The sequence below is a fragment of the Pelophylax lessonae genome, assembly GCF_965119305.1.
Source record: "Pelophylax lessonae genome assembly, chromosome: 8".
Taxonomy (NCBI): Eukaryota; Metazoa; Chordata; class Amphibia; order Anura; family Ranidae; genus Pelophylax; species Pelophylax lessonae.
Window position 1 is genome coordinate 240,240,759 of NC_138775.1, and position 144,179 is coordinate 240,384,937.

At 44.2% G+C, this 144,179-nt stretch overlaps 2 protein-coding genes across 3 annotated transcripts in view; one reads left to right on the plus strand and one right to left on the minus strand.

Moving 5' to 3' along the window:
* Nucleotides 1–5,794: 5,794 nt before the first annotated feature.
* CC2D1B (coiled-coil and C2 domain containing 1B) lies at nt 5,795–79,941 on the plus strand. Of its 2 annotated transcripts, none has more exons than XM_082265313.1 (25): nt 5,795–5,912; nt 27,104–27,232; nt 28,053–28,191; nt 30,485–30,594; nt 30,676–30,825; nt 35,608–35,730; nt 38,591–38,834; nt 40,543–40,652; nt 40,838–40,913; nt 40,999–41,067; nt 41,973–42,097; nt 45,166–45,238; nt 47,603–47,727; nt 51,442–51,592; nt 51,695–51,867; nt 54,544–54,669; nt 58,116–58,174; nt 60,913–61,029; nt 63,271–63,344; nt 66,599–66,657; nt 68,344–68,395; nt 73,008–73,107; nt 74,407–74,500; nt 74,632–74,760; nt 78,802–79,941. In XM_082265313.1, exons 2-25 carry the CDS (start codon nt 27,164–27,166, stop codon nt 78,802–78,804), a joined length of 2,550 nt encoding a protein of 849 aa, XP_082121439.1. In that variant the 5' UTR covers nt 5,795–5,912; nt 27,104–27,163; the 3' UTR covers nt 78,805–79,941. The 2 variants fall into 2 exon arrangements, with proteins under 2 accessions (XP_082121439.1, XP_082121440.1); XM_082265314.1 differs by having other exon boundaries at nt 5,814–5,904.
* Nucleotides 79,942–123,997: 44,056 nt separating this feature from the next.
* The window catches only part of ZFYVE9 (zinc finger FYVE-type containing 9), a 176,434-nt gene continuing 156,252 nt past the window's right edge, over nt 123,998–144,179 (minus strand). Inside the window, exons 15-18 of the mRNA XM_082264974.1 lie at nt 142,265–142,427; nt 141,071–141,176; nt 128,506–128,682; nt 123,998–124,810 (exon numbers count right to left, since the gene is read on the minus strand). Coding sequence (XP_082121100.1) covers nt 124,649–124,810; nt 128,506–128,682; nt 141,071–141,176; nt 142,265–142,427 — 608 coding nt within the window. The 3' untranslated portion in view covers nt 123,998–124,648. The remainder of the gene's footprint in view (nt 124,811–128,505; nt 128,683–141,070; nt 141,177–142,264; nt 142,428–144,179) is intronic.

Consider the following 144,179-nt stretch of genomic DNA (forward strand, 5'->3'; position numbering starts at 1 on the left):
GCGTGCCCCCTTTCAATGCAGAGTGACCACAGCGTGCCCCCTTTCAATGCGGAGTGACCACAGCGTGCCCCCTTTCAATGCGGAGTGACCCCTTTCAATGCGGAGTGCCCAGAGCGTGCCCCCTTTCAATGCGGAGTGCCCAGAACGTGCCCCCTTTCAATGCGGAGTGCCCAGAGCGTGCCCCCTTTCAATGTGGAGTGCCCAGAGTGTGCCCCCTTTACATGGGGAGTGCCCAGAGCGTGCCCCCTTTAAATGCGGAGTGCCCAGAGCGTGCCCCCTTTCAATGCAGAGTGATTGACCACAATGCAGAGTGAACAGCGTGCCAAGCCCCAGTGCACTTGACTTACCTGTTGTAGCGGCAGGCGGCTTCCTCTCTTCGAGTCCTCCCGCGTCCCGTCTCCTCCTCGGCCAATGACTTTGGCCGAGGAGGAGGCGGGTCCGTGAGACAGTAGCGAATTTTAATTCACTATTGTCACACAAATGGGCGGGCTCGAGGTGCACTGCTCTGCTGCGCCTCGGGTCCACCCTTTTCGGAGATTCACAGTGTCAGAACAGAGCCATCGGCTCCTTCTGACACAGCGGCACAGGGGGGCGGATCGCAACGATTGTGCGGGCCGGACAGAAGGCTTGTGCGGGCCGAATGCGGCCCGTGGGCCGGAGGTTCCCCACCCCTGATCCAGAGGAAGGTGAAAAACCCCCAGCAAAGCATAATACAATTTGCTTCAGCAGGGGGAAAAAATTCCTTCCTGATCCCCCGAGAGGCAATTGGATATTCCATGGATTAACTTTACCTATAAATATTAGTACCCATTTATATTATGTACAGCCAGGAAAGAATCCAGGCCTTTTTTAAAGCAATCTAGTGAGCTGGCCAGAACCACCTCTGGAGGGAGTCTATTCCACATTTTCACAGCTCTTACGGTGAAGAAACCTTTCTGTATTTGGAGACGAAATCTGTTTTCCTCTAGATGTAAAGAGTGCCCCCCTTGTCCTCTGTGATGACCTTAAAGTGAAAAACTCAACACCGACTTCACTATATGGAGACCCTTATGTATTTATACATGTTGATCATATCCCCCCCCCCTTAATTTCCTCTTTTCAAGAGAGCATAAATTCACTTCCTCTAATTTTTCCTTATAGCTGAGCTCCTCCATGCCTCTTATCAGTTTGGTTGCCCTTCTCTGCACTTTCTCCAGTTCCCTGATATCCTTTTTGAGAACTGATGCCCAAAACTGAACTGCATATTCCAGATGAGGTCTTACTAATGATTTGTACAGGGGCAAAATGATATCTCTCTCTCCGGAGTCCATGCCCTAATATTAAGAAGGGGTACCAGAAGCACAGTGTTTAGTGTTTTAGAATCATTACAGGATATTTTAACAATAGGGATCCTAGGCAGCTACAGCTTTGTGGAATAGATAAAACAGAGAAATATTGGAGAGGGACTGATATGAGAAAAGCTTTGTCCATAAAGGAAACATTTAGAAGTTGTGTACTTTAAACCTGAATGGTTTAAATATAAGATCAATCTTAACTGTTTTATGTCAAATTTTTTATTTGTTGTTCTACCATTTTTGATGTTGAAAAGGTTATATTATCCTTCATTTTATGTAAATCATTAGTTTGCGTTTTTAATTTAACAATGGAGCATTGGGTCACAAAAATCTTTTTAGTGAGCATAGTTTTTAGTAAATTATTACTGTCATAATTTTATTATGCCACAAGATGGTGCTATAGAGTCCCAATGGTCAAACAGCAATGTACAAGTATTTTAATATAATTTGTTTTATTTACTCGTCATCACTCAGTAGCACCTTATTGTCATTAAATTACTATTTGATTGGTTAAATATGTTTGATAATGACCCATATTAAGTTTTAACCATTGCTCCATTGTTAAGAATATGGCTAATATCTATTTAGGTGTAGTGGGTCTTTCCGCTTCTTGTTAATTGGTATATAATGTGGAGGTAATAGCTGTGACTTCCTGCTCCTGAGGACGTCGCACATGAAGGACGAAATGCATAGGGAAGAACTTCCGGTCACGTCACTTACGTAGTAGTGGAATGCATTCTACAAAACCAGTGGCACTTCCAGTTTTACTATTGAGAATAGCTGGCTGTATTTAGCACATTGTAAGTGCAATTTTATTCTGGTTTGCTATTTAATAAAATGAGTGACTACATTATGGGAGGCTTCTCCTCTCCTTTTTAATGTTCCTGTTGCATATGTTCAGAGGCACTGGGAGGATTTAAGAGACATAGCAAGATTGGTGGCAAATTACATCTCTGACAACTTCTCTGATTATCTACATAGTGTCCCTAGTTTTCATGTCTGGTCCAGAGGTGTATATTCTACCAAGCAAGGTTTGACTAACAAGAGATCAATTTCTTCTGGTGAGTGCAGTATATGTTAATTCCTTCAGGAATGCATGAGAGAACTTTTTAAAATTGACCTAAAGAATGATCACTGGAGCTATAACATATTCCCATTTGTGGCAAGACACTTGGGCTTTCAGAAATAATAAATAGATGGGGACAGACACCCCTAGACATTTAGAGGTGGTTTCAACTCAATACCAACAGACAGTAGTTTTAAAGACTTAGCTTGGTGGTACAGAGATCCAATGTGCTTAGATAGATGGGACACACAGGTCTCCCCAATATACTGGAGATGTAGACTGACACCCGGCACCCTCTTGCATATTTAGTGGTAGTTCCCATTTATGTCACCCCGCTGACACTCAGCACCATGTCCTAGCATTGGTCACCCCGCTGACACTCAGCACCATGTCCTAGCATTGGTCACCCCGCTGACACTCTGCACCATGTCCTAGCATTGGTCACCCCGCTGACACTCAGCACCATGTCCTAGCATTGGTCACCCCGCTGACACTCGGCACCATGTCCTAGCATCTGTCAGCCCCCTGACACTCGGCACCATGTCCTAGCATCTGTCAGCCCCCTGACACTCAGCACCATGTCCTAGCATTGGTCACCCTGCTGACATTCAGCACCATGTCCTAGCATTGGTCACCCCGCTGACACTCGGCACCATGTCCTAGCATTGGTCACCCCGCTGACACTCAGCACCATGTCCTAGCATTGGTCACTCTGCGGACACTCAGAACCATGTCCTAGCATTGGTCACCTCCCTGACACTCAGCACCATGTCCTAGCATTGGTCATCCCGCTGACACTCAGCACCATGTCCTAGCATTGGTCACACCGCTGACACTCGAGCTATAACATATTCCCATTTGTGGCAAGACACTTGGGCTTTCAGAAATAATAAATAGATGGGGACAGACACCCCTAGACATTTAGAGGTGGTTTCAACTCAATACCAACAGACAGTAGTTTTAAAGACTTAGCTTGGTGGTACAGAGATCCAATGTGCTTAGATAGATGGGACACACAGGTCTCCCCAATATACTGGTGACCCCGCTGACACTCAGCACCATGTCCTAGCATTGGTCACCCTGCTGACATTCAGCACCATGTCCTAGCATTGGTCACCCCGCTGACACTCAGCACCATGTCCTAGCATTGGTCACCCCGCTGACACTCAGCACCATGTCCTAGCATTGGTCACCCTGCTGACACTCAGCACCATGTCCTAGCATTGGTCACTCCGCTGACACTCAGCACTATGTCCTAGCATTGGTCACTCCGCTGACACTCGGCACCATGTCCTAGCATTGGTCACCCCGCTGACACTCCGCACCATGTCCTAGCATTGGTCACTCCGCTGACACTCAGCACTATGTCCTAGCATTGGTCACCCGCTGACACTCAGCACCATGTCCTAGCATTGGTCACCCGCTGACACTCAGCACCATCTCCTAGCATTGGTCACTCCGCTGACACTCAGCACTATGTCCTAGCATTGGTCACCCGCTGACACTCAGCACCATCTCCTAGCATTGGTCACTCCGCTGACACTCAGCACTATGTCCTAGCATCGGTCACCCGCTGACACTCAGCACCATGTCCTAGCATTGGTCACTCAGCACCATGTCCTAGCATTGGTCACCCCGCTGACACTCAGCACTATGTCCTAGCATCGGTCATCCGCTGACACTCAGCACCATGTCCTAGCATTGGTCACTCAGCACCATGTCCTAGCATTGGTCACCCCGCTGACACTCAGCACTATGTCCTAGCATCGGTCATCCGCTGACACTCAGCACCATGTCCTAGCATTGGTCACCCCGCTGACACTCAGCACCATGTCCTAGCATTGGTCACTCAGCACCATGTCCTAGCATTGGTCACCCCGCTGACACTCAGCACCATGTCCTAGCATTGGTCACCCCGCTGACACTCAGTACCATGTCCTAGCATTGGTCACCCCGCTGACACTCAGCACCATGTCCTAGCATTGGTCACCCCGCTGACACTCAGTACCATGTCCTAGCATTGGTCACCCCGCTGACACTCAGCACTATGTCCTAGCATTGGTCACCCCACTGACACTCAGCACCATGTCCTAGCATTGGTCACCCCGCTGACACTCAGCACCATGTCCTAGCATTGGTCACCCCGCTGACACTCAGTACCATGTCCTAGCATTGGTCACCCCGCTGACACTCAGCACCATGTCCTAGCATTGATCACTCAGCACCATGTCCTAGCATTGGTCACCCCGCTGACACTCAGCACCATGTCCTAGCATTGGTCACCCCGCTGACACTCAGTACCATGTCCTAGCATTGGTCACCCCGCTGACACTCAGCACCATGTCCTAGCATTGGTCACCCCGCTGACACTCAGCACCATGTCCTAGCATTGGTCACCCCGCTTACACTAAGCACCATGTCCTAGCATTGGTCACCCCGCTGACACTCAGCACCATGTCCTAGCATTGGTCACCCCGCTGACACTCGGCACCATGTCCTAGCATTGGTCACCCCGCTGACACTCAGCACCATGTCCTAGCATTGGTCACCCCGCTGACACTCAGCACCATGTCCTAGCATTGGTCACCCCGCTGACACTCAGCACCATGTCCTAGCATTGGTCACCCCGCTTACACTAAGCACCATGTCCTAGCATTGGTCACCCCGCTGACACTCAGCACCATGTCCTAGCATTGGTCACCCCGCTGACACTCAGCACCATGTCCTAGCATTGGTCACCCCGCTGACACTCAGCACCATGTCCTAGCATCGGTCACCCCGCTGACACTCAGTACCATGTCCTAGCATTGGTCACCCCGCTGACACTCAGCACCATGTCCTAGCATTGGTCACCCCACTGACACTCAGCACCATGTCCTAGCATTGGTCACCCCGCTGACACTCAGCACTATGTCCTAGCATTGGTCACCCCGCTGACACTCAGCACCATGTCCTAGATCCTGCAGGAAAGCCCTCTGGACGCGGACACTACAGGAAAAATCTCCTAAATCCCCGGACTGTCCCACGGACTTTAAGAACTTGGCAACTATGTGGATTCAAAAAAGGCTGGAGATGTTTCCAAATGCTGGGATACAAAATTGAAGCAAATACGGATGAAATTTGAATTATATTTAAAAAGATGCGGCTATAATGGTACATAGTGCCAATGCCATTCATCTTTGGTGGTTTGCACATGTCAGTGCAGGACACGACCTGCAGCATGGATTATTAGCCTTCAATAAAACAGACAGTTATCACAGTACATAGAGAGGTAAGAGCTGTGCGAATTGTACATGGTGACCCCGCCCCCTCCTGTCCCCGCACACAGGTGTCACAGAGAATGACACATTCCTGCAGGTGAGCACGTGACACGGTCCCGGGCGGAGCATGCGCACTGACTGCAATCACGTGCCGTATGACAGCCGCTCTCTGCTTCCGGGATCGCTCCTCCCAGCAGCCCATGCTCCTCCCGACACCCGCCGGTGCTGTGCTCTCCGCTGACAGGTACTGAGGTACGTTCTACTGACCGGAGAACCCCCTCCCCGGTACCGGCACCCCCCTATTCCCGGGAATGTGTATTCCCCCTGTACTGTCACCCCGTAATACCCAGAACCCCCCATAAATATAACATATACCCATAACAGACCCCCCCATAATTATAACATATACCCATAACAGACCCCCCCATAATTATAACATATACCCATAACAGACCCCCCCATAATTATAACATATACCCATAACAGAACCCCCCATAATTATAACATATACCCATAACAGAACCCCCCATAAATATAACATATACCCATAACAGACCCCCCCATAATTATAACATATACCCATAACAGACCCCCCCCCCATAATTATAACATATACCCATAACAGACCCCCCCATAATTATAACATATACCCATAACAGACCCCCCCCCCCATAATTATAACGTATGCCCATAACAGACCCCCCATAATTATAACATATACCCATAACAGACCCCCCCATAATTATAACATATACCCATAACAGACCCCCCCATAATTATAACGTATGCCCATAACAGACCCCCCCATAATTATAACATATACCCATAACAGACCCCCCCATAATTATAACATATACCCATAACAGACCCCCCATAATTATAACATATACCCATAACAGACCCCCCCCCCCATAATTATAACGTATGCCCGTAACAGACCCCCCCATAATTATAACATATACACAGAACGGACCCCCCCCCATAATTATAACATATACCCATAACAGACCCCCCCATAATTATAACATATACCCATAACAGACCCCCCCATAATTATAACATATACACAGAACGGACCCCCCCCCATAATTATAACATATACCCATAACAGAACCCCCCCATAGTTATAACATATACACAGAACGGACCCCCCCCCATAATTATAACATATACCCATAACAGACCCCCCCATAATTATAACATATACCCATAACAGACCCCCCCCATAATTATAACGTATGCCCATAACAGACCCCCCCATAATTATAACATATACACAGAACGGACCCCCCCCCCATAATTATAACATATACCCATAACAGACCCCCCATAATTATAACATATACCCATAACAGACCCCCCCATAATTATAACATATACACAGAACGGACCCCCCCCCCATAATTATAACATATACCCATAACAGACCCCCCATAATTATAACATATACCCATAACAGACCCCCCCATAATTATAACATATACACAGAACGGACCCCCCCCCCCATAATTATAACATATACCCATAACAGACCCCCCATAATTATAACATATACCCATAACAGACCCCCCCATAATTATAACATATACCCATAACAGACCCCCCCATAATTATAACATATACCCATAACAGACCCCCCCATAAATATAACATATACCCAGACCTCCCTCCCTCAAATTATGACATGTGCCCAGAGCAGACCCCTCCCCCCCATAAATATAACCTATACCCAGAACAGACCTCCCCCCTCATATATATGACCTATGCCCAGAACAGCCCCCCCCCCCCCCCCAATAAATATAACGTATAGCCAGAATGGACCCCCCCTGCTCATATATAGAACATATACCCAGAACAGACCCCTTCCCCCCAGAATTTATAGTATATATACAGAACAGGATCCCCCCACCTCATAAATGTAACATATACCCAGAACAGACCCTCCCTCATATAATATATAGAGCAGCGCCCCCCCCAATTATAACGTATATCTAAAACAGATCCCCCAATAAATATAACCTATATCCAGAAGAGACCCCCCCCTCCCATAAATATAACATTTAACCAAAACAGCCCGCCCCCTATAAATATAACATATACCCAGAACAGACCCGCCCTTATAAATACAGTGTCACACAAAAGTGAGTACGCCCCTCACATTTATGTAAATAGTTTATTCTATATTTTCATGTGACAACACTGAAGAAATGACACTTTGCTACAATGTAAAGTAGTGAGTGTACAGCTTGTATAAAGCCTCTTGCACCCTGCAGCTTAACCACTTCAGCCCTGGAAGGTTTTACCTATTTAATGACCAGGTCATTTTTTGTTATTCAGCACTGCGTTACTTTAACGAAAAATTGCGCAGTCGTGCGACGCTGTACCCAAATAAAATTGATGTCCTTTTTTCCCCACAAACAGAGCTTTCTTTTGGTGGTACTTGATCACCTCTGCGGTTTTTAGATTTTGCGCTATAAACAAAAATAGAGCAGCATTTTTGAAAAGAAAATAAAACACAATATTTTTTACTTTCTGCTATAAAACATTCCCAATAAAAAAAAATGTAAAAAAATAAATTTTTGGTCAGGAATCTATGCCTTATGGGTGCAAATACGCACGTTTGCGCACAAATGCCAATTTACATATAGTGAAGAACAAAAACGTGAAAAAAGGTTAAGGGGGTGCGTGCGAACACATTTGCGCGAAAATACGCACAAATAAATAAAAAGAAAAAGTAGATGCTCAAACAGGAGTGTCGTGTGCAAGAGGCCTAACAGTGTAACTGCTGTCCCCTCAAAATAACTCAACACACAGCCATTATTGTCTAAACTGCTGGCAACAAAAGTGAGTACACCCCTAAGTGAAAATGTCCAAATTGGGCCTAATTAGCCATCCCCACCCCCGGTTTCATGTGACTCATTAGTGTTACAAGGTCTCAGGTGTGAATGGGGAACAGGTGTGTTAAATTTGGTGTTATCGCTCTCACTCTCTCATACTTGTCACTGGAAGTTCAACATGGCACCTCATGGCAAAGAACTCTCTGAGGATCTGAAAAAAGAATTGTTGTTCTACATGATGGCCTAGGCTATAAGAAGATTGCCAAGGCCCTGAAACTGAGCTGCAGTGCGGTGGCCAAGACCATACAGTGATTTAACAAGACAGGTTCCACTCAGAACATGGTCAACCAAAGGAGTTGATTGCACGTGCTCGGCGTCATATCCAGAGGTTGTCTTTGGGAAATAGACGTATGAGCGCTGCCAGAATTTCTGCAGAGGTTGAAGGGGGGGGTCAGCCTGTGAGTGCTCAGACCATACGCCGCACACTGCATCAAATATGTCTGCATGGCTGTCATCCCAGAAGGAAGCCTCTTATAAATATGATGCAAAAGAAAACCCGCAAACAGTTTGCTGAAGACAAGCAGACTAAGGACATGGATTACTGGAACCATGTCCTGTGAGCTGATGAGACAAAAATAAACTTACTTGGTTCAGATGGTGTCAAGTGTGTGTGGTGGCAACCAGGTGAGGAGTACAAAGACAAGTGTGTCTTGCCTACAGTCAAGCATGGTGGTGGGAGTGTCATGGTCTGGGGCTGCATGAGTGCTACAGTTCATTGAGGGAACCATGAATGCCAACATGTACTGTGACATACTGAAGCAGAGCATGATCCCCTCCCTTCGGAGACTGGGCTGCAGGGCAATATTTCAACATAACGACCCCAAACACACCTCCAAGATGACCACTGCCTTGCTAAAGAAGCTGAGGGTAAAGGTGATGGACTGGCCAAGCATGTCCCCAGACCTAAACTCTATTGAGCATCTGTGGGGCATCCTCAAATGGAAGGTGGAGGAGTGCAAGGTCTCTGACATCCACCAGCTCCGTGATGTTGTCATGGAGGAGTGGAAGACGACTCCAGTGGCAACCTGTGAAGCACTGATGAACTCCATGCCCAAGAGGGTTAAGGCAGTGCTGGAAAATAATGGTGGCCACACAAAATATTGACATTTTGGGCTCAATTTGGGCATTTTCACTTAGGGGTGTACTCATTTTTGTTGCCAGCAGTTTAGACATTAATGGCTGTGTGTTGAGTTATTTTGAGGGGACAGAACATTTACACTGTTATACAAGCTGTACACTCACTACTTTACATTGTAGCAAAGTGTCAATTCTTCAGTGTTGTCACATGAAAAGATATAATAAAATATTTACAAAAATGTGAGGGGTGTACGAACTTTTGTGAAATACTGTATATACCCAGAACAGACCCCCCCCCCCATAAATAGAACATATACCCGGAACAGACACCCCCCCCATAAATAGAACATATACCCAGAACAGACACCCCCTCCTCCATAAATATAGCCTAATAGAACATCCCCCCTACATAAAAATAACCTAATATAACAGAACAGACATCCCCCCCCTCAAAAAATGTGACCTCCCTCCCTCCCTCCCATAAATATAAAATTTCCCCAAAACAGCCCCCCCCCCCCTTATAAATATAACATATACCCAGAACAGACCCCCCCCCCTCCTATAAATATAACCTATACCTAGAGAAGACCCCCAGCTTATAAATATAACAACATATACCCAGAACAGACACCCCCCTTAAAAATAGAACATATACCCAAAACTGACACCCCCCCCCTCATAAATATAACAGAACAGACCCTTGGTAATTATACCATATATCCCAAATGACTGCCCTAGGCATATTATTCCAAAATCCGAGCCCTCCTTTTTATTACCCGCACCCAAATCAACTTATCCACATATCATAAAAACTGATCCCCTCATATTTTAGAAACAGAGCCCCCCTTAGGTGACGTCCCCTCTCTCTTCCCCACATTCCATATACAAAGAAGAATATCACTGATATCAGATGCTCTTCTCTCCTACCCTTTCCCGCTTACTACTCCATCCTTGCACAGCAACCAGGACCACTGCCCCCTCCCCCATATTCAGCATACTTTCACAAATTGAACCTCTCACTTTTGCATCAAACAAGACTTCTCCTCGCTCATCCCTAGTAAATCTCACTCCTTTACTTCTCACCCTCTGCAATCAGCACTTTATCTCTGACCTGCAGCAGAGAACTTCCCTCTCCTGGTTTGCAGTGAGTGTATACAGAGTACAGACCACACTGGGCAGTGATTTCATGGGATGTACAGTTTGTAAAGCAGTCATGACTTTACATTTGTCCATACTTACTCCATACTTCATTCTGTTTGAACTTACTGTATTCTTCTTATATTGTTTTGATGTTTTTGGATCTGTTTTTGCATATGGTGAATATCTGATATTCTTGTGTTTGTTGGTAAATTTTCAAAATGTATCCTGGTGATCTCTAGATGATGTGTGGCTCATATCAATCAATCAATCAATCAATCAATCAGATACTTGCAGCTTTTCAATTTGATAAAAGAGTTCTGAAACAGAAATATTTCTATGGGCAACAGGAAGCCCAGTGTGTTTTCTTTATTCTTTTTTATAAGAAAATACTTATTAAATTTTTTTTTTTTCTAGTTGAATAAAAAAAAAAAAAGGGCATGTTTAGGGTGCCCATTTGAAGCCAATATTTACAGGCAGTGATTTTAAAGTGGAGTTCCACCCATTTTTAATAACTTGGATTGCATAGATGTATGTAATCCCCTTTAAAACGACTTTTACCAATGGAAAGTTTTTTTTTTTGTTGTTGCTAGTAAATACCTTATTTTCTGCTTTATTTATCCTCTTCTCACTTCCTGGTCCGGTCGGCGATTACGTCATTCGGCGATTCGCAGTGTGTGCTGGGATGTATCTCAGGGCATGAAATCTCGCATTATTACACAGGAGATGAGCTGTACTGCGTGCTCTGCCCCGCCTCCTCTCCTCTCAGTGAGCTGTACTGTATGTATTGTATTGAGGCCGTGCTCCGCCCCGCCTCCTCTCAGTGAGCTCAGTGAGGATATAATGCTTTCAGTCCTGGCTCACTGAGGAGGCGGGGCGGAGCACGGCCTCATTACAATACATTCAGTACAGCTCACTGAGAGGAGGCGGGGCAGAGCACACAGTGCAGCTCATCTCCTGTGTAATAATGCGAGATTTCATGCCCTGAGATACATCCCAGCACACACTGCGAATCGCCGAATGACGTAATCGCCGACCGGACCAGGAAGTGAGAAGAGGATAAATAAAGCAGAAAATAAGGTATTTACTAGCAACAAAAAAAAACCAAAAAGAACTTTCCATTGGTAAGGCTGCATTCACATGTCAGCTTATAATCGCGGGCAGAACCGCCGCGGTTCCGCCCGCGATTCGGAGATTTATTGCAAATCGCGGGACGCCTAGCGTTGCCCGTTGATTTGCAATAGCCCCCCAAACGCCGAGCGATGTTGCCGCGATTTACGCCCGCCAAATCGCGGCAACATCGCGCAAACAAAATCGCGGGACGCAATACGCTCCAAAGAAGCTCTTGTACTTTTTTGGAGCGTATTGCGTCCCGCGATTTTGTTTGCGCGATGTTGCCGCGATTCGGCGGGCGTAAATCGCGGCAACATCGCTCGGCGTTTGGGGGGCTATTGCAAATCAACGGGCAACGCTAGGCGTCCCGCGATTTGCAATAAATCTCCGAATCGCGGGCGGAACCGCGGCGGTTCTGCCCGCGATTATAAGCTGACATGTGAATGCAGCCTAAAAGTCGTTTTAAAGGGGATTACATACATCTAAAGTCACTAAAATGGGTGGAACTCCACTTTAAGTTGAGCCTTTTTTGCACAAGTTGTCATTTCCGATTTCCCTAGGGGGCGATAATGAGTGCTTCTGGCTGGCAGCAGTTGTCATTTCTCAATAGGATTCTATTTTTTGGGAAATGACATTGTTTAGCTTATCTTTCTAACTAAAGACAAACATTTTTTTTTTTAGATTTGGATAGTAGGGAGAGGGATTAGAATGGTTGTCGGTTATCATTGCTGTCCGTACCCCCATTAGGAAGGTTCAGCCTCTCTATTTGTCCTGTTTACCATTATCATTGAAAGTTAAAAAACAAAAAAACAAAAAAAAAATCCCAAATTTTGAGTTGTCCCCAGAAAAGTAACAGAGGGAAAATCTTCCTATGGGGATACTAGTTCTGGTGACTTGGGGTCCCCAAAGAATTCCCTACATTTTCAGGAATTTCCTCTTTGGCTATAGGACAGGAAGTGAAAGGAAATCTCTGCAATGGGACACAGATGGCAAAAAAAAAAAAAAATCTGACCGGGGTTATAACCCTCCCTTACTCTTATCTAAAATGGAAAAAAAAAGTTTTGCCTATAGTTCTACTTTAAAGCGGAGTTCCACCCATTTTTAATAGGTTGGAATACATAGATCTATGTAATCCCCTTTAAAACGACTTTTACCAATGGAAACTTTTTTTTTTTTTTGCTAGTAAATACCTTAATTTCTGCTTTATTCCTCCTCTCCTCACTTCCGGGTCCGATCGGCGATGACGTCATTCGGCGATTCGCAGTGTTTGCTGGGATGTATTCTATTCCAGAAATCTCGCAGGAGCTGAGCTGTAACACCGTCCCTGCCCCGCCTCCGCCCCGCCTCCTCTCATTGAGTTGTATTGTATGCAATGTATTAAGGCCGTTCTCTGCCCCGCCTCCGCCCCGCCTCCTCTCATTGAGTTGTATTGTATGCAATGTATTAAGGCCGTTCTCTGCCCCGCCTCCGCCCTGCCTCCGCCCGCCTCCTCTGTGAGTTGTATTGTATGCCATGTATTCAGGCCGTTCTCTGCCCCGCCTCCGCCCCGCCTACTCTCAGTGAGCGAGGACTAAAATCATTATATCCTTACTGACTGAGAGGGGGCGGGCGGAGGCGGGGCAGAGAACGGCTTGAATACATGGCATACAATACAACTCACAGAGGAGGCGGGGCAGAAAACGGCCTGAATACATGGCATACAATACAACTCAATGAGAGGAGGCGGGGCAGGCACGGCTCAGTACAGCTCAGCTCCTGCGAGATTTCTGGAATGGAATACATCCCAGCAAACACTGCGATTGGCCGAATGACGTCATCGCCGATCGGACCCGGAAGTGAGGAGAGGAGGAACAAAGGAGAAATTAAGGTATTTACTAGCAAAAAAAAAAAAGTTTCCATTGGTAAAAGCCATTTTAAAGGGGATTACATAGATCTAAAGTTCCAAAAATGGGTGGAACTCCGCTTTAAGTAACGCCAACCCATCCACAGGCAGCCTAAGCATACGTTGATAGTGAAAAATATTTGTATAAATCTAAAGTTGTGACTTTATACAGGAAAATACCACTACATGTGCAGATGTGGGAATTGTTAATGTAACCAAACAGAAATATTTATCCAAGATAACCGTGCCTTGTTTCCTTTGTGTAAGGATTACCAACGCACAATGAAGTTTACAAACAAATGAGGTAGAGGGATAAGGGGTGTGGCGGCCGTACATGGTTCGAAATTCAGCTGGTTCAGCAGGGACAGACACAAGTCGATCTATCGATGACTGTACAACCAGTCTGTCAGGTTTTTCCAGAATGATTAGTGCCGCCGGCTATAGCCACTAGCAGTGATCATTGTGTTCTTCTGGCAGGGAAGGCTCCCTGCTGGCAGAACACAATAGCACTGCGGGAGGGATTCCCCCATTAACATTGACTGTGTTAATGGGGGAATCAATCAATTTTCTTTCTTTTCACTAGTTATGACGGACTTCCACTGACCAGTACACACGAATGCTGATCCATAAAACCAATTTCCCATGGGTAAAACTGTCAGACGGTCCCTGCATGTGCAGATGGAAGTGGCTACACCTACACTATTTTGGTTTAGTCTAGTGGTCATACCTATGTACTGCATGGAAATACACTTCCGCTATATGTACTTTTTCATGATGACTGTATAACTTTGGCACCCCTCCTCTCCCCTGAAGAAGGAAAAAACATTTAGCTCCGAAACGCATTGGGTTGCCTTGTGAACACCAAGATTCTGGCCTGACACTTTACCTTGGCCAATCTGGTGCTCCTGCATCTCTGTATTAGAGGGTGCTCTGTTTACATTTTTGTATGTCATCAGATGTCTGCATTTACCTTAGCAATTACCACTGACCATGTGGTCATTATTATGATTGTTCTACAATAAAGTTTGTTTGTACTTTTTATTATATTTTGTTGTTCTACTTTACTACTCCCTAAGAGCCCATTCAGACAGGCGCGACACGACTTTGGGGGGGCGACCTGTGAAGTCGCGTGCACCGCTGTGCACAAGGACTTCAGTGCGACTTGCAGAGACTTCACATAATGGAAGTCTATGCAAGTCGCTCCAAGGCCGCCCCAAAGTAGTACAGGACCCTTTTTCTAAGTCGGAGCGACTTGTGTCGCTCCTATTAGAACGGGTCCTGTACTACTCAATGGACCACGACCTACCGCGACTTGTCAGGCTGACAAGTCGCCTGACAAGTCGCGCTAGTCTGAATGGGCTCTAAATCTGCCAGAAAAGTCCCCCTGGGGTACCAATTTTCTTTCTGGTATTTATTGGGATGTTGGCAGAACCCCTTTTATAAGACCAGTGCTCTTTTGGTCTTTCTTTTCATTCTTTTGACCTGTGGTAGAAGGAAAGAAGATTGCATAACCCATGACCTGCCTAACGCCGAAAAAAAAGAAAAAACGCATAAATTCAGCCTGTGTGTTTGTTGGTCTGTCCGGCTTCTGTTGGACGTGCATGCTGCAAAACCAGCAGCCGACCAACTCCCCCTGTCAGAACACAACAGCTCAGTGGGGGAGGTTGCTGTACTAACTTCGTATAGTTAGTATAGCGGCTCCAACCGGAGCTGTCTTTTTTTTTTTTTTTTTTTCATTTAACCCGCTGGATTGATTAGAAAAAAAGCTAAGTGTGTACAAGGTTTAAGCCCCTGTTCATACTGAATGCGGCTTTGAAACTGCGCCACTTCAGCGCAATTTCAGTGCCACCAGTCAGTGCGATTTCAGAAGCGGCTTGCTGATATCTGTGCAATGTTATGCACAGATGTTAATGCAAGACACACATGAAATTGCCAAAAATAGTGCAGGAAACGTTTTCAAATCAGTGCAGGTCTGATCGCACCGATTTGAACGGTTACAAATGCACAAATGGGGTGCGACTTGTCGTGATTTTAACCGCTTGCCGACCGCCGCACGACTATTTACTGCGGCGGTCAGCCCCTCATAGGCAAAGCGACGTAGGGCTACGTCGCTAGCCTGTGAGGCTCTGGGGAGCGAGCGCGCGCCGCCGGATGCGCGCTCCTGCTCGGTCACGGACCCCCCCCCCCTGCGCGTGTGCCCGGGCGGACCTGATGTCCGGCCCGGGCTCTATCAGTCCAGCAGGAGGGCTTTATAGTTATTTCTGCCTAAATAAATAAAAAGTGTTTTCTAAACCATACCCTTTTCAACTTGCTTATCAGATGGTATTTTCCTGGGCCCCATTGGGTTAACATAGGGGCCCAGGAGATGTCAGCAGAGGATGGACTTTTTTTTCCTTTTTCGGGGCACAGGGAGACAAGCACATGCGCTGCCCATATCATAGTTTCGGTCATGGCCACCCACTGCCTATGCTTTCACTGGCTGAGTGATTTATTTCTACACTGCTCCCTCAGTAAGTTCCATGGACAGAAGGAGAGACTGATGTGAGGTGGGCTGGAGGCTGAGAGGGCACTGCAGGATGGCGGGTGGCACTGCACAGCCTCACACAATGACCCTGACTACTAATGGCCGTACACACGATCCGAAAATCGGACGAAAAATAACGCTTGTGAAAAGATCGGACGATAATCTGATCGTTAGTACACAGCTTACGAGAGGCGATCACGACAGTTCGCCCGATATTTCCCGGTCGTGCAAGCATAAAAATTTTGATCGTATTATAACACATCGTACGATAATCGTATTATCAGTGTGTTGTTCGTCCGAAAAAAAGTGGTGAGCAGTAGACAGCGCATGAGCAGTAGACAACATTTCCCCTCACACTCTACAGCGTGGTTACGCATACCGGAAGCTTTTGAATCATCGTCCGAGATAATTCGTATCATAAGTAACCTCTCCCATTTGCGAATATAATTGAGAGTTCCTAGCAACCAAACAAAAACGGACGGAACGTCGTCCGATTTTCGGATCGTGTGTACTGGACATAAGGAAGGAAGGTAGACTCCCCGACTCCCCACTGTGTGCCTACCATCATTATGACGATCTGAGCACAGCAGCTGCTCTGTTGCTCTGTCACAGTGTCACATTGCTGTTGGGTGCTGATTATGTTATCTTTATGGCTGTACTGTATGTTACAGATTGTAACACAGTACAGCCATAACAAAATCAGCAACCGACAGTGACACTAACAGAGCAGCTGCTGTGCTCTGATCATTATAATGATGGTAATCATAAGCATGAGATGCTTGGTTACATTTTTGTTAGGGGGGCAGTAAATGGAATGGCTGAGCTGTGTTTTTAGGGCCCCCAACAACCCCCCATAAGAAATATTTCCCCAAGCTTTCCACTTAGATCTGCCGGTCAATTTTTTGTGCAGACCTCTATGTAGATCTACAGAAGTCTGGATGTAAATGAACTGCTGTCTGTTTACATCCACCTACCTCTGGATCTGTTCAGTTCCTAAAAAAATGGAAAAGAACTGCATCCTTTTCTATTTATACAGACCTAAACATGACAGATCAAACATAGCCTGATGTAAATGGACACATTTCCATTTACATCTGGCCACCCTTAGAGCCATCACAAGTGCACCCCTATCCACTGTGTGGTGTATGTGGTCACAAACTGAGCTGGCACAAATGTTTTAACACTGACATCTATGCCGATAAGCTTCATTTCAGCATAGAATCCACTCACGGATCCCTTGCTAAATAGAGAAGCTCTGTTTGAAAGAGTCCTTATGCTGGAAAGGTAGCGGGATAGAAAGTACATATGTCACAACCATAAAACTTTTTGCACATCAAAAATGATCCCCACTGGACCCTCCACCATGTTGCCTGCTGGCCACAATCCTATTCAACTGTTATCAGGATTTTTAAGTGGTTAAAACCGGTGCTGAAGAGATGATGCAATGCCTCCTTCCCACCAGCCAAATGCTCTCTGAAGACCATAGAAAAAATTCCCCTGAAGGGTGGGACTTTAAAGGCAATGACCAGTCCTGGTCATTGCCTTTTAAGTCCCACCCTTCAGGGGAGTTTTCTATGGTCTACCTTACAGGGATGTTGGCAAACACTGAACCCGAATAACTGTTTCTATAAATGCTCTCTGAAGAGAGATCTGGATGCAGATCACTCTTCAAAGAGCAATGCTAGTGTGAAAAACCTCATAAAGATTTTTAAATAATTATTGGAGTGCGTGCTTCAGCTGATTTAAAGGCATCATAGATGTACCTTAAGGCTTCAAGGATAAGTTCACCTATGACAAAAAATAATAAATGCACATTTTTTTTGCAGGTAAAAAAATGTGCATTTATTATATTTTTCTTTTGTAGCCTGTAAAGCATTGCACCAGCGATCAGCATATCCCTGGTGCCATGCAGGTCTTCTTCAGATCTGTCAGTATATCTGTGTACCTGTACATCCTGTACAGGTTTGCAGATACACTGACAAGAAATCAATGAACTACCACGGCACTCCACAGCACCATTGTAGGTCTTTGAGAACTATAAGCCGACAGCCACAAAGGATGTCGGACCTTGTAGTTCATTCACACACTGAAATCCAGGATTTGGACCATGTTACATGTTCCATCCTAAAATTGGGTCAACTTATGCTTTAAAGAAAATGTATGCGTTAGGGCTCTTTCACACACTATGTCCGTCAAACGGACTCCGCTTTTCTCTGCTGAGCAGAAGGATGACAGCTGTGTCCCTGTGCTGTGTGTGGAAACACAGCTGTCAGTTTCCCATGCATCTCTATGGGGGAAATCGGATGGGAACGGACCATCGGTCCGTTCTCATCCGATCCCATCCGATCCGATCCGCTGGACAGATGGAAAATAGGGTTTCCATCCGTCCAGTTTTGACGGATCGGATGTCAGTGGACATGTCTCCGCTGACATCCGATGCCCCATAGGAATGCATGGGGGGACCGTTCAGATCCGCCAAAAAAACGAACAGGCGGATCTGAACGGTCCGCCTGTGTGAAAGGGGCCTTAAAGTCAGCGGCAACATTCTCATTAAAAAGGGATGATCTCAGGTGTGTTTGAAGCCTAGTCTAATCAAATTTATAACAGGCAGCAGAAAAACAAATATCACTTGAGGACAAGGCTGCGTTTTGTTGAGGTGGGCGGGGTCGGGGGGGTTCCCTTAGGTAGGCTGTACGGGGCCCCATGATTTCTAACAGCGGCCCTGGGCCAGTATGTTCACCTGGTTCTAGTGTTTGTAAAAGGAATAGTTCACCATGGCAGCAATACATGATTCCCTAATGACAGGTTTCCTGTAAACAGCACCACCCATCTCCTCCTCTGTTTGCCTTAGTTACAAAGATTCTTAGCTGAGCTGTCATGTTTGTGGAGCTCTGGTGCATTGAGATTGTTCATGCACGCTCTGTACCTTTCAGTTCCATGCTTTCTACCCATTGAACTGATTTATCAGTACTGCAGTAAGACTGGAACAATTGTACAACGGAACCAAGAGACCGATATAAAAAGTCATTAACCCCTCAATTTACTGAATGCAGCTAAATCCTTAACCCCTTGGAGCCTAAGCCTTTTTCTGACATATGTTGCTTACTAGTTAAAATCAGTATTTTTGTGCTAGAAAATTACGTAGAACCCCCAAACATTATATATATATATATTTTATTTTTTTAACAGAGACCCTAGAGAATAAAATGGCGATCGTTGCAATATTTTATGTCGCACAGTATTTGCACAGCGGTCTTTCAGATGCATATTTGTTTTGTAAGAAATACAATTTCATGATTTAAAAAGCTGTAAAGTTAGCCTAATTATTTTGTATCATGTGAAAGATAGTGTTAAGCAGAGTGAATAGATACCGAACATATCATGCTTTAAAATTGTGCACGCTTGTGGAATGGCGACAAACTATGGTACCTAAAAGTCTCCAATCGGCCCTGTAGAGACAGAGGGTCAGTCGTCCTTCAGTTTCATAGGACAGTCATAGAAGAATGAAAACACCTCCTACAAGCTTAACCAAACATTGATAGAAGTCACAAGACTGCTTTACATTACTGATAAAAAAATGTATTTAGCAGTTTATATTTACTAAAAAAAAATTGCACTTCTGTGTAGTGTGGAAGAGCAGATATAATGAAAGCAGGCTCCTGGGTTGAGTAACACGTTAATTCCTACTTTCTGGGGACAGAGACTTGTTCCTTCACTATCCCAAGGGCTTTGCAAGGTTGATGATTTATGCTATTGAGAGGAGCATACACACATAGCCAGGGGATCAATTACTCGGCACTCTAACATTTGGGACTATTGGCTCGAGTTTAAAGTGGTATTAAACCTTTGTTTTTTGTCCAAAAATACCAAACATGTTACACTTAAATGTTCTGTGCAATGCATTTGCACAGAGCATCCCCAAACCTCTTCTTCTGGAGTCCCCTGCTGGTGCACCAAGCCCCTCCTCTTCAGCAGGTGCCCCCACAGAAAGCCACTTTCCATGGAGGCACCCGTGCGTTCTCGCTCCAGGGCCCCTCTGCTGTGTCTATTGACACAGACAATGGACTTGGCCCCGCCCCCCGCTCATGTGTCACAGCTCCCGCTGCTTAAGATCAGCCCAATGAGGAGCGAGACAGGGGTGGGAGCGCTAATGCACATCGCTGGATCGGATGTGGCACAGGTAAGAAAAAGGAGGTGAGAAGCTGCGGCACAGAAGGTTTTTCACCTTCATGCATAGAATGCGTTAGACCTCATTCACACTTCAGCAATTGTGGGCAGATTTGCCATAATTCTTCCTGCAATTTCAAAGGGCCGATGTGTGAATAACGAATTGCGGGATTTCAGGAACTACTTTTGAGCGACATGCACCACAATTTTAGGTGTCATTCAAATGAACGGCATCTCAAATGTACATCCTACAATTTGTCATTCGCTTTGAAATCGCAGAATCAGAATTGTGGCAAATCTGCCCGCAATTCAGAACGCTGATGTGTGAATGCAGTCTTAAGGCTTTAGAACCACTTTAGGTCTTAGACTCTGTATATTATTACTATTTCAGGTTCCTAACCTGTTTTGCAATGCTGATTAGCCTTTACCTTTGGACATATGATTGTCTTTTTGAAATGTGTTGGCCGCATGACCTCTGACCTCTTCTCTCCCTCTTCTTTTTCTTTTCTTCCTCCTTCTCTTTCTTGCTCGTTCTTTTTTCAACTGCTCTTCTTTTTCATTGTGTTTACTTCTGGTTCTACTTTTTCTTTTAAAATGCTCTCTCAATCATTTTTACATTACACATAGCTGTTTTTGGATGCTCATAGGTTTTTCTTGTAGTATAATTTTATGATATTTGTGTACTATACCCATCTTGTCTATATTTATTATGGTACCCGCTGTATCTGTGTCTACTCATTTGCTGTGAGAACTGTTTTGTTCTATATTTCATTTGGAAATTTGCAAAAAAAAAAAAAAGACTGAAAGAATTGCTACCAACAACCAACCAGATTATTTCTTTCTTTTAGTAGCTGAAAGAAAGTATTTTTTTCTGCTCCAGTTTCACGTACTCCCTTTTTTTTATGATTCAGCCCCTGCCTCATTTTTTTGTTTTTGTGTCCTCTTCCTGAATAAATCCACTGGATTAAATGTCCATGTGACCTACTTTCATGTTTCCTGCTTCTTCTCTGTCACATGTTAAGTAAACTGAGGTCTGTGACGGTTTTATGAAAATAGAAATAAAACTTTAGATCAGCGGTCCCCAACCTTTTTTGCACCAGGGACCAGTTTTGTCACAGCCAACCTCTCCAGGGAACGAGGGGGGTGGTGGGTGGGGCGTGGGGTTGGTGATGGGATATTCACTGGGCCGTTCCTCAGCCCCCCTTTTACAGCACAGTCCCCCCTTTATATCAGAGTCTACAGTCCCGCTTTATATCACCGTTCCCTCTGGACAAAAAATAAATACAAATACTGTTGCTGCGGACTTTTAATATAAGGACACTTACCTGTGCAGGGATTCAGTGATATCGACACCCCGAGTCGATTCTTCAATTGGCTTCGGCTGCATGTGCCAGCATCTTCACTAAGGGAAACCAGCAGTGAAGCCTGTAGGCTTCACTGCCAGTTACTTACGGCACTTACACGAAGGTGGGGAGTAGGAGATGGGTCGGACATACTCGGAGATCGCCGTGGTGATCTTACCCAGAAGTGGGAGCAGGTACCTGGAAACCAAAAAGTGCCAAATGTGGCAGTGGAGGGTGCAAACAAGCAGGGCTTCCATTTTTGAGTAGAGCTCTGCTTTAAAGCAGTCCCAGAGTGTCCTCAGTTCCCCTACACATGACAGCCCCCCCCCCCCTTTACAGTACAGTTCTGCTTTACAGTACAGTGCCCCTTTACATTAATGTAACAGACTTCACTGTAAAGGGGGACTGTGATGGGAAGGGGAGTGCACTGTAGGGGGCACTGTGATGTAAGGGGGGGGGGGGGCTGCACTGTAAAGGGGCTTTGTAATGATTGGGAGTAAAAAATGCCCTATCTTTGGTATTAGGTGGATGAATAATGCGCCATTGTCAGTGGAAGGAATAGTGCCTCATCGTTGGTGTCAGTGGAGGGGATAGTGCCCCATTGTTGGTGTCAGTGGAGGGGATAGTGCCCCATCATTGGTGTCAGTGGAGGGGATAGTGCCCCATTGTTGGTGTCAGTGGAGGGGATAGTGCCCCATCGTTGGTGTCAGTGGAGGGAATAGTGCCCCATTGTTGGTGTCAGTGGAGGGAATAGTGCCCCATCGTTGGTGTCAGAGGAGGGGATAGTGCCCCATCGTTGGTGTCAGAGGAGGGGATAGTGCCCCATCGTTGGTGTCAGTGGAGGGAATAGTGCCCCATCGTTGGTGTCAGAGGAGGGGATAGTGCCCCATCGTTGGTGTCAGTGGAGGGGATAGTGCCCCATTGTTGGTGTCAGTGGAGGGGATAGTGCCCCATTGTTGGTGTCAGTGGAGGGGAGAGTGCCCCATCGTTGGTGTCCGAGGAGGGGATAGTGCCTATTCGTTGGTGTCAGTGGAGGGAATAGTGCCCCATCGTTGGTGTCAGTGGAGGGGCTACTGCCCCATTGTTGGTGTCAGTGGAGGGGCTACTGCCCCATTGTTGGTGTCAGTGGAGGGGATAGTGCCCCATTGTTGGTGTCAGTGGAGGGGATAGTGCCCCATCGTTGGTGTCAGTGGAGGGAATAGTGCCCCATCGTTGGTGTCAGAGGAGGGGATAGTGCCCATTCGTTAGTGTCAGTGGAGGGGATAGTGCCCATTAGTTGGTGTCAGTGGAGGTAATAGTGCCCCATTGTTGGTGTCAGTGGGATGAATAGTGCTTCATCGTTGATGTCAGTGGCAGAAAATATACACCAAGGGCCAGTTAAAAGCAAGCAAAGGGTCTCATCTGGCTCTCGGGCCTCAGTTTGGAGACCACTGTCCTAGGCAATGCTCTCCCACCTGAGCAGAGCCTCCTAGCTGTACCGATCAGCTTCTCAGGCTTTTTTCCTTCTTACTCTTGCAGCTCTCCACATGGACATCTGTCAGAGTGCCTCTCAGCTTTCTCTGTGAATAAGTTCAAAGAGGCATGCTAAAAGGTGGAGGTATCGGGGGTTGGATAGGGTCAGTGAAAGGGCCAGATGTGGCCCTGGGGCCACAATTTGTTCAGATCTGCCTTACAGCCTTCACTCGGGGATTCCTGAGTATAGGTTTGCATGCAGGAGCTATTAAAGTATACTCCTCTGCTCGCTCTCTAAAGCTGGATACACACTATCCAACTTTTGTGGTTAGATTTCCTTCAGATTTACCTTTTCTATGTAGTGCAAGGACCTGCCAGATTGCATACAAATTGAAAGTGTTTAGGTTTGACCTCATATTATATGGTTTTGGTAAGTCTAAAGGAAAAAGTCTTCAGAAAATCTTATAGTGTGTATGGCCCATAAGTCTAGGCACAAATGAGGAAGCCTTGTGGCACCTAGTCCCTTTGTAGAGAAGATGGGGCCTGAATCTCACCAGGCCAAATGCTGATGGATAATATGGATAAAGCTGGATAGGAGAATGTGATGTCACGAAATCTGCACATCTGTCTATGTCCAAAATTCGGAACTTGAAATACTTTTTCAGTATTAAAGAGAGTGGAGAGATTCACTTTCTCTAATTGTACTGGAGGCCCATTATCGCTGAAAGTGAAATAAAATCGATCATTTCAGTGGTCACTATATTAGGAATAGAGGGGAAATCTTCCAATGGTGATACGAATTCCGGCTACTACCAGAAATGTCCCTAACTTTGGAGGGATTTCCTTTCACATCCTGTTAAGGGTATGGGGCAGAAACTGAAGGAAAAGATCCTAATGGGACACAGATGGCAAAAACAAGCCTACAGGGGTTATAACCCAAAATGAAAAAATAGGTTTTGCCTTCAGTTCGTTAAAGTGATTGTAAAGTTAAAAGTATTTTTTAAAAAAAAAACAAACATCTCTATACTTACCTGCTCTGTGCAATGGAGTTGCACAGAGTGGCCCCGATCCTCCTCTTCTTGGGGCCGCCACCGGTGCTCCCGCCCCCTCCTCTCTGTCCAGTGCCTCCATTTGAAGGCGCTTTTCATGAGGGCACTCGTGCATGCTCGCTCCTGGGCCCTGCTGCTGCTTCTATTGACACAGACAGCTGGACTCGGCCCCCCCCCCCCACTCCCTTTTTACTGGCTTTAATTGACAGCATTGGGAGCCAATGGCTTCTGGTGCGCCAGCAAAGCTAGTGAAACCTGGAAGTGATGAGAGGAAAAGCTGCAGATGTGTACAACGCTGCATCGAATGAAGTAAAAGGTGGGGGGTTGGGGAGGAAGGGGGTGCTGATGCAAAAAAATGTTTTACCTTTATGCAAGGAATGCATTAAGCTAAAAATATGTTTATGCTTTAGAACCACTTTAAGCACAAGGGTCTGGAGCAGGGATCCTCAAACTACGGCCCTCCAGCTGTTGCGGAACTACACATCCCATGAGGCATTGTAAAACTCTGACATTCACAGACATGACTAAGCATGATGGGAATTGTAGTTCCTGAACAACTGGAGGGCCATAGTTTGAAGACCCCTGGAGGTTCATACTCTGCAGGAGTTTTGTGAAAGAGCCATTCTGCTCCAGGCCTGAACTAGCATGGATGATGCAGAGCCAGAGAAGCCAGCAATTGCCGATACACAGGTCAGTGTTGGGAAGCAGTTACAGCCAAGTTCACTTTTTATTTTTATTCTGTATTTTGTGCATTGTACAATACAATTTAATGACCCACAACAGCGTTTCAATTCTACATATCAGTAATTGTATCACAGTAATTATGTGGCACTGGAGTTCCTAAAAGGAAAGCGGCAATTAGTATTGACCTTCTGGGGATTACCTAAGATAGTTAGACCTTGTTACTTATTCAAGGACAATTAAAAAAAAAAAAACCTAAAGCAGAAAAACAGAATAGCCTTGGATATTGGGACCAATTGTCACCATAGTACTATATTGTAATACCTCACAAGAGATCTATAAAATTAAACCTCATCACACATGTAAACAGAACATAAAGCTTCCTCTATCCACAGTTGCCCCCCCCCCCCCCCTCCACCCCAGAAAGACAGTGAGGGGTCACAGCATATCATCTTATGTCAGGGTCTATGAAACTCATCGAGGGAGCTAACAGTATATTGGGACGTGCGCGTAAGGCTACGTTGACATGTAGGCGTTTTGGGGCATTTTCTGCTCTAGGATCAGCTCTCAAAACGCCCAACAAGACAAATCCTATTCATTTCAATGGCCCCTGTTCACATCTTAGCGTTTTGACGCTGTGAGCAAAACGCCTAACGTTTAAAAAAGTACATGAGCTTCTTTTTGGGCAGATTACAGGCGTTTTCCATTGGTCTCTAGTCAATCTAAAAACGCCTGCACAAAAAAGCCTGTAAAAACGCCTGCAAAAACGCCTGCAAAAACGCCCATAAAAACGCCTGTAATAGCAACGCCAAGATGTGAACGTAGCCTAAAGGCCGTCCATGGCAAACAAGTATCCCTAAAGTTCGCTTTCTATGCATAAAGGTTGCTATTGGATAGAGCACCGCTCTGCTGTCCATAACCAAGTAAAATATTAAAATGATCTTTCCCTATGACTATGGAAGGATTTCTTTAGAATGAATGGCTTCTCATATTTGCTTTCCACCTCTCCTGAAAGTCAGACCAAAACTTGAGGTTAATCTATAGAAAGCTGTTCTATGAAATATGTCATTTCCACAAATCCTTTTTGGTTTATTGAACTGGCAGTTTACCCTTGAGATACTAGCGTATTAAATTTAAATTGATATGCCGTGTTTCATGTTATTACAGGTCATGTAGTAAGGGCAGTGTATGCCACTTAACATTCAATTTAAAACTCTGCTATGGTGGCCTATCTGAGTGTTTACAGCACATATAACAATAAAGTTTGTTAAATTACTGCAATGTGTTTATTGACTTCAAAAGTAGTGCTTTCACTTTAGTGTCATTTTTGGCACAGTGAGTAAATCTTCGCTCACACAGTGGTGCCCATGTGTACACCGGTATGAAGGCTGTGTTTTACCTGTACAGAATGCAGAGGTGTTCCATGCATCCCCATGCAGGCAGTCTTATTCCTTTCCATTGGGACGCAGTAGCTGCACAGATATAGCTACAGCTCCCAATTTGAAATCCATGTGGGTGCAGGTGCATGTCCCTGAATGCAGGAAGTGTGCATGTCACTGTGGCCATGCAACCACTGGGTCCCATTTGACAGGAATGGGACTGCATGGACGCGGATGCATGGAACACCCCTGCATCTCGGGCAAGCAAAACAAGGCCCTCATAGGGGTGTATGCTTAAGTACACCCATATGATCAAGGCCTAACTGTTTGAACCCTTGTTAATTAATAGAGTGGTTGTCCAGCCAGCATGTGTTTGAAGGACATAAGATTGTCACCTGGTGGGACTGAACCATCTACACCGAGCAACCGTAATTTCATGTTCTCAGTTGGACTTGTGCTAAACAGTATGTGAGATTCTCCAACTTGTTTGTGGCCATGTACATTTTTTGTGTACACGACAATATCACAGAGCTCTTCCTTCAGGAAGTCAGTTTTTTTTAGAACTGATGTACAGATAATCAGGAAACAGCAAGGCTTTAACCCTGTCATTTTAACAATATTCCTTTGTGAATCCATAATCCTCTGCAGTGGGAACCTGTTTAGTAAAGTTCATTTGCAGCTTTCTCACCATTTTACTTCCATTTAGTTAAACTCTTCATAATGACTTGTTCTCTTTTCACAGGACCCCTGGTGTCAGACGTCACCGACACCCTGCACGGGGGCAGAGCTTCCATGAGCCGAAATGCTGGGCAGAAGGCCTGGCAAGAAAAATGCCCCACTCAAGGGCAAAGGAGTAGCTGCAGCCAAAGAGGTAAGGTCACCTATATGATGCTTGAAGTGTCAGACATTCCAGCATCTGAAGGAAGAATGCTAACTAGAACAGTCAAATTCTGACAAACGTTATCTCATACTGTGACGGAAATCTAAGGGGGTATAAAATTGGCTGTTGTGGGAAACGGGAACAGTTCTTCCATCTAATGATTTTATGGATGTTCTTTTCTGCACTCAAAGCTGAACTCTAGCCTTACCTTTAGTATTGCAGAGGTGTACAGTCTCCTCTCCTGTACTACAATTGCTTATTCTGATTTCACTGCACACTGTGAGCTCCTCAGTGTGCATTAGAAGCTGCAGCAAGTCAGATAAGGCCTGCATAATTTTTAGGCTGGAGGACATCCAGCATCAGCTAGCACTTTCCTCAGGATCTCTGTCCCTGGCCCGTCCCTTTCAGTCATTGGATTTCAGTTACTAGAATCATAGAGGCTTAGCAACACATGTAGTCGTTGCCTTTGGCAGTCTGCTGGAAATGCATCCTAAAACTCTGTCTAAAGGATGGCAGCATGTCTAAAGGATGGCAGCTTCTTTCATTGCACACAAAATGATCTATAGAGCTAAAACAGCATGTGTGTATGTACTGTATGTATGTTTGGAGATAGATATATATTCTGTGTTTTCTGACATTGGGTAGTTTCTTCCCTATGTTTGTTCTAAAAGCCGATGTAGAGTTGGTAGTGGTTAGAACACTCTGTCATTGCAGTTCATAGGTCTGATGGTATACCACTGCTTTCAGGTGCTTTTAGTTGTTTAAATTCTTATTTGAGTTTTTTTCTTCTCTTCATTGTTCCGGTGTGTAGCTTGGCTTGTTTGTAGACATCAATCCGGAGAATATGATTATGGGAATCCCAGATGATGCAGATGATGGAGACCTAGAGGCAGAGCTAGCCGCCCTTACTGGTGGGAAAGTGACACCCAAGGCAAAACCTAAAGGAAAAGGTGAGTGGAACTTCACTGGCTTTAAAGTATAACTGTGAGTCAATGGCATCCCTCCTCAACCACGGCTGCTGATTAAGGGGGATGGGCAAGTACTCTGCCAACTGTATGTGGTTTATTACATTTACATGTCCAACATTGGAATATAAAACAGTAGGGTTACACCAATACCGAGTACTTGCACAAGTACTTGTGCAAATGCTCCTGATACAGAAACCGATACCTTTGTGGTGCGATTTGAGCCCATACAAAATTGGCTCAAATGGCACTGCAAAGAATTGCATGCGATTTGAACAGGAATGTGGTGTGATTTCCTGCACTGCTCCTGTGTGAACCCAGCTTGTCATAGTGACTTTGAGCCTGAGTTCATACAGGGACGGTACAGGAAACCTCCCTTCATGACGGGTTCCACCATCTCCGGCTCCCGATCCTACTGTGGACATTAGCGGCTTGGGTTCCTCCTGCCTCTCCCATGGCTCTCTCCCCCTAGCCTCCAGTGGTTCCAGCCATCCATTGCCTGAATCCTCCTTCTTGGGTCCCTCAATGCTACTTCTAGCCCCTCGCTCCTGTCGAGTGCCCCAACAGCAAGCAGCTTGCTATGGGGGCACCCAAGCCTAGCTACTGCTCCGTGTGTCCATTCAGACACGGAGCTGTGGTTCGGCCCGCCCCCTCTCTCTTCTGGTTGGCTAACTTGACTTTTACAGCTGCGGGAGTCAATGGCGTGTCTCAGCCAATCAGGAGGGAGAGTCCTGGATAGCTGAGGGACTCGTGGACATTGCTGGACAGAGATGGAGCTCAGATAAGTATTAGGGGGTGCTGGGAAGGCTGCTAAACCCAGAAGGTTTTTTATCTTAATGCATAAAATGCATTAAGATGAAAAACTTTCTGACTTTACAACTCCTTTAAGCTGTGTGCCTTTTGCACGTTGTTGTTTTCTTTGAACTTTGTAGGGTATTATGCTTTTCAATTGCATTGAGATACTTGTTTCATTGTTTGTATTTAAAGAGGTTGTAAACCTCCGAATTTTTTTCTTGAAAAAAAAAAAACACCTGAAAGACAAACACATAATGAGCTAGTATGCATCGCATACTAGCTCATTATGAAATACTTACCTTAAAACGAAGCCCCGAAGTGCCGACCGCTCACCTCTCTCATGGGTGACATGTTCTGTCGCCCTTCTTCTGGGTTTGCGGCATCCGCCCATCTGATTGGCTGGAGCCGCGATTACGTCACTCCAGTGCATGCACGCGGGAGCCGACGGTCACGGCATGGGGCTCTGAAGGAACGACACCAGCGTCCGTTCCTTCAGAGCGCATGCGCCAGTGATGTCACTGGCTGCATTTAAGGTAAATATCTCCTAAACGGTGCATGTTTAGGAGATATTTACAGTACCTATAGGTAAGCCTTATCATAGGCTTACCTATAGGTACAACTTGCAGAGGAGGGTTTACTTCCTCTTTAACTGTAAAATACTTTCAATAAAAAAATGACCTGATAAAAAAATAAAAAGTGTAACTATGGGCAAAATCAACAATTACATCTATGATGCAGTGTGCTTCTAGCATTTAGCACAGCAGTTTTTGTTATTCTAAATCCCCCATGTAACAAAGTTTTATTGCCTGATAAATAACCTTGTTCAGACCGTGGGGCAAATACTTTTTGCTATCTTTACCAAAGTGACAACACTGTTTGTTTTGCTTTGTAATTACACAGCAGCGTTGTCACCCTGAGGACAATGGAGTCTTTGGACTTTATTTGAGCAGCAAACAAATTTGATTTCAATGCCAGCTAACACTTTTTATGCAGTTACCGGAACATTTTTTTTGTCTCCTCTGGAAAAGATTTACATGATAGGAAAAAAAAGGTGACCATTCTAAGCACCCCCTCAATATTTTTTGGTTTGTCCCCTACCCCTGTAACTGTCAAAGTGAATCTAAAGGCAAATAAGTTGTGACTAGACAAGCTCTTTTTTGCAGAAGAGATATGCAATGCAGAATGTACTCTGATCTACGCAGGCGCAGCTCAGTTTACATTTCTGGAATGGTGCCAGTGTGCAAAGATGAATGACTTCCACACATGCGTGGAAGTGATGTCATCTTACACCAGCCAATCAAGCCGCTAACACCTGGCAAAAAGCTGGGGAGAAGATTTCGGTGAGAAACCATGCAGGTATTGGACTGTTGGAGCTGAGGTATGTATCTCTGCCTTTAGTTACACTGTAACTGAATATAATGTTTTGCTGTAGTGGTTCTGCTTCTTTGAAAGTCTGTTCTTTGTCACTGAAATATCTCTACAGCCCCAGTTCCTATGGATCACATAGAGAAGATGGCACAGGAGTGCATGAGAGACCTGGATGCAGAGGAAGAGGGAGGTGATGATGATCTAGAGGATGATGACGATTTGCTGGTGAGCTTGACTTTTTATTTTGATTAGCATTAAGCAGGTTACATGTATGCATATATATCTTGGTGTCTCTTGTGGTTTTAGGCTGAGCTGCAGGAAGTGATGGGGGCGGTAGAGGATGAGTCTTATACCGACATACAAGATGTTGAAGAGGCTGAACTTCAGCAAGTGGAAGAAGCAGAGCCTGCCAAACAAGTTACTTCTTCAGCTGAGGACCACAAAAGCCCCTCTAAGGTAACATACCTGCACATGCAGATACAGTCAGGCTGAGACTAATGGGTTGTTAGGGCAGATGTCTCCATAGATTGTTGTTCTGTTATCAATAATAGCACCTTTGGAGCCAGGTTCAATGTTCACACTGTAAGTCAATGTATAGGTCTGCCCTCATTAGCACATTTGATGCATTTAAAGCTGAATTTCAGGTAAAATAAGTACACAGAAGAAATACATACACTATATTACCATAAGTATTGGGATGCTTTTACACGAGCATGAACTTAATGGAATCCCAGTCTTAGCCTGAAGGGTTCAATATTGTGCTGGCCTACCTTTTGCAGCTATGATAGCTCAACTCCTCTGGGAAGGCTGTCCACAAGGCTTAGGAGTGTGTCTATGGGAATGTTTGTCCATTCTTCCAAAAGTGCATTTGTGGGGTCAGACACTGCTGTAGGAAGAGAAGGCCTGGCTTGCCGTCTCCACACTAGTTCATCCCAAAGGTGTTCTATCGGGATGAGGTCAGGACTCTGTGCAGGCCAGTCAAGTCCCTCCACCCTAAACTCGCTCATCCATGTCTTTATGGACCTTGCTATATGCACTGGTCAAAATTATTTGGTGGAGGGGGGATTATGGTGTTATTCAGGGGTTGGGCTTTGGCCCCTTGGTCCCAGTGAAGGGAACGCCTAAGGCGTCAATTGGACAATTTCATACTCCCAACTTTGTGGGAAATGTTTGGGGATGGCCCCTTCCTGTCCAACAAGACTGCACACCAGTGCACAAAGCAAGGCCCATAAAGACATGGATGAGCAAGTTTGAGGTGGAGGAACTTGACTGGCCTGTACAGAGTCCTGACCTCAACCCGATAGACTGCGAGCCAGGCCTTCTCGCCCATCATCAGTGCCTGACCTCACAAATGCACTTCTGGAAGAATGGTCAAACGTTCCCATAGACACACTCCTAAACCTTGTGGACAGCCTTCCCAGAAGAGTTGAAGCTGTTCTAGCTGCAAAGGGTGTGCCAACTCAATATTTGACCCTACAGAATAAGACTAGGATGCCATTAAAGTCTATGTGCATGTAAAGGCAGGTGTCCCAATACTTTTGATAACATATTGTATATAGAAGCCATTTACCTGTCTAAGGATTTTTTTCCGGTTCTGGCATTTACACAGCCCAGCCACACAACAAAGCCAGCCTGGAAGCATGGGTTACCAGCTTGATTACCACCCTACCCCCAACAAGCTATTAAAGCCAGACTCTAGGAAACATAACAATTATCCCTTGCAGTAGGGCTGCGCCCACACTGCAAGGCCTAATTGCTTATTTAGTCTAGGGGTACAAAGAAGTGCTTTTACTAATCACATAAAAACAAAATGGAAAAAAATAGTGCTCTCTGCTAAAATCATTTATTAAAAACTAGATACAGCCATTAAAAACACTCACATAACACAAGTGAATATCAAGCATATCATCAGCTCACCATGCTGATACAAGAGTACACAACGTCCTGGAAAACGGCTCCTCCCAGCCCCGTCTAGGGCTTCTTCAGCAAGTGCTGTTGAGAGCACTATGGTTTTCCATTTGAGTTTTTAGAAGTGGAAAAACGAGATCCAAAGTTGTTCTCTACAGGAGTGTTCCCACATCTTCTATTAAGACATCATACCAGGCGATTGTGACTCTGTCATTGGGTCATTACTGGGAGGTGAGCAGGCATTCAGTCTATAGATGGTGGTCACTGAACACACTGGAGTGTTAAGTTGAACTTTCACAGGAGTGGAGTTGATATCTACAATTTGGACTATCTTTCTGTCACTGATACACATTGGACTTTAATTTTTTTATGTACTGGTTAGAATTTGCACATATGGTTGCACTTCACTTTACATTTATGTGATTTTAAGTTCATAGAGTCACTAGTGAATATGCTTTTATTAATTTTGGCAGCAGTCAAAACAGGACTTCAACATAGGCCATTAGTTGTTATTATATGGTATTCATTATTTGTTGCACTGAGTTGAGGACATATTTGTGCTGATTTAGATTTGATTTCACTAATAATTAAGTGAACAATATGGTCAAATGTTTGTGGGCACCTGACCATCACACCCATCTATATGGCCAGAAGTAAGTGGACACCCCTCCAAACTGAGTACAGGTGTTTCCGGTGAAGGGTTCTTCTAATTTTGCAGCATATACAGACTTTTTAGACAATTGTGGTTCAACAAAAACATGTTTATTACATCTGCTGCATGAGACCAGAAGACAATCAAGTCCAAACTCCCAGAGGAAATTGGCATGTCAGTCCTTGATGGTAGGTTAAGACGTAACACAGGGGACTTCCAGAAGCACCCGTGTGGGTGTTCTCAGTCAACACTTTGAATGTGTGTGTCTTTGCCTTCTGTACTATTTGAAGGGTATGCAAACCTTAACAATGAACTTCTCTTATTTGCTGCTTTTGGTCTGTTGAGTATACCTGTTTGATAAGAGCCAGAAAAATCTTGTCAATTGATAACATCCTGTTTTTTTTGCCTGTGTGTCATATACAGCAGGGGTTCTCAACCCCCCTGCTAGACACAGGGCCGTGGCGCCGCACTGCAGGAGGTGAGCTGAGCGGCTTGATTTTTAATGTACAGGTGTACCTAATAAATTGGCTGGTGAGTGTAGATATGTTATATAGTTTTTATTTTTCGGCTTGAGTTCACATCTACTTGGCTGACCCCTAAAACATATATAGTGCAAATACAGATTCTTTTTAAAAACACATAGGTGTTTATGTGTGACTAGGGTTTACTAAAATAAGGGCTAAAAGACAAAAAATAAAGCTTTCCCTTTAACATGGTAACGTGTTTGTATGACTGTTCATCTGTTGACCAATTTGATCAAAGTATACGTTTTTATTCTATTTTCTGATTCACAGGTTATTTTTAACATTTCCATTTTTAGTTTGAATCCGTTTACTTAGAAATCCAGGCTCAGCCGTGGTAACGGTTTTTCCCACTGACTGCAGCTGGTCCAACCACTCCCTGCATCATGAGACAGAGCGCTTACTGTTCTCTACTACCTCCACTCCTCTCTCCCGCGTCCCTTTGTTTTTATTTCCACCAGTCATGCTCGGTCAAGACTTTTCTCACTCGCACTGTAGAACACTCACTTCCACGGGCTGGGATTGCAGGGACAGAAGTTCTCTCTGGCTTTTTAGGTTTTCTATTTTTTTTTTTTTTTTTAATATTTATGTATTAGAGGATCCTAAAGTATCACTGAAAGGGCATAGAGCACTTGACAGCTGATGGCAGTAATCTTTCCATCTCATCATGCTACCAGATATCAAGGTACTTTATCTCCCCTGTGACTGATATTTTCTGACACACATTAGTGTTCAGTATATATTTTTTTTTTTGTTAGCTATTGCTAATCTCTTCTGTAATTAAGACTTCTTCCTGTCCTCCTCACAAACACTTTACAGAGTATTATCATGTGTAGCTCATTGTACAATCCCAGCATATACTGATTATTTGGATGAAGAAACTCCTGTGCCCATACATAGAAGTTTCTTCATCTTGGCCTGGCCAAAAAAGATGGCCTAATCATGCAAGAAGATGTTGGTGAAGGTGATGGATCCTGTGGAAATTGCACCACTGGAGCAGAGATGAGTGTAGGTCTGCTTGGATGTCCTTAGTCTGGGCACAGGTTCACTTTTAAGCTGGGTTGCTAATCACATTCTGTGATAAGCAGATGATCACAAAGGGAGTATTTTGATGTCTTTATAGAAATTGCATTCATCAAAATATGGAACAGCAGCCAATAAAATGTGTGAATACAGATCAAAATCATTCATTGCGTAATTTAACGAGATTCAATTGATGGAGGTACTCGCTGCGACCTTGAAGCGAAAAGAGGAACAGTAGCGAGGCGAGAGACTTGGTTTTATTGAACCACTTTTTCTTATTCCTAAGACTACCACACTTATCTTTTTGTCGATAGCTCAACTGGAACAGCTGTGGTAGGTCTGTGTTCTCCGTTTGCGAGTATTGCACTTGGTTGTTTCTTTGAAGTTGGTTTTTCCCTACTCCTCCCCTCTGTCCCAACCCCCCCCCCCCTTTTTTGTTCTCTCCTGTATATGGTTTTCTCTCTTACAGCTAATGTAGATGATTTTTAGTTTTGCTTAGTTGTATTCAATAATTATGGGTCCTCCCCTGCAGCCGGATTTGTGCCTGCTTAGGTGGGCGGAAATATTTTCTGGCTAGCTGATTGGTATGGGGTGTCTAAGATTGCTGATGATGTCACTACTCTGTATTCATCTTTGTGGTTGGATTCAATAAAAACCTTTATTAAAAAAAACTGCTTTAATTTAATCTTACAGTAATAATTCAGGTTGTATACTTACTGCAATTACACTAGTTTCACATTTTATAAAACCCATTATTTTCATATACCTTTTTTATAAATTTTAACAAAAAGTCATGAAATTTTCAGCTTCAACTGTTGGCGCTATATATCCTGTATAATAATAACCCTGAGCACTAGAGATGGGCTCAGGTATGTTTGGGATCCTAGTCCCAACCCACCTGCCCGATCCCGCCAGGAAGCCGACACTGCACAACACTAATCACAGGCAGTGAGACATTTCCCGGTCCACAGCTGCACAGACTAGGAAATGTCTCAATGCCGGTGATTAGCGGTGAGCATTGTCAGCTTCCTGGTGGGATCGGGCAGGTAGGTTGGGATTAGGATCCCAAACACACATGAGCCCATTACCCTTAAGTGTGCCCTTAACTGCTGCTTTGTTCCTTTTCTTTTTTAGGCAAGTACGGGGGGATTGCTGGCAACTCTCCAAGATCGGATCACGAACTACCAGACCGCAATTGCCAATGCAAAGCAAGCCAATGAAACCTCCAAAGCCAGGCGATATGAGCGAGGATTAAAGGTCGGTTTCAATATTGATATAGCCCTTTGAGTTAAGACTTCTGGAATTTTTACAATACAGCAACTCCCTTAAAGTACACTTCCTATTATCCTAAACGGATACATTTCCTATGTATTCTTAGGACATCCATACACACCACTGAAAAAATTGAGCCCGCCAAATCTTGATTCTTGTTCAAAAAAAATGTCCATTGATTCTGACAGCCTTCTGGTTTTCCTCCAGGAGAGTGTCCACTTTGCAGGGCCTGCAGTTTATATACTGCAACATTGTCCCCCTCAACAGCTGAACAGTGCTGCATTGCTTTGGACTCTGAAGACGGCCCCCCTCCCTTTACCAGCCAGCGTGATCCAACAGGGCAACCTGCATCTGGAAGGGTGGCATCTTGGGTCCATGCTCTGGCAGTGAGAATACCTTGGTAGTACCCGTCTGTGATCATAATATGGGACAAAGGGAGCCTCACAGTCTAGAAGGAAGAAAAAAAAAAACTTGCCTTTCCAGGTGAAGGAGAATGGATTATGTTAAACATCTGTTTTAATTTTTTAAATGTCATGTTTGACTTTTTCCCCCCCTCCTCTTTCAAGACTGCTACCTCTGAGCGACCTTGCCAGGAAACACTGCTTTAACCATGTAGATTCAAACCCCCTTTCAGTTCTGGTGTTTCCTCCGGTGGGGAGACATCACTAGGAACCAGGGCTATAACTGCCAGGGGAGGCTAAGGCAGCTAAAGGTCTGGGTAGGGAGCCCGGATTACCTATTGGGCTGCCTGGCATCACCCCGGCCCTCACCAGACCTCGGGGGGGGGGGGGGTCTGAGGCTGCAGGGGTCCACTCTCCTTCGCTCGGGGGAGCACTGCAGAAGCGGACATTTCTGCAGAAAGTCCCACTGGTTCCGGCCGCGGGGGATTTGAAGAGCGGGCTGGATGATAGCCTGGTGCGAGCGAATGCTGGGGAACAACTAGAGGCACAGCTGGCTTGTGACCACTCCTGGAGATGTCAGAGGCACAGACCACAGGGACTGCTCCAAGAGAAGCCAGCACCAACTATTATCTGTTTGCCTCCCGGCAGAATACGAAAATGCGGCTCTTCTCCCTGAACAGGTGAGTCAGGGTGTTTGGAGTGGATGTGCTCGCTCAGAGCTGGCATTTCTCCAGCTGCTATGCCTTCCCCCCTGCCTGTACTAATACCAGCGGTCCTGAGGAAGTTTAGGATTTTACCATTTCGGGAGGATCTTCTTTTTCAGGGTCCAGTTTCCTGTCCCCAGGTGGAGTGCTGGAATCTCGCAGCCTGGCTTTCTGAGGAAGATTTGCTGAAAAGCAAGGGGTTTTCGGATCTCTTGGCGGGGACTCTGCTTAGTAGCAGGAAAAAAGAAACCTGGGCCATTTACCTTTTGGAATTGTTTTTATAGCTGGTGTTCAGAGAACTCCTGTGATGTAAGCAGCTCAGTGGCAGTGCTGAAATTTCTACAGAGTGGGGCAGATAAAGGTTTAGCTGTCAGCACACTAAAGACTCAAGTCTTGGCAAGAAGTGTCTTTTTAGCTGAAAACCCTTGGGTGATTTGATTCTTTAGGGCCTTAAACAGGCAGAGACCAGTGAGCAATCCCCCTTTTACCATGTGGGATCTATCCATGGTTCTACAGGCTCTCTTAGGAGAGCCGTTTTAACCTACTAAGTCTTGTGTCGTGTAGTTTTTAACCCTCAAGTCAGTTTATTTTAGTGGTAATCATTACCGCCAGAAGGGTTAGTGAACTGGAAGCTCTTTCTGTTAGAGCTCAGACAGATCCGGCTTTTTTACCAAAAGTGGCCTTGAAGTTTCACAGAGACCAAGAAATCGTTTTACCAACTTTCTGTTCAAATCCTGTGAGTGAACATAAGAGTTACTATCATAAGTTAAATGTTAGGTGTGTCCTTCAGTACATGAATCATACAAAGGAATTGAGGAAGTCTGATTCCTTCTTTGTTCTATTTTCTGGCTCTAGTAAGGGTTCTAAAGCCTCCAAGAGTTCTTTAGCCGGATGGCTTAGGTTAGCCATTAGCCAGGCCTGTGTTTCAAGCGGGAAGGAGGTCCCGGTGGGTATCAGGGCACATTCCACTAAGGCTGTGGCGACTTCCCAGGTGGAGAGAGCTGGTGCTACCCTAGAGCAGATCTGTCGGGCAGCTACCTGGTCACGTTTTGTGACCTTCACCAAGCACTACAGGCTGGACCTGTTGTCCACTAAAGATCAAGCTTTTGGGCGCAAATACCTTCAATCAGTGGTCCCACCCTAGTGATAAGTATTCGCTTATCCTCTCAGAAGTGGCTGTCCTGAAGGAAGAGGAGGGAAAAACAGAGTTACTCTTACCGATAACATCTTTTCCTGGAGTCTTTCAGGACAGCACCATTACCCACCTGAAGAAGTTCTGGACATAAGACGGTCAGAAGAATGGAGGTTGGTATGATATGTCTTTGTGTCTCCCCAGCTGGCCGTAGGTACTCTTGGAGAACTGAAGGGCATCGGCTGACAGGGTGTTTAAACCTACATGGTTGAGGCAGTGTTTCCTGAGAAGGGGGGAGCCAAGGTCTCTCAGAGGTGATTGTCCTGAAAGGCTCCTGGAAAAGACATTTCCGATATGAGGAATGCTTTACGTGACTAATTGCTGTAGTCAATATGAGGAATGCTTTACGTGACTAATTGCTGTAGTCAATGTATAAAAAAAAATGCTTTACCATTTTAATTCACAGAAACTGTTGTGCAGTCACATAACTGAACATCAAAAGGACATAAAACAGAGACTGAGCTATGAATATGATTAATTGGTTTGCGCTGTTCCTATATTAGATACTATATTATCAATTTAGATATTTCTGTCTCCTAATCTTACAGACACTGGAATCTATGTTAAAAGCTGCTAAACAAGGCAAACCTGTGAATGAGGAGGAGATGCCACCAGCAGTGGCCAGTGGGAAACCTGCAGCAGATCCACTCCTCACTATCACTGTACAGGAACTAGATGAGGCTCCAGCTTTAACTAAACCTTCAGAAACCAATAGCAGCCAAAGCCAACCTGTGGCTGTAGAGGTACCAGTTACTGCCAGTGAGGAGCCAGCTGTCACACAAGAAGAAGCAGGTGAGGGATTTGAAACCCATGTCAACAAAATCCAGCTGTCCTTATTTATGAAAGTTGTAATCTTGAGGTTTCCGTGTATCGTTTTCACGCTGTAAAGGTAGAATGAAGCAGGTGTGACGTCACCTGGAATATTGTGTGTCGCATTTAGGGAAGCCCATTCATTTGGGCGGGTTGCCCTACACGTGAAAAACCGCACAAAAAGTGCAATAAACTTTTTTTATTTTGTTTTTTTGTTTTTAAATTGGGCCACACAAAAACTAGCTGTAGTCATGAGGCACAAATGGATTTGGCTCATTCAGGGAATGTAAGGGCTCTTTTACACCAGCAGAGTTGTGTGATGTACCCAACACGTGCTGCAGTGCATAACCTTGCCAATGAAAGAAAAAAAAGAAAGCAATGTGATGCATAGTAACAGCACATCGCAGCACAACGTGTGTTAAAACGCATGCCAGCATGCATTTGTGTGAATGGGCCCCAAAGAATGTTTTTTCTTGCTTTGAGACACGTGCATCACACAGTGACTGGAGTTGGGACTTGTTTATACTCTCATGTAAGATCCTTTAGTTGTTCATCTCCGGGGCACAGTGTAGAAGTCTTTTGTAAATTTTGCTTTCCAGAGATGCAATTTTAGATTCTACACCCTTTCTTTCTGCTGCTGTATTTGTAATACGTTCTGCACCATGCAGAACTTAGCAGACATTCTTTACCTCAACAGGTTTGAAATGAATTCAGGAACATAATTAGACCACAGTGTTCCAGATTACAATGTGGCTCAATCAGAAAGCACAGTGTGGGAATCTTTTCAGCACTTTTATCTGTTCAGCAATGTTTTCTGCAAAATGTCCGAATGGAAATATGTTGCTTATTTCTGTTAGTTTTACTATTAGAGGCTAAGTTCACCTTTTACAGAAACTGGCTCCTGCAGTCAAGGGGCCCCAGTAGTTGTACAGTGCGCTTTGTTGAGATATATTTAGGTGACAGAAGCAGCCTACAGGTAAATATTTATATTTACCTGTAGGCTGCTTCTGTCGCTTCGCCAAAATACTATATGGTTTACATCCGTATGTCCTGACCTAATTGCCAGACACAGCAGCAATGCTAGGGGCAAGTGTCAATGGCTGCTATGACCTGCAAATAACCCAGGACATAAGGATATAAACTACTGGGGCCTCTTGTCTGCATGGGCCAGTTTCTGTGAAAGGTAGACTTAGCTTTTAAAGGATAAGTTCACTTCGGAACAAGTTACATGTTCCACCCATTTTTGGGTGGAACGTGCAACATGTTCCAGCATTGGCACCCTCTTCCCCCCAATTCCCCCCTTCCTGTGACAGCGGACAGGAGATCTTCTCCCTGCACCTGCTGTCACAATTGAAAACAGTGGGGCTGTGTGGGATTTCCTGTGAATGAAAAGACTACAAGTACTGTTCTCTATCACAGCTGACAGCTTGTAGTTCTCAATGATTTGCAAAGGAACTGGTGAGTGCTCTCATGGTTCATTGATCTTCCAGCTCTCAAGTAAGTGCCTGTCGGTACAAGGTACTGGCAGACAGCTTACCTGGGAGTCTGCAAGAGCTGGACATTTCTCTGCAGGCGCCATAGTAAAATAATAAATTTACCTGCAAAAAATATGCATTTATTATTTTTTTTAAAACGTAAACTTCGCCTTTAGGAATCATTGACAATCTAACGCTATCTATTGAAACTGCAGAGAGGAAGACCCTACTCATGACAAGGCACAATGAGTACAAGATGGCGGCTCTTCGGGCCAAACAGAGAGGAGACATTGAGAAGGCCAAAGAGTACATGAAGATTTGCAAGGTGTGAAAGTTTTTTAAATGGCCTTTTTGTCTTTTTAATTAAGGCCTGTGGATATGATTTACATTTGAATTTGAAGTCCTCAAAGTGAAATTAATTGTCATAACATTTACTATATGAAAAGTGTATCACTATTTCTATTCATAGAATGTGTATTCTTTTTACCAAATTTTTTTCTCTACTTTCAGAAATTCAGCTCTGTTCTAGAAGCAATTGAGTGCGGACAGCCTGTTGATCTTAGTCAGATGCCTCCTCCCCCTAATGGTAGGTAGAAGCAATTACAGTACACATGCTAAGAATGAACTTCTATATGGGTTTCAAGAAGATTTTTATTTTTATTTTTCTCTAGACCAAGAAGTGCAAACCTCAGAACAGGGCACACCGGAACCCCAAGAGCCCAGCCCTGCCACCAGACAAGGTGAGTGATGTCAGAATTCAGCGTGTGCATTGTTGTATTCAATTTAACTTAAAACTGTGTGCTAAAAATCATATTTGCATGCCAGCAACTGTTCTCCTATCTTCACAGTGAGGGAAATAATCCTTTTACTTCACACTGCAACACGATGGAACATAAGCCAAGTCAGGTTTTAAATTCTCTGAAGATTCTGATTATGGCGATCTGATGATCCCTCTCTGCCTGATCCCCCTCAGTGAGAATTTTTACAGCCAACATACACTTAAGTTAGCCTTATATGGGCAATTTGTAATCAAATTTGATGACTTTTGATTCAGTGGGAATCAGAATCTGATCAATAGTGATTACCAAAAAGTAAGCGATCTACCACCTATGAGTTCAGTTGACAATTCAAATTCAGTTGATTGTGAAATCAAAAATGGGCTTGTTGTGTTGATCAAATGCATCTGTCAATCTAAAAAATTATAATTGTGATCAAATTTAGATGGAGTCAAAAACAGGGGAAAAAAACTGCGTCCATCTAATCCAAAGTGATCAGATTTTGCTGCCGCATTTCATCAGTTATTTATATTCGGTCTCTTTGCAGTCAATCAAAACTGTATTATGCCTGATTACTTCATGATTTGGGCAAAATACAGTATATGATCGAAGGTTCTATCATTCAATCACATTGCTTTGTGTATGGTCAGCTTTACAGCGTACCATTATTGGACATTTTTGATCAGTGAATCCTTGAGAAGAATTTGGTCAGACAATTGGTATTGTCTGTGGTAACCAATCAGATTCTGCTGTTCATTCTTCTGTATAATAAAAGAAAGATTTTATTACAAACCTAGTGTGACAATTTATCTATTGGGCCCAGTGCTAAACTATTGAATTCCTTAAGCTGTTCCTTGTCTGCTCTCCAGAAGCTCCTGCTGTTACGGTGTTGCAAGCCCTGGAGCAAAGGATGGATCGCTACAAATCTGCAGCACAGCAAGCCAAAGCCAATGGAGACGATAGGAAGGCCAGAATGCATGAGAGAATTGTCAAGGTATGAGGATAGAACAACTCGTTTTAAGGGCCAGTTCACACCAGAATGCATTTCCTGCACTGTATTCAGAATGCACTGCACTTGCGAACTGCGGGTGTCAGTGTTACCACAGCTTAAACACTGGTCGCAATCACAGAACATTTGCCTGCACAGGACTGAATGGGTACAGAAGCCACTTGCCGACCACAATACGTAAATATACGTTGCAGTTTTCAAGTGGTTTACCGGGATTATGGCTGAAGCCATAACCCCGGTATTTTATTTTTAATTTTTTTCCAGCCTTCGACCGGCTTTCTTATGGAAGCGGTCTAAGCGCCTCATTAGCCGCTCAATCGCTTTCAGAAGCAGGGGTAGGGGACCCCTCTCATGCCACTCGACAGTGTTTCTCAGGCTTACTGTTTTTACCAGCGTGACCGAGAAATGATCTGATGGTGCGACTGGCTTGGCATAGAGCCAAACAGAAACCAGATTGTCTCTGATCGCTTCTATGGCCTTGGAAGACTGGAGCTATGTCATGACATCACTTCCGGTCTAAGGCAGAAGTAAACACATAATTTTTTTTTTTTTTTAAGCAATAGTAAAAATTACTGAGGTAATCCAACACCCTGTTATTACTGAGGTAATCCAACATCTTCTCATTACTGAGGTAATCCAACATCTTCTCATTACTGAGGTAATCCAACACCCTGTCATTACTGAGGTAATCCAACACCCTGTCATTACTGAGGTAATCCAACACCCTGTCATTACTGAGGTAATCCAACCTCTCTCATTACTGAGGTAATCCAACCTCGCTCATTACTGAGGTAATCCAACCTCGCTCATTACTGAGGTAATCCAACCTCTCTCATTACTGAGGTAATCCAACCTCGCTCATTACTGAGGTAATCCAACAGCCTATTATTACTGAGGTAATCCAACACCCTGTCATTACTGAGGTAATCCAACACCCTGTCATTACTGAGGTAATCCGACACCCTGTCATTACTGAGGTAATCCAACACCCTGTCATTACTGAGGTAATCCAACCTCTCTCATTACTGAGGTAATCCAACACCCTGTCATTACTGAGGTAATCCAACCTCTCTCATTACTGAGGTAATCCAACAGCCTATTATTACTGAGGTAATCCAACACCCTCTCATTACTGAGGTAATCCAACAGTTTATTATTACTAAGGTAATCCAACACCCTCTCCTTACTGGGGTAATCCAACACCCTCTCCTTACTGGGGTAATCCAACACCCTCTCCTTACTGGGGTAATCCAACACCCTCTCCTTACTGGGGTTATCCAACACCCTCTCCTTACTGGGGTAATCCAACACCCTCTCCTTACTGGGGTAATCCAACACCCTCTCCTTACTGGGGTAATCCAACACCCTCTCCTTACTGGGGTAATCCAACACCCTCTCCTTACTGGGGTAATCCAACACCCTCTCCTTACTGGGGTAATCCAACACCCTCTCCTTACTGGGGTAATCCAACACCCTCTACTTACTGAGGTAATCCAACAGCCTATTATTACTGAGGTAATCCAACAGCCTCTCCTTACTGAGGTAATTCGAAACTCTCATTAGTCTGAGGTAATCCAACTCGGCTTTTTTTCATCCAGGGTGCCTTTGCAAAATTGTCTACAAATTGCTCCATATTGCCTAAAAATTGTGTATAGGCAGCTTGCTATGGTGGCACAAGAGTAATGATGGGGGGGACCCCAGAGGTGGAGGTTCAGGGCCACTCTGTGCAATACCATTGCACAGAGCAGATAAGTATAACATGTTTGTTATTCAATTTAAAAAAAAAATGATACTTTACATCCACTTTAAGGACTTGTTTATACGGGCGTACTACTGTGTTCACTTGTGCACACTGTCTGTCACCTGCGCGGATGTCAAATTGGAGCAGCATCAGTATCTGTGTAGCCACTGTGTCCCAATTAATAGGAATGGGCCTGCACAGGGATGTACAGCCTGAAACTAAATTTCAGAGAAAATATTTTTATTATGCATGCAAAGCCCTGGGAATGGTAAATATTGATTACCTTGATGCTGTTGGAGGGATTTCTATGCCTAGGAGAGCATTTCAAGAAAAGGGCGGAGCTGTTGTCACTGAGACAGGAAGACAGACAATAAATTTAATCTTAAAGATATTGTTGAAAAAAGTGTCTTCCCCCCCACTGGGGACTTATCTTATCACCTCATGTCTCTACAGGAAATTAGGGAATTCTCCCTCATAAGTACACTGACAGTACAAACCATACAAAAGTTTAATTCCTTACACATTATGTCCTAAAAAAAAGTCTGGAGTTGTGCTTTTAAAGTGGTTCCAAAGTTTACATGCATTAGGGTAAAAAACCTTCTGTGCTTGAGAATTCCCCCCCCCCCCCCCTGCCTTATAGTTCCCTAAGCCGCCTCTTGAACCAGCGCTGTGCATTAGAGCATTAGCTCTCTCCCTCCCCACTGGGCAGATTCATAGCAGCGGGAGCCAATGGCTCCCGCTGCTGTCAATCAAACTCTGTGACAAGGGGGACAGGGCTGAGATAACACTGCCTGTGTCAATAGACGCAGATTGTGCAGGCTCTGGAGCGAGTCTGCACAAGTGCCCCCATAGAAAGCCGCTTTCTATGGGGGCACTCAGCAGGGGGAGGAGCCAGGAGTGCCAGCAGGGGACCCCAGAAGAGGAGGATCTGGGCTGCTTAGTGCAAAACCATTGCGCAGAGCATGCAAGTATGGCATTTTTTTGTTTTAATAAAACAAAATAAAAATATTTAAAGCTTTACAATCACTTTAATACAGAACCAAAAGCTTAATTTATTGTGTATGAAAACTGCTGTACAGGATAATTTGTCCCATGAACGAAGCCAAACTGATAAAAAAATAGCAACCTTTTGACAAATAATAGTTATTATTATCATTCCTTTATCTCTTATGCAGTGCTCAAACAATAGTGGTTGTGTTTTTATTAAAACTTTATCTTTCATAAAGGGAAAACTAAACAAAGTATCAGAAGCTAGGCAGAGCACACATGAATCTGTTCCTTGTTAAATGTAACCAAACTAATCTCTTTGCAGCAATATCAGGATGCCATACGGGCTTCCAAAGCTGGCAGATCAGTGAATCTGGCTGAGCTCCCAATTCCTCCAGGTAACAGATTACTTGTTTTGTTCTACATGTAAATTATATTAACTAGTTTCTCTTCACAGATTAACACTTCTGATTCCAGTTCTAGTTTTTATTTTTAATCCTTTAAAGCAGTCCTAGTTTCTAAAGCAAGACTGGCCATAGATGGTTGTTTTTTTATTAAAAAATAATGAACGGATTCTCCCATCCACACAGTCTAGGTGGTTGGAGGAATCTTCCCTGTTGTGCCATTGTATTCTGACAGCGGGACTCCTCCACTGCCAGAATACACTTATAAAGCCGCTAATTAACAAACTTTTTCCAACAGCCCTGTTCAGCAGAAGTCAACCAGGAGTGGTCATAGATAAATAAAAGTTTGGACGGTCCACACCGAACTGGCCTAATTTCAATTTATGTATGGGTAGCTTAAAACTTATCTTCCCAGGAGTGTCGATTTCCTGTTTTCCCACTGTGCCCTGTGGTTTCTTCTGCCAGCTGATGTGTAACTTCAGTATGCAGTAGTGACAAAGGGGCTTGGCTGGTAGAATCACAATTGACGTGTGAGACTTTACATGCTCTTTAGGCACCATTTTTTCTCCACTACTGCAGCGATCAGCAGCACAGGCAGCAGGAGAGGAGAGTATTTGCAAGGGTACTGAAAGTGGAACTTTAGTCAGAAATGAAGTCCTGCTAGATCACTTCATGCTGGCCTATTTTGCAGATATAGCTATGTAAAAAATTTAAAATAAGTACATATACTGTTTAAAATCCAGTAATACACTCTTTCACCCTGTTCTGCTCATGCTCAGTTGCTCTCCATTTTAGGCATTTTTAGGCACTGCTGAGTTTGTAGAGGCCAATCTGCTGACAGCCTTAAAGCAGAACAAAACCCTCCTGTCCACTAAAACCAAGGACGCTGCTTCGGTTTAAACTGCAACTGCCATGATGCTGCACATGTGATCAGTTTTGACACCAGCCATTTGATGGTTTTACAGTTTGGTTGAGGACACAAGCAAATGTGAAAATTAGAACTTTCAGTAATGTAACTGTTTTTTGAAACCACTAAATCGATGGGTTTAGTTCCACTTTATGATTTACTGCTGTCTTGGGGCTCTGGGCTTCAGCAAAATGTCAGCCTCCAGCAAAAAGCAAGTTGTTATGGGTCAAGTTCCGCTTTAAAGTTTTATTTTAGCCACATATCTTTACTCTTTTACCTGTAATATTGTCAGAGTAATTCTAATGACTAGTAGAGGTGTGGGTATAAAAATAAAAAGCTAGACAAAAATGACAGAGTTTTGGCAGGTAAAACAATAAAATATATGTATTTAGATTTTGTTGACAGCAGAAGTTAATTACAGTTGACTGCCTTCCTCTTATGTTGTTGCCATCTCAGCTATAAGACAGATGGCCCAGTGAATTACAGAGCAATAAGGCGATAGGTTCTTCTGTAGCATGGCATGGGTTCTCAAGGGACAATTTTGGACCAGTTCTCAAACTTTGAAGTAACATGGTAAATATATGTGTGCTTTCATATGTTATTCATATTTAGCATATGGTAGTACATGAAAAACAGCGTGGTCCATTTTTGCATTTTTATTTTCAGTGGCACTCGAACTCAAACACCTAGGAAGTGTACTTCATCACTTACATGTGAATTACTAGTGCGCTGTGGTGTGCTGTGTTGAGAAAAAAATAGTGCTTGTCAAGGTTTTGTGTGTTGTGGTGGTTTGGCAGCTCCTTCAAAATGAGAGGGCTGCTTAACCCAACGCCTTTCAATTCTTATTTGCTGCTTGTTAAAGACACATGTCACAAAAAAAAACAAAAGAAAAAAACATTATGCTGTTTTATGTGTTGTGGTGGTTTGGCTGCCCCTTCAAAATTATAGGGCTTGCTTACTGCAGTACATGTCAATGCATTAATACTGCACATTGAAGGCACATTTATTACCACACCATGTCATGAGAATGGGTCCGTATTGACACTTCAGCATTCCTTTTGTGAGGTTTTTACATGCATTGTAGTAAAGCAACCCATTCATAATAAATTGGCTGCTAATGAACTGTATCAGACAAAAAATAAACTCCCACTGCCCTTTTTTTGCATACGGTACATTGTGTTGTCTGTCATTTTTGCAATGGATAGCACCACCCTGAAAATGTACCCACTCTTTAAGTGGACCCGATAAGTGTGAATGGACCCTAAGAACTTAGAACCCTAAGATAGCACAAGTCACCAGCCTTCAGCTGATCTTTATTCTATCACATTCTCTCCTTTTTTGGAGTGAGAGAAACCATTTTATGATCTCAACCAACTTTTAGGGTCATTCTGCTTCAGCCTCTTTACCATGTAGAAAAACTTCCTGGGTTAAAGAATGTAAATTCCTTGTAGGGTTTCCTCCATTACCTGGCATGGAGAGCGCGGGAGATGTGGGCAGTGTGGAGAAAGCTTTGGAAGCTGCTCAGAAATTGGCACATGCTGGTGAGGATGATGGAGCTGAAGATGAAGAGGAGGAGGTAGGCAATTCTTCATTACTGAATCTCTAAATTATTCACACTAGTTACCCCTTAAATACTCTCCACTGATTTGACCCACACAGGGCTTTTATTGTTTGTTCTTTTGAGCTGTCTCATCCAGTAATAAAAACTGTACTATAACACACTGTTCAAATACCCATATGTTTACTGCTTTACCATCCAAAGTTAAAGGCAAGTCTTATGGCATGCACACCTGTGCTGGTGAGCTCCTTGCTCACTGGACAAGGTGGCGATGCAAATTTGTTGTCAGGTGAGCAGTAGGCGGTGACATAAGAAGTTGCATTGTTAAACTAGGAAGTAAGTTTGTTACCTGGCTGGTTCTGTGGCTTCTGTCTATGTAGACTGTGCTGTCAAAAATGCGAATTAAGATTACTAAACAGTTTACCACTTATAAAAGTGCAAAAAAATCAGTAAATGAACAGCACCAAAAAAATACAACTAATGTCCAATGTATCAGTAAGTCCCATTAAAAAGAATAGTTGCTTGAAAAACAAAAGGTAAGTGAACAGGTGCTGGTGCCATTAGTATCAGATAAAACACGTGAACACTTCCAGGTGACCCCACATGGATTTACACTCATCACAAATGATGGATGTTCTATTGCTAGATAGGACTCCACTTTTTTTTTTTTTTTGGGTTGTACCCACTGTGTATCTTTTCACCATCATGACCACTTACATGTACCAGGATGTTATTCCTTTCAATGCCATACACCGCCACTCAAAAAAACAGTGTCCAGAAAAAGCACAAAACAGCAAAATTTTAAACCATATAAAACCTTACAATTACATTGCACTCGCATGTATATGTGCCTAAGGACCGGCACCAGGTACATACAGCACTTATGGTTAAGATGGCTAGAGAGTAGTGTGGGGAGTCCTGCGCTGTCTAGGGAGAACGATTTAAAAGGGTTGGTGTAGATCCCAGATGCTGCTAGTACCAGAACTGGTAACCATACAGTGTCAAAATCATAAACAGGTGGGGGGTACTGCGCTTCTGGGTTGGTAGTGCATGAACTGTGCTCAGTATAAATGCCTGTCACAATGGATGAAGGGAACTATAACATGTGTGGGTGGTTTATATAAATAAGGTGCTATGTGTGAAAAATGCAAAATTAATCCGTACTCAAATAAATAATCTCACAGTGCTAAAATACAGACACGGCACTCTAAAAAGTATATAAATAATTAAGAGAATAGAAAACCACTTATAGTGCTGATAATGCAATAGTGACAGATAAAGTGCTCAGGTGCATATAAAATGTGAACAAATATATTAGGCAAAATTAAAGTGTCCTCTGTGCTCCACAAAAATACAGCAGTCTGGGTGAAATATAGTCCAAAATGGTTAAAGTAAGTGTTCAAGTGGGGGGAATTCCACAGGTGCTGCTCCTTCACCTAACACCGTGCTTAGGGTGGTGGGGTGCTTCTCCTCAACCCCTCTAAGTGTCCTAGCAGCTCACCTCAAGGTCTAAGGGTAAAGGCCTTATAGTTTATCCAGGGGGCTCCTCTCCAATCCTGTACCGTGCTCAAGACCTCCTGCTGGCCTTGCGCTCCAGGAAATGAATGTAACGTATTGGCTGGGGAACACTGCCTCAACTAGTTTCATCTGTAATTGAACATCTTCCTGAATGGTTTGTATGGTCTTTCCTAAATAATTTTATGGGGTCTTTTTTTCTTTTTTTAAGTAAATAACACGTTAGATTCTACCCATATCACACATCCAGCCATGCATCATGTGAAGGAGCTGTGGGACATATTTCATGGATTTCCTCATACACACATTGTTAGTCACAACAAGAACTGTGCCATATGACAGAAACATGAGTTTGAGTCTGTGAATATTGTGGATGTTGGCAAAAGAAAAACAAAAAAAGCGATTGCTTCATTAGTTCAGGAAGTGCGTTACACTGCAAGTCTCTGCTTTTCTCAGTTCTTTTTTTTCTACTTTTTTTCCAACATAACATTTTTACATTCTTTCTTCCACTTTTTGCTGCTTGCTACCATTTACTTTGCTTATAAGATCCTTATCTATAGCATTCCATTCACACAAATGCCATGCCAAACAAAAAATCCAACAGGATTTTGGAAAGGAGGGGGATGAAGAGATTTGCAGTGCTGGGGTTTTTGTCCGCTGTTTTTGTTTGTTTTTCACTATGGAAATGTGAAACTTGTATTTAGCAAGTCAAATGCGGGTCAGAAGGAGATCAACTGCACCTGTCAAAGAATTTTGAAAGATCCCAGAAACTTCTCAAATTGATACTTTAGACACAAGCCCAAAGCTCATAAACACAGGCCCTAAATCTGGCGCACATTTTTGGCCCTGGTGGAGTGGTGCATCATTTTTAAACCATTTCCTCTGAAAGCCACAGTCTTCAGTCTAACCTGTTTATCAGAAGATTTCCCTTAGATTTCTGTCGGAAAATCTTCAGCTTGATTGCACGGCACAGTGGCTCGAAGGGAGCTTTTCTGAGAACTTGTCAGCTTTGAGATCTTGCAAACTCCGTACAGGTAGTGCCGTGGTTGGGATTTGAATCGAAAACCAAGCTTGCTCTGGGGGCACTTGGCAGGATGGAGGGGACTGGAGCACCGGTGGGGGACAAGAGAAGAGGTGGATCGGGGCTGCTCTGTGCAAAACTATTGCACAGAGCAGGCAAGTATAACATGTTTATTTTTTTAATTGCCTATAATATTACAGGTGGTCCCCGGGTTACAAACATCCGACTTACAAAACAACTCCTACTTACAAACAGAGGGATACAACAGGAAGTGAGGAGAAATCTATCCCCTAGGAAGGGAAATTCGCTCCTGTAAGAGTTCTCATAGGAAAAAGGTGTCTCCACTGAAGCTTTATCACCAATCCTCGTTTCCACAAGAACCCAAAATTTTCAAAATTCAGTTGTCATAGGGACAGAAAGTGAGGTGAAATCTTCTGAACAGGGGTACAGACAGCAAAACAAATGGTACAGGGGTGTTAACCCTTCCCTATGCTATCCAAAAAACTTAAAAATGTATTCTTTTGGCTGGAGCTACACTTAAAAAATGTACCTGTTCCGACTTACAAGCAAATTCGACTTAAGAACAAACCTACAGTCCCTATCTTGTTTGTAACTAGGGGACCGCCTGCACTTTAATTTATTGATTCCTGTCATGAAGTTCATTATTCAGGCACTTTCTGTTCTAGGATGGTAATGATTTGTCTCCTAATTGTACACCTAATCTTATTGTACAGCTAATTTGTCTCCTAATTGTACACATTTGACACGGGCTTCTGAAAAAGACTACAAGTGGCTGTTTCATCACACACTGCGCAGGCATAGTCCATTGTTATTATCAGTGCCAGGAAATGTCTGAGAATTGTCATGTGGCCATCACTGGGATGCATTTACACAGGAAGTGACTACAAAGTGGCTACAGAAGAAAAGGACCATCAATAAGAAGTGAAAACAAATATTTCAATCAGAAAAATGGTAGCTGTTAATGACACACAGTGCTCATACAAAGTAAATGTCATTAAGGTTTAGATCTAATTTGCAGGTACTATATATATATATATATATATATATATATATATATATATATATATATATATATATATATATATATATATATATATATATATATATATATATGTGTTTACAGTTTAAAATGAACATGCAGCATTAAAACTTAGTTATGAATTCTCTTTTATTAGGGTGAACAGCCAGCAAAGAAACCTGTCCCACAAAAGCCCATCCAGATTGTCAAACCACAGGTGTCACCTAACCTTCCACAGCAAGATGAGGCACCCCTTAAAACCAAAGTAATTGAAACCACAGACCCCATTGGGGACTTTCCCCCTGCAGGTATGAAAATAAATCATATACTATACATGAGCTCTGGGATTCTATTGTGTTCTTGTCCCCACACAGCTGACTTTTGCCTGGTCATGTGATTTTTTTTTTCAGTACAAGAACAGCTGGAATTTCTGGAGAACCGCAGGAGACAGTACAGGAAAGCAGCACTCCAAGCTAAGCAAAAAAACGACCTGGCCCTTGCCAAAGAGCACATGGTAGTGGTCCGTACTATCCAAGCTTCTATCGATAAAGTCAAGAGCGGGACCCTTGTTGACATTGCCAAGGTTGGTGCATCAACAGACTTTAATTTCATCTGTTAACATAGCTTTTTTGTAGTGATTGAAATTAAACATGTGCTCTGAGAAATACAGTGCATCTGGAAAGTATTCACAGCGCTTCACTTTCTCCACATTTTGTTATGTTACAGCCTTATTCCTAAATGAATGAAATTCATTATTTTTCTCAAAATTCTACAAACAATACCCAAAAAGGGACAACGTGAAAGAAGTTAGTTTGAAATCTTTGCAAATTGATTAAAAATACAAAAAATCACATGTATGTAAGTATTCACAGCCTTTGCTTAATACTTTATTGAAGCACATTTGGCAGCAATTACAGCCTCAGGTCTTTTTGAGTATGATGCTACAAGTTTTGCACACTTATTTTTGGGCAGTTTCTCTCATTCTTCTTTGCAGGACCTCTCAAGCTCTATCAGGTTGGATGTGAAGTGTCGGTGCACAGCAATTTTCAGATCTCTCCAGGAATGTGCAATTGGGTTCAAGTCTGGGCTCTGGCTGGGCCACTCAAGGACATTCATAGTGTTGTCCTGTAGCCACTCCTTTGTTATCTTGGCTGTGTGCTTAGGGTTGTTTGCCTGTTAGCAGATGAACCTTCGCCCCAGTCTAAGGGCCCAGAGTTCCCTGGAGCAGGTTTTTAGTAAGGATGTCTCTGCACATTGCTGCATTTATCTTTTCCTCAATCCTGACTAGTCTCACAGTTCCTGTTGCTGAAAAACATCCCCACAGCATGATGCTGCCACCACCATGCTTCACTGTAGGAGTGGTATTGGCCAGGTGATGACGAGATGTGCCTTGTTTCCTTCAGGCATGACGCTTCTCATTCAGGCCAAAGAGTTCAATCTTTGTTTTATCAGACCAGAGAATTTTGTTTCTCATGGTCTGAGTGTCCTTCAGGTGCCTTTTGCCAAACTCCAGGCGGGCTGTCGTGTGCCTTTTACTGAGGAGTGGCTTCTGTCTGGCCACGCTACCATACAGGCCTGATTGATGGAGTGCTGAAAAGATGGTTGTTCCTCTGGAAGGTTCTCCTCTCTCCACAGAGAAATGCTGAAGCTCTGTCAGAGTGACCATCGGGTTCTTGGTCACCTCCCTGACTAAGGCCCTTCTCCCCCAATCGCTCAGTTTGGCCATGCAGCCCACTCTAGGAAGAGTCCTGGTGGTTCCAAACTTTATGAATAATGGAGGCCACTGTGCTGCAGAAATGTTTCTGCACCCTTCCCCAGATTTGTGCCTCGATACAATCCTGTCTCGGAGGTCTACAGACAATTCCTTGTACTTTATGGCTTGGTTTGTGCTCTGACATGCACAGTTAACTGTAAGACCTTATATAAACAGGTGTATGCCTTTCCAAATCATATCCAATCAACTGAATTTACCACAGATGGACTCCGATCAAGTTGTAAAAACATGTCAAGAATGATCAGTGGAAACAGGATGCACCTGAGCTCAATTTTGAGTGTCATGGCAAAAGCTGTGAATATTTATGTATGTTTGACTTTTTTATTTTTAATTTGCAAAGATTTCAAACAAATTTCTTTCACGTTGTCATTATGGGGTATTGTTTAGAGAATTGTGAGGAAAATAATGAATTTAATCCATTTTGAAATAAATCTGTAACATAACAAAATGTGGAAAAAGTTAAGCGCAGTGAATACTTTCCGGATGCACTGTATATGAACTGGCTATCTTTGGATTCAACGCGTTCTGATGTGCAGATGTGTGCTGCAAGTGTATTCAGAACCCCCAGTCTGCATATGTGTTTTAGGTCATTGACTAAGATAGCATTCAAACCAGATGTTTAGCACAGAGGTTTTGTTGGTTTATCCCAGTGTTCAAGATGAACAAAATCAGTATTAAAGTGTTACTAAACCCAGGAGCCTGCATTCACTCTATCTGGTCTCCCACGGTACACAGAACATGGAAATGCAATTATTTTAGTAAATATAAACTGCTAAATACCTTTTCTCATTAACAGTGTATAGTAGCCATGTGACTTCTATCAGTGCCTGATTAAAGCTTGTAGAAGGAGTTTTCATACTGCACTGGCTCTCCTATGAGGCTGCAGGACCCCTAACCTTCTGTCTGGACAGTGCTGATTGGCCCTGTGATGATCACATCCACTCTCCTAAGAAAAAGAAAGAACTTTCTAGCAATACACACTAAACTGAGCATGAGCAAAGTGATTCCAATAACTCTGTCTTATTCGGACTTGTTATAGGGACAATGGAAGAAGAGGAGGATCTGTACATACAGGATTAAACAGCCTTTTTACACAATGCAGAGTAGGGATGAGGGAATTGTTTGGCCCGAGCATGACTTCGGGCCAAACAATTGCCTGTTTGGCCATTTGCGGAACACCCAAATTTGTAGGTTGTGTGTTCGCTCTGATGAGCACCCTGCAATGCACAGGGGATTCTGCACCCCGATTGGGCAAAACTTTGAGACCCGCCTCCTGATTGGCCGAAAGGCAAAACCATGCCATTGGCCGAGGAGGAGGCGGGAGAACTCGTAGACACGCCAAGGGACTGAGGAGAAGCTGCAGGTAAGTACACGTAGAAGAGAATGGTATCCATTATTGCAGTTCATGAGCTGTCGTTCATTGCAGGTGTATTGCAACAGAATGACATAACCTCAATTCGCTAATCAGTCTTTGCTTTTTCCCAGATCCCACCACCTCCAGCAGATGAGGACAATGACTTTGTTGTAATAGAACATGAAGATACCAGGTCACCACAGAACTCAGATGAAGTCTACTCTCACTTGTTGAAGCTTCTTCATGAACAGCATGAGGTACCTTGCACTTAACCCTTTAATATGCCATCTTATGCGCTATTTTATATGTAAAGGTCAACTCCAGCCACACTTTTTTTTTTATTTATTTTTTTTATTTGATGGAATTGAATTTTTTTATTGATGTCTGTGTCCCCTGCTCGGAAGATCTTTCAACTTTCTTTCCTGGTCCCATGGTTGTGCCTTACTGCTCCTTCTTACAGTGCAAATCTATGACAAAGGGAACCTGTTTAAAAAAAATTATAAAAAAATGACTTTGTGATACAGTTTATCTCTAGCGCTTCAATAAGTAGCTAATCTACAAATATTGCTATGTTTATTACAATATAAAAATCATTGGGGAGCAAATTGCTACAAATGTGAAAAACTCAAAAGAATCACTTCAAAAAAAATTCTGCAATTCTGCTATATTATCTCACAATGCGTACTCACTATATATTTTTACTTTTCCTTTAAAGTTAAACTGTGAATTGGTTGCTGGACATTGTGGGATCATGAGGTTATTTACATTGGAGCATCATACTTTTTAAGGGTTCTGTGAACTAACTTGATTGAGAAGGATGTCAATAGTGATAATGTTTGACCTATGAACTGATATTGTTCTGGAAACCTTTTGGAAAAGGATGGTGTAGGCTTTGTATTAAATTTTGTTTATTGAATACATATTAGGCCCCTTTTACACTAGCTTGCCAATCGGGTCCGCCAGTCAGTTTTTTCATACGTACCCGATCAGACCCTTCAGTCTCTTTTATCCAATCTGATTCTGTCTGCTAAAAAGAGATTGTGACAGAACCCTCCAGCGCCCAGCTTGGGTGCTTCGGTTAGTATACAGCTTCTTCCAGTCTGTAACCAGGAACCACGTCTTATAGGAACTGGAACTGTTTATTGTAAATTCACACAGAATATGTACCATGCAAGATCAGACAGGTCCAGCTCTTCCTTTCAGAGTTGCAGGTAGACAGTCATACCATCCCAGCAAGACCTGCATTGGCACTGGTCCTCTGTGCAGCATCCGCATCTCTCCGAGCCTCCTTACGAAATCCTCTTCCATGGCAGCTTGTAGCTGTACCTCTCCTCTTCTGCTAATCAGACCTCAGATCTCGTGGTTGTTTGGATGTCCCAGACTGCAGGAAGCATCCCACCGCTTGCCACCAAATGTGACGGAACCATCCAACACCCAGCTTAGATCCTTACATCAGTATACAGCATCCTCCAGTCCGGGAACCAAGTATTATAGCTGAACATTGCACCCAAGATATTAGACAACACTAGCTTTGGTGCATACTGGAACTCTTTATTGTAAATTCACACATAATTTATACCATGCAAGATCAGATAAGAGTTTGATCACATTACCCTAACAATACATACTGTAAACAGGAAAATAATTAACATAGCTAAGGAACCACCAACAGTATGCAAATTGATATCTTGCAACTAATAGCTGACTGTGATCTAATTACATGCAGTAATTACCAAAAATGGCCACCCAGACAGCCCGGCACCTACAACCCTGAATGCAAAGTACATTGCACATTATTATAAACATAAACACATAACATCCCACAATGCTTCGATAACAAGGTAAAATGGACACAATATGAATCACATCTCCAAGAGATGAGCAGACAGACTGAAACAAGAGGTGTCTCAATTAACAATGGAAATGCACAGCTAGGAGGCACACAATGGGAGATATATTTACCAATAAACACATAACACCTTAATAAATAGACTATAGCTGGAGAGCCCAATATTAGGTTGGTTGAGCTTATTAGATTAACATTTACTCTGAGTCCCACAGTCTAATGCAATCATTGCTGGTTTGGGCACAAAGATCCCAAATCTGTGTCCCGGGCCTAGATTCCCAGAGTCTGTGTGTTTCGCTGAGACAATCCTGAATCCAAAGCAAGACCACTCCAAGGGTGCCCCAGGCACTCGCCTCCCAAGAATAGAGCCCCTCTCAAAAGCCAGGGCCCGTAGTCAGTAGGCAAGAGGCTACCCTGCAGTTCCCTCCAAAAGCCCCTGCCCTGGTTGAGTTTGTCACACAATCGGATCAGATGGCAGTCAGGTGTAAGCAGATAGGCGGTTTTGGTTACATCTGACCGCCCAAAGAGGAGAGCAGGCTGTGTCTATCCACTCTGCGTGAGCAGACACTGACCAGCCATCCACCTGCCCAGCATGGATCAGCAGACAGATTCCCCACTGAGCAGGTGGACTCCAACTGTGGAAGGGGCCTTAAATTATTTTTGTATATAGGAGTCTATCAAATGAGCATGGCAAAACTGGAACATCTTGGGTTGGGTCTAATGATCCATATTAACATCTAAATAGGTGAAGATACACATGGACAGGTTATATATGGTTTTATTTTCAATATAGGCCCAATTGACAAAGCTAAAACAGCAGGATTCGGATCCTTATTTTTAAAAGTGAAGTTGTTTTAGGCGTAGTCCAGTGAGATTTAAAATTTACTGTAACACGGTTAAAATAAAAATCCTTATTCTTGCATAAATCTTTGTGAATTTAACCTTTATTGGATTTCATTTGGCCTCAAGGGCTGCCAAAGGTTTTTATCTGGCCCAAGTTTGTGGACACCTGACCACAACACCTATATTAGCTTGTTTGAAAACCCATTTCAAAACCATGGGCATTAATATCAAGATGCCCCCACCCCCTTATTGGTGGCTTTTACAGCCACCACTGTTCTGAAAAACTCTGGAGTGTCTGTGAAATTTTTTTTTCCATAAAGCCAAAGTTGGACAAAAAGACCTGGCTTGCAGTCGGCATTCAAGTTCACCCAAATTTTTTTCAGTAGGGTTTGGATCAGGGCTCTCTGCAGGCTACTCAGGTTCCTTCACACCAAACTCATCAAAGCATTTTTATATTAATCTGGTTTTGTGCATAGGAGTACAGAAATATGCTGGAACAAAAAAGGGCCTTCCCCAAGTTGTAATTACAGGCTGGAAGTCCACAATTGTCTAAAATTTATTTGTGGTTATAGCTTTAACAGTACTTCCAAACTCAGTCACTTGGAGTGGTGGCCACATACGTTTGACCACATAGGTAGGTGTGATGATCAGGTGTTCACAACTTGTGGTGTACATTATAAGGTGTTAGGGTGATAAAATGTTTTCTACATTGATAAACAATTACAGGTAGTTGAGAGGTCTCTTTTTCAACCTTGTTTAAATATGCACAAGATATAACTCACAGACCCAGAAGGTCCACCCAGAGGGTTTACATCTATACCGTCCCTTTTAATCTCTTTTCTGTATAAATTGGTACAAATGATAGCACAGCGTGGCTTCTTGTATTATTTAATAAAAAATAAACTCTTCTTAAGCTGTTAAATATGTAGAAAGTATATATTTGCAGCTTTTGAATTAGATTAATCTTCAGGGGCTTTGTGGACTGTCCTCATCCAGTCTTTTGTTTCCTCGTAGAAATGTTTGCGGTACTCCAAGCAGTTTACACAGATGGGAAATGTTGCAGAAACCACAAGGTGAGTAAAGAGCCTTTACATCAGTAACCTGACCAATTATAGAATGTAAAGGTGACCATAGACATTAGGGAATGGAGGCACATGTGTCCTCAAGTCATAATATTCTAAAAGAACTATAAACAGACACATTTTCTTTCTTCTCAATTGAGAAACGCTGAAAGTCTTAAACCTTTTTTTTATGCTACTGCCTACACTAGCACTGGCAAAGCACTGGCAAACAAAAAACTGTAGGCCAGCACAGAGTATAATTCTACTAGCAGCAAGCCTCCGTTTTTTGCTAGTTTCCTACAAGAATGGACATTTTTTCTTCAGTTCTGATGTCCTAAAATGAACTTTTGATATTTGAAGCTACTTCTTTTATTCCCCAATCAAGATTGATCATAATCAATTGCTGCTGATGTTTTCTATTCACTGATTTGCAGTAATCTAAAGCAGGTTTCCTTATCCTAGCTTTTGGTTCTGTTGCATTGGATAATTGTGCAGTGAGCCTGGAAGTGACCCTTGGGTGCTGCTGCTTTTTTTATTTATTTTTTTTTTTTAACTATCAATAATCTTTTTGGCATTTAGTCCCGGTTCACGTTGATGCGGCTGCGCCGATTGCATGTAATATCGGAGCGCACTGCTCCTTCATTACATTCGATCGGCTGTGCGGTGCGAGTTTAGCCATAGACTTTGTATGGCTAAATTCGCACCGCACCCACAGCAAACACGCACAGGACCCTTTTTTGCAGCCGCATCAGGATCGGATCGCACAGCGGTTCACACTTGTGCGATCCGATCCTGTGCGAACTGCAAGATCGCACTGCGATATGCGATCAAACTGGGGGTGTCATTAAGATTACATTGACACCCCCAGCGTATCGCATATGGCAGTGTGAACTGCCGGGGGTGCGTTTGCGATGCGGGAACAGGCTGCGAATTCGCAGCCTTCCCGCATCGCATAAGTGTGAACCGGGGCTAAGCCTCTGTTTGAAACATTTACCATGCTGCCACCTGGTCTTCTGTTCTAAGGCAGTACCCCTTACTGTTGTTTTACAATTTTCTATGTTGCCTGCCCCTCAGTTGGCTGCTTTGGACGTTCCACAAGTTTATGACTGCCTTTGTTGTCCCTCAAAGGAAAAAAAGGATTTTTGTACATAATATAAAACTCTTCTCGTGTATGTATATTGTAAGCTAGGAAACAGGTAGCAGGTACAAAACTCTCTGGGATAAGCAGTCTCTCAGGCACAGATAAGAAATAAATAGTGAGGCGCTACTACTAATTAGCACACCATCAAATAAAATTAAAAACTTATTAAATATAGTGCTAAATGATGCTAAATGTAGAACATACAATAATGATGGTTACATATTTGAATGTGCTATGCAATTAGTGCTCAATAAGCAGTGCAATTGAAAAATACATAATCTTCTATACACAAACTGTTTGTGCAAATACGCAAAAAATAAAATTATATAAAGTGCAGATGACTATATTCAAAAATGAATATAAAGTTCAAATGACTGTATACAAAGTGCTAAAAATAGCTTCATGAACCACCTAATTCCACTTGTTAAAGGTGAGGTAAGTGCCTAATGTCTCTTTAGAAAATTGTTTTAAAAAATAGTGCTCAATAACATAAAGTCCATTCAAAAACAGTTGTTCAAGTGATTGGTGTTCCTATTTTTCAGATTTATTTATGCTGGTGTTTCTTGTCTACTACCTAGTGCAGGATTGGCCACTCATCAGAAACACTCAGGCCACTGAGGACCTATAGTGCCTGTAGTGTCCCTCTAGCTGGAAGACAGATCCTCCTATGGTAGCCTGGGTCCCTGCAGGAAATATCACAATCCAGTGGTGTGTTCTCTCAAAAAAAAGGGTTAAAAAAACGCCTTCATTGAGCATTATTCTTTATTAGAACTCAAAAGGCAAGTAAAATCAGATCACTCCCATTTTAGAGTGCCTCCACTCCCATTTTAGAGTGCCTCCACTGGCACTCTCTGAATACAAAAATCGATCAAGAAGAGGAAACGCCGCTCTGCAGATAGCGTGCATTCCACCTGCGTTCCACCCCATGAGGTGGGGTGGAACGCACACTATCTGCGGAGCAGACATGCTGGCTAGTCGCTCGGGTCTCCCGGTGGGACGGGAGACCTGGGCGAGCCGCGGGAGGGGGGTTGGGGGGGAACATCCCTTCCAATTCCTTGTAATGACAAGTAAGCGGCTGCTCAAACACGTCGGTTGTCATTACAAAAAAGCAGACCATCGGCTCTAAACAACAGTACCAGGGACAATGCCTCTAGCTGCCGGCATCACTACGGTACAACCCCCTGAAGCCGAGGCCGCATATTTGCGTTCCGTTGGCGTGAAGGGGTTAAAGGTATAGGAAAACACTGGACACTCACTGGCACAATGGCAGCAAAGGTATCCAGTGCATCCCCCACCAATTAATTAACAAATTCTTTTTTGAGGCATGCTAGTAGTAGGAAGGGTTATACCTTGGGCTGCCCTACAATTTTTTGTGTTTGCCAGTGTCCAATTCTCCCTATAGACAGCAGTATAATTCTGTATCCTTCAATGAACTCTAAAAAAAAAAAAAAAAAAAAGAATTAATGGTAAATACACAAATCCAATCCAATTTTTGTTGTATTATATTGTTGTTCACCACTTTGACAAACTGAGAATATGTAGAAAAAGTATTGAAAGAGCTCCTTGGGCTAAATCTCCAGCAATGTCTGATGATGTATTCTTGTGGCAGGTTCGAAAAGATGGCAGACGAATGCAAGAAGAATTGTGACATCCTTCACCTATCACAAGCTCAGGGCGGGGATCCACCTCCCTATCATTTTGAAGACAAGACATTAAAAATAGTCCGGTAACCATTTTGATCAATACTGATTGTGAGGAATGTTGAGACTCAGTTCAGGGCAGGCATAGGTCAGATCAAGCACCAGTAAGCCCAGGTTCACACTGCCCCCGACATGAAAGTCATGTGGCTTCCCATCCGACTTTGTCCTGCAACTTCAGTCCAACTTTGATCTGACCTAATGTGACTTTTTACACCGTATTGAAGTCGGACCAAAGTAGTGCAGGAATCTTTTCTAAAGTCAGAGCGACTTATGTCGAACCAGTTAAGACAGCTCTTATAGGGAAATATTTAATATGACATGTCATGCGACTTGTGCTCTCACAAGTTAGATCCCATATCGCACCAAGCGTGAACCGGGTCTCACTGTTAAGGTCAGGCATAGATCAGACCTAATAACGCTGAATGTTCAGATCAGGCACAGGTCAGAAGTAACACCAGTAACTGTTATCGCTTCTCGGCCTTTTGGCTAAGATCAAGTGAAGTATCTGTTCTTATCATTTTGTATGAACCTTGAAGGATATTATTGGCAGGGACTGAAATGAACTGGAGCGCCCTGGGCGTACCTGGGTGGCCGGGAAGTAGGTACTGTCAGAGAAAGCCGGAAGGGTCCATTGCCTCCTGATTTGAATGGAATCCGCCCCTATCAGTTTGAAGGGAGCGAGAAAGCCGATGTAGGCACGCACGTCGGTTAGTACTGCTCCTGGATGTAATTGGTAAGGAATGGTGATGGCGGTGGGCGAGCCTTTCCTCCTGGGTTGAATCTGGCCTTGCAAAAGGCTTGTCCCCAGTTGAAGGCAGGCTCTCCCTAAGCTGTCTAAGTTCCGATGCCTCCTGGTAGGGATGGGCTATGCTGGTCTGGCCGAAGGCCGGGACCGAAAAAAGCCTGTGGTGTATGTGCCCCTGGGGTGGCAGCCCAGGGGTGCCGTAATTCTCACTGGTGGGGGAGCTCACCTTGAGTTTTTGGCACCTAGGTCACTGCACTACACACTTTTTTCACACCTGCCTCTTGGGACGGGCCTTTTGGCCGGGACCAGAGGAATTTTTTTATTCCTGGCCGAGGGGCCTGTCAAGGTCCTGCACCTTGACACTACCTGCACTTCTCCACTTCTCCACTTCCCCACTTCCCCTTCCCCACTCTTGTTTGTTTTTTTTATTTGTAGTTTTTCACCTTTCCTATTCACTTTTTTCATGATGAGTAAGGTGTGGGTCCTCGGGCCTAACTTGAAAGTCTTGGGAGGGGGGTGGATATGGCCTTTTGGCTTAGTTCGCCCTCTCACATGGGGTCTCCCTTCGGGGGAGCCCCACCTAGTACTCGGGGTGGGCTGTTTCGGTAGTCCTCCCAGAGAACGGGGTTCGCCTGGTTTCGGCCGGGCAAACCTAAGTGAGTACCTCAGTCCCTGTCAGGAGTCTTGCGCCCCGGGGGATCAAGGTCAGGGTCCACCCTCTTCGGAGGAGGATCATTTTGCACACCCTGTGCACTTTTTGTGTTCTTCACGTTTGCGTGTGTGCACTTTTTTATGCACAGGGTGTTAGTCTGAGTGTGTTCACACACCACGGGCTTTATAAAAAAAAAAAAATATATACAGTAAGGGCTCTTTCACACACTCCGCTCCGTCGGCGGACTCCGTTTATCTCAGCGGGGGATCGATCCGCCGATCCCCCCACTGAGCAGGAGAATGACAGCTGTTCTCCGCAGAGCTCCATACATCTCTATGGGGGAATCGGATGGGAACGGACCGCCGGTCCGTTCTCATCCGATACGATCCGCTGGACGGATGGAAAATATGGTTTCCATCCGTCCAGATTTGACGGATCGGATGTCAGCGGACATGACATCCGATGCCCCATAGAGATGCATGGGGGGGACCGTTCAGATCCGCCAAAAAAACTGACAGGCGGATCTGAACGGTCCGCCTGTGTGAAAGGGGCCTAACTGTTAAGGTCAGCCATGAATTAGATCCAGTTCCAGTGACTGTTTGTTAGGCATAGGTCAGATCTAACACTAGTAACTGTTCAGGTTCATCATAGAACAGATGTAAAACCAATAACTTGTCAAATCCAAAACCATTAAATGTTCAGGTTAGGCATGGGTCAAACTCCAGAACCAGTACCTGTTCAGATACAGTGTCTATTTTTCTCTTTAGAAATAGTAGAAATTGACTTTAAAAGAAGGGAAGTTATGTGTGAGTTATTTGGACCGAATCGTTGGTTTGTATATAACTAATGATAATCTTTCTCTCCCGACAGAGTATTCTCGGAGCTAAGTAGTACAGAGATGCTGCTGATTATAGTACGAGGCATTAATCTTCCAGCTCCTTCAGGTGACATTTTACTTGTCTCTGTCTCTTTCAACACTCCTCCTTCTTTAGCTGTTTGTAATGAAATCTGGAGGAAAGCATGTTTGTCTAGCAAACCGCAAATATTTCTCAGCCTTATTCTTATCTGCTCTTTTAGGAGGACAGGTGTCTGCACATTACAGGTTGTTGTTTTCAATGTATTTTTGTTGTATTTTATTTATTTTTAAAGCCCAACTCCAGGCGCATTTAAAAATCTTCTCTTTTTAAATGCTACTTTTTGTCTTGGGGATGAGGAATAAGGTTCGAATTTTTACCCTAATTCCTCGCTCTATCAGGGTCCCTCCAGTGGTGCAACTGGTCCCCCCAGCCTCTTCTCCAAGGCCCCTTCTGGCTGCAGTCACGCTCCTGCCATCTGCAATTGCCCTGCACTGCACATTATGGATTCCAAGGGACCTCCTACAGACTGGAGCGCTGGAGAATGCCGGAGCTGGCTGGAGTGGGGGTAAGTCAAGTAATGCAGTCTTCTTATCTGCCTCTAAGTGAAATAAAACATACCATACCCTTGCACTGCTAGGAAGGATAGGGTCCCCCATTGCAAGGGTTTTTTTTTTTCAACCCATACCTGAACTTGGGCTTTAAAGTAATGTGAAGTGGTTTTGTATATTTATTAATTATTATGGACAGAACTAAACAAAATTAACAAAAACAAACTTTTTTTAAGTTAGGCAAATATGAAATATTGAATATTTTTATCTTTAATGCAAATTTATATTCAGCAGGTGTTTTTTTTTTTTTTTAAGACACCTTCTCATGTGTGTTCTGTTTCCATCTCCTGTTGCAAGGAAATTGTATAGGAGAGTTTGACACTGTTCTATGCAGTTTAATTGGGTGGCTTAACTCTTTCAGCATGAAACAGCTCAATTTTTCTGGATTTTGATAACAAAATTTGTATATTGGTTCCCTCACCAGTCATCAAAGACTGCATCCAGTTGTGTGTGGATGCCTATTTTACACCAGTCCCAGTTAGGCAAACTACTGGAATAGCCTGGATAATTCTAGCATATCATTTGTCTGATCTTGCTGCCATTCCTAGGGTTGTTGTCAATGGGTTTTGAGCTTGTGCTTGTGGCATCAGTTTGACATATGTTTGAGACGCTTCTGCTTCAAGTTGGTTTTGCATTCCCACGGACTTGTAAGGAGATGCAAAACTGCTTAAGCTGCATAAAAGTTTGTCAGCACAGCCCCTACTACACTAGAATTGTGTCAGCTGTTAACTGACATGTCTACCTTCTCAATTTATAAATTAAGAAAATTAGTTCAGCTGAGCTTTTTCCCCCTTAATTTGGGGCCATAATGCTTTACGGTTTTAGGATTTCTGTAACCCAAAGAAGTAAGGTTTGGTTTACTAAGATGTATGTATCTTCCTCCATACTCAATGTGTATGGACCACAAAGGTTGGATTCGGCCCAGCCCTGTCCTATTCTCCTCACCCTGTGGCTGGGGTCTCTGCTAGAGTCTCTTTTTACTAGCAGTAACTTTGGAGAGGCTCTTTATTATAAAAGTCAGTGCTAATTGGCACTTCTCTGAACACAGCTTGATACTTCAGTCAAATCTTAGAGAAATGTTAAAGGGTAACTCCTCTTTAGTGGGAAAAAATAGGCAAATAAAAAAATATTATAGCCTATACAATTGTGACACTAGCCATATTGTAATTATATGTGATTAAAAATTACCTTTCCTTTTCATCTGCAGTTCTGTAATTTTCTGTAAAATGCAATATGGCTACCTGGATGCATTCTAGACACAGATGGTGTACAGAATGTCCCCTAAAAATGTAATTTCCTACCTGTATAATTGGCTTACTGGTTTTCCCAGAAGTCTGCACTACGATACAAGTCAGATTGTTGGCATCCCTGCAGCAAAAATGTCATTTTGGTGAGATACTCCCAAAGGGAAATCACGTCTAAAGGGATGCAGACCGTGCCACTTTCCTCAACTGATTGTGAACTATAATACCACTCCCATACAGACTCAGTGTGCACATAGACACAGACAAACAGCTATTTATTCATAATAACAAAAGGTAGGAATCGGCAATATAGTTTGGTAAAATCCTTGCAATGTATATAGATCACCCAGAGGGCAATGTTTTTTTTTTTTTTTCTCTCAACAAAAGTGGCGTTGCTCTATAGGCTCGGTTCACATATATGGAAATTGGATGCGTTTTGAACCTCAATTGATTTGCATGACATCTGAACTGAACTGGCTTTCTCTGGAGCCGGTTCACATATTTACAGGCCAGCCACAGTTAGTCTTTTAGAAAGAGTCCTATACGTTTTACAGTCTGGTTCAGGTGCGATTTCAAGTAAAAATTTACACCTGAATTGCACCTGAAACGGTGAACGAAACCGCACTGGACACCTTTACAATTTGCTATGCAACCACACCTGGACATATGTGAACCCAGCCTGTAATGAGTTTCTCACTTGTGTTGCTAAAATAAAATCTTTTTTTTTGTTCAGTTGCTTTTTGACCTTGTAACCTGGAGGATTCAAGTGAACCTCTGCTTTGTTCATGCAGGGCTCTATGCACTGTTCTATGCAGTTTCATTGGGTGGCTTAACTCTTACAGCATGAAAAAGCTCAGTTTTTCTGGATTTTGATAATAGAATTTGGATATTGGTTCACTCACCAATATACAAATCACTCACCAGGATTCAAGTCAACCTGTGTTTTGTGCATGCAGGGTAAAGCAACAAGTTGACTTTAATGCCACCTTCTCCTGTAGCCTATGCTCACTTATAAAGACGAGGAAAGTCTGTTTTCTGTGTTCTACTTAAGCTAACAAAGGGGCTGAAGACTCGCACCCAACCCCATGTGGCAACACTGACCCAATCACAAGCACCAACGCTGTCACGTGAGAAGAAAGGGAGTTAGTCACATTCTCCCCCACTCCCGGAAGTACCAGCAAGTGGCTGAATGCAGCAGTGGGGGGAATAATGAAAAAAGTTCTGTAAGAGAGGGGGGCGTTCAAGGCACTTTGTTGTTTTGCCCTGCATGGAACAAAGGAAGATTTGCTTTAATGGCATAAACACTCAAATAGCCTCTCAGGAGCTGCTGAATATACAGCAGTGTGGAATCTATCTATGGCTATGTTACACCCTTTGTCACCATATAACTCCATGTTTTATGTGTAGTTTCTTTTCTCTGTTATTTTTTACTTATAGTTTTACTTGGTATCTGATGACAACTACCCAGTTCTGTTAATCTGTTTCACAGGAATGACGCCCAACGACCTGCATGCGTTTGTGAAGTTTGATTTTCCATATCCAAGCACGGTAAGAAGCGAGGAGGAAACTGATTATACCTGTGAAATCTCAGTACCTGAAATTCTTTGTGAGTTATAAAGGCCAGAGACAGTGAACAAGTGGAATGTTGCTGCAGTTCAGTCTGTATACCTTAAGCACCCCAACTTAGGCTCTTATTAATGTGCTGAAATGGAATTATGTTTTGAAAAGGAACATTTTACTATACAGGTTTATTATAGCCAGGGGTCAAGTCCTGGGGGAAAAAAGTGTGGGAACTCACCCAAGATCCAACCCCCCCCCCCCCCCCCCCCCCAAAAAAAAAAGTCTACGCTCATATATTTCACAGAAAATGCAATGCAACATTTATTGCATTTAAATCCCATTGTCAAGAAACAATGGATATTAAAAGCTTAAACGTTACATGACAATGTGGACTGACAGAATGTTACAGTTGGACATAGCAATCTTACTGACATGTATTATACATGTTTGCCATGTTCAACTGTAACATTCTGTCAGCGTGTCAGTCCACATTGTCATTTCCCAGGGGTGTGAGGGTGGCACGAGAATGCAAATGTGCAGTGGACTCACTGCTCCACTTACCTGGCACCTCTGAAATCGATGTCCCCGGGCCTGCTCCTTGTGTGCTGGCTGTGTCTGGCTCCTATGCTGCGTGCTGCTGCCTCACCTTACCAGTGACTCCACTGATGCTGTCCACACACTCTGGGCCTTCAAATGCATAAACATGAAACATTTGTGACAAATCGGCCACGAATATTTCATGTTTATGCCTTTGAAGGCCCAGAGTGTGTGGACAGCATCAGTGGAGTCACCGGTAAGGCGAGGCAGCAGCACGCGGTAAAGGAACCAGACGCAGCCAGCACACAAGGAGCAGGCCCGGGGGCCTCGATTTTAGAAGTGGGAGGTAAGGTAAGTGGAGCAGTTCAGCTGTAAAATTCTGTCAGCATGTCAGCCACATTGTCATTTTCAGGGGTGTGTGAGTCTCACACCCCTGAACATGATAATGTGGCTGACATGCTGACAGAATTTTACAGTGTCAGGGACGGTATGAGAGGCAAATGTGCAGTGAGTGGACTGTGGACTCACTGCTCCAGTGACTCACCTCCCATGCAGGCTGCCACAGTGCCACTTCTAAAACCGACCTGCTCCTCTGACTGCTGCAGTTTTCTTCTGGCATATGCTGCCTTCACCTTGCCTCACCGCCTCACCGACCGACCGACTCATTCCACTCAGTCAGGCCACGTTCACGCCTGTCCATTCCGCACGCGCTCTAGGCCTGGGCTGGTGTTGCTTGCTGTGCACTCTCCCTCTGCTGGCGTGACGTCATCCCGCTGTGCACGCCCCCCCCTCCGCCGGGCCTGTTTGTAGAGGCCCCGCGAGCAGCGAAACGCTGCGGCTGCCTGCACTGTTCTGTCTTCTGGCTGCCCTTGTCCTGCAGGAGGACTGGAGCAATGGGAACGGCATTCCTGCTGTAGAGATAGTGCGGGAACGTCGTTCCCATGCGTTCCTACATGACTCGACCCCTGATTATAGCGCCAACAGTTTGCGCAGTGCTTTAAAATGTAGAGGGGGGACAGTGCAATTACAATACAGTTCTGTATAGTAAGAATAGGAGGACTCTGCTTATGGAGCTTACAGTCTAAAGGGACATTTGAATCTGAGCTTTGAGACGCAGTCAATGTTTTTCTCTTGAAGGAACAGCCACAGAGAAATAAAACCTTGGTCGCTAAGAACACCAACTCTCCAGGTAAAATTATTCAAGTATTTCTGTGCCTAGTGTTATTGTTGGACAGTGTATGTGTGGTTGTTCAGAGAAGTAAAACCACCGCCAGTCAGAATACTGCTGCAAGAAGGTGATGCTGTATGTGCAGAAGAAGACAGAAGAAGACATTCGGGGGAGATTTACTAAAATTGGTTCACACAGAATCTGGTGCCTGCTGTGCTAAGTTTCATTGTCAAAGTTTAATTGAACACAGTGAAGTTAGAAGCTGGTTGGGTCCTATGCACAGCTGCACTAGTTTTAGTAAATCGCCCCCTATGTTTCTGTTTCTGGACACTATAAGAATGATTTACTAAAGGCAAAAAGACTTTTCACTTTGCAAGTGCAGCTCTGCTCTGCAGGGGAATTTGCTCCAGAGCTTAGTAAATGAGGGAAAAATCTAAGTTTTGGATGGCCAGCCTTATTACAGTAAAGTCTCTACAACTGATATGCTATAGATCCCTTTTTCTCCTAAAACATAGAAGAATCCCAATGCAGCATGTGCACTGCTTTTAACTGTCACCCGAATCAGGAAACATTTAATATAAGCAGATCTGTTGCTGTAATTCTTGATAAGAGATCTGCAACAGATGGTAGTTCAATGTTTGCCATGATCTGACTATAAACAGACATGATCAGATTTCCCTTGCAGTCATATTTAAGCCTACAGAGGAGCGCTGCTATAGAAAGTAAAAGCAGTTGGCTAAAAATACACCTTTCTCTTCAAAAAGGGGAGTTTTCTTTGATAATGTAACCTGCTGACACATGAACGACAATCTGGTCATTTTTACTTTCAGAGAGAATCGTTTTGACTTTAGCAATTTCTCTTTTTTTTTTTTTTTTCTTTTCTTCGAGCTCCACCATAAAGATGTTGAACTGAGAGGGTGCTGTAAGTCCAGGCTGAAAATTAGAGACCCAGGTCCTGTTCAATATTACAAAAAAAGACAATTTCCCCCCAAGGGACACCATTTATGTTGTATACAGTGGATTAAACATGGAGTAGATTTACTAAAGGCATACAGACTCTTCACTCTGCAGGAGAATTTGCTTGAGAGCTTAGTAAGTGATCTTAAGCTTCATTTTGCAAAGAAAACACAATCACTAGCAAGGAAAATTAAAGAAAAAACTGCATTTTTGCCTGCACATTATTGAATGAAGTCCATAGATTTTCCCCTGAAGTCAGTATATCTTTTTTAAATTGCAGAATGAGTCGGCGTTAATGGGAAGAAATCTCAAAGGGGCTCAAGCTGAGCTACCCACCCAAAATCACACGTTCAATGAGAACTCCTATGATAGGATAAAAAGGGAATCACCATGTGAAATATTCCATAAAATATATTATGGTAAATAGTATAAAACTACTACTTAAAAAGCAATAAAAGATATAAGATGATCAGTTAGACTGTGACAAGAATATTATAAAATACGAATCATAAAGGTCAATCCAAATCCTAAAACAAATAATGTGTCTGTCTTCAATATAAAATAGACTAAAAAAAGCTGTTCCAATATATATCCAACTTCTATTCACGGATAAAGCCGCATTAACAAAGTATCACGGAAAAAATGCCAGATAGTCACGTCAACCGATTAAAATCGCAGGTGCAAACGATCGCTATAAAAGCTAATTCAAGTAATCAAACATCCACAGTTCCCTAAATCAAAGTAAAAATCAATGTTGACTAATGTGATAACTAATCATTCTGAATAAACTTCTATAGATACGTAGTGCTAATAAATATCCATCAGTGCATAATAATCATATCCATAATCAATAGATATAAAAAATGACAAATACATCATTCTAAAAGTAAATTGGATAAATACATAAATAAATAGATAGAATTCTTCTCCAAAAAAATAGTCCAAGTGCAATTAATCAATCTGGTGCAGTGATAAATAAATATATAAATAAATGGATAAATAAATATATTATCCATTTATTTATATTTATTTATTAGCAGTCCATGTGCAATAGAAAAAAGCTGGTGCAGTGATTAGATAAAGTTCATAGGTGCACATATAATAAGGTGACAACTAGTGAATCTCTGGGGCAATTTGTGGACATCCAGTGATGTGATCCGGAGTGAGCCGTGATAGTATAGACGCAGTGGCCGCTCTCCTCACTGCACCTTTTAAGGCGCTTTTTTGCTGGTATCTAGCCCTGGGGGTAGAATGCTGGGCTTCTCTGGTAGCTCCGACCTCCACTCCTTCTTCCATAGCCATCGATCCCAACTTTTACTCCAACGGTATTAGTATACTCCGGAAAAAAGATAATGATGCCCAATAGTGAAGCATGTAAAAACTCGCTTTATTAAATAAAATCAGGGGAACAGGGACACTCACATTTGCATCAGAAAAAACCAGCAGAAACAATAAAGTAGCCGCACTCTTGCGGTATGATTCCTCTGGGTACTTCCGGCCACGGCTGTCAAACTGGAAGTCGACGTCACCCGATGCCTTCCGACGCGTTGCGTCACAGATACGTGACTTTATCAAGGGTCCCTTTATACTTTGTTTCTACCGGTTTTTTCTGATGCAAATGTGAGTGTTCCTGTTCCCCTTATTTTATTTAATAAAGCGAGTTTTTACATGCTTCACTATTGGGCATCATTATCTTTTTTTCCGGAGTATACTGGTACCGTTGGAGTAAAAGTCAGGATTGATGGCTATGGAATAAGGAGTGGAGGTCGGAGCTACCAGAGAAGCCCAGCATTCTACCCCCAGGGCTAGATACCAGCAAAAAAGCGCCTTAAAAGGTGCAGTGAGGTGAGCGGCCACTGCGTCTATACTATCACGGCTCACTCCGGATCACATCACTGGATGTCCACAAATTGCCCCAGAGATTCACTAGTTGTCACCTTATTATATGTGCACCTATGAACTTTATCTAATCACTGCACCAGCTTTATCTATTGCACCAGCTTTTTTTCTATTGCACATGGACTGCTAATTACACAAGATATATTTATTTATCCATTTATTTTATATTTATTGATTATTGCACCAGATTGATTAATTGCACTTGGACTATTTTTTTGGAGAAGAATTCTATCTATTTATTTATGTATTTATCCAATTTACTTTTAGAATGATGTATTTGTCACTTTTTATATCTATTGATTATGGATATGATTATTATGCACTGATGATATTTATTATCACTACGTATCTATAGAAGTTTATTCAGAATGATTAGTTATCACATTAGTCAACATTGATTTTTACTTTGATTTAGGGAACTGTGGATGTTTGATTACTTGAATTAGCTTTTATAGCGATCGTTTGTACCTGCGATTTTAATCGCTTGACGCGGCTATCTGGCATTTTTTCCGTGATGCTTTGTTAATGCGGCTTTATCCATGAATAGAAGTTGGATATATATTGGAACAGCTTTTTTTAGTCTATTTTATATTGAAGACAGACACATTATTTGTTTTAGGATTTGGATTGACCTTTATGATTCGGATTTTATAATATTCTTGTCACAGTCTAACTGATCTTCTTATATCTTTTATCGCTTTTTAAGTAGTAGTTTTATACTATTTACCCTAATATATTTTATGGAATATTTCATATGGTGATTCCCGTTTTATCCTATCATAGGAGTTCTCATTGAACGAGTGATTTTGGGTAGCTCAGCTTGTGCCCCTTTGAGATTTCTTCCCATTAGCGCCGACTCATTCTGCAATTTAATATTGATATTGGTATTTAGTGAAAATACTAGAGCTGGCTGCATGTGGGATAGGATTTGATCCTAATCTCATAGTCGTTTTAGTTTCTTCATCAGCTGCAACACATTATAGGAATTCCTCCTATTTGGATACCCAAGTGACAGCGCACGTATCACCCCCTATCCTTATTCACTTAGTATATCTTTTTTCCCATTCAGTCAGCAAACAAATCCAATAGATTCTGCCATCCACGCAATTCTGCACAGATGGATGAAACTCACTCTGAGGCCGGCAATAAATCAGAATACCTGAATAGCGGCTGTGTCTGATTGGATGCAGTCACTGTTTGGCCAATAATTTTCCACCTGGCACCTTTGATATTTCAGTTGAAAGGTGTCAAATGGTAGGGGACAGCAGGAACTGGACAAAATTTGAACAGTGTATGGCTAGCTTAGCAAATCCTTTCAAATCTTGCATATGCTTCAGTGCAGCCTTTTATAATGAAGATGTTTAAGCACCTTCAATGGAGACTAAAAATTGGTGTGTACAAGGCAGTGGGTGGATCGAGCCTGCTTTTTTTGTTACAGAAAGCCACAGGTTTTCCAACATCCACTGATGACATTGTTTGATAAGTAGGACTCCAGGCACCTGCACAACATCCTTGTTTGACCCTCCACCCCATCCATCAGCACTGGGGTCACATCTATTTCATGGGGGAAATTAAATGAGAAAGAAGAAATGCTGGAATATTAGTCAGTACCAATGTGCATAATTTTAAAGGGTGCCTTGCCTGGAAAAAGGTTGAGAAAAACTGCTTTACTGTATATCACTCTGTACTGTGCTGTCAATCACACAGTGATTGAATAATTTTGTCTCTGTTATACAGAGGTGATGTATTTTCTATTTGCATGGTCTTTGTTATACAGAGTATGAACAGTCGTTTAAACTAAATATCAACCGCAACCACAGAGGCTTCAAACGGGTGGTTCAGGCCAAAGGCATCAAGTTTGAAATCTTCCACAAAGGGTGAGTGACTGTCAAAGCTTGTTCACACATGCCTAAATTTCTAACTCTGAAGAAATGCTCCTATAGCATTAATGCGCTTTAGTATGGGCATTAGACTCTTTAATGCACTCTAGTATACGCATTAGACTGGCGTTCAAGCATTTTACAATGGCAGTTAAGCTGGTGTTTTACAAGCGGTAATGATGCTTTAAAAATCTTCCACAAACTCCTTTTATTATATATATATATATATATATATATATATATATATATATATATATATATAATATAGGGAAGTGACATTACAGGAAATAATTTGAGGTGTGGTTTGTCATAGTGAATGTTTCCTGTGCATGCTTTATTAGCAGAGAAGGCAGCAGCATGGATTCCTTTGCCTCATGTTTGGCCTCTTGCAGATGATGCTGATGTATGAACAATTGGCTGAACAGAGGAAGAGGAGAAGTGTATCCAGGCACCATTGGATACAACTAATTGTCTCTCAGAGGGCACTTTCATGCCCTGTATCATCATTTACGCACCTACCCTTAAAAGTTGATGTCAGCCTTCTTCAAGCAGCACAAACAGGAAGTGCGTAGAAGGAAGTGACTGCAGGGCACTCTATGCTCACCTCTATCATTACAGGGCATTGTGGGACATTATATTCCTCCTGCATGATTTTTTTAAAACTCATTTTAACGTGCCGCAAGCACCTGCCAGGGCGTTAAAATGCTTCCAACTATTCCAGACTCGACCTGAGGCTTCAATTTTGAAGCAACCCAATGCTAACACTTCTTGTTTTAGTAATGTGGACAGCACTGTGTGCCATCCATAGTATCATTTGCATAGGCGTTGGAGGAGCATTAAAAACGTTCCTCAAAGGCCGGCTTTCAATGCCAGTGTGAACTTAGAGAGGACAGCGGGCCATGACCTTCCCCAAAGCTGGAGCTTGTGTTATCTTTGACGTTGGTAATTATACATCCTAATTGCCCCACTTAACATTAAATGTCAGTCTATCCCTCCAACTCATGGGCTATACCCCTCTCCTAGTAAGAACTGGCTCCTCACTCTTGGCTTAGGATAAAGTACAAAAGGTTTGTAATGTTCTGGGCTCCCTAGAGTTGTCTGTAAATAAAGTAAATTATGATTGGCAGGTAATTTTTCATTGTTTGCATCCAACTTGGAGCATATCCGCTCTGTCTGAACGAAAACAAAAAGATACACTGTGGTTCAAAAGATGTCCATCTAATGTCTGCGTGCAGCCCATAGACTTGTTTTCTTGATCAGATGTTGTTAAAAATACTTCTCTCTCTTCTTCTACAGAGTATTCTTGTTCAGAAGTGATAAGCAAATTGGGACCGCAAATGTTAAACTGGACAAGTTGGAGACACAGTGTGAGATTCGAGAGATTGTAGAGGTAATTTTAATTTCCCTTTATTGCAAACATCTAATAAAAAAAAAAAAATACAAATAAAAGAAAAAAACTCTATCCTTTATTTACCTTTTACAGTTGATATACGTAAGTATATCTTAATAATCTTATTTCAGGTGTTTGATGGAAGAAAACCAACTGGGGGGAAACTTGAAGTGAAAGTTAGGTTAAGGGAGCCTCTCAATGGTCAAGACCTTCAAACAGTGACAGAGAAGTGGCTGGTGATGGACCCTGTTACAAGGAAGGTAATGGCATCTGGGTGATCGTGCGTTTCTTGCTCAGTTGGGCATAGAATTTGTTGGCATTAAAAAAACAAAAAAAAACGAAACTCCCCAGGTGTGAAGTAGCTCTAAGTCATTTTGCACGTGTTTCCATGGTGCAGCTGAAAAGACCCCCATCTTCCACACAAGAATAGAAGTGGCCAAACAACAATTTCAATCAGTTTTGATGGAAATAACAATAATGCATACAATATGGAAAATCTGTTGTAGAAGGGGGCTTGGGGATGTCCACATCCTTAATATCTTTACAAAAGAAGAAAAGGACCCTCTAAATGGGATTTTACCGGGCAAGAAAAAAATATAGTGTGTGTGTATATAAAGCAGTAATATTTATTGAATATATCCTAGTTAAAACCAATAAAGGAAAAAAGTGCTTAAAACATACATTGAGTGCAGTCCCATAACAAACACATTATACACGAAAACCACATAATTCTGTCAAATGCTGGATCTGAATGACAGAAGAAACATCCAACGCGTTTCAAAATAGTTTTTTCTACAATCTTCTTCAGGGGTATATATGGTTAACAGAGTATATATTTCTATAACAGAAAAGAAATGTAAGTAATTGGAACATATGGAAGCAGTATAGACGTTACACATAAATTCTGACCGCAGGGAATATACACATTGGCATGAAGGACTGCATTTTCTAAAAACAAAAGAGTGCTGTAATTGTTGCCAGCTAACAATTGTCTACCAATAGGAGGGGAAGCAACACTTGGACGTCCACTCCTATACCACTGAGGGCAATAGGGACAAGCGTTGCCGAGATCCTCATCTAAGTGTCAATGTGAAAAAAAGTAAAAAGACAGAGAGTCAAGGAGGCCCCATGTAATCAAAAAAAGATTCACTGGAGGGTGTATGTGTCTAAAGGGTTCATCAGGACCACATAAGGACTCGATTGATAGCACACATCAAACGATAAATCTCATCAGGGACTCACTGACTGGGGAATTCCCAAACAGAAAAGAAGGAAATAATCCGTTGTGTTTGGACAGAGGTATCAGACAGCTTTATTCTTCAAAAAATATAAGGAAGGGCAATGATTAAATATAGCTACCTCAGTGTATAGAGGAGCATACGCACTAACAGTTCCATTTAATATTACCACTAGGTAGGTGGAATTCACATCCACTGAACATACTTTAAAGTTCAGTGGATCTCTGCATAAGCATAGATATTATCTATCAGTACTGTGTAATGACTGATTAAAAAGCAATAAATATATCAGAACATTATCACAAAAAGGAAAGGAAAGGAAAGCCATCCATGTATGTTGAAAGCATATACAAAAAGAAAAGCGGTTGCTGTCCAGGTGAAGTAAAAAACATACTATTTCGAAACGCATCGGGTGTTTCTTCTGTCATTCAGATCCAGCATTTGACAGAATTATGTGGTTTTCGTGTATAATGTGTTTTTTAGTTTTTTATGGGACTGCACTCATTGTAGGTTTTAAGCAAATTTTTCCTATATTGGTTTTAACCAGGACATTTTTTTTCAATAAATTATTTTATATATTAATATTTATATATTTTTATTCAATAAATATTACGGCTTTAAATACACACACACTATATTTTTTTCTTGCACAGTCCTTTAACTTAAAATAGTCCACACATATAGGTCATCTAGGTTGAAAATTTTCTTCCAGAGAGATGAAATGTGTGCTCCCAAAGACACTCCAATACAGATAGAAATGTGAGTGACATCACTGCGTCCTGTGTGAGACGAATACCACTGCTACTGACTGCTGGGGTCTGCAAAGGGCTCCTCATCAAGGGCCAAAGGGCCACATGTGTCTGCAGGTTGGGCCCCAAGGATCCAGTCAAACCCTTCAGTGGAGGAGTGGATACGATCGGTGCGGGAGCCGGTGCAGGTCCTGTCAGTGGAATTTTATTTCATGCTGCTTTTGATCCTTGTCATGGGGATCAACTATCTGTGGTAAGAGGCCAATCTTATCCACTTCTTGCACTGGGATATTGGTTTTTGGAGTGTCTTTGGGAGCACACATTTCATCTCTCTGGGAGAAAATTTTCAACCTAGATGACCTATATGTGTGGACTATTTTAAGTTAAAGGACTGTGCAGTTCTATTTTATATACAAGTTTTAAGCGCTACACCTATATTGTTTTATTGTTTTATGATGATCTCTCTGTTTCTAATTCATAGGTCAAGTGTTGGCAGATCATTCATTTTTTATTGATTTTATATTGCATTTCATATTGCATTTTACTTGTTTGGAATGAACATTCCCCTATAATCTATGTATGCGCAGCATATTTCCCAATATATATTTTTTTCTTGCCCCTTAAAATCCCATTTAGAGGATCCTTTTCTTCTTTTAGAACAATAATGCAGTCCAAGACAGTAACCGCTTCGATCTTTCAAGTTGATGGTAGGCTGTTTTGATCCGTATGGTTGTTTATCGAAATCTGGTTAAAAGTGGTAAAATAGCATGAAAACTGTCAGGTGTATGACCATAAACTGACCAATTTGATGCCCATTGCAACTTTCTTGCAAGGGTTTTTCACTGTTTAGCCTAGCTTTTGAAGTGTCATGACCAGGCCCCACTAGACTAGACATTTTGGGGCTATCCTTTAAAGATCCAATCTGTAAAAAAAAATAAAAAATTATAAGTCAGCAGCTACAAATACTGCAGCTGCTGACTTTAAATATAAGGACACTTATCTGTCCAGGGATCCCATGATGTCGGCACCCCTAGCTGATTCGTCAATTGGCTTCGAGTGCAGCTATCGGCATCTGTAGTAAGGGAAACAGGAAATTAAGCCTTGCGGCTTCACAGCCTGTGTCCTACTGCGCATGCACGAGTCGCGCTGTGCTTTCTGAATGGTCCCGTCGTGTTTGGGACCTCTGTGCCCAGAAGACAGTGGGGGGAGGGAGGAAGGGTCAGAAATTATGCAGATCGCCATGCGGCAATTTTATCAGGAAGTAGGAACGGGTACCTGTCAAAACCAGGTACCCTCCCCCCAAAAAAGTGCCAAATGTAACAGTGGTGAGTGCGATCATGCGGAGCTTCCCGTTTTGGGTGGAGCTCCACTTAAAGTGCTCTTAGGGCACAAAGTTCTAAGTATGGCGCATACCAAACATCGTTTTGGTAACCGGTTAAGCGCAGAGCACTTTCCAGGTCCAGAGTCAGTGGCATGGCCTCAACACTTGCCCCTGTCTTTGAATACTCCCTATGTGAGTGGGCTGAGAACTGGAAGCTACTTCATTTTTTGAATCATTGGTCGCATTTCAATTTCCTACTTTGACAGTTCTACGAGGAAAGGGGTTAGCTCTAAGTGCTGACATCATCCACTTGGGAAAGAGTCGTGCACAATTTTGTTATTTATCATTAAAAAAGCATCTCTCCATTCCCCAGGCAGTCTCTAGTTCTTGTTTTCATTGGGCCTGCTACCAGTTATTTGCTGTTTCCTGCCCCTATGTTTGACTGCTTTTGGAAGTTCCATCACTTTGACTTCCTGTGTCCCTCAATAGACCGTAAAATCCTTATCATGGAGTACATTGAAGACACAAGTCCTACCACTCCTTGCTTGTAATAACACTGTCAGTACTGATTTGATGCAAAATTCGAGGCATGCTGGTTAAACCCTGGGCTGGACTACAGTTTTTGTTTGACAGTGTCCAGCCCTCATGTAGATGGTAGTGTAGAACTTCCTGTGTCCCTCTCAAGAAAATAATTTTATGGTAAACAAAGTCCAAAGGTATTTTAGCCAGTCCAGTGAAATTAACGGTGGGTCCGTCCTCTGTTCTGGTGGTGGAAGGTCAACCTTCCTGCACTGAATGATGTTCAAGTAATAATGTGTGCGTGAATTTGGTGCAATAGTCATCTGAGCCCAAGTGCATGAGGATGGCCCCCTGTCCATGACAGCCTGGACTAAGGATGTGGGTTGAATAATGTCTAAAATTCAAAAAAATTTTAAAAAAGGGGGAAAATGAAGATGTGGTTTTGACTGTAATCCCTCTCGTTTCCTCTTCCAGTGAAAGTGGTGCATTAAATGGACGGTATCCTGTACAATGAAGACGCTGCCTTCACACACCCCTGTCAGCCTGTTCTTGCCGTGTGTTCCACTGGCCAGAAAAGGATTTGCATACCAAAGGACTTCCTGCAGCGTTGAAGCACATGAGAGGAACGCCGTCATAACCGAAAAGATCACGTTAATATATCAATGCAGAATGTCCGTGGCTGTGCAGCCCCTGTGGCATTAGATGCTCCGACCGCTCTACCTTACTAACAGTACAACTTGGCGTCACCCACATGTAATCTCTGGCTTTCTTATGTGTTGAATGTAAATGAAGATCTGTTTTATGATCACCAGAGACCAGAGGACAGGCGTGACACAAATTTTAGAATGTACTGCAACAGAATGCTGCTGCTAGCCTGTGAGGGGTTTCGGTTAGTGAGACCCATAATACATTGCAGCATAGCTTGCCAGCAGAATTCCTGATTGTGGATTTGCTTCTGGTGCTGAAACAATGCTGATTACTCAAAAGCTGCACTGCAAAAACAAAAAAACCAACACATTGTGCTACTTCTAGCTGTTTTAACCAGTTTACAGGTTAATATGTCTGTAATTGATTATTTAGGTTGTCATGGGTTGCCATGAAGGAAAGGCTGCTATGTTGAGGTACGTTACCCAAGAAGTATGTTTTTACTTCAGAGGTCCATCCATCTCTGACTGCAGTCACAGCCCACCTCAAAGTTTTATGTTGAGTTCAACCATTCTTGGGTTAGTGAGCTTAGAGCCCTACTCTGTCCCATAGACGAGTGTGATCTATAGAAGGCCGGCCCTAGACAGTTCCTTAATGGGATGTCCAAATCTTCGCAGTATGATCAGTTTACCGAGGACAGAGGTGCACAAATGAAAAGAAGTTCACTCCCTTTTATTCACAGTAAAGGGAATGATCAGCACCTGCTCATGAGATTTTCCAGCGCTTTGGAACATCTCTGCAATAACCTTGACTTCTGATGCAAGCTGGTCAACCCTCCAAGGACAGATGGTTGTCTGTCACAATTGGCGCTCAAAGCGTTCATAATGTTTGTACTGTGTCCGGCCACCCTGTGACCGAGTAGGGAAATGATCATCTTTGTAAAGATTTTGTTCCCTGATGCCTGTACCAATTGAAAAATATTCACATATCTCTATTTGTCAAAAAGGAACTGAACATTCACGGGGTCTACAATATTTATAAAGCCCACATTTGCCCCTTTTTCAACAGAGTACTACTTTCACATGCTTTATAACTTGCTGCTGCTAAAATCTGACAGAATAACCAAATTGCATTTGGTGCTCCGATCTCGCGTTTTCGTGTTGTGTTCAATGGATATCTTGCCCACTTGAAACAGTGACTTGCCTGGATCAGAAAGGACTGTAACATTATTCTCAAATCTGTCATTTCTACTGTTTTACATTTGCTGGTGTATACAAACGGGGGATGTGCTGTAGATCTGGCCAAATGTGGATTCACCCATGTTTTATTAATGGGATCCTGCAATACAGTACAGACACAGATGATTGATGGCATAGAAAACACAAAACCCTGTACAAGCCTAGTGGGACAAGAAAATAAATCGTTTGGAAAGTTGATCATTTCAGATTCCTGCTTCACAATATCAGTGTTAACAGTAGAAGATTAAACTGTGAGGGCCCTTTCACATCTACCTGTTCCATTGCTGTGTGTTACTGTGCACATTAACATGCAATACATTAAAGCAACCCATTCCTTAGGAATGGGTTGGAAACAAAGTAAAAGCAAGACTTGCACTGTTTTTTTTTTTTTTTTGATGGAGAGCATCAAATGCACCGCATGTGAGTTGTGGTGCTCCGCAGTGCGGGTCTCTGGCACCTATTGGATTTAGTATTCTGGTGCCTTTCTAAATGAAGGCACTGCACAGAGTTCTGTGCATCCCCAAAACGCAAAAGTGTGAAGAGGCATTAAGGAAACCTTTGATGAGTTGCCCGAGTCACAGACTCTAGTGCTTTCTGCATCACTGGCCTGGTGCAAGTAAGCAGACACTGAAATCATCTCCTGTTCTGGATACTTATTCCAAGTTAGAGACTCAGAAAATATTGAAGCCAATGGATAAATGACACCCAGACAGCTTGCATTTATAGAAGGAAGTCTACAGTGGCAGACCATTTATTTCTCATTCACACTGGGCGTACTATAGTGTACGGTCATACACCATGCTTACCAGCGCCGGTGTTCTGTGCATCCTTGCAGGCAGTCCCATCCATGTCTATTGGGACACACCGGCTGGCCAGACAAGCCATTGTGTCCCAATAAGACATCAGTGTTGGTGCAGGTGCGTGTCCCCAAACTCACACTGTGTGTATACACTCCATGAACGGGGCCTTCCTTTTGAAAGCTTATTCCAGCAACACTGAAATATCTGTGGGGAATCATTTCTGTTTAAGTCTTTTACAATTATTTTCTTTAGTTGTAGATCTGGCAGGTTCTTTCTTGTGGTGTTAAGCATACCCATTTGCTTCAGCTTTGCCTGTAATTCAAAACAAAATTGCATGTTTTTTTCAGTAATGATTTCCTGCACAGATTACAAATTGCCCAGGCGTGGGTTTTCATTCTGCACAAGTCCCTGTGGTGTAGGTTATGTTGCACATAATTTATAACAGCAGCTGTGTGGATTTGTAATTTATGTGCATCAGTTTGCATATTGCAAATATCATTGCATGTGTTTGTAAATTATTTCAACCCCACTGTCAGGTTTTAGTGTTTCATAGCACATACTATGTTGCTAAGCTGTCCATTTATGGTACCTGCAGACATACAGAAAGAAGAGTCTGCAGCCGTTTCTTTCTGGATTTCATGCATTGCCCGGGACAGGCACCCATGTGTGGAGACTATTAAGCTGTTAAACCTAAAGCGGTGTCTCCTACTATTGATATCTGTAGTGATAGCTGCACCAGACTTTTCCTTCTTGGAGAAAGGGGTCAAAGCTGCAGCAGAGTTAGCCACCTACACAATCTTACCTTTGTGTGATCCAGACTACTGACCAGTGACCGTAAACAACTTGTTGAACAGCTGAATTGATGCAATTACATTCTTGGAACAATCACATATTCCATCATGTCCGAATAATATCTGACTGGATAGCTATTGGACATTAAAGCTGGTGGTGACCCATACATTTGTGCATTTTCTGAAGGTAATCTGTACACGTATGGGCACCATTAGGCCCTTTTCACGCAGGCCTCTGCTTGTAAATGTTAGCTTGAAGAGCTGTGTGTACAGTAAGCTTTTACATAACAATTTACAGAATTTTTATCCTGCTTGAAGGAGCTTTCTTGTTGCAATAAAGCACCCCTAAGTTCAGGTTAGACCTCGGACCGTTAGGTGTGTTGTGTATCGCTTTAAAGAGCTGCTTAAAGGCTTTCAGCAAGCTTCATACCTGCTAGCAACTAGCTTAACCACTTTACCACCGGAGGATTTTGCTGGCCACTTTTTGCGATTCGGCGCTGTGCGACTTTAACTGACAATTGCGCAGTCATGCGACGCCGTACCCAAACGAAATTTACGTCCTTTTTTCTCCACAGAGCTTTCTTTTGGTGGTATTTGATCACCTGTGCGATTTTTACTTTTTGCGCTATAAAAAAGAGCGTAAATTTTGAAAAAATAACAATATTTTTCACATTTTTTTATATGAAATTCCCCCCGAAAAAAATGTAAAAATCAAAATTTTTGGCCAATTTGTTTTCTGCTACCTATGTTTGGTAAAAAAAATCACAATAAGCGTATTTTGATTGGTTTGCGCAAAAGTTATTGCGTTTACTAACTAAGGGAAAGATTTCTGTCATTTTTGGTGTTTTTTTTTTTAACGAGTAATGGCGGCGATCTGCAATTATTTTTTGCGGGACTGCGAAATTGCGGGGGACAGATCGGACCCTTGACTGACATTTTTGACACTTTTGGGGATACTACTGACATTACTACAGTAATCAGTGCTATATATATGCACTGTTACTGTAAAAATTACACTGGCAGGGAAGGGGTTAATTTTATTGGAGAGGGAGGGGTTAATGTATGCCTGGTGCTTACTAACTTGTGTGGGGGGAGGTGACTGAGTGACACAGGGACAGATCGCAGGTTCAGCTATGCTGAACCCTGCAATCTGTCACTGTTTGTCACTTAGGAGATCCGCCCGCTCTGTTTACACAAGCGGGCGGATCTCCAGACTCGATTCCCCGACGATCGGGGAAGAGCAGCGGCGATCGTCGCCGCTCCTCCCCTGTCCCGACTCCCGCAGTGACTGATGAATACAGCGGGAGCGAGCCTCCGGCGGCGCGTGAGCGCCGCCCACAAGGGGAGGAGTCCAGCGACGTAGGTCTACGTCGCTGGACGGGAACTAACCACTTTGCCGCAGTAGAGCTCGAGTGAGCGGTCGGCAAGTGGTTAAAGGGACAGCTAGCACTGCTTTTAAAATGTATTTAAAGTGTTACTAAACCCTTTAACAGTAAAATCGCTGATCGCCGTCAATACTAATAAAAACGATTTTAAAAAAAAAGAAGTCCATAAATCTATCCCATAGTTTCTAAAAACGCTATAACTTTTGCGCAAACCAATCAATATACGCTTTTTGGGATTTTTTTTTTTCAAAAATATGTAGGAGAATACATATTTTCCTAAATTGATTAAGAAATTCAATTTTTTACATTTTTTAGTTGGATGTGTTTTATAGCAGAAAGTAAAAAATATATATTTTTTTTCAAAATTGTCGGTCTTTTTTTGCTTATAGTAAATAAAAAAAATAAAAATCACAGAGGGGATCAAATACTACCAAAAGAAAGCTCTATTTGTAGGGGAAAAAAGGACATCAATTTTATTTGGGTACAGCGTTGCACGACCGCGCAATTGTCAGTTAAAGCAACACAGTGCCGTGTCACAAAAAATGCCCTGGTGAGGAAGGTAAAACCTTCTGGGGCTGAAGTGGTTATTTACTAAAATAATTGCATTTCCATGTACTGTGGTAGACCAAATGTAGTGGATGCAGGATCCAGGGTTTAGTAACACTTTAAAGTATATGTAAACCCCAACAATGAACTTTTTATTTTCTGCCTTTTAATCAGGTAAATATACCATTAAAAGTGTTTTTTGTTATATGTGCCCAATAAGTGCAAAACAATACCTGCTGATTTGCCAGAAATTGTGGGAGTTGATGGTTTCCTGTGCTGTGATCAGTTGCATTGTTAGTAGGTCTTTGTGGATTACAGAACACCCTCCCTCCCCAATTTATGGAGAAGAGATTGGGAGGTGTTCTATAGTTATGTGACAACGCTGCTCTATAGAATACAGCACGGTGTGTGCGTATTGTCACCCTGAGACAGAAAGTGTTACTGGCAGGATCACTGGGGGAAAAAGGAAGCTAAAACAACCTTGGACTCGAAAGATAAAATATATCAAATGTTTGTAGGCTTACATACTCTAACATCTGCATAAAGGTGGGAATGGGTGCTTGCAAAGCAATGGGAAAGCCAGTTTAAAGCATTGTAAATGCTTCCTTTACACACTGCCGTTCAGACTAGTGTTTCCAAAGACTTGCCTATAGGAATCATTCCCAAAGTGCATTTGGTGGTAAGAAAATCACATGACAGCAGCTCTTTTTCCAATAGTGTAGATCATTGCTCCCATCTTCTGATTCCTTTAAATGAATGGAGTCCTAAAGTTGCAGTAGATGAGATTTTGTGCAATCTTTACTGCTGCCAAACCTTGCTCAGGAATAGCTGAGCCAATTAATTTGGCACTTGCCAGAGCCCACCTGCTTCCACTCAGCAGCAAAGTTTTCAGCGTTAGATGGCGTGATCATAGAAGCGCTGTGCTATGAGAAAGTTCAGCATCGCATTACTCATTTGGCAGGGGGGGGGGGGGGGGGTCTAGTTTTTGCATAATAATTTACCTCTTTTCCCCTGGAAGTGCCTTTAACTGAATAATTCTGTTGACCCTGTGGCTGTCAGTCTTGCCATTCCTCTTGGGATTTTAATTTTCACCACAGTCAGAGTGCCAAGGTTGCCTCCAAACTCTCTAAACAAAGGGCCAGTTTATTATCCTTCAGACTTTAGAGGGGCCAAGCTGTGGGCAGCAGGAATAGAAAATGTCCAGGTGTTGGTAACAATGCCTCATCATTGGTGTCAGTGAGAGAAATAGTGTCCCTCTGTTGATATCAGTGGAGGAAATTATGCCCCAATGTTAAGAAATTGGGCCCCAAGGGCCTGATACAGGCAAGCAAAGGGCCAAATCCAGCCCCCAGGCCACAGTTTGGATACCACTGATCTAGAGGTTATGACAGCAGAAACCTATATGCAAATCTTAACCTTTCCTGTAAATGGTGAACTTAGCCCCACCCCTTCTTAATATTGGGTAATGACGCCACCCAGCACATTAAAGGACCAATGGGTAGGTCTGGGGGCCAAGCTTAGCTTACAGGGAAAGTCAAGATTTACATGCAGTTCCAGCTGCCTGTGGCTCTGTAAATTGTATTGTTAGGTTCTCCCTGAAGGTTTGTACTGTTATCATAGGCTGTGTTTGGGTCGCCCAGGTTTGTAACAGAGTTATTATAAGTATGTCCTAAGCTATTGCTTTGTCTGATATGTGTGCCTTTTACTTTGAGACAGGCTATAAATGTACATGACAAAGGAAGGACCTCCTACAGACAAGGACCTCTGTTCGGTATGACATGCCTTGTAGGGTCTCAGAGCGGGGGTTAATATTTTCTTTTATCTTACCTCTTCCACCATAGTGGAGATGTTTGTGCTATGTGTAAATTGTTATAATTTGGACTGTTAAAGGAAGCCATTGTTTTTATTTATTTTCTTTCTGGTTGGTAGGACACAGAACTGTATTTACTGTATACTAAAATAAATTTAACAGGGGCACCTTTCACATTTGCGTAAGTGGTGCGTGTTTTAATACAGCAATTCAACAGAACTGCGTTAAGAATACATGGGCTTCCATTGCTGTCACCTTTTTATGGAAATTCTAGTTGCTTGGCTGTAGGGCTGGGACAAGGGGTGGGCAGAAGGAATGGCTGCCCTGGGCGCAGCATGTAATGGGGGGGGGGGCACCACAAGTTCCTTCTACTAAAGGCTGACAGAAGCAGTGACCATGAGATCACTACTTCTGTCAGCCCAGTGCTCGAAGCGGCAAGGAGAGGAGGGGAGAGCCAGGAGGAGGTGTGGGCTGTGCTCTCTCTCCCTCTACTTCTGATGAGCATGCAGGTGGGGTGCAATTTGGCATCTTTGGGCACTGGATGATCTTATCCCAGCACTGCCTGACTGTCAGGCTGCAGTGGCTTCAATAACGTAAATGTTTCTATGCAAAACAAGGATGCAGATCGGAGGTTCTGACCTCTTAGGGGCCTCTATCAATGGGCTGTGATTTGTGTGATTGGCCTTAGTGTGAGACATTTCCGAGAATTTTTTTTAAATTCACTGACAGTTGCATTTGACCTGCAGTTGATCTCACCCATATTTTACCTGTTTAACATGTATAGAAATGCAAAATCCGTCTGCTGTGACCAAGCCTGGCCACAAAGACCCTAAGGCTTCAAAACATGTACGCTTTTTGCATTTGGGGTTGCGGACCCAATGCATGTCTGTCAAAGTTTGATATAGGGATGTGTTTATGCAACTGCTGGATCTGCTTTCTCTGTCATAGGCACAAAGTGAATGCAGGTGCAGAAACAAATGCCTCATTCCTGCAGTACAGGTGTCGGCGCCCATGTGAATGAGGCCTAATATGTATACTCATTTTGGGGTCTGTAATAAGGTACTGAAGTAGGAGAGAGCTTGACAGCTAGTGGCGAGTAATGACAGGTCCTGTTTCTCTTTCGTTCATCAGACACAGCACTCCATAAATCATAACTACTGGGTTATATTGCCTCCTCCAGGAGTAGGACTAGGGAGAACAAAAGACACCTGGCTACGCCCATGGGCCGTCCTCAGCTTGGTATATAACCCCCTCTCTGTTTTAGGTAATCAATTTTGATCTGTCTAGTCAGGAGTAAGGACTTAGGCTCCCGGCTGTGATCTCTGGTCCTAGCAATTTTTTCTCCTTCCTTCCTTCATCTTTTTTGTTTTTTCTTTTGGGAGATCCACAATCAACTGCCGGGCTGGGCGACGGGCTGGATAATCTAGATCCAGTGGTCCCCCCAGCACAGCCAGTAAGCGTGTGCAGACCACAGCTATGCGCTAGGTCGGCCGTGACATAGCCTCACAGACAGAGGCTGGCCCACGAGTTAAACGTCTCGCAGGGTCGCATATGACCGAGCTTGGGTCTGAGTCTTAGTGGTCCCTTGGCAGACAGCTCCCTTACTTCATTGATGAAGATTCTGTCTGAAGCGTTACCCACACCATGGAAGGGTAAGTACAGTACCCGTCTCCCCTTTTGGCAGTTTTTTCCTTCAGTGAGCTGGGCTTCCCCCCACTCCCTTTCCCCTCTGTCTGGACCTAGAGTCTGGTGGGGGTCCCAGGGCAGAGAATGCAGCGGAGACCGCTGGGATCTTCCCCACGATCCCCACTCTATAAGGTTCGTGGGATAGTGTGTGTCCTGCCCTGGAAGTCTGGAGGGGTCTAAGTGTAGGAGACCCCTAGGTGCATGCCCTATTGTTTGCAGTGTGGGTATAGTGCAGGGGGTCACAGTGCAGAGTGCACAGCGGAGTCTCCGCTAACATGTGTCCTACCTTCGTGGGGGAGTTCCCTTGCAGGGGGCACAGGGAAGATCCTGGCAGCATGCTTCAGCAATTGTAGCTGATGATGGCCATTTTCCCTTAGTCTGGCTGGTCTGCGTTTGGTGGCCATGTTTGTGTAGCCCAATGATGTCACAGGGGCCATTTTCCCTTAGTCCAGGAGACCCGGGAGATGACGAAGCCTCGTGGGAATGTCGAAGCTCCTCCTCTTCTTCCTCAGTTCCCCTTTCTGTACCCAGGACATATGAACAGGGATGGTGTCCGTGATAATGCTGGGATCGAGTTCTCAACGCTCCTACGGTCGGTAGGGTGAGTCCTTGGGGGTCCCTGTTATCTCTCTCTGCTGATAGGTACCCTGAGCCTTGAGGGGATCCTTTAGTGGTGCCAAAAGATCGTTTTTGTACTGCAAGGTCTTCCTTTTCCTTTATGGAGCCTCAGGGTCACATCTCCCCCACTGACCCCCTCATTGAGGTGGCAGGTGCCTAGGGAACCCCAGCTTCCCATGGTTGCACTGATGGCGGTCCTGCAGTCCTTAGTGTCCTGTGTGGAAGTGGCTTGTGGGCAAAGGCCCAGGAGGAAGCTGCTCAGTCTGTCTCATCTAAATCTGAGCCTGATGCCGCCGTGGACGTGGCTGTCTAGGGGGACTTAATATCACACCCCCAGATCCATTTGAAAAGAGGATGGTTCCTCCATGTTGCAGCGAATGAAAAAGCGCTGGTAGATGCACTTATCACTGCAGCGCGCGAGACTTTAAAGATCGAGGATGCGGCTGATGTAGCCATGGACGTGGCTGTGTCATTTGGTACGTATTAGTCGCCTCATACTCCAAAGGGGTTTTCTTATGTGCCTTATTTTGACAGATTTTCCTGTAAGAGATGGGAACAACCAAAATTACCCTTTGTGGTCATCAAACATTTTGCTGTACGTTACCCTTTTGAGGAGTCGATTTTAAAATAGTGAACTAGTTCACCAGTGGTGGACCCTCCTGTTTTCGGGTTGAATAAAGCAACCATGATCCCAGCAGATGAATCCCCGTCCTTTAAGGACCTGGCTGACAGGAAAGCGGAGGCTGTGGCACGCAGCATGTTTACTATGGCTAGTTCGGCATTGTGGCCAGTCTTTGCCTTAGCCCTGGTGTCTCAGACCCTAACTGAATGGGCCAAGCTTTTGCGCCAGGGGCTGGAGGGTTAGCAGGTTCCCGCTGCTTATGTTGATTTAGCAGGCCAGTTGGTCCATGGGCTGCAGTTTATTTGTGATGCATCTTTGGATACAGCTCCTGTGCTGGCCAAACTTTCTGTTTCAGCGGTGGTGATTAAGTGTGTGCTGTGGCTTAAGAATTGGTCCTCAGACCAAGCCTCTAATAAAGCATCCACCGATCTGCCCTTTCAAGGTGATCACCTGTTTGGGGCTACCCTGGATGACATCATTAAGGGTATTATGGGGGGGGTACCTTCCTGCCACAGTCAAGGAAAGGGAAGGAGCCTCGTCGCAGGCGGGTGCCTTCCTTCTCAGCCCATAGAAAATTCATTCATGCTTCTGGGACGAAGGGAAATAGATCTTTTAAATCTTCCCGGGGAGGTTCCAAGCAACCTTGGTCTGGTAAGCCTAGAGCTAGTTCTCCCGACCAGCAGACAAGACCCCCTTCAGCACGAAGGTCTGCCCTCACCCATTATTGGGTATGGGTGGACATCTTCGCTGGTTTCCAGCCCCGTGGACTTCTTTTTTGTGAACGTCAAGGAGATCCAGGAAATGTTTCTTTTGGGGGTATCCAAAAGGGGGGGGGGTTGTTCCTTTCAGGTTTTTTAGGTCCTTAGTCTCCTTGTGTGGATTTAATTCCTGCAAAGGTTCAGGTGATGTCCGAACTACCTAAGGTCCCCCCTATCCCTGTCCAGGGAATTGAATTACCCAGGTCTGATATAAATTTTGACCAGGGTGGTCCTTCCGCTGGACAAATTTCAGGAACCACAGGCCCTGATTCACTGGCTGTCACATAGACAGTTCTCTCTCTTGATTTGCATACAGGTTCTGCATCTGGTGGTATCCACCTTAAAGACAGTTGTGTGCACAGTCCTACGTGCTGCTCCTTTTAGCAGGTTCGGCTCCACAGGAGGATACCGAAGTTCGTGACGAGGTCACGGGGTCCTCTGACAGACGCCACAGGCATCCAAGGGCCCTGGTAAGGCCAGTATCATCCTTGGCTCAGGCTTCTAATGCAGTTCTTGCAAGGGAATCAAGAGCGAGGATCTTCCAAATATCCTGGTGGCCATAAACATCCCTTGGGGGCTTCCTCTCAGAGAAGACCAGTTGTCTCAAGGGCTAACCTACCATCCTGCTTTACAGTCGCTGTTTTTTTTTTTTTTTTTTTTTTTTTCATGGCTTAGCTTTTGAAAGCCAGGTACTGAGGGATAGAGGTTTGTCTGGATCAGTGATCCCTACTATGGTGAAGGCGAAGAAGTAGTCTTCCAGCAAGATATACCTTTGTACGTCGAAAGCGTACATTTCTTGGTGTGAGACGGTTGGCGCTCATCCTCGATCCTTTTCTCTGGCTTGGATCTTAACCTTTCTTCAATGGTGTGTTGATCAGAAGTTGGCCTTCAGGACCACCAAGGGCAAAGTGTCTGCCTTGGCAATCTTTTTTCAGCAACCCCTAGTCACTCACTCTTTAGTTCGTACCTTCATACCGGGGGTTCGACATGTGGCTCCACCTGTATGGTTTCTTTTGCCGCCATGGGATTTCAATTTAGTGCTTTCGGTTCTCCAGAAATCACCTGTCAGAATATTTATACTGCTCTGAATATAACAGTGTCTATTTATGTCAATAAGCAAAGATCTGTGAGGTAGGAGAATCTCAACTTATTTCCACAAATCAATATGTAGCGAATTCTTTTTAATTGATTAATTTCTTTTTAAAAGCATATACACATACATTTATTCACAAGATATGATCAAACTGGAAATGACACAAAAAGACATAAAATACAAACTTCAAACAATCAATGCAATGTGATGTGTAGCTCAATAATGAAAGTGAAAGTAAAACAAAATGAAAGCAAGATTACCTTTTCTCCAGGTATAGCATAGACCATAGGTAAGTGTTCTATATAAACAGACCACAATTGTCTGCGAATTGCACTGCCGACAGTCACTCCACTGCAGATGGAGCGAAAATAAGCTATGCAAAACGGGAGACTAAAATCGCTATAATGCGCTGAATCTGATATTAATAAAAATGTATAAAAACAAAAATCAGCTTTTTAGAGAAAAATCTACTGTGGTTTATATGGCTGGGATTGTAATCTAATTACCCTTAAATATGCAATATAAAACATACAAGGAAAGAAATAAACAATATTGAATAATATCAAATAACACAGCAAGGCATATTTACAACACTTAAGATGGCTACTAGCTTCAAATGGTCATTACCAGAGTCCTAAGATGGATGCCTTCCCAAGATGATGGCCAGTGAGGGAGGAGTTTCGTTTGGCTTCCCTCAAAGTTTCAGATAAATGATGGAGCAAGATGGCGTATGTAAAGATGAGTATATGCATAGCTGTAGTAGCGTGTGTGTTGTATGTGTAATGTAATGTGTCTAATTACATCTGGGTTCTCCTTTTTATATGGTATGAACAAAGGACTATAAAATTACCATAATTTAAACCCAGAGGGAGGAACATTATCCCCATTGGTTGGGATATTCTATCCATTAACTGGTGAGGTCATAGTCACACCTCTCCTAATAACCCAATATTTTGTATAATAAAGTAAAGGATGATTTCTCTGTATTTAAGATTACTCATCAAAGCAATATATAAACTTGTCCATACTCTCAGTACATACATAAATGTCCATCTAATCTCCATCATGTACCCTGGCAATTATTGCCATTTCAATAATAATTATTTTTAATACAATATATATATATATATATATATATATATTTATATTGGAAAATACTGAATTACCCCAAGACTGCATTTAGTAGCTTGTCCAAAGGAGGCAGTATTGTACCGTTCATTAGATTCCGCATATAAAATAATTAGAACATATTCTTATCTGATGACCTTATTGACCTCTTGCTAGTGAAAGTCCATTCATTATTTGAATTCTGCCATTACTGTCAGACATAGTGTCTGGCTTTTAAGATTTATATTACCTTAAAAACTTAAACACAAACTTACATAAAGTGAGGTAATTAGTATTCACTCTTTATCTAAGTAAAATTACTATGTGCAAGAATATAAAACCAAAATGTGATAACATTCCTAAATATGTATATGCCTTACATAATATAATGACATAATTATTGCTAATATCTTCTCACACATAATAATGTATCTTTTAAAAATATAGTTTAAATGAACCTAATGAATACACTATTGTCCACTGTTGCAATACTTACAGACAGACCAATGTCTGGCACTACCATTATGTCTTATCTGATGAGATGTCAATGTATCACTTATTTATGACAAAAGGAATACAAAGATCTCTGTTGAATTTCTTGTAAGAGACATTTTGCAAAAGAACATATATGAACTTTCATTCACCTTCAAACAAAATGGAAGTTGTGCTGTTCAAAAATCTATATGAGCCTGAATATACATGGCTTTTAAAATCAATTTTTTTTTCTATTATTTAATCCCCAATAATCCCGACACACCATTTGAGAATAGTCAGGAGATTCCCTTTTCTACATTCTCTCCGAAGAGGACATTTTTGGCTAATACCTCGGCCCGCTGAGTATTGGAATCGGCGGCATTATCCTGTCGCAGTCCCCATTGGATGGTCCATAGGGATAAAGTGGTTCTTCATCCCTGTCCAACATTCCTGCCCAAAGTTGTCTTTGACTTCCATTTGAATGAGGACATTGTATTGCCTTCCTTGTGTCCGAAGTCGGCTCATCCCAAGGAATTTGCTTTGCATACCTTGCATATGGTTCGTGTGATTGAGGTGTATCTGGTAGCTACTGAGTCCTTTCGGAGGTCAGACTCGCTTTTTGTGGTTATGGATGGACCAAGAAAAGGGCTGGCTACTTCTTCGACTACCATCTCCAGATGGATCAGACAGAGGGTCAAAGGTCAGGTTCCACCTTTCCCTGTCACGGCACATTCTACACAGGCGCTGAGTGCTTCTTGGGTCTTCCGTCACCAGGCATCAATATATAAATATATATATATATATATATATATATATATAATGTTTGCAAGGCGGCCACTTGGTTGTCAGTGCATACCTTCACAAAATTCTATAAGGTAGATACTTTGGCATCTGCTGATGGTTCTTTTGGCCGCAGCGTTTTGCAGGCTGCTGTTTAATAAGAGGGGCTGTTACCTCTTGAGGGATGTTTTTTTCTTTAAACCTTTATTTTTCAGACGGGGCTCCTGTGTCCTGCTTAAGGGCTCTTATGTTTAGCCTTGGGTTATTTTCCTCACCCCTCGTTTTCCTTTTGACACTGCTTTTGGTTGTCCCAGTAGTTTTGTAGTCGTTTATGAAGCGCTGTGTTCGTCGATGAACAAGAGAGAAAAAAGAGAGTTCTGATACTGCTTGCTACTAAACTGATTACCTAGAGCAGAGAGGGGGGGGGGTTATATGCCAGCTGAGGATGGCCTATGGCTGTAGCCAGGTGTTTTTTGTTTTTTTTATTTTGTTCTTCCTAGTTTTACTCCTGGAGGAGGCAATATAACCCAGTAGTTATGATGTATGGAGCACTGTGTCTGTCCATGAACTCAGAGAAATATGTTGTTTTTCATAGAGCTTGTCAATCTGAGATTTCACAGTAGTACCAGGTGTAACCAGAAGATGATGTGGATGAATCTGGAAGTTATAGGTCAGAGGTCAAGCTCTATGTGCAGAGGGATCCCCTTTATTTAATGAAAGGTCAAAAACCATCCAGTTTTTTTTTCGGAAATCCACTTTTTTTTTTTGGTTGTAGAAAATAGTGCTACAGTTTGCAGTACAAAATAAAATATTTTTATTAAAGGAAAAAAATACATTTTATAGTCCAGTCACAAAAGTCATGTTACATAATGATTGTAGGTTACCAAGGACGCAAGCAAATTAAGTTTTGCATCAGAACAAATGAGTTATTGGAGGAGCTTCTATAAGCTGGTGTGAGTGGGTTGGGGCGCCATGCAGTGCTATCGCATGCTAAAGTCCCTTCTACGCAGCATTTTGTACATGAATGAAAAAGTCCTAGCAACATCTTATTAGAGCTACTGAGCCTGGCCACACGTCTAATTGCTGGTTAAACTATTAAAGTAGAACTACAGCCAAAACCTATACAGTGGGAAAAAGGTTAGAACCTTCCTTTTTGTTTTGTTTTTTTTTTTAACTGCTGTCTTTAATTGGGGAGGTTTCTACTCCCTGTCATGCCATCAGGAGCAGAAGTGAAAAGAATAATTTAAAAAAGAAACTGACAATAAGATTACATGAAGAAATGTTACTCCTGTAAGGTTTTTGTTGTTGTGTCTTACACGCTGTCCTTACTTCCTGCTGTGTTACCAGCACTGGAAACAATAAGATATTTAACCCAGTGTGCATTCAGAGAGCAGAAATTACCCTCACAAAGGATGCTACCCTCCTCTACGTACTTACCGCAAGTTTCCTTTGCCCATACCATGGCATCTTATAGTCTCTCCACCCCACTGTCAACCCACAGGACAAGGGAATATAAAAAAATACAAAACATTCCCTCCAGTCATTCATAGATGGAACAAACATAGTAGGGAAGATGTGCTGCCATTATTTGGTGCCAGGAAAGGAAAATTATTATAGGTATTGCTACAGTTTTCCAGCAAAAACATGGCAACGCACATATAGTAAATAACTAAAAAGGGGAGGGATAGTTGAACACAATTTATTATAATGCAACAAGGACTTAAGGGATGGAGTAGGGCTATTTAACTTATAGATATTTGTTAGTCCTGTGGGTTGGCAGTAGGCATGGTGATTACCCTATGGAAGCTGCCATGTTGGCACCAGGAAAAAACACAATTGGTTGAAGAGCATCAATCCAATGATAAGCATGAATAACAGTGTTCCATATGCTTGGAGTTCATTGGGGTGGAGATGAAATGGTAGGCTGACATAATGATCCCCCAGCAAAAGGAAACTGACTGTAAGTATGGATAACAATTTTCCGTTTGCTTGGAATTCATCATGTTGGCCTACCATCGGCTTAGCTTTACCAAGGGCTAACATGATGAGCTTCCAGAAAAGGAAAATTAAGGTAAGTATGGTTAGAAATTTTCTGTATTCACTGAAGGGGGTGCAGTTCTTAGCTAGCTAGTCATCTATTGTCCAGTAGAGCTTCCAGCTATAATATGGTTGACTGCTGGGCCCAGGTGGCAGGGTTCTATTTGAAGAACACTTGTTTGGCACACTGAAGCAGGCTTTAGAATGGGGCATCATTGGATAAAAGCAGAGGTAAGAATTGCAACCATTCTTTCACTACAGAAAAATTGTTTTACTGAAGTTCTTCATTAAAGTGATATCTTTTAAAAGCTAATAAAATAATTAAACATACACTTCTATACTTTCTAAGGGCAGACCTGTTTAGATCTCTAAATTTATAATAACAATACAGTCTACTTTTGAACAAGGGAGAATGTTGAATATAAAGTTGTGCTGCTCCCTTAACCCGGCCACGCAGTATAATCTGGTGTCTGTACTCGCCCCACCTTAAGATCAATGTGCTGTGATGCCCCCTACAGCTGCATGATGGGCCCATAAAGTAAACCATCTCTTGGGTCACAGGAGGAGAACATTAATTTTTACCCTAATTCAAACAGACATGTAGCCATAGCATGGCATTTGTAAGCCACATAGAGCTCAGTTTTTATGCTTTATATCTCCACACTTGTACAGATGTGCAATTGCCCAACCAAAGCTTTCTTTTTTTTTTATTTCCCTTCAGAAAGGGTCTTTGTTAAAAAAAAAAAAAAAAACTCCAATACAGTTTATATTTCATAAGATTACATGTAAACCATGCTTATAATTTTTTTTTTTTTTTTTTTACCTAGCAAGGAAATGTCCCATTGTCTTGGTTCCAAGCACTTGCCCAAGACAAGAAGCAGTAAAAGGATTGGGGGTGTCACGTCAACCACCCTGTACCTCTGCATTCCATTGGCTGATGTTTGTCTATGGCAAGTGCTTGGAGCCAAGACCAGGACTAGTTCTCAAGCAGCCATCCCCTTACTAGCTACATTGTCTGACATCCACTGGGGGAAGAAGGGGGTGCCATTTTTAATGTGAAAGTTGTGATTTAAGCTTCATTTTTCGCTGCTATCAATGGCTAAATCAGTACAACAGTTATCCCTAGAAATACTGACCAGGAAGGTTGTGAGTGCAAACTGTACAGATTTTCTTGAAAGTGTGCCCAAAATGGAGATGCTACTGAACATGCAAGTTTGTTGGCTGACTCACATTTTCAATACCTTCTGATACAGAGAACAAGTATACAACCTTTTGAGGTGGACTTTAGGATCTGTATACTTAACTGTAACAGTACAGTAACTGAAAGTACTAAAGCCTCTGGATCAGTATGACGAGGCAAATGGCCTTGCAATCAGAAACCATGGCCTCCAAATTTTCTTTACTATAATATACATTTTTGTTTATATCATAGAAAGTTCTCTGCTGCCAATACTCCACAATATTTTTTTTCTCCTTTGAGGTTTCTAGTGCAGGTAAACTAAGTGGAAGAAAGAAGACGTGAAATTTACAAATTTGGGCTAAAGTTGAACAATCTGGTTGATGCATTTTTTTCAGAATTATGCTTTTTTTTTTTTTTTTTTTTTTTTTTTACTTGTGGTGGGTTTATGAAAACTTCAGCAACCATGCCCTTGCCCATATTCACAAATACAGCTAGTCTGGACAAACAGTGGGCTCACCACAGACCACTGGGGCAATTATCCAAACTGTTTCTGGCTTTTCTGAGATTCCAATAGATACATTTCTCAGTTTTACATTTGTAATTCAACTATAAAATTATCCTGCTCATGCTCCAGGTTCTGTCAGTATGCTTCCTCTTTTCTATGCATGTGTGAAGTTTATTAGTAAATATTGTTGGGTGCTGTTGATGAACACAGTATAATCATGCAACGTACCAAATGCCCAGTCCATGCATGAACATCAGGCAGATCATAGCTTCCAAAGATGCATCATTTATCAAACAGGCTTTTGCACACCCGTGTTGTGCTAGTGTATAAATAACAATAAACTATTTTCCTATTACAGCTTAGTTATTACGGGTACACAATTTCATGCAGGAAACAAAGTGTGTTTTCTGAGCTAACCCAGGTAAATTGCCATACTTGGTGTGTACACTTCAAATATGCCAACAAGAGGCAAGGCCTGTCACGAACAAAGCCATAGCATGCCTGTTCAGTTACAAGAACAAGATAGTTTTACACAACAAGAAATCTAGTATCAGTATTAAACATTGCTATGGTTTATCGTCTAAACCTATATAGCTGCAGTCTTGTAGCTTTACCTGTCTCCAGCAGGATGTGTGCATTTTCCACTGATTACAAGAGTGCAATCCACTCTTGAAACCAGACCTGTGCTTAAAGTATTTAGGTGCAACACCGCACTAATTCGAATATAAAATAGAGCTGCTCGCACTACAATGGACCAAACATTGCAACAAAAATTTTGATAAAAAAGTGCTGGGCTGAGAAAATATCAATACATGAAAGTATTTACCTATTTGGAACAAGCAGTAAATGCAAAAACAAACCCTACATCTCAGTATGTCTAAGCATTGGGACAAAAACGGTTTTAGATTTCACTGAAATCTTAGCTATATTTCTACTACATCAGCATCTTGGTGACCAGCTAGACCTCTAATGTAAACAATCAGCAGGTGTTTCAAAGCTGTTAAAAACAGACTGAAAACCCTGGCTCTGAAACCCTGGTGCCTAATCAGCTCAGGGGAACCATGCAGCCCCCACATCCCCAGCTGGTAGTAGTCTGTGTTTTGGTGAATATTGTAGCCAGTGAAGAAAAATAACTTTTCTCTTTCGTTCATCGACGGACTACTGGGTTATATATTGCCTCCTCCAGGAGTAGGCCTAGGCAGAACAAAAAACAGTTGGCTAAGCCCATGGGCCATCTTCAGCTGGTGTAGAACCCCCTCCCTGCTATAGATATTCAGTTTTAATGAATACGCTGGGATGTCTTGGTCCTAGTAATTTTTTTTCCTTCCTTGTAACTTTTTTGTTTTTCCTCTTGGGAAATCTACAATCAACTGCCAGGCTGGATAATCTAGATCCAGTGGTCCACCCAACCCAGCAAGCGCGTGCAGACTGCAGCTACGCACTAGGTCAGCAGCAACATATCCTCACGGACAGAGGCTGGTCCGCGAGTTAAACGTTTTGCAGGGTCGCATACGACCAGGTCCGAGTTGCAGAGATCCCTTGGCTGACAGCTTCCCACTTCAGTGGCGAGGAGTTCTGTCTGGAGCAACACCCGCCTTTTGGAAAGGAGAGTGCAGCCCCCCCCTTGGCGGTTTGGGATGGATTCGGGTACCCTCCAGAGATGGTCAGACCTGCCTGCCAGTTCCCTCCTCCCATACTAAAGTCCCTCAGTTGAGCTGGGCTTCCCCCTACCGTTCCAGGACAGGCAGCGGAGACCCCTGGGTGTCCCCCCTCGACATTCCCCTTCTGTAAAGGTCTTGGGGTGGTGTGTGTCCCACCCTTGCAGTATGGGGGGGTTCCATTGCAGGCAGAGACCCCTAGGTGCATTCCCTACTGTGTGTGTGAGGTATAGTGCAGTATGGGGATCCCAGTGCAGAGCGCACAGCGGATTCTACTTAAATGTTTGCCCTGCCTGGTGGAGTACAGCACTTTGGGGGGGGGGGGATCCTGGCAGCATGCTTTCAGCATCTCAAGCAGCCGACGGCCATGTTTGGGAAGTCTGATGACGTCACAGTGGCCATTTTTCCTTGGTTTGGCTGGTCTCCGGCCATGTTTGTTTAGCCTAATGTCACGTGGCCATTTTCCCTTGGTTCAGCGAGACCCTGGAGACAGCCGGAGCCTCGTGGAGATGCTGTAGTTCCTCCTATTTCTGTGCCCGGGATACATGAAGGAGATGGTGTTGCTGGGTCAGAATTGCCGCGCTCCTCCGGCTGGTAGGATGGGTCCTTGCGGGGGGAGTCCCTGTGTATCTCTCTCTCTGCTGATAGGTACCCTAAACATTGTGGGATGCTTAGGTGGCGCCAACATTTTTTTTGTGCTGCAAGGCCTCCCTTTTCTCCTCAGGAGCCTCAGGGTCACATCTCCCCCTCATGGAGGTGGCAGGTCCCTCGGAACCTCAGCTTCCCATAGTTGTGCTGACAGCGTTCATACAGTCCTTAGAATGCCGGATGGAAGTAGCATGTGGGCAAAGGCCCAGGAGGCAGCAGCCCCTGCTCAGTCTGTCTCATCTGATTCTAATGCCCCATACACACGTGCAGATTATCTGCAGACTTTTGTCTGCAGACTTACCAAAACCATATAATATGAGGTCAAACCTAAACACTTTCAATTTGTATGCAATCCGGCAGGCCCTTGCACTACATAGAAAAGGTAAGTCTGCAGACAAAAGTCTGCAGATAATCTGCACGTGTGTATGGGGCATAAACCTGATGCCGTCGTGGACGTTGCCTGCTCAGGGGGACTTAAAATCATGCCCCCTGATCCATCTGATAGGGAGAATGATTCCTCCATGGGCACAGCAGTGAACGAGAAAGCGCTAGGAGACACACTTAATACTGCACTGCGTGAGACTTTAAAAATGGCTGATGTGGTCCCAGACGTGGCTGCGTCTTTTGATATGCATAAGTCACCTCGCACACCCAAGGTTTTTCCTTATTTTGACAGATTTACCTATAAGGAATGGCAACAACCAAAACTATCCTATGTGGTCCCCAAACGTTTCTTGGTATATAACCCCTTTGGGGAGTCACTTTTATAAAAGCGGACTAGTGCACCAGTGGTGGACCCTCCTGTTTCCAGGTTGAATAAAGCAACCACAATTCCAGTGCAGGAATCCCCGTCCTTTAAAGTCCTGGCTCACAGGATAGCGGAGGCTATGGAAGGCAGCATTTTTACTATGGCTGGTTCGGCATTGTGACCAGTCTTGGCCTCAGTTCTGGTGTCTCAGACCCTAACTGAATAGGCCAAGCTTTTGCGCCAAGGACTGGGGAGTGAGCAGGTTCCCGCTGCTTATGTTGATTTAGCGGACCAGTTGGTCCAGGGGTTGCAGTTTATTTGTGATGCAGCTTTGACACATCTCATGTGCTGTCCAAGCTTTCTATGTCAGCGGTGGTGATTAGGCAAGTGCTGTGTTTTAAGAATTGGTCTGCAGACCAAGCTTCCAAGAAAGCTCTTCTTGATCTGCCCTTTCAGGCCGATTGCCTGTTAGGACTACTCTAGATTACATCATTAAGGGTATCAGGGGGGAAAGTACCTTTTTGCCACAGTCTAGGAAAGGGAAGGAGCCTCGTCACACTGGGGGGCCCTCCTTCTCAGCTCATAGAAAATTATTTCTTGCTCCTAGGACTGCAGATAAGGGAAATAGATCTTTCAAGTCATCCCCAGGAGGTTCCAAGCAACATTGAGCTGGTAAGGCTAGAGCTGGCTTCTCCGCATCTGCAGACAAGACCTCTTTAGCCTGAAGGTCTGCCCTCACCCATAACTGGGGTGGGGGACATCTTCGCTGGTTTCCGGCCCAGTAGACCTCCTTCGTGAGCGTCAAGGCAGTCCATAAAATTATTATTTTGGGGGTATCAAAAACTGGGTGGTAAGGTTTGCCCATTGTGGGTTTTTAGGCCCCGAGTCTCCTTGTGTGAATATAACTCCTGCAAAGGTTTGGGTGACGTCTGAACTACCTAAAGTCCCCCCCTAGCCCTATCCAGAAAATTGAATTTTCTAGGTCTGGTTTTCATTCTGACCAGAGTGGTCCTTTCTCTGGACAAACTTCAGGAGCCACAGGTCGTGATTCACCGACTGCTGTCACACAGACCGTTGTCCCGACTTGCATGCAGGTTCTGGGTCTGATGGTATCCACCTTCAAGACCGTTCTGTTTGCATAGACCTGTATGCAGCTCCTTCAGCAGGTTCAGCTCCACACGAGAATATTGAGGTTCGTGACGAGGTCATGGGTTCCTCTGGCAGATGCCACAGGCGCCCTAGGGGTACGGTTAGGCCAGTATCATCCTCGGCTCAAGCTTCTTCCGCGGTTCCTGCAAGGAATCAAGATCGAGGGTCTTCCAATCATTCTGGTGGCTTTAAACGTTCCTTGGGGAGCTAACTCTCAAAGAGGACCAGTTACCCCAAGGGCTGATCTACCATTCTGCTTTACAGTTGCTGGTTTTAATAGCTTCGCTTTTGAAAACCAGGTAGTGAGTGATGGAGGTTTGTCTGGATCAGTGATCCCTACTATGGTGAAGGCAAGCAAGTCAACTTCCAGCCAGATATACCATCGTACTTGGAAAGCGTACATTTCTTGGTGTGAGTCGAGTGGTGCTCATTCTTGATTCTTTTTTGTGGCTCGGATCTTAGCCTTTCCTCAATGGGGCATTGAGCAGAAGTTGGCCTTGAGTACCATCAAGGGGGTCAGGTGTCTGCCTTGGCAAACTTCTTTCAGCGACCCCTAGTCACGCACTCTTTAGTTCGTACCTTCATTCAAGGGGTTTGACCTGTATGTAAACTTCGTGCTCTCGATTCTACAGAAACCTCCATTTGAGAACATTCAGGAGATTCCCTAGCCTATGTTGTTCCAGAAGGTGGCATTCTTGGTAGCTATTACCTCAACCCGCAGGGTATCCGAGTTGGCGGCACTATCCTGTTGTACTCCCTATTTAGTTGTCCATAGAGATAAAGTGGTCCTTCATCCCAGTCATTCCTTCCCAAAGTTGTCTCTGACTTCCATTTGAATTTGGACATTGTGTTGCTTCCTTGTGTTCCAAGCCACCTCATCCCAAGGAATTTGCATTGTATACGTTGGGGTTGGTTAGGGAGATTTGGGTGTATCTGGCAGCCACAGAGTTCTTGCGGAGGTCAGACTGGCTTTTTGTGGGTACACAAGGGCCAAGGAAAGGAGTGGCCACTTCTTCAGGTTCCATCTCTAGATGGCTCAGACGGACGGTGATTCAGACCTATTCTATTCAAGGTCGGGTTCCTCCTTTCCCTGTCATGGTGCATTCTATTCAGGCACTGAGTACTTCTTGGGCCTTCTGTCATCAAGGGGCAGATGGCACTCCTGAGTCCTAGTTAAAGCTCTTGTATTTTTAGCTTTGGGTTATTTTCCCCACCCCTTATTATCCTTTTGGCACTGCTTTTGGATGTCCCAGAAATTATGATTTATGTGTGTCAATCAATGAACGAAAGAGAAAAATGGGATTTTTGACTTACCGTAAAAACCATTTCTCTGATGTTCATTGACAGACACAGCTCCTGGTATTCATAACCATTGGGATGTCCAAAAGCAGTGTTAAACATGAGGGGTGGAAACAAGCAAAAAATTTCCTGAGAGGAAGCTTTCAAGGAACGTTGGCGACCAGCCGCACCAGATCGGCATACCAAGCCCGGCGAGGACAGTCTGGCGTCACTAAAATGAACACAATCCCCTCTGCCTCGATCCTACGTGGAAGTCTGGGCAGAAGCTTGGGAGGAGGGATGGTGTAAATCAGCCAATACTGACTCCACAGAGCCACCGGCGCATCTGTGGCATCTGCCCGAGGATCCCTTGACCGAGCCACAAACCTCTGCATCTTTCTGTTGAGCTAAGATGCCAAAAGATCCACCTCGGGGTGCCTCCATCGGAGACAAAGCTGATGATACCCCTCCAGCTGACGGAACCACTCCCCTTGGTCTTCTTGTGCCCCCTTGATGTTTGACATAAGCCACGGGCGTGGCATTGTCCAATTGAATGCGCACTGGACAACCCTGAAGACGATCTGTCCAATGATCCAGACACAGTCGGATCGCTAGGAGTTCCAAGACATTGATCGGTAGTCTGGATTCTTCCAGCGTCCAGATCCCCTAAGCAGAATGCTTGCCGTGGCTGCCTCCCTAGCTGGACAGGCTGGCATCCGTGGTAAACACTGTCCAATACAAGAGGAGGAAGGATTTTCCCAGCCGGAGAACAAGGACTCCCTCTTACCTCGACTCAGCCGGATGTGATTTTTCAGAGACTGGCAAATCTTGTCCCATTTGGTCAGAATCTCCCTTTGTATGAAACTGAAAATTGAACCACCTCAAAAAGGTAGACACCATCAGGCCCAGCACCCGCATGCAAGTCCGGATTGACGACCATTTGTTGGACAGTAGGAGGTGAACTGCAGCCTGCAATTTTTGGAGTTTGTTCAGAGGAAGAAGCACTCTGGCTAAGGCCGAGTTCAGAGTCAGGCCTAGATAGTCCAGCTTTGTGGACGGAACCAGAGCAGACTTCTGAAGGTTCAGAATCCAGCCAAACTCCCACTCGCAGAAGACGATTGTCCAAGTAGCGCAGTACTGCGATACCCCATTGGTATACAAAGGCTAGCACCGGGGCTAACATTTTAGTGAAGACCGGAGGAGGCGAGGCGAGACCAAAGGGTAACACCACAAACTGATAATGCTCTTCTCCCACAGCAAAGCGGAGAAAATGCAGGTGACTGGCACATATTAGAATGTAAAGGTAGGCATCCTTGATATCGATAGAGGCGAGAAAATCCCCCTGACTCAGGGATGCCACCACCATTCCAATAGATTTCATTCAGAACTTCTGTACCTGCACAAAGCAGTTTAGCGCCTTGAGGTCCCGGATTGGACACCCTTTGCCTTCCTTCTTGGGGACTGTGAACCGGTTTAAGTAAAAGCCCTGAAAAGGTTCTAAAGTCAGAACTGGGACAATCACCCCTTGAAGGAACAGGTCTTGTACCGCCCCAAACAGGCTCTGTGGACAGGTGCAAGTTGGAAGGAAAAAACCTTTCTGTGGGACAAGAGCAAAACTTGATCTTGTAGACAGACTGAATGACTTAAGCCCCGTACACACGTACCGATTGTCAGCCGTATATATTCGGCCGACGACCGATCGGCCGATTGTAGGCTTGATAGTATGATGCTTCCGACAGAGCATTTTCGGCCGAACAGAATCTGTCGTGCAGGCATTAAAATTTTTGTTGGCCAACACCAGAACGGCCGATTGTTCGCCAGTCAGTACAGATTTCGGCCGACAGACAGCAGATTTGCAAGACTGGGCATGCTCAGAAAAGAAAAAAAGACAAGGAAAGTTAACCATCACATGACATCACTTCTGCAGTCGGCTGTTGTTGGCCGACAAAATTCGTGTGCAGTCTTTTGCAGTTTTCAACAGACACGACAGCCCTGGACAAAAGACGATCGATACGTGTGTACGGGGCATTAGTGGACCCACTTGTCTTGCCCTAGGGAAGTCCACGGTTCTGGAAACCAGCGAAGATGAAACCCCCCCCCCCCCCGATGCCGGTGAGGGCGCACCTTCATGCAGAAGGAGCCTTGTCCACAGGTCTGGAGAAGCCTGCTCTTGGCTTACCAGACCAGGTTCGTTTGGCTCTGCCTGAAGAGGCCCTGAAAGCCTTCAAGCCCTTCCCTTGTCAGTCGACCCTGGGGGACCAAAAAACTTCTTATGAGAAGATTTCCTGGGTCTTCTTCCTGATGGCGGAAGACCCAGGAAACACTAGGCGCCCGAGTAGAGTGCGCCTTAACAGGGAACGGAGGATTCCGACCCTTAATAGAATAAGCCTGTACCACCGTCTGACTGATCCATCTAGATATGGTCGCGGCAGACACAGGCAACCCCCTTCTAGGGCTATCCGTGCTCACAAAAAGTGAGTTCGTCTTACGAAACAAGTTCGTAGTAGTCAAGTGTACCCTGATTGTCTGACCCCCATCCAAGGAGTGTAATCCCAAGGATGGCTAGTCTTAGGACACGGGGAAGGTAACACAATATTTTTATTCAGATGAAAACTCTGAAAACCACTTTAGGAAGGAAGGATGGATTCGGAAGAAGAACCACCTTATCCCTATGAACCACCAGATATGGGGAACCACAAGATAATGCGGCCAGTTCTGACACCCTGCGTGCAGAATTAATGGCCACCAAGAAGGCCACCTTCTGGGATAATGTAAGCAAGGGAATCTCCCTAATATCTTCAAAGAGAAGTTTCTGAAGAACCGACCACACTAACTTAAGATCCCAGGCGGTAAGAGTGCACGCACTGGCGGAGCCAAGTGCCGCACCCCCTGGATGAAATTCCGCACCAAGGAATGATTAGTCAAAAGTTTCTGAAAGAAGATTGCTAACGCTGAAACCTGACCCTTGATGTGCTCAAGGACAGTTTCTGCTCAACCCCTTGTTGCAGACAGACCAAGATTCGGGTCACCGAATAGGTATGTGGGGGAAATCCAAGAGATTCACACCACGCAATATAAGACTTCCATGTGCTGGAAGTCGCTTTCCTTGCTTTAACTAGAGGTAGGAGTAACTGAAGCTGACACTCCCTTGTCCTTCAGTACCTAGGTCTCAATGGCCAGGCCATTAAGCCAGCAATAGTAAAACAAGATGGAAGATCGGTCCCTGAGACCGCAAATCCTCCCTGAGAGGAAGTCTCCAAGGAGCGTCCGCGACTAGCCTCACCAAGTCGGCGTACCAGGCTCGACGAAGTCAGTCCGAAATTTCCAGAATAACTGGAATTCCCTCCACCTCTATCCTGCAAAGTTCCCGCAGTAACTTGAGAGGATGGAAGGCATGCCGTAGCTGATACTGCCCCCACGGGGCGATCAGCGTTTCTGCTGCATCCGCTTGAGGATCGCGGGTGTGAGCTACAAACCTCCGCACCTTCCTGTTGAGCCAAGGTGCCAACAGATCCACATCCGGGGTGCCCCAATGAAGGGACAGCTAGTGAAAAACCTCTGGATGAAGAGGCCATACCCCTTGATCCAGAATCTGATGGCTGAAATAATCTGCCTGCCGATTTCCCACCCCCGGAGTGAACACTGCGGGGAGATCTGGAACAAACCGTTCCGTCCAACGAAAGATGCTAGTCGTTTCGATGGCCACCAGGACACTCTAAGTGCCCCTTTCTTGACATAAGTCACGACCGTGGCATAGTGCGATTGGATCCGAATCGGGCTGCTCGGTCCAGTAAATCAGACAAAATCTGATCGCTCTCAGTTCTGATACCCTATTGGTAACCTGGATGCTATCGGAAGGAATGACTTCCCCTGGTTGAGCATCGGAGACTTCCTGGTCCGCTCGCTCAACCGGATCCGATTGTCCAGGAAATCGGAATTCTGATTCCATTAGAAAAAAATCTCCTTCAGGAGAATTCGGGTATGAGACTGGGTATACGGTACTGCCTCTAAGAAGGCCACCATCAGTCCCAGCCAATTGACGGACAGCAACATCCGAATGGTTGACTGAACCTTCTGGAGTTTCTCCGCAAGGAGAAACTTTCTTGCCCAGGATGTATCCAACATTAGGCCCAGATAGTTCAGTCTCCTGGTGGGAACCAGGGATGATCTTTGGGAAAGCGAAGAAAACGCTGATGTCCTGCGATGATGGGGATATAAGGATAGGCATCCTAAATGTCTATGGACGCCAGGAAATCCCCCTGATGCAGGGAGGCCACCACTGTTCGGATGGACTCCATCTTTCCCCAAGTCCAGAAATTGGACGCACCTTGTCCTCTTTCCTGGGCATTGTGAACAGGTTCAAATAGAACCTCTGAAACCGTTCAATGTTAGAAGGGAAGAATCGCACAGGTGGAAGTGATCGAAACTCGACCCTGTATCCTGACCGTATGACCTTCCTTTAAAGAGGGATTCCTCAAACGTATAGCGCCTAGCCATGCGTTAGGAAATAACAGGGGTTTGTTTCAAAACGACCACATTTGGGTGAAGGAAAATCCTTCGCCCTTTTGGTAGGCTAACAAGTACCAAAAAGGAATCTCAGTCTCAGCTACCTCTGCCGGTATAACCTCAAGACCAAAGGTTTCCCGGACGGACACAACTAGTGCATCCACCACTCTTGTGCTATGGCGGAGGCAGAAACGTTCTCTTCACTGCTGAGGAGACATTACCTGAGACAACAGCCTCATAAGAGGGACCTGCAGCTGCATTGACCAGCTCCGAATCCGTATCTGAAATATCAGATAAAAAATAGGGGTAGGCGGGGGTCACTTCTTGACCCCCGTCCCTGACAGGCCACCTCCACCCGGGATACCAAAGACTCCAAAACTGACGAAAATGCATTAAAAACAAGTGGGGTACTGGAGGGTCCTTCGGCCACCTTGAGGGGATCAGGTGGGGATACCTATGCGGCAGAGTCAATGATTATACAAGACATTTGCCAGCGACAAAAAAAAAATGACAAAGTAAAAAACTTTTTTTTTTTGTAATCCCCCAGCGCAACAGCGCCCCTCAGTGTTACCTGCCTTTTTGGACCCCAGAGAGAGAGAGAGAGAGAGACCCCAAGGCTCATCCCTGATGCACAGAAGTTTTTTATCAGCTTGCTCAGTGCTGTCCTGTTACAGACAGGAAGTCTTTGGCCCTTTTTCCTGGGTAAAGGAGGCGGCTCCTCCCCTTAACACGCCTTCCGTCGCCTCCCCCTGGCTCCACAAGGTGTTTGGTCACCTCAAACATGGCCGCCCCCATGCTGGAGACACGAGGCTACGCCAATATGGTGGCCTCGTGCGATCTGCCAGACAATGGCGGCGGCCTGTACAGGATTCTATGTTCGCCTGCGGGAGTATCTCGGCCCCACAACCTTCACCCTGATGGTGATAAGCCTGCGGGCCGCATGCGGTCCGTGGGCCGTCGGAAGGCAGCACTCTGCCCTTGCTGGAGGAATGGCGATCTGGACTGCAGTGATTCAGGCATAGGCATCGCCCTGTGAACACCTCTCCTCTCCCAGTGGGACTATGTCGCGGCCGACCCAGCGCGGAGCTATGGCCTGCATGCGCTCGTAGGCTGAACTGGGGTGACCACTGGATCTCAACATCCAGCCCGTCGCCCAGTTACAGCTTGCTTGCTTGAAGATCTCACAGGAACACTGGAGAAAAAAAGCGGTCTAAAAAAAATCTTTCTAAGAAAAAAATCCTGCCAGGACCGAAGATCCTAGCAAGGCATCTAGGTCCTTACTCCTAACTAGACAGAAAAAAAAAACTGATTTGCTGTAGCAGGAAGTGAGAGGATATACCCACTGGGACTGCCCCTAGGGTGTGGCCAGAACGTTTTCTTTCCTGTCTAGTCCTACTCCTGTAGAGGGCAGTATAACCCGAGTTGTTATTAATCAACGAGGACTACGTCTGTCAATGAGTGACAGAGAAAAATCTGTTTCTGGACAGGCATAGGGAGCATGTACATTCGGAGACAGCAGATGCACACTGCAGCTACATACATGTCGGCCCTGAATTAGTCATGCATGTGCCAGCAACACATCGATAGGGCGACTTTAGCAGTCAATCTTGAATGAGTGAAGGCTAGTCATTCTGCACATGCATCACCCCCAAAAACAATTCATTCTGTGCAGACATGTAAACATCATTGGCGAGTAATCAGTGGCACGAACACTGCTAATTACCCATAGTTGGTATTTACATGCCAGGCTGCAGTGGAAACCACTAGAGAGTGTATTTGCGCTGTACAAATGTAAAGATTACATGAATACAGTGTACATCATTGTACATGATGCAACCGCTGGCCCAAAAGTCTTAGAGAGGAGGCTGCAGGGAAATGGTCACACAGATGGAGGGAGCCTACCGAAGCAAGGAATAAGGGGACCCTCTTCTGCTACTCCTAGACTTAACAAGCATTTAAACCTTTACTGTGTGGGGTCTCACTGCCAGGGTATTTTTTTTTCCCCATGTGCCAATAGTTGGGCTTTAAAAGGATTCCAGATTTTACCAAAAAATGCATTATACATTACCATGACCATGCTGTAAATATAATTAACCACTTGCCCACCAGCCGCAGTAGTTTTACGGCGGAAGGTCGGCTCTATTACGCAAAATGACGTACCTGTACGTCTCTTCATGTAATAGATAGTGGGGGGTACACGCACAGATTGGCCAGAGGGGAGTCAATCAGCGGTCCGGCGGACGCAATATCTGCCAGCCAACCACGATCGCTCCCCATGAAGACACAACGTCGGTCTGCTGTTATAAACAAGGCAGACCGCCATTCTGTCAGAGATGAACACGGGGATCCTGTGTTGCTCCTATTTAGGAACACCGATCCCTCTGTTCATCTATTGAGTATATCCCCCACCCAGTTAGAAAGCACTCCCTAGGAGCACATTTAACCCTTTGATCACCACTGGTGTAAACCCCTTCCCTGCCAGTGTCATTAGTACAGTAACAGTGCATATTTTTAGCACTGATGACAATGTCACTGGTCCCCTCAAAAGTGTCAGGTGCTCGATCTGTCTGCCGCAATCCCGCTAAAAATCAATGATGGCTGCCATTACTAGTAAGAATAATAACATAAATCGTTACCCTAGTTCAGGGATATGCAAACTGTGGCCCTCCAGATGTTGCAAAACTACAAGTCCCATCATGCCTATGCCTCTGTGAGATGCTTGTGGCTAGCAGGAAAGAGCGGTGCTGTCTTAGTGTAGCATAAATTTATTTAGCAATAATGAGTGTAGCAACTTACTCTGAGGTAAGGTTAGACAGGTACGATGGGTGTAGTGGGATCATCCATCTTCATCTCCTAGGGAAGTGCCGTAGAGGAGGGTGGTTTAGTGCCGGTGGTGTGGGGAAGCTGTTGTTCGGCAGCTTTGTCCGTGGGTTTCAGCGGCGGCGGCGCGTTCACAGCAGGGCAACGGCTACCAGCTTCCGGTCTCGACCAACGTCACTTCCTGGTAGGAAGAAGATAGGGGTTGCACGCGTTCGGAGCATCCGTGCTCCTTTGTCAGGCAGATGCTTGTGGCTGTCAGAGTCTTACTATGCATCATGGGACTTTTAGTTCTGCAACATCTGGAGGGCCAGAGTTTGCATATTCCTGCCCTAGTTTGTAGACGCGATAAACTTTTGCGCAAACCAATCAAAATACATTTATTGGGATTTTTCTTTTAACCAAAAATATGTGGCAAAATACATATTGGCCTAAATTGATGAAAAAATTGGATTTTTAATTTTTTTAGTGGGAATGTTTTATAGCAGAAAGTTAAAACTGTTTTCTTTTCAGAATTGTCGCTGTTGTTTTGTTTACAGCGCCAAAAGAAAAAAAAATGCAGAGGTGATCAAATCCCACCAAAAGAAAGCTCTATTTGTGGGGAAAAAAGGGCATCAATTTTATTTGGGGACAGCATCGCACGACCGCGCAATTGTCAGTTGTAAAGTAACAGTGCTGTATCGCAAAAAATGGCCTGGTCATTAAGGGGGTAAAACCTTCCATTCCTTAAGTGGTTAAATACATGCAGCAGTAAACTTTTTGTTGTACTTCCTGTGATTTACCCCCAAGCCCTAAATATGCAAATTATCTCCCAGTTAAATGGAATAATTGTGTCAGTATGGCTGTGCTACAGGAAGATGAAGATGCAGCCCCATTAGGCTCATTTACAGTTGCTTAAAAATGACATTGGACACGCTTTTTTTTTTTTTTTTAAAGCGCTCTGAATGCCAATCCCAGTTTCTGTCCCTAAAATGGCTAACTTACAGTTCTGTTCACACTTCATGTTTGCTTTGCTTCAAAATTATACCCCATGTAGCTTTCTTGGGGCGTTAAAACCTCCATAGAAGTCTATGACAATGCTTGCTTACAGCATCTGAAGCTTTTGAGGGGCTGTTCGCCTCGCTTTGTTTTGGAGGTATTGCAGCTATGAGATATCCCAGGATGCACTGGGAAACCAACAAGCGAACCGGAAGGACATCAGCAGCAGTCGGTTCCAATATATATATATATATTCATATATATATATATATATATATATATATATATATATATTCTGGAAGTGTCTGGTGCAGACATCGCATCTGGTCTGGAGCAGGAAGGTGAGCAGAACTACCATCAGACAGCACTCGTAGTGAGTAGCATGGGAGCAAGAAAGGGGAGGATCAGCATAGCTGAGGGTTACTAATGAGTGGGGAATCAGCAAAGCTGGAGGTATTACTGCTCCAGGGATCTGCTGGTCCCCTTTATAAAAAAAATAACAATATATATTTCAACACACAGAGCATTTGTCAAGTTTCAAAAGAAGCATCAAAAATACATTATATAAAATAAAAAAAAAAGCATGTTTAAATAGTAGGCATGTTAAAGTCAAAGCAAATGTAAATAAGCCCTTACACAGTAATTTCATATTGGTGCTGCAAACATTTTTAATATCACCATCTAGTGATGGAAAGGTAAATGACACCTACAGGAAATAAAGGAATGCTGGTTATCATCTATTTTTGTATTGCATATACTTGGCTGCAATAAGGTGGGAGTGCCACATTGAAACATTTCAGGGACTGCTAGCACCAGGTGAACCCAAAATTGTATTTTCACACAGGAAGGGTTTACTGCTTTAAACATAAATTTCAGGTATGGTCAAGCTTGAACCAATGTAACTATATAGCCATACCTGGCTGATTGCCCTGGAAGCTGGAAATCCCTGAATTAAGACTTCTCGCAGTGATCTCCACAACCTCCTCCTTGTCCATCAGGAAATGTTTTGCATTCATTAAGAAGATGCAAAGTGTTCTCTGAATGGAGCTTATGCCAAGCGAGCAATCTCCTGTGTTGAGTAAGCAGCCGCTCAGTGAGAGACCCAGAAGTTAGTGGAGATCAATGGAGTAGTAGAGCCTGCTGCTGACTTCCAGCTTCCAGGGGGACTGGCTAGGTATGGTTTATTTGGTCCAAGCTGGACCAGTTATAACTGTAAAAATATCCATAACTGGAATTAATCTGCCATTGAGAGAAACAGAAACCAACCCTTCCCATGTAAAAATACCATTTTGGGGTTTACCTGGAATTCATCTTAAAGACACAAGAAACATTGCTTCCTGGAGTTCTTCAATAAGACAATGTGATCACCCTAAACCATTTATGAGCCCCCAACTATTGCTCCACAAGGATCACACAATGAAAAATAAACAAGCAGACTTAACATTTGCCCATCTCCTTTCTTATCCTATGATTTTTCTGATATTAGTGACAAATGTGTGACATTATCCTACACATAATGTTTTTGTCATGTGCTCGCAGAAAAACAATCTAAGAGTCACAAAATAGAAACAAACTTTACACAGAGAAAAACAAATTTAGGACACACAAGACAGATGGCATGTTTAATTGTTCAACAGAGAAGACATTATCAGACTTACAAAGGCATATAGGAAATCTAAACTATAATGTCCCAGGGTTCCAAAGTGTGCGAGAATCGGCATTGTAGAAATGATCGGTATATACACACACAGTCAGTCTCTGGCTGTAGCCTGCAGGATTCTGGGAAATGGCAAATGATGCTGGCAAATGAGAAGGCGCTAGATCAATAAGAACGACTTCCAAGTAACTAAGAAATAGCATAAAACTACATCAGCTATTCATTGCATATGTTCAGAGTATTACATATCCCAAGACCCAGCCCATGCCTTAATACTTCTACAAAGAACACCAGCTTGATTAAAGGTCTCATCAGTAACACCTCGACCCAAAGAAAAAACATTTTTAAGCCATTATAATGACAGCTACATAATCTAATGAACTCAGAGGCTGCCCAATACTTTTCTTGTTGGCCCTCTGTAGAACACTACTACGGCTGTAAATAGTTTGATATTGTCAGTCACCCCTGTTCTGCCCATTCTTTTTTTTTTATTTTAAGCAGCTAGTACAAATACATCCCAGTTAGCCAGTATTGTAATTTGAACTGCTTTACAGAAGGTGGAAGGAGTCCCCCCCCCCCTCTATTTTACTAGGCCCTTTGAAATTATGTCCTGCTGTCATCTGAAACATTAGGCAATAAGGGTTCAGCGTATGTCACAAGAACGTCATTATGGCAAAGAAGTTGTCTCAGTAGGAAAAAAAAAAAAAAAACGTACACCTGCGGGTCCAAACAATGTTAAAAAATAAAATTTGTGCTTCATATAGATTTTGCAGAACCATATGGCAGAAAAGCACTTATCTATATCTTGTAATTTTGGCTGTGTGCTCCACCACTGTATGAAGCCCAATTTGTGGGTGTTCCTATGGGAGAACGCCAGCAAAGCCCAGTAACTGACTTCTCACTGTAATTCCTCTACCCCCACCTCCAGCTATCAATTGTATTCTCCTCCCCTACTTTCCCACCACCTTTACTCAAATACACTGTCCCAGTAGTCCTTTCTCTTCCTCACCATTCACTATCAATCTTGATCACCTCTTCTTGTCATTCCCTCTGTATGAGTAATAAAGATATATTTTACTTTCAATAAAACCTTAGTCTGATGTACTATACCATGAGGAGTCTCCCTTTATATCACTGATCAGACATTCACTGAGACTGGGCTGCCTGACTTGGAAGATTTTTGGATCTGGGATCGGCTCCACATGAGCGATTGTTTATTGGGCACGCTTGACTGATCTCTGTAATGGGGGTCTGTCAGATCTGTTAAGAGGCTTGGACACCTGGTGTTTGCTGGTGGTGGCTTTTGGATTCACAACTTACAACTTTTACTCTGTCTGTTCCTGGGATTCCCCATTCATTCATATGTGTGTGGACTTCTTATGAACTTTTACTCCCCAATTGATTTTTTTGTGGATTTTAATATCAACAGCACTGCATGTTATTTTAAGCTCTGTATGGGTAGCCTCAGCACTTGTCTTGGGCTGCTACCCAAGAAGTGTGCTTTCACATCCTGTGGTCAGACAGTGGTGGTGGGGGCACCCTGTCAACCATGCTAGCTCAGCACCTGGATCATCTAAAACATAGGTCGGCAACCCGCGGCTCTTTTAAACCTTTGCCGCGGCTCCGGGGTGGATGAGGTGCACTGTGCGTCACTCAGAGCCGCCGATTGGCGGCCTTCTGGGTGTCATCGGGGCGCATAGCAATGCACCTCGACACTCACCCACTGTGGCGCTGTCCTGGCTGTGATTGGTCCAGGCGGGACCAATCATAGAGGACATCCCGGGTGACGTAGTTTGAAAGGGGCATGTACGCTGGTCACTGCATTGAAAGGGGCATGTACGCTGGTCACTACATTGAAAGGGGCATGTACGCTGGTCACTGCATTGAAAGGGGCATGTATGCTGGTCACTGCATTGAAAGGGGCATGTATGCTGTCCTTTTTTTCTTCAGATTGACAGCTGACTGCAAGATCCTGTATATAGCATTAAGGTAAGAAACAATATATGCAGTGTTATATTTGTTTTAAATATCGCAATGGTTTTACGGCTCCCAGTTTTTTTTTTTCCTTCGGAAACGGGTCCAAGTGGCTCTTTATGTCTTAAAGGTTGCAGACCCCTGATCTAAAACGACAAAAAAAAAAAAAAGAAGTGCTACATACACATTGTCCCAGTAACCAGAATAAAAGTCAAGCCACAATACCAGATTTTAACAGCAGGTAAGGTTGCAGATCTTTAGAAACAAGGACCTGCAGGAGAAGATAAAATATAAGATGTTCCTAACCTGTGTTTTTCAGTTTGCTAAAAATGCCCTTTAAATGGACACCTTCAAAATACAGGATATATTTATACAATATAACAAATGCAACCCCCATATTTGCCGATATGCTTAGATATACATTTATCATATAAATCCTAATGTGTAACTGCAGCTGAACATATCTTCTTATTTCTACCGCGACACTTAATTGTACTTGTTCAAACAACACAGTGTCATCGGAGGACTGTGGAAAACCTCTTACATTTAAACCAATCAGCAGTTTACTTTTTAGTTTAGAGATGAAATTCAGGCTAACAAAAGGAAATTGGGAGTTGAAATGGATGCCTAGACACAAGTGCTCCTGACTTCCTCTCATCCTCAGGGAAAAAAATAGATTAGCAGCCTACTAGGCCATTAAGTGCAATCATTGAGCATCAGACATGAGGGCTTGTGCATGCACTCTGGACTTCTTTTCATTCCTATGAAGAGCTGTGGAGTACAAACTCATACTCCTAACTCACCATGTGAATAAATGAAAAAGCAGAACAAGAACACAGACCCTGTTCAGAAGAATTTGACAAGCTGCTCTGCAGCCTCTTTGGATTTATTCTCACTGGACCAGGGATAAGAGTATAATGACAGGTAGGGGGGCTAGAGGACAAAATCCAGAACTGTAGCATTTAAGGCAGGGGTGTCCGACCGATGGCCCATGGGCCACATCCTTCTGATGTAGCCCACGACCTCCTGCTCTGGGATGGAGGGTCATGAGCCCAGATCTCAGGTTCCTGACCCGCTATCCCAGAGCATCAGTGTTCTGAATGGAGCCGGCAACTGAGGAAGCACAGCTGCGGAGGGCAAAGAGCCACATAAGCAGATGCCTCCTGTATAACCCTGGCTCCTGTCATAGACGGAGTGATACAAAATGCACTCTGCCTGGGAGATTCCTGAATGAAAGATCATTATAAAAGGTCAGTATATCTTCTACATTCAGTGTATAGATGGGCATATCGGTTCAGCAGTGGTTATATTGGGCTGCTTTCAAAATGATCTGCAGGTGCAGCGAAATCCACCTTTGGCTTACCTGCACTGACCCATAGACTTCTGTTATATCCTGCGGGTGTGGTGCGCTTTCAGAAAGTGCACCACACCTGCAGGTTATAGTAGAAGTCTATGGCAAAGTACAGCTAACCCGCAGGAAAGCCCCAGGTGTACTGTGATGCACCCTCAGTAAGGATAAACCACAACGCATCAGTGTGACAGCAGCCTTAGGCCCCTTTCATACCATCAGTCCAATAGAGTCCGCCTGTCCATTTTTTAATTCAAACCCAAACAGATCCTCTATTCACCAGCAGATGTAAATGGACTTGTGTCTGTTTACACCCGCCTACCTCAAAAAAAAAAAACAGAAGGGGATCTGTCCCCTTCCATCTGGGTGGATGGGAACAGAGGGCCCATAGAGTACAGCAGACTGTGTCCATGTCCGCTCTGCATGTGCAGAGTGGACCCAGACCTGTCATCCGCCCACTCCGCTCATTGTGGCCTGCGACCGGTTACCAAATCACTTAATTGGCCCTCACTCTTCAAAAGGTAGGGGACCCCCTGATTTAGGGAAAAGGAAAAAAAAAAAGCATAATCATTTTCTTTGTGGTATAAAAATAAAATTATGATAAAAGTAGTACTGAAGTATAAACTTTTTTTTTTTTTTTTTAATGCAATGCATGCTCTGCATTAAGTTAAAAAATGACCCTCTGCCTGCCGCAAACCCTTCCTCTTCTTATCCCTTAATACTTATCTGCCTCCATGTCACCACTCCTGCAGCTGTCAGTCAAACTCCTGCGAGGAGGGAACAGGTGTATGACTTAACGAATGTGTACGGGGGGGGGGGGGGTGTATGTGTGCGTGCGTGTGCGCGTGTATGGACACAAACAGCCCAGCTGGGAAGCAAGCATGCAAAGGATGCAACCAAAGTAGCAAGGAACAGACCGCGTTGGTGGGGCACAGTTAGAAGGGGAGGAAAGTGGCCTATTGTAAGTAGCATGTAAGTATTGCCTCTTTTCTATTTCTAAAAAAATAACAGCAATCCGTGTTTTTCGGTTAATGATTATGTATAAAGAGAAAAATAAATCTTTACACTGGTTTCCAGTCTTTACTTAACAGCAGATAAAATATAAAAAATAAAATAATTGAATAATCTCATGCACTTTTGAGACTATTATACCGTCACGGTTTAGCCAGCTTAAAAATATGGTGCATTAAAATCACCAGCTTGCTCGAACCAGCGTTTCCAAATAAGAAGATATTATGTAACACTGAAATTGTTATTTGGCACTGAAAAGCAACCAATGAATAATAAAAAAATTGCAAAAAGTATGTACTGCTTTATAAAGACGATACTACAGCTCTATACCAACATGGACAGGAGCATACAAGATATCAAGTACAGTAAACCCCCGCTCCATCGCGGTTCAGTTTTTGTGGTCCCGGTATATTGCAGTTTTTTTTGTAAGGTTATTTTACTATATAAATCATTAAAAATGAAATATTTTTGTGTTTTCCATAGCTCTTGCTATGTCTCTCAGTATCTTTTATGTGTTTAAATGAGTTTCTATTGTTTTAAAAGTGTGTTTAAAGACCTTAAAATGCTTTTACACCTACAGTGACAGTAAAAAAAACATGCCTACAATGCATTTTAATAGGGTTTTTCTATTTCGCGGATTTTCACTTTTCACGGCTGGGTCCGGAACGTAACCCCCGCGATGGAGGGGGGTTTACTGTATATTATAATACTCTGTGGGAACCGTTTGTGACCTAGGGTGGAGCCATTGCCCACTGTAACCTGTAGGATTACACCAGGAATACGGACACCCTATTATCAACTTTAACAAATGTAGGTAAAAGCACAGAACATTGTTTTTTAAGTTTACTTGTGGTGTTTTTTCTTTCCAGAAATTATTTTATAGTTACTTGCAATGTGCCTTTTAACTTCCTTGAAAATTTGACTGCTTTCAACTCCCTGGCACAACCCCCTCATTCCTTGCACGTCATCGCCCTCTCCTCCCCTGGGAATGTCCAATTACCATCTGTGCTGGTCCAGCTCCTCTACTCTTCCTCTCACCTCCCTATAAATCTTTTTCTTATGTAGCTGCCAAGAAAGGAGGTAAGCGGAATTCTACAGAGTGTCCCTTGAGTGACAGCTCTAAGTCTGCTGGGAGCTGCCTATATCAAATCTGAGACAGCAGCGCCCAGCAGCAATCTCAGGGCTTTTGGATGGCTACACAAAGGAGGCATTTACAAGTAAAGAAACATATCTAATATAGATTAAATGCACATATAATGTTATGGGAAGATGGATGTTAAAAAGGTCTGCTGAAAGTCTTCAACACTCCATCTCATTGGTTGCCTTGGGCTGCTATTCCCCAATAATAAGACCAGCAAGGAAATATGGGCTCAGGCATCAACTAGCTAACCAATCCTGGGACACCGATTCCTACAGAAATGACATTTAAATTTGGGTTTAACCAATAAAATGGTGGCATTGTGCATACAGAAAAAGCAGGTATATCTTAATATGGGTTTGCCAAAGTGCTGTATTTTCCCTTATATAAATCCATCCACATTTAAGAATTCTAATTAAAAAAAGACTCAATTTTTTATTTTTAAAACTAGATTATCCTTTGGAAATAAAAAGGAAAACAGTGTAAAGAAAATGTAAAATTTAAAAACCCCATCAATAGATTGACGTAATTACTGTAAGTCCTATCTCCGTAGCTGAAAACTGGCCTTTTTATTTCTGGCAATGGACTTCAACCAGATTACATACCAAGATCTGTAAGAAAATAACCTGGCTCCAGCTGATGATGTTATAGGTCATTCTTTGCATAATTCCATCAGAAGCTGAAAGTATATTTTAGTAATGCATACTGGAAGAGCTGCTCAAACTATAAAAGTGAAAGGGTTTAGAGGTGATCTCCAGTCAAACACTAAAACATGGCATTTAAAACTGAAGTTTAATCTGCTTCTAGTTTGCCATGCCTGGTCCCTCCTTTCCTCCCTCATCAACATGTAGATGAAAATTTTAAATAATCAATTTTTCTATAGTGACATCATCACTAGATCACTGTGCTTCTGTATACAATGCAGGCAGATCATGGCTGATGGGAGGGGCCAGCAGGGTTCCGTATTTATCAACTTGACAACATTACAGCACTCTGTGTGGGCAGCGCAGTGCACCTGAGGCTTTACTGTGTGTTAGCTGCACAGAGCCATAGACTTCTATTACATCTTGCAGGTTTGGTGTGCTCTCTGAAAGTGCAGCAAAATTCCTGAATGCTTTCAGAAGTGCACCACACCCTCAAGATAATAGAATTATATGGTTATAAGTGAAGTGCAGCTAACCCACAGGAAAGCCTCAGTTGTGCTGTACCGACGGTGCAGGTGAACCACAGAGCATCAGTGTGAAAGCAGCTTTACAGGGGGCTCAGGACAGTAAGGGCTAGTTTACATTTGCAGTTTTGGGGGATGGTAAAACCCCATAGTTGATGTGTTTTTACACCCACCCCAACCACTGGTGTAGCATCAGGGGTCTCAATGTGACCCCTTCGCATGCACCAGGGGGCCTGGATGGTCTCCGTTTTACAATCGGCTTTACACTTGGACAGGTGGGGTGACATATACAGCAACTGATCCTCTCCATTTAACTCCTGCAACCACTGAAATTGACAGAGCCCTTGTAAAAAGTGAGGGTTCACACCAGTGTCAGCCACTTTTTGTGATTGTGAATAAACAATGTGTAAACAGCGGGTATTAGCCCCATGGAAAATAATGATCCTAAATGTTTAAAATCTTCATTTTGCTATTAAAAATAAATATTTCGCCAAGGTGGTCTTCAATTCGGTTTTATATTCCTGTACTATTGTTTTTTTCAGGTACCAGTCTAGGCTAATCTCTATTGCTGCATATCAGACATTATTGTGTTACGTGGGTTTCTCTTGAGCATACAACATTGATTTAAGTATTGAGAACCATTGTTGTACACTTCTGTTAACTTTTCTATCTACCCTTTTGTAACCCAACTTTTTTCTGGAAAATAAAAGCATTACAGAAAATAAAAATCTTGAAATTCTGAATCATGACCTGTGACTGGTAACCAGATCACTTGTGCTCCTCAAAAGTTTGAGCACCCCTGGGCTAGAAGATGCGGGACATCCTACAGCCAGGGAATAAGACAAGCGCTGACTGCATCTTCTAATGCATGCTGTGAGCCGCTCACAGTGCAATCACAATAAGATATTTCAGTACAGGAGAGGAGCATGTACATCCATGCGAGACTGAAGGTTAGGCTGGGATTCAGCTTTAAACTGACTTAGGGACACCTGAGTCAGTGTTGATGATGAGTGTTTGATTATTTTTTTTCTGCCATCCATCATGTGCTGCTGACTAATGTTAGGTCCCTGATGTATTCTTCTGAATGGTGACAAATATGGGCCTGTGAAAATGCAGACCTGTTCCCAGGTTCTGATCAATACCATCTGCAAGTCATAAGGTGGGGAGGTTGCGTAGCACAGGATTATGTTACAAGATCTTGCAGTACAGCACACAGAACTCAATGCAGCCATATTCATCAGGCTTTTCACAGTGCCTCTAAGACACATATGTCTAACACAAGGCCCGCCCAAGCCTTATCATAAGGCCCTCGCACCCAGTTTTGTAGCCAGAAGGCGGTGGAACTCCATTTTGCCACCTACAGCTCTCACCCTCTGCTCCCTGCTGTCACTTGTAAACTCAGAAGCCTTTCCTGTTTACAGGGAACAGCTTTGCTTTTAGCGGCTCCCGGAACTAAGAGATCCCTAGACGCACTAACGGAGGGAAATGGCGGGAGCATATCTCTGGAATCTGAATGAAAATGGTCTCCCTGCAAGGCGAGCTGCCTACACAGGGAGGGATTTCATTGCACACTGTGCATAGCGCACCCGTAAACATTCAATCCGTATACAGCACACTCTGTACATAACGCACTCCTACATGCCGCACACAGCATACCCCTGAACTCTGCAGTCAGTACATAACGCACTCCTGAACCCTGCACTCTGTACGTAGCGTACCCCAGGTAAAACCAGCGTTTTGATCGCAACCATACAACGGATGTGGCCCACAATGGAATTGAGTTTGACACCCCTGCTCTAAGACAACCCAAGTGTCCTTTCTGACTAATACAAAATTGCAACATCCCCTTGATATTAGAAGTTCAGTGGCTGATTTTACACTTAACCACTTAAGCCCCGGAAGATTTTACCCCCATTCCGACCAGGGGGTATTTTGCGATTCGGCACTGCGTGAATTTAACGCACAATTGCGCGGTCGTGCGACGCTGTACCTAAACGAATTTGACGTCCTTTTTTTCCCACAAACAGAGCTTTCTTTTGGTGGTATTTGATCACCTGTGCGATTTTTTGGTCACGCGCTATAAACAAAAAAAGAGCGTCAATTTTGCAAAAATAGCAATATTTTTCACATTTTTTTATATGAAATTCCCCCAAAAAAAAATGTAAAAATCAAAATTTTTAAAAATTTTCGGCCAATTTGTTTTATGCTACCTATGTTTGGTAAAAAAAATCGCAAAAAGCGTATTTTGATTGGTTTGCGCAAAAGTTATCGCGTTTACTAACAAAGGGAAAGATTTTTGTCATTTTTGTTGTTTTTTTTTTAAACGCGTAATGGCGGCGATCTGCGATTTTTTTTGCGGTACTGCGACATTGCGGCGGACAGATCGGACCCTTGACTGACATTTTTGACACTTTTGGGGTTACCAGTGACATTTCTACAGTAATCAGTGCTATACATATGCACTGTTACTGTAAAAATACACTGGTAGTGAAGGGGTTAACTTTATTTGGAAGGGAGGGGCTGTGTGTGTCCCTAGGGGCGTGGTTTCTACTGTGATTGGCTGTGGCTCTAGCTGTAAGGACACTGATCAACGGATCTACATACCAGATCCGTTTTATCAGTGTCTTTGCAGCGAGGAGAATGACAGGCAGTTTGTTTACACAAGCTGCCTGACATTCTCCCTCTCCCCCGCCGATCGCCGAGTGACCGGCGGACATCGGGTCCGCTGGTCACACGCGCGGGGGGGTCCGTGACCACGCGGGAGCGCGCCCCCGGGGGCGCGCGCTCGCTCCCTAGACCCTCACAAGCAAGCAACGTAGCCCTACGTTAGTTTGCCTGTGAGGGGCTGACCGCCGACGTAGATAGTCGTGCGGCGGTCGGCAAGTGGTTAAAGGGGGCCCATTACAATAACCTTAGATTATTGAATTCTCATGATTTAGTATTAAACGTATTTAGCTGCACTCACTTCTGTAAATAAGCAAATAACTTTCAAGGGAAAGTATAGTCTTCATTTTTTTTAATGGAAGTATAGTACAAGAGATTAGCTTGATGTAAACAATCTGTTTTAGAAACTGTAGTTCTATGTATAATTTTTAACTATATTTATACAAGGGGAAGCCATACTTATTGCTTTGTGAGCATTCTTCCCTGGTCACATGCCGTAAATGTACATACTGTTGCACCACCCAGCCTCTTGCAGCCAAAGCTGTCAGACTCTCATAGCGTTTGACAGGCTGCCGGCAGTAGGAATGGATGGTGCACCTGTGCTCCCTCCAGCCACAGCTATTTGCTGAAGTCTCATGCACTGGCGCTAAACACCCAGTGTGCACAAGGCCTAAGAAAGAAGCAAAGTAATTGCACTGAGCCAGCAAGGGCATCCTCTGGTGGCTAATCTAAAAATCACCATATTGAACACAAAAGAAAACATATAAAAGTGGAAGCTTTAATGTGAAATTCAGATTTAAAAAAATGACTTTATGGTAAACATGAAAAAAAACGCAATCTATTCATTATATTTTCCCTTTAAAGGGGAGCCTCTGCTGTTTCACAGCACTGAAAATCCTACAACAGACTTTAAGAAACCAAGACTAACAGCCAGTGAAAAAGTCCTACTATGAATTTAAGTGGATATAATGGATATACAGCCTTATACAGGAAAGGTTTTCCTGTCTGGGGAATTGTCTGGCCGGCCCACCTCTTTAATCCATATGCACTCTTCCCAGATTTAAATGCATCATGCCTTTAATGATTATAAGCCGTAAAATATCGGTTTGCCCTTTGGATCTGCACAGAATTAGCCGTTTGAGCTACAATGGTGTTCACCAGATTACCTTAGATACTACATTGAAGAAACCTCCTGTGAGAACAAAACTATAGACGGATTCTTTTTACCATTTCTAAGTCATGATACATGAGAAACACCATTTACTAGACTGTACTTATTTCTACCCCAACACTGCATCCAAACACAAAAAGCATTTTCCATGAAGTGTTAGGCCAGTAAAAGGAAATAAAGCCTCTCCTAAGCACTATCTCGCTTCTGTGGGTTATGAATAAACTATCCTTTACACACAATTTGGTTCTCACCTACCCCATTTCTCTAAAAAGTGCAATATTCAGAGGAGGCACTACTGCACAGGCACTACTGCAGCTTAATATTCAGAACAGGTACTACTGCAGCTCATCACCAGGAAAGGCAAACAAAGAGCACAGAATTTGAAAAGATTTACAAGCAGCCCCTTCTTTACATAAGAGCGTTAACTGACTTTATGTGACAGCTGATATCACTCAGTGAATGGATAAACTTCAGACTTTTTAAAATCGGGATGGTGGCACCCTACCTACCCTCCTCCCAAGAGAGTCAAACTTAAAATTTATATAAAAAGCCCAAAATGTTTTTAAATTTGGAAGAAAAGCGAATCATTACATCTCTTCAGAGTTTTTTTCCCCCCGTCTGTTTTCCATTGGTTAGATTTCAGTTCCTGTCTCATAGACACAACAGGAAGTGAAGGCAAATCTCTCCCAAATGAGGAACTCCTGTTGTAACAGCAGCAAGTTTCCCTAATGGAAGATTTCTACCTCTTTAGTCCCTGCTACAATGGTTACTAGGACAAATAGAGAGGATGAATTTCCCCAGTAGGGACACAGACCACAATAAAAGCCTGCCAGGGGAGCTAACCCTTCCCTATGTTATGCAAAACTAAACAAAAACTTTTTGGCTTTAGATACACTTGAAAGCAAGTAGAAAAGGCATTATGCTAATAAAGCCTGTCTAGCACACAGGATCTAAGGCATGCCCTTCCTCCAAGGCACAATTCAATGTGGGTGCCTCCTAATAGGCCACTGCCAGTAATTGCCTTGGATTTAAACGGAAGAAGGGAGCTAGATCAACAACAAAAAGGCCTGCCGTATGAACCACTATCTGATGGTACCCTTCCTCATTTACCCACCATATGAGATCCTTAGGAAATAGGGACAGACTCAACATCTGGATACTGAACATTTTTGCTTGAAACCGAACAGAAAAAAACAAAAAAAAAATTGACAAAAACAAATGGTATCACAATGAATTAATGTAAATAAATTAAAAAGAAAACTGAAAAAGTATTACTTAACGTTAAATAATGGTCACTCTGGAAGAGTTGTATGTTGTGTATTGTGTCAAACATGATTCTGTGTAAACATCTTCCAGGACCCACAGTAGAGGGCAGTCAGGCCCACCCAACTGGCACCTGACCTGAGCCAAAAGATGGGAGCCGGATTGGGCACACACAGTAAAACTGATGGCATTTTTGTTGTAACAAATGCTGCAAAATACAGCATAATGCTCAGGTGAATTGTAGACTGCAGTATGCGGTCTTGAAGACAAACGTAGTGTGTAAACAGTAATGTGTTACCTTCCGCCAGTAGCAACGGCTGGACGAGTTCTGACATTGCTTAACGCATAATGATTTTTAGAGTTGCTTCTTGTTTGTAACAGTGTCCTCCCCCAACCCCCCCCCCCCCCCCAACCCACCCACCCACCATGTAGGCTGATGGATAAAGCTGACACTTATGAGACTACAGCAAGGACAGATCTTGTATGCTCTTGAATTGTACAAAATAAAAGAAAAAGATATTGCTGGCCCTGCAAGCGAAGACTCAGCCGGCAATTGGCAGCTGGTTTCATGCGCTCAGGCTGGTTTATGAGATTGATGTTACAGGCTGTGTCTCCTAGCCATGCATTGTACATGGGGGTTACAAACCAAACAGGACAAATGGTTCAGGCTGGTCTTGACAGTGTAAACTTGAGTAAGGTGAACAAGTAAAACATAACACAAGCAAAAGAGTTTGCAGCAATGGTTGCAATGAGGTCAACGTGAGATTCCTGATTGTAATTAGGATTTTCTTTGTCTCTTTTGCACCTACAAGAGTTTTTTTCTCCTCCCTTTTGCCTCAACCGAGATCGCCCTCAAGCGTTTGTAAAATCTCTGGGCTTGGAAATGCAGTGCCAATCAGCAGTCTGGCACCTTCCATTGGCTATGCATAGAAGATTTAAAGCGTTCTGCTGTTCAACCCCTCGCATTCTGACCTAGTACAAGTGTTAGCAAAAAAAAAGATGAATCTTCCATGATTAAAGTGCAAATGTTTCAGCTGGCGACAGCTTGTGAGGAGATGCTTGTTTCATCCCTATGAGATATTCTCCAAGATATAAAAAATGAGTTCCATGGTTACTGGGCCCTCACTCAGCTGGCATGTGCCCCCATGAATCACTGGCACCAAGGCACTGTCCAAGTCATGGGTGTAACGAGCAGGTAGAGGTTGACCGTTGCTTCCTGCTTGGTATCCAACCTGTAAAACAAAAAATAAGCCCTAAATTCCACTGCACAATTATTTTATTAGTTCATTCCTGAGGTCAACAATAGCCAAACCAAAATACAAGATACTTAAACTGTCACTGGATTAGAAATGTTACCTGCGTCTAAGCAGTACCCAGAAAAATCCAGCACAGTTGATCGTCCGGTCCCTCCCATCGCCAGTTAGCGCCCTGGCCCCATCCCCGGTCAGTGACCAGACCACCCAAACAGCCCCAGTGTATGTTGAGGGGGGAGAAGGCTGAGGGACTCTGCAAAAATAGGGGGGTGCCTGCAGGAAGGAAAGGCACCCGGGGGTGTGACAGCCCTAAGGAGAAGCCTAAAACCCTAAAACCCTCCAGGGGCAGAGGGGGGACAGCTGCTCACCATACCAGGAACCAGATGGGCACTGCTCGAGACAGATCCTCCTTTCCATCGAAATGGGGGGCTGTCGGCCAGGAGGAATGCTGCGACTCAGGCCGAAGCCAGGTTGTATGCGACCTCGCAAGACGTTTCAACTCGAAGGGCCAGCCCCCGTCCAGTTGGGCTATGTTGCGGCAGACCTAGCGCAGAGCTGAAGCCTGCGCGCACTCGCTGGCCAGACTGAGGTGACCACTGTATATAGATTATCCAGCCCGTCGTCCAGTCTAGCAGTTTATAGTAGATCTCACAGGAAAATCCAGGGGAAAAAAAATGTTATCTAAAAAATGTTGCCAGGACCAAAGATCCCAGCAAGGAAATAGGTCCTTACTCCTGACTAGGCAGAAAAAAAAATGAGTGACTATAGCAGGGAGAGGGAGAATACCCCCTGGGAATAAAAAAACAAAACAGGAGCGCCGCTCTAAGTGTAGAGCCCATGAGTGTCGTCAGAAGTGTTTTCTGCCTAGTGTCCTACTCCTGTAGGGGGCAGTATAACCCAATGGTCAAGAATGACAGGAGCTGTGTCCGTCAATGACCAAAGAGAAAATTGATTTTTGCATTTGCCCTGAAATCCATTTATTGGAGTCCACTGAAGGACAAAGGAAGTCCTAAACCTTTGTGTTATACTGCCACATAAAAGGAGGATAGGACACTAGCAAACATATAAACTGTAGGCAAGCCTAACGTCGGACTCTACTACCAGTGTGCCTCAGTTTTGTAGCAAAACAGTACAGCTAGAATTATCATAAATGCAGAGCATGGGACCTGTATCCCTCCATGGAGAAAAAGGATTTTGCAGCTTGATGGAGAGGACAAAAATCACTTTTTTTTGTCTGAAACCTTTGGGACATCTAAAAGGGGTGGGCAACACAGCAAAACAATTGCTAACAGACCCCAACTTACAACATGGGACTGCCTGCAACTCAAAGACCTGCCTGAAGTGGGTCATCAGATGAGGCAAAAACCTCCACCATGTAGACCATAAAGAAAAAGTGAACAGAAGATTAGATGGCAACCTTACAGATCTGGGAATAACTTGCTGATATTGAAAAGCCCAAGAAGTGCACTCAGATCTAGTGGAGTAAGCCCTAAGAGGAAACGGATGAACCCAATCTGTGTCTGCGTCACCTAGAAATTCAAGAACAAAACGCTTGGAAAGAAAAACTGAGGAGCCCCATGAGGGCCAATTCAGAATGATAAAAGGATAGCAGTCTTTCTGAAAGAGGTAGCATTGCACAACCGAAAACCACATCCAAACAATGAAAAATTTTCTTCTGATGTACCAAAGTCAGACAAAAGGGACAGAGAACAATGTACTAGTTAAGGTGGAAGACTGAGACTTTCATAGGTAAGAAGTCACTTTCGGTGGGCAGCAAGCCCACTAAACACTACACACTCTAGCAAAAGGGGAAGCCCCACAAACACCCCACAATCGCATGCAATGCACGCAGCTGTGGCACATTTGTCAGCAAAAATGGGGTTAAAACAGGAGGTGAGTTGAAGTCACATCGCTTCCTAACAGCCTATAGCCTATAAAGCACAATCCTAATGTGGATTTATGTCTAAATCTATCTTTTTTAAGAGCAGTGTGAACAGCAAGTTGACAAAACATTTGCAGGATTGAAGTGTTTGAACCTGAGACTGGAGAGTCTGAATCTTTTCCTGGAGAAGAAATAATCTAATCTAGCCTAAGACATGTCCAGGAGAAGACCCAGATCCTTCAAGTAATGAGTTGGTTCCAGTACCGATTTCTGGAGGTTCAGGATTCACCCAAACCGCTGTAACATCTGAATAGTGAGAGATGTGCTGTCAGGCAAAGCCTTCACTGAATGTTCTCAAAACAGGTGGTAACTGAAGTATTGGACAATGGGGATGCCGTGAGAGCAACAAGGCCAAATCTAAACTTGACACCTTAAGTAAGCTCCCAAGGTGCCAAAGAGGTCAAGTTGCAGGGCCACAATAACTGGACCTGCAGCAAACCTCAGAAAAACACTGGTGTGCTGGAAAGTTGAAGACATGCAAGTAAGCATCCCTAATATCCACAAAAGAAAAAAAGTCTCTCTGAAGAAGGGAGGGAAAGACAGATCTGGTTGATTTCATCTGGAATTTGTGAACTCAAAAGACAGACATTTAAGGGGAATGCTCCATTTTTGTTATGGGATAGTGAACAAGTTGGCGCAAACCTCCGGAACTGTTCTACAAGCGGGACATGAGCTATTACACATTGTTCCAGAAGGCCCAAGAGAGCCTGACGTAGATCTGTCAAGTCTATAAGGAGACATAGGAAGGTTTCAAGGGAGGAAGTGAGGAGGGGAAAGGTAATGAAACTCAAGTTTGTAGCCCTGGAACACCACCTTCTGCACTCAAACATCTGTAATGCAAAACGCACAAGGATCTACAAAAGTCAACAGATGTTCCCTTACTCCAGAAAGCGGAGGCCCCACCTTTATGTCAAAGAAGGCTTATCTGAGGGCCTGGCAGACTTGGAATGCCAAATTTTGCAAGTGGATGGAGATCTTGAAGCTTGAGACCTTGATGCTGAAGTTGAGGGAGTGGAGAAACAAAAAACATTTTTTAACAGCCAGGCGGAGGATGATAACTTCATAGTCCATTTCTTAGGCATCTTCTACTGGGAAAGATGGGTTCTCTTAGCAGCAGTAACATCCCGGATGAGAATATCTGGGGCTGGTCAGAAGAGGCATTATCCCTTGAAGGACATGCAGATCAAACACTTCTTGGAGCCTGGAAAGTGTCCACACAGAACCCAATGCCTTAAGGTCACTTCCAGACTAACCCTGCAATGTCCAGTCCAGCGGAGTCTAGATGCAAAAAGGTCCAAAAACCAGGCTGAGGAGGACTGTGCTGGATAGCTGCAAAGTGGAGGGGAAGCCTCCAGCAGTGGTGTAGAGAACTACTGATCGCAGAAAAAGTGAGGGAAAAAAACTGCTAGAAAAATCAGTTAAGTCTTTACAACAGCAAAGCTGACGAAAAAAACATCTATCCTTGTAGGACACAAGCAGAAAACTGAGGCATTCTAGTAGTAGAAGGGGTTATACCCTCGGCAGGCCTACGGTTTTTTGCCAGTGTCCAATTCTCCTGTAGGTGGCAGTATAATCCAAAGGTTCAAGATTTCCTGTGCAACTTAACAGATGAGAAGGAGTGCTAGGTTCACCTCCCTGCCCCTAGCCTGTGATTGGACAATGAAGAAATAGCCTTTATACCAGCCTGGACTTTAGCAATTTACACATTTGCAAAGAACAAAAATATCATCACCTGATCAGAGTCCAGAGTGACCCGCAGTCCCAGTCTCGTCATTCCATCTTCTTTAAGGAGTTTCAAATGTGGACATAATGCCAGACAAAAGGCTTTGGCCACATTCTCTGTTAATCTGCTATGGTCAGCAGGGTCACTAAGGCCGCTCTGTTGCTCCTCACTTTCCAGGAAAAATACCTAAAAAAAAAAAAAAAAAAAACACAAAGCATTTGGAACCAATGCTGAAGAGAATGTCAGAAAAGTAATCACTCCTTCAAAAGAAGGCTTTGCTTATGGCTGACTATAACACTTTAACGTTATATCCTCACTGAGCAGTACTGATAATCAAGGTACAAGGAGTTTATTTCCCAGCATTGGTCACTTGACCTTGAAAGAAGGAGGAAAAGAAAAGTATTTCTTCACTCTTGATTTTGTTTTAAGATGGAGTTTAAAGGAAGAGGCTAGGAGAATAGACCTGCTATAGCATTACCATATAGTGACATATTTGTCATTTAGTACAGCCAGGGAACTGAAAACTCCTTGCAATCACAACAATCATTAAACAATAGGTGCACATTCTGCAGTTAAAGCATACAAGTTTGGTAGCATTTGTATTTCAAGGCGTACACTGACCTACACATGAGCAGTAAAGTTTAACCACTTGACCTCCGGAAGGTTTAAACCTTTCATGATCAGGCCATTTTTTTTGATACGGCACTGCATTATTTTAACTGACAATTGCGCTGTCGTGCAACGCTGTACCCAAACAAAAACGGAATTTTTGTAAAATCTTACCTGTAAAAAATGGATTTTTGTAAGAACTTACCGTAAAATCCTTTTCTCTTAAGCTCATTGACAGACGTAGTCTTCTTGATTCTCAAGAGCTGGGTTATGTTGTCTCCGCAGGAGTAGGACTAGGCAGAAAGACAAAAATGTTCTGGCTCCACCTTAGGGGCAGTCCCTGAGGGTATATCCTCCCTCTCTCTGCTACAGGGAATCAGTTCTGTTTAAAGCAGTACAGAGAATTTAACCCAACCCAACTCAATGATAGAGGGGCGGGTACTACGTCTGTCAATGAGCTTAAGAGAAAAGGATTTCATGGTAAGTTCTTACAAAAATCCATTTTTCTCTATCGCTCATTGACAGACGTAGTCTTCTTGATTCTCAAGAGCTGGGACATCCAGAAGCAGTGCCACAAATGAGGGGTGGGATTGACAAAATCAAATCCAATCTAGAAGGCCCAACCGGTGCCAAACTAGAAGTTTTAAAGGCTCATTATAAACAAAGAATGAGACTAAAGAAAAATTTTCCAACGGAAAAAAACCCTCGAGGTAGACCACTGGTCTCCTCAAATTGCGGCCTGCAAAACCTTGCGGCCAAATGAGGCATCAGACGATGCCATTACATCAACTTTATAATGTTTAGAAAAGGTATGCACCGACGACCAGGTAGCCGCCTTGCACACCTGGACCACTGACGCCTGATGGCGAAAGGCCCAAGATGCACTAAGTGCCCGAGTGGAGTGCGCCTTAACAGGGAACGGGGGCTCCCGACCCTTAATAGAATAAGCCTGCACTACCGTCTGTCTGATCCATCTGGAAATGGTCGCGGCAGATGCAGGCAACCCCTTTTTGGGTCCATCTGGGATCACAAAAAGTGAATCCGTCTTGCGAAACGAGTCTGTCGTTTTCAAGTATACCCTGATCGCCCGGACCACATCCAAGGAGTGTAAAGCAAACTCCCGAGGATGACTGGGCTTAGGACACAGGGAAGGTAATACAATTTCTTCATTCAGATGAAATTCTGAAACCACTTTTGGTAGGAAGGATGGATTCGGACGAAGAACCACCTTATCTCTATGAACCACCAGATATGGTGAACGACAAGATAATGCGGCCAGTTCTGACACCCTGCGTGCAGAAGTAATAGCCACCAAGAAGGCCACCTTCTGGGACAACGTGGGTAGAGGAATCTCCCTAATATCTTCAAAGGGAGGTTTCTGAAGAACCGACAACACTAAATTAAGATCCCAGGGGGGTAACGGCGCGTGCACTGGCGGAGCCAGATGTCGCACCCCCTGGATGAAATTCCGCACCAAGGAATGAGTAGCCAAAGGCTTCTGAGAGAAGATGGCTAATGCTGAGACCTGACCGTTGATAGTACTCAAGGCCAGTTTCTGCTCAACCCCTTGTTGCAGAAAAGCCAATATTCGACTAATCGAATAAGACCGAGGACGGAACCCCAAAGGTTCACACCATGCAATGTAGGACTTCCATGTGCGATGATAAATCTTTCTGGAAGTCGCTTTCCTTGCTTCAACTAGAGTAGGAATAACTGAAGCTGACAAACCTTTGTCCTTCAGCACCTGGGTCTCAATAGCCAGGCCGTTAAAGCCAGCGATCGTAAAGCAGGATGGAAGATCGGTCCCTGAGACAGTAGATCCTCCCTGAGAGGAAGTCTCCACGGGACGTCCGCCACCAGTCTGACCATGTCGGCGTACCAAGCTCGACGAGGCCAGTCCGGAGCTACCAGGATTACTGGGATTCCTTCCTCCTCTATCCTGCGAAGAAGTCTTGGCAGTAACGCGAGAGGAGGGAAGGCATATATTAGCTGGTATTGCCCCCACGGGGCGATCAGTGCGTATGCGGTTTCTGCTAGAGGATCGCGGGAGCGAGCCACGAATCTCTGAACTTTCCTGTTGAACCGTGATGCCAACAGATGCACATCCGGGGTGCCCCACCGTAGGCACAACTGGTGGAAAACGTCTGGATGGAGGGACCATTCCCCCTGATCCAGGGTCTGACGGCTGAGATAATCTGCCTGCCAATTCTCCACCCCCGGAATGAACACCGCAGAGATTGCTGGAACAAATCGTTCCGCTCAGCGAAGAATGCAAGCCACTTCTTTGGCCGCTCGGACACTCTTGGTGCCCCCCTGGTGATTGACATAAGCCACGGCCGTGGCATTGTCCGACTGGATCCGAACCGGGCTGCCCTGGAGCTGCTCGGTCCAGTGAATCAGACAAAGTCTGATCGCTCTCAGTTCCAATACATTTATCGGTAACCTGGATTCTTCTGGGCAGATAACTGACCAAGAATTCCTCCCCATCCGGATAGACTGGCATCCGTGGTCACTATCGTCCAATATATTGGCAGTAATGACTTTCCCTGGCTGAGCATTGGAGACCGAAGCCACCAAACCAGAGACTCTCTGGTCTGTTTGCTCAATCGTATCTGATTGTCCAGGGATTCCGGATTCCGATTCCATCTGAGAAGAATCTCTTGCTGTAGAATTCGGGTATGGGACTGGGCAAATGGGACTGCTTCGAATGAAGCCACCATCAACCCCAGAACCCTCATGCAAGTCCTAAGGGAAGACCAGCTGTTGGACAGTAACAACTGGACTGCTGATTGAATCTTTCGGAGTTTCCCTACCGGAAGAAAAACTCTTGTCCTGACTGTGTCTAGAATTAGACCCAGATATTCGAGCCTCTGGGTGGGAACCAGAAATGACTTTTGCTGGTTCACCAGCCACCCGAATTCCTGTAAAGAAATCATAGTAATTTCTATGTTTTGTAGCAAGGTCTGAGGAGACTCTGCATGAAGCAGAAGATCGTCTAGGTAACCTAGAATCGATATACCTCTTTGGCGCAGAAGTGCCAACATTGGGGCCAACACCTTTGTGAAGACCCGCGGAGCCGTGGCGAGACCGAAAGGTAACGCCACAAACTGATAGTGGTTCTCCTCTACGGAAAAGCGTAGAAAACGCTGATGTCCTGCGAAAATGGGAATGTGAAGATAGGCGTCCTTGATGTCTATGGACGCTAGGACATCCCCTGGATGCAGGAAGGCTGCTACCGTGCGAATGGACTCCATTCTGAATCTTCTTATGTTGACAAAAGAATTGAGTGCTCTTAAGTCCAGAATTGGACGCACTTTGCCCTCTTTCCTGGGTATTGTAAACAGGTTTGAATAAAACCCTTGAAACCGTTCTGTCCAAGGAACGTGGACTACCACTCCTTGTTGTAGTAAATCTGTGACTGCTCTCCGCAGATCTTCTAAACGATCTGCGGATAGACGGATATTGGAAGGGAAGAATCGCGCCGGTGGGAGAGATCGAAACTCGATCTTGTACCCTGACCTTATGACTTCGCAAACCCATTTGTCCGGGATTCTGGAAAGCCATGGATCCGGGAACCGGCGAAGACGTCCCCCCACCCCAGTTATGGGTGGGGGCGCACCTTCAGGCTTTGGATGGTTTATCTTCAGGTCTGGAGGGGGCGGGCTTTTGCTTGCCCGACCAACGACCCCTGACGCCTCCTGCAGGAGCTTTGGAGGCCTTCGTTTTTTCACCCGCTGGACGAAAAAACCTCTTGTGAGCAGAAAAAGAAGGCCCTCGTCTTTGACGAGTTCCTCTACCTTTAAAATTTTGCGGTAAAAAGGTGCTTTTTCCACCGGTGAGATCCTTAATGATCTCATCTAAGTTGGCTCCAAATAGACGCTCTCCTGAAAAGGGGATATTAGCCAATGCTTTTTTGGAACCTTGGTCGGCTAACCAACCTTTTAGCCACAGTGTACGCCTGAGAACCACTGCTGAGACTGATGCTCGCGCCATTAATGGAGTGGCGTCTAACGCCGCATCACATACAAACTGTAACCCCTGTATCATTTGTTCCAACAAATCTGATACCGCCTGAGGGACTTCTTCTAAGTCCCGGCGTAACCACTTGGTCCATTCAGTTACAGCCTGCGAAACCAGACCAATAGCAATTATTGGTCTGAAAGCTGATCCAATCAAGGAAAACATGGTGCGAGACATAGCTTCTATCTTGCGATCCACTGGATCTTTAAAAGACGGAGCGTCTTCTAAAGGAATAACCGTGGCTTTATTCAATCTAGCAATAGGTGAATCCACCACAGGTGGTTCTGTCCATTTCTTAATAAGGGTTTCCTCAAACGGATAACGCCTGTCAATGCGTTTAGAAATATTAAAAGTGTGTTTTGGCAGACGCCATTCTTCTTCGATTGGATTGCCAAAACATTTGGGCAATGGAAAAACCTTCGCCACTTTGATGCGTTTTTTAGTCCCAAAAGGGATCTCAGTTTCAGCTATTTCTGATGGAATACCCTGTAACCTTAAAGTCTCTTGAACAGATACAATGAGTGCGTTTACCAACGCTTCCTCTCGGGCTATGGCGGATGCCGAAACATCCTCCTCGCTGTCTGAAGAGACAGGACCCGAGACACCAATACCAGATGAAGTACCTGCAACTGCAGAAATAGGCTCAGAGTCTGAATCCGAGGTTTCAGATAATAAGGGGTTAGGCGGGGGTCGCTTTCTTGCGCCCTGTCCCTGACAAGCCACTTCTACCCGGGACACAAAAGTTTCCATAATAGCTGACAAAGATTCAATTGTCAATGGGGTGCTGGAGGATCCCGCAGACCCCTCGAGGGGATCCGGAGGAGATACATGAGTGGCAGGGTCCATGTTAATACAGGACACCTTTGCCAGCAAAACAAAAAAAAAAAAAACTTTTTCTTTTTTTTTTTTTTGTGTGTCTCCCCCTAGCGCAATAGCGCCCCTCAGAGTACCTGCTTCTCGATCCCAGAGAGAGAGAGAGAGGGACCCCCAAGGCTCACCAACCGATGCAGTGCAGTTTCCAACAAACTGCAGTCAGCGTCTGTCTTACACAGACTGGAAGGAGCTGTTTGCTTTTTCCCGGGCAGAAGGCGTGGCTCCGCCCCCTGTGTACGCCTTCCGGCGTTCCCAGCCCTCCACGAGGTAGCTGGGCTCACAAAACATGGCTGCCCCCATAGAAGAGACATAAGACTCCAAAAACATGGCGGCCGGCGTGACCTGAGGACATACATGCATTCGGTCTACGGCAAAATGGCGGCGGACCGCCGATATCGTCTTCCCAGCACATCCACCTGCACTCTGCTAAGAGGCGATATATGGATCTACAGAGATACACTGCACATAAGGTAGGATTATACCTCCTATGTCTGCTGTAATGTTACAGTCTGCTGGGTAGAGTGTTAGCTCTTGAACCAAGTCCACTTCCCACAAACACATGCTGTATTACAAGGGGGACTTGTAAGTATCAGATATATACTGACCATATATGGAGGGGCCCATCATATATACTGCCTCATAATGAGGAAAAAAGGGAACGTTTACTCACCATACCGAACCGACAGGCACCCTCTCTTCACAATACCCTCTCCACCGGGGTGGGGGTTTGTGAACGCCTCGACTCTCTGGTACCTGGCGTCCAAGCGAGACTTTTAACTCGCAAAGTCAGTCCCTTTACTGGGACTCCGTCGCGGCCGACCCAGCGCACTGGTCTGCACGCGCTCGTAGGCAGAAACCGGGGTGACCACTGGATCTCAACATCCAGCCCGTCGCCCGGCCCCGCATACTTACTTGAATATGTCGCGGCCGACCAAGCGCAATGCCATGGTCTGCGCGCGCTCGTAGGCCGGCTGGGGTGACCACAAGTGTCGCCCAGTCCGGCATTTGCTTGAAGATCTCACAGGAAAAAAACACTGGAGAAAACTACCTAAAAAATGTCTTTTTCTTAAAGAAAAAAAGTCTTGCCAGGACCAAAAGATCCCAGCAAGGAACTTAGGTCCTTACTCCTGACTAGACAGAAAAAAACTGATTCCCTGTAGCAGAGAGAGGGAGGATATACCCTCAGGGACTGCCCCTAAGGTGGAGCCAGAACGTTTTTGTCTTTCTGCCTAGTCCTACTCCTGCGGAGACAACATAACCCAGCTCTTGAGAATCAAGAAGACTACGTCTGTCAATGAGCGATAGAGAAATTCCTTTCTCTGAGTCCTCCGACAGTCGCCGCCGCCACCAAGTCATCACTATTGGGTATTGACTTCCGCTCCGCAGGAGTAGCTAGGCATAAGACTTAGTCAAAAAGAACAAAGGTATTTGCAAATACACACCCCTGGGGGCTGTCCCACTGGGTTAATACCCCCCTGCAGTGACCACTCCCAACTCAGTTTGGTAGCATAGCAGTAGGAATTAAGACAACAACCCCAAAAGAGGGGCGGGGGCGGCGACTGTCGGAGGACAGGAATTTTACAGGTAAGATTTTACAAAAATTCAGTTTTCTCTTACATCCTCCGACAGTCGCCGCCGCCTCTTAAGTCATCACTATTGGGATGTCCCAAAGCAGTGTATACATGAGGGGTGGGAGACGCAACCGTAGAAAAGGCAACGCAGTACCCACATCAGAGAAAGGAACCTTACACGCACAGTAAGAGAACCTTCTGGGCAACAGAAAACAAATGCTCAAAAGGAGCAACAGCCCAGGAAAGCAAACACCAACAGCCAGGGACCCATAACAAAAACAAGGGTCCTTCATGGCACTGCCGCACTGAGAACCTTGCGGCCAAAGGAGGCATCAGTTGATGCCAGAACATCTACCTTGTAGAATTTGGAAAAGGTGTGCACCGACGACCAAGTCGCAGCCTTGCACACCTGGGCCACCGAGGCCCTATGCCAATAGGCCCAGGACGCACTCAAGATCTGGTAGAGTGCGCCTTAACAGGGAAGGGTGGAACCCGTTCCTTCAAAGCATAAGCCTGCTCAATGGTCTGTCTGATCCATTTGGCAATAGTCGTAGCAGACGCAGCCATGCCCTTCCGAGATCCCTCAGGAAGGACAAAGAGGGAATCAGTCTTCCGATAGGATTCCGTAGACGACAGGTAAACCCTGATCGCCCTGACAACATCCAAGAAATGCAAGGCAATCTCCTTAGGATGCTCAGGCTTCGTACAAAACGAAGGCAGGACAATGTCCTCATTAAGGTGGAACTCAGAGATCACCTTAGGAAGAAAAGACGGGGGTGGTCGCAAGACCACCTTATCCTTGTGAATTATCAAGTAAGGAGAGCAGCAAGACAACGCCGCCAGCTCCGACACTCTGCGAGCCGAAGTGATCGCCACTAAAAATGCAACCTTCTTAGACAGCAGAGGCAACGACATCTCCCGGATGTTTTCAAAGGGAGCACTCTGTAACCCGGACAGAACCAAGTTCAAGTCCCATGGAGGTAAAGGCTCCTTCCTGGGAGGAGCCAAATGTCGCACACCTTGAATGAAGGTGCGAATCAAGAAATGAGACGCCAAAGGGCGTTGGAAAAGGATAGCCAGTGCAGATACCTGGCCCTTTATCATGGCCAGCGCCAGGCGCTGGTCCACCCCAGACTGGAGGAAAGCCAACACTCTTGACACCGAGTACGAGCGAGGGGAGAACCCCCTGGACTCACACCAGGCGAAATAAGCTTTCCAGGTACGGTAATAGATCTTACCAGAGGAGGTTTTCCTAGCCTTGATTAGAGTAGGGATAACCTCAGGGGAGAGACCCCTGTCCCTCAGGACCTGAATCTCAACAGCCAGGCCGTCAAAGCCAGTGACTGTAAAGCAGGATGGAAGATCGGTCCCTGAGACAGTAGATCTTTTCGCATTAGCAGTCGCCACAGAGGCGCCACTGCCAGGTGAACAACGTCGGCGTACCAGGACCGGCAAGGCCAGTCCGGCGCCACCAGAATCACCAGGTGCGGTTCCGAGGCTAACCTGCAGAGGAACCTGGACAACAACTGAATCGGAGGAAAGGCATACATCAGACGATACCGATGCCAAGGGGCCACTAACGCATCCGAGGCGTCTGCCAGAGGATCGCGCGTTCTTGCCATGAACCCTTCCACCTTTTGGTTTAGCCGAGATGCGAACAGATCCACGTCCGGGGATCCCCACTTTGCACACAGCATTTGGAAGACCTCCGGGTGTAGGGACCATTCCCCCTGGTCCAGGGTCTGGCGGCTCAGATAGTCGGCCTGCCAATTCTCCACACCCGGAATGTGAACTGCCGAAATTGCCGGGACATGAGTCTCGGCCCAAGACAGAATGTCGGTCACCTCCCGGACCGCCCGAGCACTCCTGGTGCCCCCTTGGTGGTTGATGTAAGCCACCGCGGTAGTACTGTCCGTCTTTACCCTTAACAGGACGGCCCCGAAGTCGGTCCGACCACTGGAAAAGGCAGAGTTTTATCGCTCGCAATTCCAGCACATTTATCGGGAGGGAGGACTCCTCCTCCGACCAAGTGCCCTGGGCAGACAGGTTGCCCAGGACTCCACCCCAGCCCAACAGGCTGGCATCCGTGGTAATCACCGTCCACAACACCGACCGGAAGGAGTTGCCTTCCGACACCATCGGGGACTGGAGCCACCACAGAAGAGCCAATCTGGTCTGACGACTCAATGAGACACTCAGATCCAGGGACTGAGGAAGTCTGTCCCACCTGGCCAGGATCTCCGCTTGGAGTGCCCGCGTGTGAAACTGAGCAAAGGGTATCGCCTTGGAGGCCGAAACCATCAAGCCCAGGCCCCGCATACAGGCCCTGAATGACGAGGATGGATTGTCCCTGAGGGACCTGATCTCGTCCTGCAAGGTCCGGAGCTTGTCCTCCGGCAAGAACACCTTTGCCTGAGCAGAGTCCAGAATCATTCCCAGATAGGGAAGACGAACCGATGGAGACAACGCAGATTTCTGAACGTTGATGGTCCATCCGAACTCCTGTAGTGTCTGCACCGTGGTGGACAGATCGCGCAGCAGGTCCTGACTGACTCTCGATCTCAGAAGAAGATCGTCCAGGTACCCCAAGACCGCAATACCCTGTGCCCTCAACAGGCCCAGAACCGGCGCCAGTACTTTGGTAAATACCCTTGGAGCCGAAGCGAGACCGAAAGGTAACGCCACAAACTGATAGTAGTCCTCTGCGATAGCAAACCGAAGGTACCGCTGATGACCCTCGAAAATGGGGATGTGCAGGTACGCATCTTTTATATCTATCGAGGCCAGGAATTCCCCCGGACTCAGGGAGGCCACCACCGAACGGAGAGAATCCATACGGAACGTGCGAACGCGCACGAAGCGGTTCAGCGCTTTTGGGTCCAGAATAGGACATACTTTGCCCTCCTTCCTGGGCACAGTGAACAGATTTGAATAAAATCCCCGAAACCTGTCCCGATGAGGCACCGGGACAATCACCCCCTGGGCAAGGAGGTCCCGCACAGCTAGATGCAGGTCCTGCAGACGCCCTGGAGGCAAATGAAGATTTGAGGGAAAAAATCTGTCCGCCGGCCGGGAAAGGAATTCGATCTTGTAACCTGACCGAATGATTTCCAGAACTCACCTGTCCGAAATCCGGAGCAGCCAAGGTTGGAGGAAAACGCGCTTAACAGTGTAATGAAACTCAGCTGGGCAGGGAAAAACCTGCGCCGACTTGCGGGTCCTGTGTGTCCCAAATGAGGACACAATGCCCAGAGGACTGGGCTCATCCTCCAAATGTAGTGTTTCCTAACAGAAACAATCAATTCATCCATGGTCGCGCGCTCCTCGGGCGACCCTGGGGAGGATGTATCAACCCCATCCACCTCCGCCACCCCCTCAGACCCCAGCGGGTCTAAGGATGAGCGAGACCCTGAAAAGGGCTCGCTCGCCGCAGCAGCCATATCCCCATCTGAATCAGAAGAGAGAGACAATCTGGGCTTCTTCCTCGCAGCACGTTCAGCCATCAGCATCTCCATATTGGACACTAAGGTTGCCACTACAGCGGCCAAATCAGGTCTCAGAGGGGCCACAGGAGAACTGGGGTCCCTCACCAGAGCTGGGGGGATTCGCTGTCCTGAGAATCCATTGCCCAAGAGGAAATAACAGTGCAATAAATTTGGTACTGTCCCTTTAAGACCGCTGCGGAGTGCGCAGCCCACCGCTGCAGATACAGTGACAAAAGACCCCCAAACAGGAGAAGAAAACTGAGCCAGAAATGACAATACAGAAGGTAATGAGAGAGATAGCCTGCAGAGCCCTGCAGAGTGTTACCACCGATGTCCCTGCTTCAGAGGAAAAGGAAGTGCTGTCAGAGGAAGGCTGAACTTATAAGCTGCATGACTCAGGGAAAATGGCTGCCCCATAGGACTGAATGGAAGGCTCCGGCAAAATGGCCGCCAAACATGCGGTCGGAACGATCGTTCTGGGACCGCAAAATGGCGTCGGATGGCGCCAAAAACAGCATGTAGTATTGCCCATAGAGAAGCCAACATGCTTGCCCATATCTAAAATGGCAGACCGCGCGATTTTACCCCGAAGTGACACAGGGAAGGGGACCCCCAAAACACAGCACCGCAGCGCATGTACAAGCGATCCCCACAGGGACCGCATCAGGGAGTCACACAGGCACAGACATGGGGGACACACAGCAACACAGACTGCCACCCCAGACAGAGGCCCCACACAGAAGTACTTACCTGTACCAGATGGCGTGGGGAGCCTCTCAGAACGGAAAGCCGCTGTCTTCATCTGACAGGGAATGCCGTTAGCCAGGGACATTGCATCCATTGAGGTAGCCACCTCAGGGCTGCATCCCTGCTGCGAACAGGGATGGGTCGTTCATAATGCCAGGGCGAACCATGGCTGAACGCTCGATGGCGGGCTGGGGGTCCATCTGACCCTCTGCCCTGGAGAACCAGGGCGGTCAGTCCGAATCCCAGCTCTGCATGAATCCATCTTCATCCGAAGAGTCGACTAAAACTAAGCTGACAAAATAAACAGCTAATAAAGCAAGAAAAAACTGACCTCTTCAAAAGAAAATCAAATAAAAAAGATCAGATAGGCTGAGACTGTAGCCCCAACACAGGGAAGCCAAAATAATCCTGACGCTAGGCAGAAAGAAACTGAGTTGAGAGTGGTCACTGCAGGGGGGTATTGACCCAGTGGGTCAGCCCCCAGGGGTGTGTATATGCAAATGCCTTTGTTCTTTTTGACTAAGTCTTATGCCTAGCTACTCCTGCGGAGCGGAAGTCAATACCCAATAGTGATGACTTAGAGGCGGCGACTGTCGGAGGACGTAAGAGAAATTATCTTTTTTTTTTATACCACAAAGAGCTACAGTGATCAGTACTAAAAAGGGTATTAAACATCGGGGCGATCAAAGGGTTAACTGTGTGCCTAGCCAGTGTTTGTGCACTCTGTGGGAGGTGCTTTTACTAGGGGAAGAAATTAATTCATGTTCCTGCTTTGCAGGAACACCGGATCAATGCCTTCCCTACTGACAGAAGGGCAATCTGCCTTGTTTACATAGGTAGATCGCTGTTCTGGCTCGCTGCCTAATCAATGTCGGGTGCCGGCAGACATCAAGTCCGTGGTACCTGCAGATCAGCTCCGGCTGTGTCTAATCACAGCGGAGCGGGTAGCTGGCGGCGCACATGCACATCCCAGACCCGGAAGTGTCAGATCACGTATCAGGTACGTGATCCGTCCTGCCAAAGTATATGTACAGTGGGGGATCTGCAAGTGGTTAAGCATCATTTTGCATTGGGATAATGCAACTCCAATGTGCATGTGTGGAAGTAAAGTTATCCCAGCCAATCAAGAGTCCAAACCCAGAAGATGACTGGGCGAACAGGTAAGCTACTGTCGCTCATAGCCATAAAATTCCACCTTCATTTTACGTTTTGTGTTAGAATATGACAAACGTGACTTTAAACGGAGAACCAGGGTGTGATAATTCCTACCTCTGTCCAGCGAACAATCTTCCCATTTGCTTTATACTCTGAGCCGTGGGATATTTTGACGCTGGTGACAGATTCCAAAGATTTTCCATCAATAGGGCTGATAACTCTGCAAAAAAAAATTGGGTCTAATAGAACATGTTCTGTATACTAGTCTCCAACGAAAACAGACAAATATCAAACAATAGAAACAAAGTCGCTTCAAGCATGTCTAAGGCCCCTTTCACACATACGGTCTGTTTGTCTGTTTTTCAGATGGAAAACGGACATCAATGGATCTCTATGTAAAAACGTATGATAACGGCTGATCATCCGTTAACATCTGTTTTCATCCACTTCCGTCAATGTCCGTTTTTTGGAACGGAAGAATGCCCCATTTTTCATCCGTCAAAAAAAATGGATCGAACGTAAAATGGATGTAAACTGACAAACGGTCCGTTTTTCATTCGTTTTTGCATTGGTAGTGGATGAAAAAAGGCATGCAAAAAACGGATGAAAAAAACGGATGAAAAACTGATACATTTTGACGTGACTGAACTGATGAACTGAACTGACTGTATAGGCTCTTTCACACGGTGCGCATTCCGTTGCGGACCGTGCTCTGCTCAGCGGGGATCGATCCGCCAATCCCCCCTGAGCCTGCGGATGACAGCTCCGTCTCCGCACTGTGTGCAGAGAGGGAGGTGTCAGAGCCCCGCTGCTCTCTATGGGGAACAGGATGAGAGCAGACCGCCTGTCTGCTCTCATCCGATCCGATCCCCAGGACGGATGGAAAAAAGGGTTTCCATCCGTCCGGATTTCACAGACAGGATTGGATGCGGATGGCAGCGGGTGTCAACGGACATGTCACCGCTGACATCCGCTGCTCCATGGGGCTGAATGGGGCATCCGATCAGATCCGCCTAAAAAACTGTCAGGCGGATCTTATCTGGACGCCCGCGTGAAAGAGCCCTAAGTGTGAAAGGGGCCTTAAGGAAGAACTGCAAGTGAAGATCATTTTTACTCTTGGCTCAGTGCCTCAATTTAAAAACATAATTGTGTGTTGAAAAGCAGAAAGAGGAAAACAAAATTTAAGGCTCAGTGAAAAAATGAATTTACAAAATCACCCCACATAAAAATGTTTGATTGCTAAGGACAAAAAATATTTTTTTTTCAGACATTTCAACTCCTGAAGCTTATTTTTAAACGCAAGTTTACCCTTTATTGAAGTTCTTGTCATCCTCCACCCACTGCACATAGACATGTTCCTGGTTCTCCTCAGAATCTGCCTTCCCACATGTTATGGTGTAATCCTTCATCTCCCGCAAAGCTTGTCTCAGGGAATCCATGCTCTCTGCTGTGATCTGGACCATCACCCCATCTGACCCACCAGATAAGAATATAGAGATGAGTATAGGAAACCAAAAGAAAGCACGATTTCCAAATAAAGAGGACAAAAACATGCAGTACTGCTCAGAATAATCTTTTAACATAAACCTTTGCCACCTTATAGTTGGCACTCCGGCAGAGCTAAAACAAGTGTACATTTCCAATCTTGTGGTAAAAGTCATTTTCTGTAACAGCATAACTGTGCCCCTGTGCAAAAAGCCATATCCATAAAAGACATTGTTTGATAAGTTTGGCATTGAGGCGCTCGAGTGACCTGCACAAAGCCCTGACCTCAACCCCACTTGACAGCCTTGGGAAGAAATTGAATGACGACTGCTAGCCAGGTCTTCTTTTCCAAAATTAAGACTTTACCTCGGAATTGCTCTTTTGGCTGAAGAGATCCAAATGCTAACATACACACTCCATAATCTTGTAGATAGCCTTCCCAGAACACAACAGGCTGTTAAAGCCAAAAAAAGAGAGGCAGGGGAGGGGGAGCATCTGCATATTAATGCCTGTATACGTATGGAAGATGATCTCCATATTAATGCCTGTATACAGTATGTATGGGAAAGGCTCTTCATATTAAAGCCCGTATATGTATAGGGGAGCATCTCTTTATTAATGCCTGTGTATGTATGGGGGAGGATTTCCATATTAATGTCCATATATGTATGGGGGAGCATCTCCATGTTAATGCCCATATATTTACGGGGAAGCATCTCCATAATAATGCCCATATATGTAAGGGGGAGTATCTCCATATTAATACCCATATGTGTATGGGGGAGCATCTCCATATTAATGCCTGTATATATTAATGGGGGAGCATCTCCATATTAATGCCTGTATATTTATGGGGGAGCATCTCCATATTAATGCCTGTATACAGTATGTATGGGAAAGGATCTTCATATTAATGCCTGTATATGTATAGGGGAGCATCTCTTTATTAATGCTTGTATATGTATGGGGGAGCATTTCCATATTAATGCCCGTATATATGTAAGGGGGGGTATCTCCATATTAATGCCCATATATTTAAGGTAGGGGTATCTCCATATTAGTGCCCATATATGTAAGGGGGAGTATCTCCATATTAATGCCCATATATGTAAGGGGGAGTATCTCCATATTAATGCCCATATATGTATGGGGGAGCATCTCCATATTAATGCCTGTATATTTATGGGGGAGCATCTCCATATTAATGTCTGTATATTTATGGGGGAGCATCTCCATATTAATGCCCATATATGTCTGGGGGAGCATTTCCATATTAATGCCCATATATGTCTGGGGGAGTATCTCCATATTAATGCCCATATGTGTATAGCATCTCCCTATTAATGCCCGTATATTTATGGGGGAGCAGCTCCATATTATTGCCCATATGTATATTGAAATTTGACATACGACAAGCTCAAATAGGTCATATGGTCAGATATCCACAAACCTTTGGCCAGTTGGTATACATCATAAAGAGAACATAGCTGCGCACCCCAGCATGTATAAAGTGTAAGATTCCACCCTGACTCAAATTTCCCCCAATATTGAGCATTTCTATGCATGCAATCATCTCACCGCCTCAGTCTACCTGTAAAGCAGCAGAGAGGAACACAGAAATTAGTGGACAGTAAATCTTCCAAACACTACATAAAATTGCGAGGTCAGCTCTGCTAACCTAGGAGATTTACACAGGGGCTCAGAGGAAGGCAATGGTGTGCCAGGAGAAGCCATCAGG

Excerpts from the sequence above, each read along its gene's own strand:
- CC2D1B (XM_082265313.1), top strand. The coding sequence starts at position 27,164 with ATGCTGGGCAGAAGGCCTGGCAAGAAAAATGCCCCACTCAAGGGCAAA. Across the intron at positions 40,914-40,998 it reads GATGCCTCCTCCCCCTAATG|ACCAAGAAGTGCAAACCTCA; the intron begins GTAGGTAGAAGC and ends ATTTTTCTCTAG. Across the intron at positions 66,658-68,343 it reads ATTTTCCATATCCAAGCACG|GAACAGCCACAGAGAAATAA; the intron begins GTAAGAAGCGAG and ends TTTCTCTTGAAG.